Source organism: Kogia breviceps, chromosome 5 (genome assembly GCF_026419965.1).
Source record: "Kogia breviceps isolate mKogBre1 chromosome 5, mKogBre1 haplotype 1, whole genome shotgun sequence".
In the NCBI taxonomy this organism is placed as follows: Eukaryota; Metazoa; Chordata; class Mammalia; order Artiodactyla; family Physeteridae; genus Kogia; species Kogia breviceps.
In genome coordinates this window covers 4,565,069-4,670,075 of record NC_081314.1, presented here as the reverse complement: position 1 = coordinate 4,670,075, position 105,007 = coordinate 4,565,069, and the positions used below count along the sequence as shown (strand labels likewise).

The 105,007-nt window shown below is 41.3% G+C and overlaps 2 protein-coding genes across 2 annotated transcripts; one reads left to right on the top strand and one right to left on the bottom strand.

Moving 5' to 3' along the window:
• Window positions 1-13,064: 13,064 nt before the first annotated feature.
• On the top strand, window positions 13,065-38,274 carry SELENOT (selenoprotein T). Its single transcript, XM_059064233.2, has 6 exons — window positions 13,065-13,420; window positions 31,824-31,934; window positions 32,513-32,639; window positions 34,656-34,743; window positions 36,811-36,964; window positions 37,519-38,274. Exons 1-5 carry the CDS (start codon window positions 13,284-13,286, stop codon window positions 36,933-36,935), a joined length of 588 nt encoding a protein of 195 aa, XP_058920216.1. The 5' UTR covers window positions 13,065-13,283; the 3' UTR covers window positions 36,936-36,964; window positions 37,519-38,274.
• Window positions 38,275-48,151: 9,877 nt separating this feature from the next.
• ERICH6 (glutamate rich 6) lies at window positions 48,152-84,894 on the bottom strand. Its single transcript, XM_059065260.2, has 15 exons — window positions 84,573-84,894; window positions 83,705-83,762; window positions 78,999-79,090; window positions 76,447-76,509; window positions 76,096-76,151; window positions 75,878-75,994; window positions 73,034-73,147; window positions 71,663-71,820; window positions 71,147-71,217; window positions 70,164-70,309; window positions 65,705-65,790; window positions 63,186-63,341; window positions 60,301-60,529; window positions 55,085-55,216; window positions 48,152-48,260 (listed from the first exon to the last, which is right to left on the bottom strand). The coding sequence occupies exons 1-15, from the start codon at window positions 84,892-84,894 to the stop codon at window positions 48,234-48,236; spliced, it is 1,827 nt and encodes a 608-aa protein (XP_058921243.2). The 3' UTR covers window positions 48,152-48,233.
• Window positions 84,895-105,007: the final 20,113 nt, after the last annotated feature.

Genomic DNA, 105,007 nt, shown 5'->3' with positions numbered 1-105,007 from the left:
TTTCTGTAATTGCGGCGAGCAGGAGCTACTCTTCATTGCAGCGCACGGGCTTCCTCTAGTTGGGGTGCTTGGGCTCCAGCACGTGGGCTCCGTAGTTGCAGCATGCGGGCTCTCTAGTTGTGGCATGCGGGTTTAATTGCCCCACAGCATGTGGGATCTTAGTTCCCTGACCAGGGATCAAACCCGAGTCCCCTGAGTTGGAAGGCGGATTCATACCCCAGTCCCCTGCGTTGGAAGGCGGATTCTTAACTATTGGACCACCAGGGAAGTCCTTCCTTCTTTAAAGGTTTATACTTCTGCCAGTGAAATTTTCCCATATTCTTATCAAATCTATAAGGCTTTTGAATTTTTACCAAATCGAGGGAAGGGAGATAATACTTTTTGGTTTTGTTATTTCTTTTTATTAGTAATGGCTTATGTACTTTTCCACATTTGATGGTTGTTTATATTTTTTTAGTGAATTGTTTTTTTCTTTTCCTTGGCCCATTTCTCTATTTGGCTTTCATCTTAACTGATTTGTAAGAGTATCCTATATAGTAACACATAAAATCCTTTTTTAAAATTTTAAATAGGAAGTACGTGAACAGGATTTTTTTTTTTTAATTCAAGCAGTACAAAAGGCACACAGTGAAAAGTACCTCTGTTCTAGATGCAGCAATTTCCACTTCCTTATGTATCTTTCTAAAGATACATTGCATATTTATATTCAAGTATACATACACTTCCATTTAAAAAAAAAAAGCATATACACTGTTCTGTATTCTTTTTTTCCCTTAACATATTTTGGAAATCATTCCATATCAGTACATAGCCCTTTTAAAATTTATACATATATCTTTATAATGACATTGTGTGGAGGTAAGAGAATTTAACCAGCTCATACTGATGTACAGTTAGGTTATAAAATGTCAGTTAAACACACATACACACATGCTTTAAAATAACAAGTATAGATGTTTATCTGTATTCTGGGATTAAGCTGGGTGTTTTGAGAAATCACATTTGTTCTGTGGATGCTCACTTAACTGGTGGTCGTTTTTGCAGTATATTTCTTTGAGTTAGTGAGATATTAGAAAGGACAGCTAGGAATATTAAAAATTTTTATTCAAGTGAGGTTTCAAAGCAGTTCTTGGATTCATCCACCTATGTAAATATATTAATGCCCAGAGCAAGGCAAAGTGATATGAACTTATAAGTAGTAAAATGACAGAAATTACAGTGATAGCCTTGCTGTTGCAATCTTGCCAAAGTTAAGCGTTTTCTTTATTCCTGGAAGGAAGGAGGAGGAGTGGAATAAGCCACACCAGGTGCCTACTTCTCTGGGTCATCTTTGCCCCCAAGACCATAAAATCAAGCCAGATTGAGGAGGAATAACCTTTGTGCTTTTTAAAGAGCTGCACAGATCAATTCATCAAGTGTTTACTGTGTAAAGTGCAAGTTACAAAGGAAATACAATGTATTTAGAAATGTTAAGATTGACTTTGAAATGAAGTGAAAGACACTTGAAGATTCAAGACCTGGTACCAAAAGACGTAGCCAGGTGTCTTAATCCGTCAGGGCTGCTGTAACAAAATACCATAGACTGGGTTGCTTATAAATAAGAGACGTTTATTTCTGACAAATCTGCCTCCCGGTTCTGTCTTCTTACTGTCTCCGCACATGGTGGAAGGTGTGAGGGAGCTCTTGGGGCCGCTTTTATAAAGGCACTAGTCCCATTATGAGGGCCCTGCCCTCATGACCTAACCACTTCCCAGAGGCCTCACCTCCAGACACCATCATGCTGGGGACTAGGTCCAACGTAGGAATTGTGAAGGGACGCACACATTCAGTCTATAGAGCACCTAGGCAAAAAGTACATAGAACAGGCATTCACTGTATATCCATATAAAGAGATGGGAGATGCTACTGTGGTTTACCGGTATTTCTCGTTCTCATCTTCTGGCCATGTGGGAGAATTACACTTCCCTGTCTATAGAGTTTTTACAGTTTCTAGACAACTGCCTTCTTTCCAGTGTTGCCATGGGTTTATTGCTTGTACAACTTTACTGTCATTTCTCTAAGATCCTGAGAAAGGAGAGAGGCAAATGCATGTGCTGATTTTGCTATCTTAAAGCGGGAGTCAGAAAAGCATACTTCTGAAGGTTTTTAAAAAAATATTTTATAATATCTTTATATTTTAAGTGAATTTGAAAATCAAAAGCATTTTGTCCATTTCACCCCAAACACGATTCCTGTTCTGTTCACTAGAGGGTTTCAAAGATCAGAGAATTAGGGAATTAAGGAAATAGAATTTATGGAAATATGTTCTGTACTAGAAATAGGCAACTGAAAACGTAATAGCGTGGGGTGCTGCTCCTTTTTTTTTTTTTTTTTGGCCGCGCAGCATGTGGTATCTTAGTTCCTCCGACCACCAGGGATTGAATCCATGCCTCCTGCATTAGAGGCATGGAGTCTTAACCACTGGGCCACCAGGGAAGTCCCTTCTCTTTCTTTTTATATTGACAAACCCCTTGAGTTAACCCTCTTTAGCCCCTTGCCATCAGATTTAACTCCTACCTTTCCTTTGAGTTCTGTCAGTAATCTCCTATTGGCTGCAAATGAATCGTGTCTCAAGAGTTTGTTGGTAGGTCAAATGTTTGCAAATGGAATTTGCATATGTTCTCCCATAGAGGATAATAATATAAGTGGTTATTGGTGCTGAGGGGAGCCCATGGAAATTTTACATTCATTAAATTTTACATTCATTAAAACAAAAAAAGCTGTTTACAAATTAATTTTTTTAATGTAATGCCAATAAAAGAAAATAGAATGAGAATTCTTTTTGAAAGTTTGAATGCTAACTTTTTTTTTTTTAAGCAGATTTAAATGAAGGCAAAAGTAGAAGAAAATAATTTTTAAGAGATTCCTATAGATGCTTTTGGTCATTTTTGTGTGCTTTAGATACTGGTTCTTTGCTACATACATATAAACTTATGTTCTCTTTTCCTTAATTTAAATTTTCACTATTCCCAAATTCAACCACAATTGAGATTTTTCCTAAGATCACTAAGCAAAAAATGGAAGCAGGAGGGAAAGAGAAAAAGACATTACAGAGGGAAAGATATACATGAGATGGACAGAGAAAGACAGAAAGCAAGGGAGAAGTGAAGCGAAGAGACCCTGGAATTGGGTCAGAGCCATCACACCCAGGGCGCCATCTCTGGTTCTTTTCTGAGCTGGGAGGGGTGGTGAGCACCCTTGGAAGAGGAAATAGGTGCTGTGTAACTCAGGAACAGCTGCAAGTCAGGAACTGGGTGACTTGGGAATACCTCCACAAATCTCTTGGGAATTAAGCTTTCAAAAGAAAAGTCAAAAAACAAAAGAAAAGTCAGCTGTGTTTTTAAAGTCTTAAAAGACATGGCAAAGCAGAGCTTCTTGAATTCACCTCCTTGGGCAAAATTACTTCTGAGCACAGTTTTGTTTATTTGTCTATGTTCAGTTGAAGCTAAACAGGTCAAATCCTAGAATTGTGATGTCACCAGAGAGAGCCTTTTACTGTGCCCAGCCTGCTTTGCTTTTGTGTCATCTCCCCCTCTTCTTCCCAGCAAGGGCCCATGGTACCCTCTTAAGGAGTCTAAAGCCCTTGGCTTGTGCCTCCTCTCCCAAGCCCCCAGTCATATAATAGAGACAATTCATGCATACTTATTGATGGAAATAATACATCTGGACCACAAAACTCAAGCAGGCATTTGCATTTAAACACTGGCAATGAAGGACTTGGGAATTCAGATAGAGAGTTTGGTAATATTGACCGGAACAGAGAAGTGATCAGCCTTGGGCATAGAAGTAGCGGGGGCCCAGTGCAAAATGAAAATGTGGAGTTCCTGTTCAAAAACTAAGAATTTCACGGCAGTGACAGCAAAGCATTAAACCAAGCGCAGGGCGTTTATAAGTCCTGGGCCCTGTGCAGCCACACAGGTCGCACGGCCATGAAGCCAACCCCACACAGAAGCTGTGAGACTCTGAACTCCCTCCGATCTAAATGAAGAGACTTTGTTTCTGGACATGGCCCTGTTCCCTGGAGGAGAAAGAGGTAGTGGCTGACCCTAGCAAGACTGCTGCAGAGGAAGGAAAGGTGGTGGGTTTTTTTTCAGATGAGTGTTTAGGTTCTCAGCAAAATTGAGGTGAAGGTACGGAGATTACCCATATACCCCCTTCCACTCATGCACAGCCTCCCGCATTATCAACGTCCCCCACCAGAGTGGGACATTGGTTACAACTGGTGAGCCTATCTTGACGCATCATAATCATCCAAAGTCCATAGTTTACATTAGGTTTCACTCTCGGTGTTGAACGTTCTATGGGTTTGGTCTCATGTGCAGTGACATGTATCCACCATTACAGTAGCGTCCAGAGTCATTTCACTGATGGGCAAACCCTCTGTTCTCCACCCATCCATCTCCCTACTCTCTCCCTGGCAACCACGGATCTTACTGTCTCCGTAGTTTTGCCTTTCCAGAATGTCACGTAGTTGGAATCATATAGTACGCGGCCTTGGCAGACTGGCTTCTCACACTTAGTAATAATGCATTTCATGTTTCGCCGTGTATTTTCGTGACTTGATAGCTCATTTCTTTTTAGCGCTGAACAGCGCTCCATTGTCTGGATGGACCACAGTTTATTGAACCATTCAACCATTCACCTACTGAAGGGACACCTTGGTTGCTTCCAGGTTTTGACAATGCGAATGCAACTGCTATAAACGTCCGTGTGCAGGTCTTTGCGTGAACATAGTTTTTATTGTACGCCTTTAATCCTAGGCCTCTTGCTCCAGCCCCTTCCTGGTACTGAGGTCTGGCCTTGATTCTGAGCTTGCGGTCCTGAACAGCTTGCTGGGCCAGGGCCAGCCCATCTCTGTAACGGCCTCCTAGACACGGTCAGTCTCCCGTCTGAACTGCTAAGGATTGTCTGCCAGCAATTCTGTGTTTAAGAGCTGGAGATGGGAGTGGCAAGAGTTTAAACCCCTGAACCAGGCTTAAGGAGAGAAAGAGCTTAACACGGCTCTAGGTTAGGGTTCTTGGTTTGCAAGCAACAGAAATGGTCTCTCTCTAACTTACGAGGCAAAGAGTAGTAACAGAATATGTTATAGCTCACAGATTCGAGTGAAAAGGAAAACAATGAGGCCCAGGAGACGACAGGAACCAGAGTAGTTTGGGGTCTAGAATGCTCAGGGTTCTACCAGAATGTATTGGCTTCAGTAGTTTGTGGCTTGGGACATAGTCACAGCTCTGGCTGGGAAAGTTTTGGGCATCTTAATTGACAGTCCCAACAAGACTGTGTGCAATGGGTTCCGGCCAGTCCTCCAAAGAGAAACTGAAGTGCTATTACCAGAAGAGGGGGAGTCAATGCTGGGGAGCCTTCCTACAATATGCACTTTATTAATATTATGAAGCAGCCCCCACGAGGTAACTTGCTGCTCAAATTTTGTACAGCATTCTCTCTTTCTTTCTTGCTTTCGATCTTGAGATGGATACATTTGGTTTAAATAATATTTTTCCACACAGGCTATGTTCTCTAGATACTGTTTTTAAGTTCAATTCTAGATGATTGTATTAATTTACTTTGTTATCAAATGCTTTTAACTGAGGCCTCAAAACTATTACGTGTTTACATATGGATGTTCTTTCATCATTTTAGCTACCACGTGCACTTAAATTATTCCCCAATACATATGTGTACATTCTGTCTCTTCCTGGTACCACATTACTAGTTATCTCCAGCATAAGTTTACTTGACTATCTAGTCAAAAGTCGAAACTTAACACGTTGACGAATTATCTTCTTTTACCACTTGCCAAATTTTCCATTACCATTCACTGCAATAAAAGTTCAAGTAACTTCCATGTTCTTAGTAATTTGCTGGGTTCTTTGGAGATTTGAAGACAAATAAGACCTGAGTCTGTACCCTAAGAGACCTCAAGTCTAGTACACTAGACTTGGCTTCATAGTCTGAGGAAATTTAAATACATCGGTGCCCAGGCCTCATCCTAGACCAATTAAATCAGAAGAACACCTGAGCTAGAGACATGATTATTGCTTCTTCACTGTCTTAACTCAGGCTGCTATAATAAAATACCATAGACTGTGTGGCTTGAACAAGAGACATTTATTTTGCACAGGTCTGGGGGCTGGCGAGTGCAATATCAAGGTGCTGGCCAGCTTGGTTCTTGGTGAGGGCCCTCTTGCTGGCTAGAAGACGGCTGCCATCTTGCTGTGTGTTCACATGATTTCTTCTTTGTGAGCATGTGTGGCTCTCACCCTCAAGACCTAATTTAAACCTAATTATCTTCCAAATGTCACACCTACAGATACCTTCACATTGGAAATTAGGGCTTCAATATATGAATTTGGGGGAGAACACAAACATTTGTCCCATAACTTTCATTCTCTAGACCACCCATCAGCAATCACCATATTTCCTCTGGAAAAAAATCTCTTAGCCACGTCTCTTCCTTTTTCTTTACATTTATCATACCACGTTCAAAATTCTTAAAACTTTTTTTTTTTCCTTTGGCCTTGCCTCGAGGCTTGTGGAATCTTAGTTGCCCGACCAGGGATTGAACCCAGGGCCCTGGCAGTGAGAGTGCCAAGTCCTAACCACTGGACTGCCAGGGAATTTCCCCCCATACTACTTTAGACAAGCAATAACAACTATCACTACCACGTACTGAGGCACCAGGCTAAACTTTTTACATATTACATTTTATTTGCTCTAATCCTTATTAAAACTGCAAGGAAAGTCACAGGTACATGGCTAGAAAGAGAGAAGAGGATCGGACTTCAAAACCAGTGATCATTACTCCTGTGCTGTACTATCTCCATTCTCTCTTTTTTCCAGTCCATCCTGCATTCAGTTCCGAGAATGACCTTCCTCAGAAACCTGTAGCACTTTTTTTTTTTTTTTTTTTTTGGCTGTATGCGGGCCTCTCACCGCTGTGGCCTCTCCCGTTGCTGCGGAGCAGAGGCTCCGGACGCGCAGGCGCAGCGGCCATGGCTCACGGGCCCAGCCGCTCCGCGGCACGTGGGATCTTCCCGGACCGGGGCACGAACCCGTGTCCCCTGCATCGGCAGGCGGACTCTCAACCACTGCGCCACCAGGGAAGCCCTGTTAGATGCCTTTTATCAGCTTATAAAAATTTCCTTCTAAGTTTGCTGAGAAATTTTGTAATTAATGAAGTGAATTTTATCAAATTCTATTGAAATAGTTGTGATATTTCTCCTCTAATTTACTGTTGCAAAGAATTTCTAATTGTTTTTTTTAAAATAATTGTAGTGCTTTATTACTGAAGGTTATTTACATAGTGTTTAAGGCACAATAAAAAATAAATTACAAAAGTTCTATTCAAGTAAAAGACACTGAACAGCAGGGCTATATTCACCCTTGAATATTTAGCCAAGACAAAAGCTACAAGTTTTGCTGGAAACACCTTCCATGAGTTTTTAACTACCTCTTTACGCTTATGGAACATCACCTAGGCCATCTGTTTGAAGAAATATCCAGTTACTATATTTTCAAAGGTTGAATTTTAGAGAAAAATAGAAAATGTGAAAGGTAATATAGACTTTAAATCTAATTTTTAGTTTAAAAATTGGGTACTGAAACTACTTTTTTAGACAGTATAAAAGGCAAAATGAGACAGGTATGGAATGCATTTCAGAATCAAGGTTCATATGTAAATTATATCAGGTGTTTTTTTTTTTTAGTATTGGAAAAAATATGAAAGTTCATCATCTTTAAATACAGATAAACTATTTGGAAATTCCAGTTTGCTAAAAGAAATAACATCTTCAGCCTAGTTGGTGAAAACGGAAAATATCAAGCTGTAAAGATGCGGGGGGTAGGGGGTGAGGTCCCTAAATGTTTAGATATTTTCTATTCTTTAAATAAGTGCTGCAGTAGCTTAAGTTTGGAAAGGCACTGGAAGGCTAGACACTTTTTAAAAAGCATTCTTCTTTCTATGACCTACTTATAAAATTTGTTTTATCTACTAGTATAAGAGAAAAAAAAATAAAGTTGGTTTCATTCTGTTAGTTTTGGTATTTCTTTGCCCCCATACCAAATCCTCCTCCCAAATAAGCAACCGAATTAAAAAATAAATAAAAGAAAGAAAAAAATTTTAAATAATCTCTTCTAGTTGTTAGAGCTTTGTATAATACTATACAAAATTATTATCATTCAGGGTTGATTTTTTTCACTAGCCCTAAATTATTAAATTGTAATATACTACTTCAGAAACCTTCCATTTAACTGCTTAATGATTCCAGTCCACGAATGAGCATAGATTTTGCTTTGTTATAAATAATTGAATTGGGGGAAAAACTATAGTAAGCTAAACAGTCATTCACTGCTTGTGAAAGATCTGAGCTGTTGATTGTCACAGCACAGAAAAAAGGTGACAAGCAATTCATCTTGAGGTGGCATTTGTCAATCTATTAGCATTTATGTAACCTTCCCTAGTTACTCTGTGGTTTAGACTTGTACTACTGTAAACCTTGGATCAATTGACCAAAAACAAACAAAAACAAAAACCTGTCATCTAGGGTTTTATTTTATTGAATTTCTTTCAATAAAATAAGATGTGTCACATACTTGAGGAGAGCCACAAAAATCAAACTGATCTTTAACAGTTTGAATTTAGGATTTTCTATTAATCAATCAAAAACAGTTGGGAGAATTAGCTCACCTTTTAACTGAGAGTGTGAGAAGGAAAAAGTAAACATGTTAACTTTAGTAGCAAGAATGCTGCTCTAAGGAAATATATTAAAGGAAATGTTATGACAGACAAGTTGACTTTTATCTCATTTGATGCCAATATATGTGTATACAAGTCATAATCCACAAGGAGTGTTTAAGGGCAAAAATGTAGCTTCCTAGTATATAAAAACTAATAAGCATTTGAAAAAAAATACAATATTTGTACTCTGAAATTAAATAAAACCTTAGTAACAGGGCTGTGTGTGAGTCTGGTGGTATCTGCTCAAGAAAGGCCCTATGCTGGCTCCAGAGAAATGTTGCTTGTCTAGGTGGTTATATACTGCAGAGCTGGTTGGAAGACAGGTCACAACTGGAAAAGCCAAAGAAAAGCTTTCATTAACTCCAACTTATCTCAGGGTTCTTGTTCTTGGAAATCTTCAGCTTCCATATAATAATGTTAGTCTGTGTCTTCTAAATAAACAGAAATCTTTTTCTTGGTTGAGCTTTTCTTCTTCTTTTCTGCTAATATCGGAGGGTCTCCTGCAGAGGTGGGGGGTAGCCGTGGCTCACCGTGGGGACAAGGACACCGGCAGCAGAAGTCCTGGTTAGCACTCCCCGGCGTGAGCCCTCCCAGAGTCTGCCACCAGCCCCACCAAAGAGCCGGGCAGGCTGCAGTGCTGGGTCGCCTCAGGCCAAACAACCTCTAATTGTTTTTTTAACTGAGAAAAATACTTTCTTATGATGTATTTTTAAATACATTAACTCAAATGTTTCCTTTCTCCTCCTCCAAAAGTTTGATTCCCATTGACACCAGTACAATGACTCATTTGCTTTATCCCACATTACATGCAGCAGTCTTAGAATATGTTACTAAACCAAATTGGAGTTCACTTGCCCCATGTGCAGCAAAGGCAATCCACTGACGTGGGGTTGTGGTGAAGGAAAGTACAGTGTTTATTGCAGGGTGCCAAGCAAGGAGAATGGGCAGCTAATGCTCAAAAGACTTAAACTCCCTGATGGCTTTCAGGGAAAGGTTTTTAAAGGCAACCTTAGGGGTGAGGGTTGCAGGGTGTGTTATCAGCTTGTGGACTTTCTTCTGGTTGGTTGGTGATCAGGATGATATTTTGGGAATCTTAATCATCAACCTTCTGGTTCCAACCAATCTAGGCCTATGTACTTGTGGTCAACATGTAGTCACCATCCTCCACTTGGGTGGGAGGGGTCTTAGTTCCTGCAGAACAACATAAAGGTATGCATCAGGTTGTTATGTATATCCCTTCAGGAGGAACTAGAAGTCCTATAACTCTATTGTTTAAGCTATTCAATATTATTACTTTTCTTGGTTGACTGATTTCGTTTGTTTCTGCATTCCCTCACTTCTCTAATTAGTCTGCTTTTGGGAACTTGGGGAAGGCCTAGGAGACTAAAGCCTTTTCCCTACAAACAAGAAATAGGGGACACAGAGGGACTTTTGTACCTGGGAAGGCCACACAGAGTCCTGCTAAGTTTCAATCCCTGCTTTTCTTTGATACTCCTCAGTTCTCAGGGAACAGGGGCAGAAGAAGAAAGGTAATAAAGTTTTGGATCGAGAGGTTAATCATAAACTTGATAGGAGAACTCAGTTTTTTAGGGGAACTGGGTTTCAAACAATAATACAAACAAAATAGTATCACCATCGATCTTCTCTGGTGGCACAGTAGTTAAGAATCCACTTGCCGATGCAGGGGACACAGGTTCGATCCCTGGTCCGGGAAGATCCCACATGATGCGGAGCAACTAAGCCCGTGCACCACAACTACGGAGTTTGCGCTCTAGAGCCCACGAGCCACAACTACTGAGCCTGCATGCCACAACTACTGAAGCCCGTGTGCCTAGAGCCCATGCTCCGCAACAAGAGAAGCCACCACAATGAGAAGCCTGTGCACCACAATGAAGAGTAGCCCACGCCTGTTGCAACTAGAGAAAGCCCACGCACAGCAATGAAGACCCAATGCAGCCAAAAAAATAATAATAATAAATGAAATAAATTAATAAATTAATTTAAAAAATAGTATTGCCATCAATGTGATTACTGAAAACATTTTAAGATTTTGGTTTTTCAGTTCCTTTTGTCCTGATATTACAGGAAAAAAAGGTGGGGCACGAGAGGATGGTTGCATCCCAGGTCTCAGGTGAGTCCCTGGGACGGCCACCAAGTGTGGGTTCTTGGCTCTGCGAAGCCATAGTAAAGTAAAAGAAGGTTTATTAGGGAGATACACACTCCAGAGTGTGGGCCATCTCAGAAGGTGAGAGAGGCCGCAGGGTAAGCGGTTGTCAATTTTCATAGGGGTGGGTAATTCATAGGCTAATGAGTGGGAAGAGTATTCCAACTATTTTGGGGAAGGGGCGGAGATTTCCAGGAATTGGGCTACCGCCCACTTTTGGCCTTTTATGGTCGGCCTCAGAACTGTCATGGCAACTGTGGGTGTGCATTTAGCTTGCTGATGTATTACAATGAGCATGTACTGAGGCTCAAGGTCTACTTGAAAGTCTACTTGTCCACGATCTTGGACCTAGTTGGTTCTAACCAGCTTATGTCATGTCCTCAACAGCTATGTCATTCTTTTAAAGGTTGTGCCCTGCCCCTTTCCTATCTCACTAAGATACATAAGACTTGTTTTAGTCACTTTAAGTGAGTTGAAATCAACTACTGTGAAATGTTTTTAGACTTTCACTGCATCCTTAAATTAGGAAACAATTTTTGATCATGTGCTTCATTCAAACTATTGGATATGAGAAACTATGGGCATACACATTTATTGAGAACTTCCTATTCAACTGTTTCTTGAATTCATACCTGATGTATTTCATAACTGCAATACCTGGGCTAAATAATCCAAAATCATTGATGTTTATTCATTCTGAGGCTTTATTTTAAAAATATGACCAAAGTTTCCATTGGCACTCCTAATACTCTTCCCAAATCAAAGCCCAGATGCTATAATAATCTTCCTAACACCCTCTTACTGAGACTCCCCTTGATTCCCTGTGGTGTGTGTTTCCTTTGCCGCAATGGATAATAAATGAAACATTTTCAATTCCTGGTGTAATCTTGACCTATAAGGCTTTGTTTGATGAGATCTAAAAAACATATCAACCAATGGCAAAGGATTACTTTTTATTTTGGTCCTGATTTTGAATGGAACGGGACCCTGTGGGGCTATCCTGGGTACAAATCCTTTCTGTGTCTCTGGTTTCTTGTTTGTAGGAAAAATAGGCTTCTTTCAGCCTCCTTGACCTTCTGCGAGTTCCAAAGGGCCGATTCAAACAGTTGCTAATGAGGGAAGGGAGGGAATGCAGAAACAAGGGAGGAGCAGTCAAGAAACAATAGTGCAGCCCTGGAACAATATCTTTCAGTTCTTCTGCAGGAACTAAGGCCCCTACCCTGGTGGAGGATGGTAACTTCAAGCTGAGCACCTCACCACCAACCAATCAGAAGAAAGCTGCACACCCTGCATCCCTCACCCCAAATTTTGCCTATAAAGACTTTATAGGCAAAACCACCAGGGGTTTCAGGGTTTTAGAGCACAAGCCACCCATCCTCCTTGTATTGGCGCCTTTACAGTAAATGCTGCATTTTCCTTCACTACAGCCCAGTGTCAGTAGATTGGTTTACTGCCCACAGGTGAGCAGACCCAAGTTTGGTTCAGTAACAATTTAAACAAATTAACAATAAAAATAAATAAATATTCATTAAGACAGGAGAAATTTGAACACTGGATATTTTGGTATTAGGCAATATTTTATTTTTCAAGGTGGGATAATGGTATTGTGGTCAGTTTTCTTCTCCCCAAAGAAAAGTTATTTTTTAGAGATACATGCTTAAAAATCCATAGATGAAGTGATATGTCTGGTATTTGCTTCATGGGGGGAGAAGTGGTTAGAGCTGTACTATAGACAATTAAGATTGCCAAAATACCAGTAATTGTTAAAGGTCGTTAATGAGTTAGGTAATTACTCTGTTCTTGTATATGATGAAGTTTTCCAAAGGTCTTTTTAAAAAAGACTCCTTTAGAAGAGCGCAATATTCCAAGTTCAAAGAAAAGGCCACATCACGCACCCAGAAAGAGGGAAGCATTCCTGTTTGGAAGGCAGGGGCTTTCTCTTTTATCTCCCACACCTGAATCAAGGCTGTTAAACAGGTGTTCCTAAGTGTCTCGGGGAGATAAAAGTCTGAACTACATGTAATTGTATGTAGAACCCAGGTGTGCCAGAAGCTCTAATTAGCGGGCTCCTCTAATATCCCATCAGCGGCTGTTTGTTCTCTACCTACCTCACTCCATCCCAAGAGTCTCCGCGCACATCCAAGATGGTGGGTCAGCACCGTGAAACACATCAGCTCTCCTTCCCAGAGCGTGCGCAGGCGCCGGGATACGCAGGCGCATTCCAGCTTCCCTCACGACCTTGGCGGATCGCGCCTGCGCGGTGGGGAGCAGCTCGCGGCTCCGGCTCTACTTAGGGCCGGCTGCAGTCTGAGTCTGAGGGCGGCCGAATTGGTTTGCTAGTTTAAGATGAGGTTTCTGCTACTTCTCCTGGTGGCGGCGTCGGCGGTGGTCCGGAGCGATGCCTCGGCCAACCTGGGTGGCGTGCCTGGCAAGAGATTAAAGATGCAGTACGCCACGGGGCCGCTGCTCAAGTTCCAGATTTGGTGAGTATGTGCGCCGGCGCCCGGCCGCCCCGCCGCGCCTTCGCTCCGCGCCTCTCACCACGCGAGGCCGCGGCTTCGCGGCCTAGAGAGCTGAACCTCCCTGTCCCGGAAGAACGGAGCCAGCAGCCTTCCGCTGCCTACCTTCTCCGGGGCTCTTCCCGGGTATGTCCAGGCCGCCTTCTTTGCCTCCAGACACAACCGCTCACTTCATTTTTGGTTCCTAGAATGGAGGGAATGGGGAAGGAGGGCACGAGAAGGTTAAATACTGAAAGGCGAAGACGCGGGGACACTTGTCAGTACGGAGGACCGGTCGGCGGCGTCACGCCATGGCCACCCGGCTGCCTGCGGAGGTGGGCATGAGTCGGCGCAGGGTCGGCGGAGGAGATCCAGCGTTTGTTTCCCGGTTAACTTCCTCTCGGCTTTCGCGGGGTACGCCAAGGCGGCCTCGCTGCCCCGTTAGGCGAAGGTCACCTCGGGTCGTTGAAGGAGACCCGCGAGGGGCAGACGCCTTTTTGTCTAGGATCCGCCGGGGTGACTGTTAGGTGAGAGCGCAGGGATTCTGACGGCTTAAGCTTGGTTGGGGAGGCTGATTCTCCGTTTGCAATTTCTAAAGTGTTTTTGTAAAGGAGCACGTTGTTCTTCTGACAACCTTTCGCTCCCAGACAACTGCATCTTCTCCCCCATTCCCCTTACTCCCGTGAGTTCCCTGCCCTGGCATCTCCGTTTGCCTTTTAAATCTCTTGGGCATTCAGAGAAATAGAAAAAAACAACCCCTTTACCCCCCAAACCCGGCATTTTTCGACAATGTTCTGTAAGTGTTTTTGTTATTACCTAGTTAAGTATTAGAAGCAGAGCAGTAATGCATGTGATAAGGTAAGTGGTGTTGGGGAAGGTTTGAATGGCTCAGATTAAAAACAAAAACCAAAATTGTAAAGTTGTGGAAATTAGAATCAAAAGGTGACGTTTTTTCAGAATAGGATGGTTGGATTAGTAAGTCTTCAGAGTCCTGATACTTTGGAACATTGGTGTTGGCCATAATGCATTTAAAATCAGCTCTTTCACACTTTATGTATTAATACAAATGTACTACAGTTTAGATTTTCTACCTATCCAACTAGTTTTTTTGCTTAATCTTTAAAGACTAAGCAAATCTTTAATATTAAATCAATTTAAGTGCTGTTTAAAGAGTCAGAAAATAAGATGGTAAGTCTTTATTTTTGTAGTGAAAACTAAAAACCTTGCAACTTCCTTCTGATTAAAAAAAACTCTCTGTAGTGTTTATGTGTGCTTGGCATATATCATTCATATATGATACTGTAAATGGGAGTTATGGCTTGATTATTCTGACTTTTTTCTCCATATTTATTTTTTTCCATTAGAAAGTGGCAGTCGTTTTACTAACTTATAAATATTGTTAAGGATTAAGTGTGATACTTTTGGATTTAAGTAGTTAAAAAAAAAGACTGCATTTTCCAAGTTATGTAATTTTTCTATGTTGTATGTCTTGGTTTCACTTGGGCTTTTCCAAAATACTCTTCTTTTACAGTTGCTTGTATTGGAATACTTATCACAATAATTTAACACATGTACCTTATAAAGTTTTGAAAATGTGTATACAAATGTAGGGAGAAGGGCATTTACTCCTTCTAATTAAACTTTTAAAAAAAAGTCTTTAAGTACTTCAGTTAAACTTTTGATACGTAATTTGTGTTTCCTTTTTTTCTTTAAGTAGAGAATTACAAAAGTCTGTTAAGTATTTTCTTTTGCAGTCATCCTGAGCATGTTACATACAAAAATCCTTCCCTTTTTTTTTTTTTTTAATCTGTAGATGGGAAATAACTATTAATATGCCGGTAGAGTTTCTTGGGCATTTATTTGCAAGTTTGTTTGGGGAAGGAGAGGAAGCGAAGACAGTTGAGGGTAAATATGTGAAAATTCTTTTAATTCCATTTGAAATCGGAATGCTAGAAAGTGCAACTTTTCATTAATTACCAATGTTAACAAAGGAGAAAACTATTTTTACCTTCCTTTCCATTGCTTTTCTCCTTTATTATTTTATATTTATTATGAGTGCTCTTTAACTTTAGCTCAATATATCGTGTTAATTGTGACACTTTTGTAATTGCTAATAGAAAAAAACAACACAACACATAAATGGAATCGAAGGGAGAGAGATCAAGCATGCAAAATAGCTTAAAACAAACTTTCCTATTCTGTGTTGATGTATTGTCTCAGTAAATCCTCATTCAGTACCTGCTTGTGCCGAGGGCTAAAGATACCCTGGTGAACAAGACAAATGTGGCTCCTCTGGAAGCCTGCAGAGGACAGACTTACTTTACGTACCTGAATGTTTGGTTTATTACATCCGTTGATTGAGCAATTGAATTAGATAAGTTTGATGACATTGATTGCGTATTTGGGGAAAAATTTTGTACTGCTTATTTGGACGTTTAAGTATTAAACATAAAAAAGGAAGTTCTCTAATCAGAGCTTAAAATAAAGTTCCCTTGTCACAGTTTCCTTTCTTGTGTTTTTTTGTGTAAATGTATTCTGACAGGTACTGTTTGGCCTGTTTGCATGCTTTTTTCCTCCCATACGTGTGAATTAACATGTCATCAGATTTACAGCATTTCATCAGTTGTTGCAGTTTAAAGAGATTACTGTCTACAGCTCTTTATGGTTAACACTTAATTTGAACATTTGACAGTTGATGTACTAGGAATAGTAGGTTAAAGTTAAGATATCAAAGCGTAAGCAGAATACAGAATTTTCCAGTTTTTGTTAATTTAAGAATCCACTGCTGTAATTTTAGGACAACCAATTTCTAAATGGAGTTTTAAGAGGTAAATGAAGCAACTACTAGAAGTAGAGATTTTAATTGAAATTTATACCAACTTAGCCTTTGCTCTCACGATATGGAGGCAAGAAAATAAAGACCTAAGTCTGATTTGGGTATTGATACTGATCAAGGTTAGTAAAATGCTGAATTGAAGAAATCTGAGAAATTGGGAATTACAGAGACCATGTTAGTTACTTAGACAACATTTGTATATTTAACAAATATTTGTGCACCATCTCTATGAAGGTGCTTTGTTTGCTTGGTGCTGGGATTTCAGTTCAGTGCTCTCATAGATGTTAAAGGCAAGAGTAGAAGGCAGTCATTAATCCATGGACAACACATAAAATTACAGTTGTGTTAATTGCTGTAGGAAAGTAATATGGTATGAAAGAGACCTAGTCACAGGATCAGGGAAGGCATGAGAAAATGAACTTTGAACTGAGACTTGAAGGATAAAATGTATTTAGACAGCACTGTTGAGCAATGGAAATAACATGTTCAGTGACCTTATAGTAGGAGAGAACATAATTTCTTTTTTTTTGCCATTATATCAATTGTACTTTTTTTCTGAATTTTATTTATTTTTTTATACAGCAGGTTCTTATTAGTTATCCATTTTATACACATCAGTATATACATGTCAATCCCAATCTCCTAATTCATCACACCCCCACCCGCTGGCCACTTTCCCCCCTTCGTGTCCATACATTTGTTCTCTACATCTGTGTTTCTATTTCTGCCCTGCAAACGGGTTCATCAGTACCATTTTTCTGTGTTCCACATATATGCATTAATATACGATATTTTTCTCTTTCTGACTGACTTCACTTTGTATGACAGTCTCTAGATGCATCCACGTCTCTACAAATGACCCAATTTTGTTCCTTTTTATGGCTGAGTAATATTCCATGGTATATATGTACCACATCTTCTTTATCCATTCGTCTGTCGTTGGGCATTTAGGTTGCTTCCATGACCTGGCTATTGTAAATAGTGTGGCGATGAACATTGGGGTGCATGTATCTTTTTGAATTATGGTTTTCTCTGGGTATATATGCCCAGTAGTGGGATTGCTGGATCATATGGTAATTCTATTTTTAGTTTTTTAAGGAACCTCCATACTGTTCTCCATAGTGTCTGTATCAATTTACATTCCCACCAACAGTGCAAGAGGATTCCCTTTTCTCCACACCCTCTCCAGCATTTGTTTGTAAATTTTCTGATGATGCCTGTTCTAACTGGTGTGAGGTGATACCTGATTGTAGTTTTGATTTGCATTTCCCTAATAAATAGTGATGTTGAGCAGCTTTTCATGTGCTTCTTGGCAATCTGTATGTCTTCTTTGGAGAAACGTCTGTTTAGATCTGCCCATTTTTGGATTGGGTTGTTTGTTTTTTTAATTTTGAACTGCATGAGCTGTTTATGTATTTTGGAGATTAATCCTTTGTCCGTCAATTCGTTTGCAAATATTTTCTCCCTTTCTGAGGGTTGTCTTTTTGTCTTGTTTGTAGTTTCCTTTGCTTGGCAAAAGCTTTTAAGTTTCATTAGGTCCCATTTGTTTATTTTTGTTTTTATTTCCATTACTGTAGGAGGTGGATCAAAAAAGATCTTGCTGTGATTTATGTTGAAGAGTGTTCTTCCTGTGTTTTCCTCTAAGAGGTTTATAGTGTCCAGTCTTACATTTAGGTCTCTTAATCCATTTTGAGTTTATTTTTGTGTGTGGTGTTAGGGAGTGTTCTAACTTCATTCTTCTACATATAGCTGTCCAGTTTTCCCAGCACCAATTATTGAAGAAACTGTCTTTTCTCCACTGTGTATCCTTACCTCCTTTGTCATAGATTAGTTGACCATGTGGGTTTATCTCTGGGCTTTCTATCCTGTTCCATTGATCTATATTTCTGTTTTTGTGCCAGTACCATATTGTTATTACTGTAGCTTTGTAGTATAGTCTGAAGTCAGGGAGCCTGATTCCTCCAGCTCCGTTTTTTTCCCTCATGACTGCTTTGGCTCTTCGGGGTCTTTTGTATCTCCATACAAATTTTAAGACTTTTTGTTCTAATTCTGTAAAAAATGCCATTGGTAATTTGATAGAGATTGCATTGAATCTGTAGGTTGCTTTGGGTAGTATAGTCATTTTCACAATATTCATTCTTCCAATCCAAGAAGAGAACATAATTTCTTGAGGCCAAGGCTGCTGACCTTAAAGACCAAAGAGAAGGTAGCACAGACCCTGGAAGGTCTGGATGGTTATGTTAAGGAAAAACCAGTAAGTATCATTGTGGTAAAGACATGACAGGGAACCAAAAAATACATGTGGGGAGACCATTTTAGGGGACTCTTGGAGTTGCCCAGGCAAGAGACAGTGGAGCTTGAAATAGAAGGGTGGTGGTAGGAGTAAAGGGACAGGTTTAAGAGATTTTTTTTGCACATATATTTAGCATTTCTTGGTGATTACATTGTTTGAGGGGCTGGAGAGGTAGCATGCAATGAGAGGTGTCACAGGTGACTCCTGAGTTCTGGAGTGATGCTGTGCCATTCACTGTAGTGATAAACAAAGAAGACAATTTTTATGGGTTTTTTTTGTGGGGGCAACTGAAGGGGATGAATCCTGAATTTAAAAAAATGTATAGGTTACAATGTGTTAATTTCAAATGTACAGCAAAGTGATTGTTTTAGTTTCCATTATAGGTTATTACAAGATGTTAAGTGTAGTTTTCTGTGCTATATAGTAGGTCCTTGTTTACCTATTTTATATATAGTAGTGTGCATATGTTAATCCTAAACTCTTAATTTATTCCCCCAACCCCCATCCTGTGTGGTAGCCATAAGTTTGTTTTGCTTTGTTGCTGAGTTTTTAAAACTAAAAACACAGTAGCCAGGGGAAAATCCTACAAAGAAATTTTCATCTCCTCAAAATAGTCACAGTAACTGAAACTAAAAACTTAAATAACAGTTATTATATTTCTCCAAACCTGTGATATGATAGGTTGTAAGATACACCGTTATTCTGTATACCACTCAGAAGGAAAAAACTGGCCATTTAAACTGTGACATACTAATGGTTATAAGATAAATCTTGGTTTTTAAAACGATGCTAAATGGGAAGAATGAAGAATGTACTACTTGGAAACAGTGAAGTAAAGGAGTAATAAGAAGTTGGTTCAGATAGTAGAGTAGTATAGAGTGCTCTAGAGAACAAATAAAATGATGGCTGCTGCACCTGCCGCTATGTTAGATTTTTAAAGTTACATAGAATTTAGTTGCCAGTTGGTTTTTTGTTTGCTTTGTTTTGTTTTTTTACCATTTTAAGCAATAAATAGCTCAGGAGCTAATTGAATACCGTGCACATAATAGTTGTTTCTTCTTAATATTGAATGAAGTACCTTAGTGCAAAATTTTTAAATGTAAGTAAAATATGAATGGTTTCAAGGTTTTATCTCTTCTTACAGAAAATGGGAACATTGTTTCCTTACAGTTTGCCATTAAGGTTAGTAAGTGGTAGAGATCAAATTTAATATATCATTTGGAAATCTCATAAATAACCTCATAAATTTTGAATGGTATAGGTACTGGGAAGGTGAGCATTTACTGGACTAGCAGTTTGGAGGCCTATGTTCTTAACTCGATCTGCCTTTTATCTTCTGAATGACTTTGAGGAAATATTTAATCTCTAGCTCTCAACTAGTTCATCTGTAAAATAAGGGTGTTGGTTGCATTTCAGTTACCTGTAATATTCTATTATTAGGTACTGTAAAGAAGCTTGAAGCCAAAAAGTAAAAGCATGCATGTATGTTTCATTTCCATCTTTGTCACTTAAGAGTGTAGTTGGAGTCCTCTGGTTCATTTGATTTTTGTCACCGTCCCTGCTTTCCAAAAAGGAAAATCATGTTTTCACATACTTTATCTTGATTGGGGTGTAGCTTGGTAAGGAAGAAATCTTGGCCACAGATTTTAGCAAGAACTGCTCATAATCAAGCCCTTGTTTTGTTTTTTGAAATTTTTATTGGAGTATAGTTGATTTACAGTGTTGTGTTATCAAGCCCTTGTTTTTAATGTTCCCTTTCTCGTGCCACTTGTTTTCCTGTTTTGTCCAATTTTTAGGAAGATACGAATTTGTTTTTTACAGTAACATTTGAAAACAAGTTGTCTGGTGGGAGAGACAGACATGTAAACAATATAACAGTAAACCATTCTGTTCTGAGTGTTCTAAAAGAAGTCTTAAAAACCCAGAGAGAAGAAGGATTACCTATTCAGGGAGAGTTGGAAGGCTTTGCAGAGGAGGAAATGAAATCTTGGAAGGGTATGGGGAACTCCACCAGGAGATACAGAGAATGAGCTTTACTAGCTAGAGGAAGAACACATGCAAATGAAGCCTGACTCAGCATAGAGGGGGAGGAGGAGACAGGAAATGAGGAGAGCTGGAGTCAGCTAATCAGTTAAAAAACACCTTAGCACCCTGTACCTGTTACTACCATTTATCAAGTGCTCATTATCATAATTTATTATTTGTATTGTCTTTAATGTTGTAATAAGAGCTGCAGTAAATAAACCTTTGAAAGCTTTACTTATGGACTTTCAGCTTAAAAAAATGAAAATAGCTCTCTGGCTGTTGATGCCGAGAAAGCTCAGCTTCTCTGTACACTGGTGCAGAATCGAATCTGGGAGACAAAGTTTTGGGTGAAGTAGAAAAGGATAGCTTTATTGCTTTGCCAGGCAAAGGGGAACACAGCGGGCCCCTGCCTTGAAAAGCTATGTGTCCCAACCCAGGAGGATTTGAGGAGGAGTCTTACAGCAATAGTTCAAGGGGGTGGGGTTGCTGACAAGATTAGGGTGTGTGCAGGGTCTCTTAATCTTGATGAGCTTCTTGGTCCCTTTAATCTTCCCTCAGGTGGTTTCTTGGCTTCTCCTCCCTTGATTAGCAACTGTTAATGGAGGCTGGAGTCTTCCCTGTATGAAATGGGGGACAAAAAGGCTTCCATGCCCTGGATCCCCATAGGATCCTTCCCGGTTTCACTGTGAAAATATGTTAACTGTAAAAATAATTTTTTGAAAAGTATATGGAAGAAAGTGAAATATCCTTGTAACTCTTTAATAACATTTTGAAGAACCTCCTTCAAGCCGACTCTTCATGCAGAAACATATGCTATGTTATATAATTTTATATTAATGAGTTTATAGTTGTATGCTTTTTAAACAAATTTGCCTTCCCCTCATCACTTATCTTTTCATATCAGCAGATACTGTTCTGTTTCAACAGGCATAGTACTCCATAAGATGGGTATTCTTTAATTTCTTTAAGCCACTGAGTCTGTTTAACATTTATGTTGGTCCTGATTTTTCATAAAATTACTTTGTTAAGATGACTGTCCTCCGATATCATGTGTGCTTGTCCAATTATTTCCATAAACTAAATCCATAGAAGTAAAATATTATGATTACATTAATGGGTATCACATTTAAAATTTTGACATAATTAAACTAGTTAATACTCCTACCAGAAGATCTTAAAGTGGGTTGGGTTTTTAAAATTCTTTAGTTTATTGCACTGTAATTTAATTAGAGAATGTGACATTTGCTGTTATGTTTTATTCCACAGACATACTGAGGACTTAGCTCAGGAGACAGCCTCTCAACTCTGAGGGGGACTGTTCTGAAGAAGTAAGGGAGGAGCCAGAATATATAGGAGTTTTAAAAAAAACTCCACATTATCGGAACATCAAAAGATTACTGTTAATTAAAGAAAACCAGATATCTCAAGTTAATGAATTTAGTGCTTTTCTGTGTATGGGAACATGCAAGAGTCTGAGCTTACTGAAATTCCTTTGTTATGTACCATAACTGTCTAGGTCCAGTATCCTGTTTTTTTTTCCATCCTGAATCTTCTCAGGGTGCACAGCTGGTGGTGTCTGCAGTGGCTGCTGGCTTGTTGGTTGCAGCATCCTCTGTTTACTGAGATAGCTGGTGACATTCTTCATCCACCGACTTATTTGTGACCTAACATAGATGGTCAATTGTTGTAAATAGTCTGTGGTCTCGCAGGGTGTTTTCTATAGGAAAAAAACTGATGTATCTCTGGATTCCATTTATTGATGATACTGTTCAGATCTTCTATACTTTTTATTATTCATGTTCTAACACTGATTCAGTTTTCCACCCATCAATTTTCTTCAGGGCCTTAAAATATTTTTTTAAATTCTGCTTTTGGTTTTGAGGTTTCTTACAGTCCTTCCTTATCTCTTTTATCATCCTACTTCTTGCAGAATATTTTTGGGTTTTTTTGTTTTCTTTTTTTCTTTCTTTTTTTTTTTTTTTTTTTTTGCGGTACGCGGGCCTCTCACTGTTGTGGCCTCTCCCGTTGCGGAGCGCAGGCTCAGCGGCCATGGCTCACGGGCCCAGCCGCTCTGCGGCATGTGGGATCCTCCCGGACCGGGGCACGAACCCATATCCCTTGCATCGGCAGGTGGACTCTTAACCACTGCGCCACCAGGGAAGCCCCAGAATATTTTGGGGTGTTGGTTCTTGTTTTGAATCTTTTGTTCCGCTGTTTTTGCTCTTTCAATTTGTGACATTTTTTTCCATAGTCCCTCGGGTGTTTTGTTTTTTCCTTCCTGTTTCTCAAGCAAGACAAGGGAAACAGCTTCAGATATTATCAGTTGGTGAACTGTTATGTTGCCGGCATCAGAAAGGCATAGATTTTTGTCTGTTTTGCTTGCTGCCGTTTATCTTTAGAGCCTAAAACAGTACCTGTCATCAGGCAATATTTATTGAAAAAGTGAGTATAATCTCATGGTAGTCCACTGTGTTTGGTTCTGACATAACCTATCTTCTCCCTCCTCACTTCCCTTTAAAAATTCCTAACTGGAGTATAGATCGATGTTTTCTGATACTGTTCCTTTCAGGTGGATTTCTTCTTGGTTGACCTCTGCTTCAGTTTGGTAGCTTTTAGGCATAGAATGTGATACATGTAAAACTTCAGTTTTGAACATTCTCTTCACTCAGTAACCTTCCTGACCTGGCCTCCATCTCTGCTGATGGGGCTAAACTTCCAGAATTCATTGTTATTGTCCGTCATCTTCCTGCTGCTCTTATTCGCCAACACATCCTTACTGCTTTTCCTGTTGGTGGTTTTCTTAGATCCCTGGTTTTTTTAATCGAGTTTATTTTAATGTCTGAAGTCAGTCTACAACAACAGGTAAAAGTGTAAGACAAACAGGAAAGCAGTAAAGCAGGCAAGAGACATATCTAGTTTTGCCATTGAATTAGCATAGAACACAATATATATATATATTTTTTATCAGTCTCTCTAACAACTTATAAAAATGCACTGAGGATGAATTTTATGGTGTGTGAATTATATCTCAATTTTTAAAAATGTATTGAAAAGAATAAAAGTGTTGTAGGAAGGGGGATCCCTTCCCGAGAGTGAGCTCTTGTCTAACACTTGGAAACGAATTGTCCGAGGAGACACACATGCTGACAAAGCAAGAGACTTTATTGGGAAGGGGCGCCCGGGCCTAGAGCAGGAGGGTAAGGGAATCCAGGAGGACTGCTCTGCCACGTGGCTCACAGTCTTGGGTTTTATGGTGATGGGGTGAGTTTCTGGGTTGTCTCTGGCTAATCATTGAGACTCAGGGTCCTTCCTGGTGGCGTGTGCAACTGCTCAGCCAAGATGGATTCCAGTGAGGGGGATTCTGGGAGGTTAGTAAGATATGTGGACATGTGGCGTCTCCTCTCTCTTCTTGACCTTTCCCGAATTCTTCCCTTTGGTGGTGGCTTGTTAGTTTGTGTTCCTTACCAGGATCTCCTGTCTTAAAATAACTCATGCACTTTGTTACTGTCTTTGCCTGGCCAGGGTGGGTGGTTTCAGTCAGTGCTTCCTCTAACAGAAGCATCAAGTCATGTATGAAATATTTTAAGATGAGACAGAAATTCCTGCAAAATGCAGGTAAGTCACCATTTATTGAATGCTTTTATCAAGTCACTTTTACTGAGTGGCTACCATACCTTGTAAATCTGTTGATGAGCAGTGCTTTCCAGAGTAAAGAGATAAAATTCCTTCCTCACAAAGAGCTGAGGAACTTAACAATTTATAAATTCTTCGTGGAATAGTCTGCAGCGAAAGACTTCCTGAAATGTTACGCCAAAGGTATAGGAAAACTAGAAACTAGTGACCTCAAGAATAAGACACAAAGAAGGACGAGAATAAAAACAGATCATTAATTGAATTTTAGGTTTATCAAATCTTTGGAAAAAACCAAGGAAGCCTGAAATTTTTTTTTTTTTTTTAAATTTTGGCCGTACCACATGGTATGTGGGATCTTAGTTCCTTGACCAGGGATCGAACCGAGCTCCCTGCAGTGGTAACACAGAATCTTAACCACTGGACTGCCAGGGAAGTCCCTGGAAGCCTGGAATCTTAGAAGCCATATTCATATTTTGTATTCGTATGCGTTTTTACTATGGTGGCCACTGTGGTGCTCCTAGAGTGAGGCAGCTCGAAGGGAAATCACTTGATTTCATCTAATACAGTTCTTAAACCTGATAAGCTCATACCTGTTAAGTGCTGTTTTTCAACTCTTAAAAATGCTAGCGTCTGTGATACAGAGTGAAAAGTCAGAAAGAAAAATACTGTATGCTAATGCATATATATGGAACTTTAAAAAGCGGTACAGATGAACCTATCTGCAGGGCAGGAATAGAGACATGTAGAGAACAAACCTGTGGGCAAGGGGGAGGGGGAGAATGAAGTGGGAGATTGGGCTTGACATATATACACTACCATGTGTAAAACATAGCTAGTGGGAACCTGCTGTATAAGCGCAGGGAGCTCAGCTGGGTGCTCTCTGATGACCTAGAGGCGTAGAATGGCGGGTGGGGTGGGGCGGGAGGTCCAAGAGGGAGGGGACATATGTATACATATAGCCGGTTCACTTCCTTGTACAGCAGAAAGGAACACAACATCGTAAAACAACTATACCCCAATTAAAACAAAACAAAACGCTGAGCAAGTTCTGATCTACATTTTGATCTTCATTCAAAATGCTTGAGTGCTTTTTTAATTGAAGTGTAGTATAGTTGATTTACAGTGTTTCAGGCGTACAGCAAAGTGATTCAATTAGTTTTTCAGATTCTTTTCCATTATAGGGTATTACAAGATATTGAATATAGTTCCCTGTGCTATACAGTAGGTCCTTGTCTTTTATCTGTTTTATATATAGTAGTGGGTATTTGTTAACCCCAAACTCCTAATTTATCCCTCCCCCAACCCCTGCGGTAACCATAAGTTTGTTTTCTATGTTTGTGGGTCTATTTCTGTTTTGTACATAAGTTCATTTGTATCTTTTTTAGATTCCACATATAAGTGATATATGCTATTTGTCTTTGTCTGGCTTATTCACGTAGTATGATAATCTCTAGGTTCATCCATGTTGCTGCAAATGGAATTATTTCATTCTTTTTTATGGCTGAGTAATATTCCACTGTATATATGTATCACATCTTTATCCACTCATCTGTTGATGAACATTTAGGTTGTTTCCATGCCTTAGCTGTTGTAAGTAGTGCTGCTGTGAACATTGTGTGAGCACTCTTTTTTGTAATTTTTTTAAAAAGCATTTATCCGGTTAGTCTGTTCACCCCTGAATATCTTGTATCTTGTATGGTTTATAGAGCCCCTTGTTCAGGTTTCATTGCTTAAAACACTTAGAGCAGATAATGCACCAGACAAATGTCTATTACTACTTCTACTAAACAGAGCAAGGAGAAATAAAGATTACTTCTAAAAACCCAGTGTTCAGTGATCAGTGCACTGTCAGACTGGTCAATGCTGTTGACAATTAGAAAGCATGGTAAAAATACCTTCCTGATTTTCTGCATACACCATGGGAGAAATATTAGTTGAAATTCTTAGAATGCAAGTAGAGAAGCCAGTTTTGAACTGCTTTAAACAACACATTTGGAAATCTGTTTAAAACTACTAAAAGCATAGTATAGAATCCAAAGGCAGGAATGCAGCAGTGCCTGAAGATGGCCTGAAATAGAAAACTGAAAGGTCTGAGAGGACTTCATACACTTTCTCTGGCTCACATCTGTATTCTTCTCAGTAAAATATATTTCATTTTTCTTTCTCTCTTTGAAGATTGATTTATCTCCTCTCCTCAGTCTTTTTTTTTTTTACTATTTAAAAATATTTATTTATTTATTTATGGCTGCGCTGGGTCTTCATTGCTGTGGGCTCTCTCTAGTTGCAGCATGCGGGGGCTGTTCTTCATTGAGGTTTGTGGACTTCTCATTGCAGTGGCTTCTCTTGTTGTGGCACACAGGCTGTAGAGCACGTGGGCTCAGTAGTTGCGACTCGTGGGCTCAGTAGTTGTGGTGCATGGGCTTAGTTGCTCTGCGGCGTGTAGGATCTTCTCGGGCCAGGGATTGAACCTGTGTCCCCTGCATTGGCAGGAGGGTTCTCAACCACTGCGCCACCAGGGAAGTCCTCCTCAGTACTTTTGAAAGATTACCACTCTCCTCTACCTGCAACAGCTCTGGTTAAATGTTCACCTGTCTGGAGACAGTTAACTTTTTTTTTTTTTTTTGCGGTATGCGGGCCTCTCACTGTTGTGGCCTCTCCCGTTGCGGAGCACAGGCTCCGGACGCACAGGCTCAGCGGCCATGGCTCACGGGCTTAGTTGCTCCGCGGCATGTGGGATCTTCCCGGACCAGGGCACGAACCCGTGTCTCCTGCATCGGCAGGCGGATTCTCAACCACTGCGCCACCAGGGAAGCCCGAGACAGTTAACTTTTTAAAATCTCAGTTCTTTGTTTTTAGGGAGGAAACTCAAGCCTTCGTGACAGGTTTGCATTTCTGGAACATTAGATATTGGCAGGGGGTTGGGTCTTATTGTATAAACAGGATCCAATCCTATGTGTAGGTGGGAGGATAATTGGAGGGGAGGTTATCGTAACTAAAAGGGGAAGGTGAGTTCAAGAGATGCGAAAAATAGAAATCACAAGTATTTAATTCATAACAGTAAATATCTGAGATTTTGCCCCATTTTCCTTTAATAAGGAGATAAGGAGATAGGAGAGGTTGGGGTTTGTGACAGACTCAAGTTGATATAAGTAGGCATTTGACTACAGTTAGGGGCAGATGTTAGTATAGAAAAGGAAAAGTGGGGTGGTTGGCACCATGAATTAGGAGACTGAAACTTGATGGACTTAAAAAAGCACAGAATCTATTTGAAATAGTATGGACAAATTGCCTAAATTTCCTTTCTGTTCATTACAGAAAGATGATGCAAGTTCTCTCTTTTAGCAAATTAATCTTAGAAAAGTGTTGTGTAAAATATTTTAAATTGAACAATTGCAGAAGTTGACTCCATATAGTAAGATATTTTGTATTGCAAGGAGATTTGCAAAGTGATTAGGACTTAAATTAAGATTTGTTTTCAGTTTAATTTACTTCTTAAGGGCCTTTGGTCCAGGGGCAGAAGAAATAGGCAGCAGCTACAACATATTTTTAGCATGTTCACATCTTTATTCGTTGAAGGTATACTGTGAGTTATATAGTTTTACTCACTGACCCAGAAAGAGTGAAAAGTTGAAAGAACTGGGTGTGGTGGTAGAGGTGGAATGATTACTGGCTCCTTACCATGTGTGCCTTTAATTTAACATTTTGCCCACCTTGATAAACAGTAGGTATGTTTTATTTTGGAAAACATCTGTCAGCAGTAGAGATGGCTATTTCAAAACAAGTTGAACATTTGGGGAAAATAATTACATAGGGAAAAAGTTACTTGTTTTTTCTTCACAAGTCTCAAAGCAAATATAGGGAGGAAAGTTTACTAATGCATAAGTAAACTTGCCTAAAAATAGGTTGTGTCAGTCTTGTAAACTACTTCGTTTTTCAGAAATAAGAAATGTACAGTTTTTTTTGTTTTGAGGTATAACACATTAGTTTCAGGTGTACAATGTAGTGATTTGATATTTGTATATATTGCAAAACGATCACCGTGATAAGTCCAGTTAACGTCCGTCACCTTACAGTTACATTTTTTTTCTTGTGATGAGAACTTTCAAGATCTGCTCTTCTAGCTACTTTCAAATATGAAATACAGTATTATTAATTACAGTCACCATGCTGTACAGTATACATCCCCATGGCTTTATCATTTTATAACTGGAAATTTGAAGAAAGTTACAGGTTTAAAGTCCTTTTTATATTTCAAGATTATGGGTTGATTCTATTTGAAGTTTGATTAAAAGATTTGTGACTTAACTGAGGAGTTGAGACCTGAAGAACCAAGGATAGAGTTAGGCTTCTGAGCATAATAGCCAGAAAACTAGGTGACTAGGAGGACTCTGACCTAAAGTGTTGCCTGCATATAGACATACTTTCTTTTACGAAGGATTGGAACTCCCAGAGCAAATATGAGGACTGTTGGGGTCCACAGGCTTAGTTCACCCGGAGGGAGAATCTATATCTTCATCATGGAAGAACCTCTAGAGATATCTGCTACTTTATGGGTACTTGATTGTGGCTTTGTGGACACAGGGAAGGTTAGCTCTTACATCATCTAACTTTTATTGAGGTTTAATGGAAAGGGCCTAGGATCTGAAATCACAAAGTCTGTGTTCTGGTCTCAGCCCTGACTAAGGGCAGGGACCATATGTGAAGTCACTTGATCTCTCTGGGTTTCAATTTTTTCCCCTTCATCTATAAAAAGGGAAATTTCAACTCAAGGAAATTTCAACTCAGGTAAGTCTCCAGCTCTCAAATAATGCATTAAAAGTTAGATACTATCATTTTAGATCATCAACTCCATTGTAAACACCGATGCAAACTTAGGCATTGAAATCAGGTGGCATTTCTTGGTTTCAGGGTAGTTAGGCATATAAGTGCTTTACATTTTTTTTTTTTTTTGGTAGTATCTTCAAAACAAAAGCAACATTAAAAATTTCTTATATAGAAAGCAGTTGTGAATCTGACAACAGTAATAATAAAATATTGGATAAGGTGAATGTTTAGGAAAGATAAGGTGTCTGGAGATTAAGTTAAGTATTTAGTTAATAGAGACTTGTCTCCCTTTGCAAAAATTTCATACTTTTTAGGGACTTACTCTTCTGTGAAATTTTCATTCTAATGTAAAACAAGTATTGCTTGTAAAGAAAGAGTGGTGAATTTCTCTTTTTTTTTTGTGAAAAGTGAGTTTTCTTACATTGAGATCTACTAGTATTTGGACTGGTTCTCCCTATCAGATATAAACTTGTTGCTGATCCCTTGAATTGGTCGTGGTGGTGGTTGATATTTTTTTCCTTGATGATTGTGGTATTTTTTTCTTTGATGATCGTATGATTGACAAAGTTGGCATCTTGGGTTTCACCTTATTATCTATTACTGATTCTGCTCCCTCCTACCAAGTGGTACCTTCATTGCTGTATATTGTGTTTTTAATGATAGACATCGTAACAGGTATGGGATAATAACTCATTGTGGTTTTGATTCGCATTTCCCTGTTGATTAGGGATGTTGAGCACCTTTTCATCTTATCTGTTGGCCGTTTGTATGTCATCTTTGTGAAAATGTTTATTCAGCTTACCTTGCCTTATTTATTTTTATTTTTTGGATGCACCCGGCTTGCAGGATCTTAGTTCCCCAACTGGGGATTGAACCCAGGCCCCTGCAGTTGAAAGCACTGAGTCTTAACCACTGCACTGCTAGGGAATTCCCCCCTTTTCCCATTTTTAAAATTAGATTATTAATTTTTTGGCTATTGAGTTGCATGAGTTTCTTATGTTTTAGGTAGTAACCCCTTATCAGAGGTTATACTTGCAAGCATTTTCTCCCATTATGTAGGTTGCCCTTCCTTTCATTTTGTTGATGGTTTCCTTTGATGTGCAGAAGCTTTTTAGTTTGTCATAGTCCCACTTGTTTATTTTTGCTTTTGATGCCTTTGCTTTTGGTGTCAAGGCTAAAAAAAAATCATTGTCAGGACCAGTGTCAAGGAGCTTACTCCCTATATTTTTTTCTAGGAGTTTTATGCCTTCAGGTCTTCTGTTCAACTCTTTAATCTGTTTTGGGTTGATTTTTGTGTGTGGTATAAGATAGTGGTCCAGTTTCATTCTTTGCATGTCCACTTTTCCCAACACCATTTATTAAAGAGACTATCCTTTTCCCATTGTATATTCTTGGTTTCTTTGTTAAAAATTAATTGACCATGTATGTGTGGGTTTATTTCTGGTTTCTCTCTAATTGATCTGTTGTCTGTTGTTATGCAACTACCATACATACTGTTTTGATTACTGGAGCTTTGTAATATAGTTTGAAATAAGGAAGCATGGTGCCTCCAGCTTTTTTCTTCTTAAGATTGCTTTGGCTGTTTGGGGTCTTTTCTGGTTTTATACACATTTAGGATTGTTTGTTCTATTTCTGTGAATAATGTCATTGCAATTTTGATATGGATCGCATTGAATCTGTAAGTTGCTTTGGGTAGTATACACATTTAAAAAATACAAATTCTTCTGATCCACGAACATGAGATATGTTCTCATTTATTTGTGTCTTCAGTTTCTTTCATCAATGTCTTATTAAAGTTTTCAGTGTACATTTTTCCCCCTGTATATTCATCCTGGTGGTGTATCTCCCTTTTCTTGCTGGGGCAACAAATACCATATATACACAGCCTCGTTATTCAGAGATTTTAATGAAGGTGTTGGGATGCTGTTGACTTAATTTTTGGAGTAATGACATGGATTACTGTCATTGCTGAAAAGTATCTTCCCAGTCTTTGTTTTCCTTTGCAAAATAGAATCAAATCTTAGAGTCAGAAAGGATCTAAGATTATTATTATTTTTTTTTGTGGTACGTGGGTCTCTCACTGTTGTGGTCTCTCCTGTTGCGGAGCACAGGCTCTGGACACACAGGCTCAGTGGCCATGGCTCACGGGCCCAGCCGCTCCGCGGCATGTGGGATCTTCCCGGACCAGGGCACGAACCCGTGTCCGCTGCATCGGCAGGCGGACTCTCAACCACTGTGCCACCAGGGAAGCCCTCTAAGAATTTTTAAAGTTTCTTTTATTGTGATTGAGCAGGCATGTTTGCCTAGTTAAGGGTAGAGTGGGAATAAGAAACGGTGTGTCATGTCTCGTGCCTTGGTATTTTTTTTAAGCTTCCTGTACCCAAATTTTGAAAGTCCCTATGTCAGATAAATAAGAGTTGTTTTCATTTCAGTGTTTATACAGTTGTTAATATCAACAACAACAGAAAAAAAGACAAAATGATTTGAGAGCTCAGAATATGGTGGATTCTCTGAATAGGTATTTGTTTCTCTCCAACAGAAACCAAAATCTATAAAGTTTAATTTTCTAATAGAAGGATTTACTTGAAGGGAAAGTAACTTAAATATGTGAATTCTATGAAAAAAGTTCATGTATCCAGCATCAATCATTATTAGTTTGTGACTGTTCTTGAGAAACATTTTTAATATTGGTAATAATTTTTAGGCTTTGTATAACTACAAAATAAATCTAGTCATATTCTAAACGACTTAATGGAAGCACTTTCATTTTTCTGCAGTGTTTCCTGAGGTTATAGGCGGGTGTTTGAGGAGTACATGCGGGTTATTAGCCAGCGGTACCCAGACATCCGCATTGAAGGAGAGAATTACCTCCCTCAACCAATATATAGGTAAGTAAATTTCTGTAGTTTATAAAGGAATTTTTAAAGTGAATTCTTTCATATTTGTAAATAAACTTTTGTGAGTTGGTTCAATTAACTTTCCTTGGTTATTATAATTTCTTAGTTGATTATAATTTACAGAGAACAGTTTTATAAATAGCAAGTTTATTTGATCCAAATATGGAAGAATTTTTCTGTAACAAGGAATAGAGGAAGATCATTTCAGAGATGGCAACCCTTCTAAAGATGTGTTTTCTTATGTAATTTTTATTGTGGCTGTAGATCAAGAATTCCTACATTTTTATAGAAAGTCAGTGGTACAAAATTCTGTACTGTTAAAATAGTATTTTTAAAGGCCAGTGCTCTATAGTTTTATAAATTAATTTTTGATTGATTCAAAAGATGTTAAACATTTTTGTTTTAAAACTGCAGGATAAAATTTAGTTACTAGTTTTTTCCTAGTGTAACTGGCAATTTTTAGATTTGGTGTTTAGAAAATGTCTATACACATAGACTTGAGTTAAAGAAATTTTGAAGTAGGTGAGAAATTGCAGCTTCTGATGAATTTCCTTCTTTTCTTTTAATAGACACATAGCATCTTTCCTGTCAGTCTTCAAGCTAGTGTTAATAGGCTTAATAATTGTTGGCAAGGATCCTTTTGCTTTCTTTGGCATGCAAGCGCCTAGCATCTGGCAGTGGGGCCAAGAAAACAAGGTATGTAATGTAATAGCTTTGGTAGCTGTAGGTTCTTAAGTTGTCAGTGAGATATTTTAATGGATTTTTTTTTTTTTTTTTTTGGTAAGTACTTTTTGCTATTTACATGTGCTGTTTCAACTTAAACCACTTTTTATTTCTGGGCAAAGCACTTAACTTCCTTTAGCCTTAGTCTCCATATTTATACATTAAGAATGATTAGGTCTTATCTTTTTATTATTTGAAGGATAGAGAGGTGTTACTTTAGAACCTGGGCACAAAATAATTTGATAACTGATTTTGATTATATAAGTTGGGCCAAATCATACAGCAAAACATATATACATAATGTAGGCCTTTTATACCAACTAATGGGTATTAATAGCTTTATTATGTTAAAAATGGGATTTCCACCAATTTATTCTTATCAGAATTCTGTTTTTATTATTCTTTGAATTTTCTGTTCATGGGTAATCTAAAGCAGATTACCTGAAACAATCAGTATAAATATACATAAGAATCGTGTGCTGTTTATTTTATTCTTTGTAGGGTCTTGCTGCAGCATATTCTCTTTCCAGATCTCATCTGTTTTACTTAAAACCATCTCTTCTGGAGGGTCTGTCTTTCTGCTGTGAGAAATGGGAATAATTTCTCTCTTGAATGAGATCGCTTAGGTTTCCTTCTAATAAGTATTCTCTTTTGGAGTCCTCTGTCTGGTCTTATCCTTTAGTTCTAGGCTGAGACTACCTTTAGCCAACTTCTAACATAGCTGTACTTATTTATCTTAGGGAATCACTTATTTCCAGTCACAGGCAAGGCTTCTTTTTTTCTTTCTTTTTTTTTTTTTTCTTTGTTTGTGGTACGTGGGCCTCTCCATTGCGGAGCACAGGCTCCGGACGCGCAGGCTTAGCGGCCATGGCTCACGGGCCCAGCCGCTCCGTGGCACGTGGGATCCTCCCGGACCGGGGCACGAACCCGCGTCCCCTGCATCGGCAGCCGGACTCTCAACCACAGCGCCACCAGGGAAGCCCAAGGCTTCTTAACATAAACATCCTCAGGTGCTACCTCTAATTCAGATGTGTCTCTACTCTGTTATTAACAAAATATTGATTTACATAGGATTAAGAATTAGAAATTAAGTACTTACTGATAACGTTTTGTGCTGTATTTGTTAATTCTGTTGATTCTAAATTGTCTTTAGTGCCTTTTACTTCTTTAGACTTATGACATTGTCAGTCTACTATGGAAGAGGATACTTGAAGGCTGTAGCTTTCGTGACACTTACTTGTGTATTGTTCTCATGAAAGTAGACTTTGTGCCCAAATGCTAGGATAACTTCTATGAAGTCAAAGCCCACCTAGCTCAAGTGGGGTTAGGGGAAATCTCCTTCTCATCTGCTATAGGCATTTTGATTTATTTTTCTGAAACAGCTGGCTGTGAATTGACATCCTCACTACATCCTGCTTTTAGGTGATTTTGTTAAATTGAAACTTTTCTGTTCAACAGGAGCCTCTGGTCTTTTGGGACTGTATAGATTTGCCTTCAAAAGGTGAATGAATGTAACTTAATATGCTAGTGCTTTCTAACCTACTTTTTATTAGTTTGACTTAAAATGATTTGTTTGGAACACGGACAGGTTGTGTTTTGAATACATGGAGTTGCTGATTATTGCATCACTAGTCTCTTGTGAGTTCATACATTATATTATAAAAATTCTAAAATGAACCCTTCTTACGCTGGTATTCTTTTGTTTAACTTATTAAGGCTATTATGAGATTTTTAGAGGTTTTATCTTTACATTAGGAATAACATGTAATTTCTTCAGAATGTATAGAGTTGTGAATTAATGTTACAATTTTCTGTGTACACTATCTGAATGTATGGAGTAGCAGTGATAATTTGTATAGAAACTTAAGTAGATTTAAAAAGTTCAATTACCAAATAAAAATGAGACTATTTAAAAGCTTACTTAATTTGTCATGTTGTTTTGATTTGAAAATGGCTTTAACTATTGTACTTAATTCTATTTTCTTTTAGGTCTATGCATGTATGATGGTCTTTTTCTTGAGCAACATGATTGAGAACCAGTGTATGTCAACAGGTGCATTTGAGATAACTTTGAATGGTAGGTTCTGAATAGTTTGCATTCTGTGATAAATGTTAAATGATTTATAATAAGTGTCAGGCCTTTGCATTTTTCATGGTATGCTAAATTATCTCTTTACATGGTCCTCACCTACTCCCATGGCTTTAGAATAACATCTATATGATGACCCTTAAATGGAGAGCTCTGGAGAGCTCTAGACCTCTCTTCTAGGTGTTATAGCCAGGAATCCTGAACATTACCTACTCCCAAACTGTTGATTACCTCAGCTTCCTGTAATTCTTTTATACTGCAATTTGCTCCTTCCCTGACATTTCTCACTTATTTAAGGGCACCATTATCATTCTACCCAGTTGCCCATGTCAGAAAACTAGGATAACATCCTAGGTTTCTCCCTTACTCTCCATATCTAATGGATTACCAATTTTTCTCAATTCTACTTTTTACAGTTTTCAAAAAATCTGCTTCTATTTATCTTCATTGCTAACCACCCTAATCCAAACCACAATTATCTTGCTACCCTCTAACATATTCTCTAAACCAGAGGTTGGCAAATATAGCCTATGAGCTAAAAATGACTTTACTATTTTAAAATTTCTTTAAATTAAAATTATTTTATTCAAGTATAGTTTATTTATAATATCACGTAGATTTCAGGTATACGGCACAGTGATTCAGATTCTTTTCACGTTTTTTTCCCTTATAGTTTATTACATAATATTGAGTATAGTTCCCTGTTGCCGTATAGTAGGTCCTTGTTGGTTATTTATTTTATAGAAAGCAGTATGTATATGTTAATCCCAGCCTCCTAATTTCTTCTTCTTCCCAACCCCCTTTCCCCTTTGGTAACTATAAGTTTGTTTTCTGTGTCTGTGAGTCTCTTTCTGTTTTGGAAATAAGTTCATTTGTGTCTTTTTTTTTTAAGATTCCACATATAAGTGATATCATATGATATTTGTCTTTCTCTTTCTGGCTTACTTCACTTAGTACGATAATCTCTAGGTACATCCATGTTGCTGGGTGGCTCTTACCTTTTTTTTTTTGGCCAAGCCACGCAGCTTTCTGGATCTTAGTTCCCGGACCAGGAATTGAACCTGGGCTCCAACAGTGAAAGCACCAAGTCCTAACCACTGGACTGCCAGGGAATTCCCTCTTATATTTTTTTAATGGTTAAAAAAAATCAAAAATACTTTGTGATGTGGAAATTATATGACATTCAGACTTCAGTATTCATACCTAGAGTTTTGAGTTTCATCATTGAAAAAATTGTGTAAATATATCTCCCTGGTTTTATAAGTACCTATATGGTATCCTTGATTTTGCCTCTTGATATGTAAAGCCTAAAATATATACTGTCTGGCTTCTTACAGAAAAATTTGCTGACACCTGCTCCAACACTTGAGTCATTTAAAAGAAAATTTTTTTAATGCACATTTCATCTTGTTGCTTCACTCTCTCAAATTTATTAAATGGCTTTATTTTGTTCTCAAGATAAAGACCAGAACATTTAACATGGACAAAAGGCCCTGAATGATGTAGCCTAGGCGTGGGCAAACCATAGCCCTGTGGACCATGTCCTCTGCTACCTGCTTGGTGAATAAAGTTTTATTGGAACACAGCCATGCTCATTCATTTATCTATTGCCTATTACTGCTTTCAGGCTACAATGAATGTTAAGTAGCTGGGACAGACTATACATCTTCTTGAACTGAAAATGCTTACCCTGCCAACCTTTCCAGCCTCCCTTGTACCACTCTCACTCTTCTATATTTCAGCTTTCGTGTTTAATAATACCTCCCAATTTTAATAATCTCTCTTATAATAATAATAAGTACAAAGGCTCCTTCCCAGCCTCTCATATGTCCCTCTTGTAGCATCTTCTAGTTTTGATTTTTAGTATACAAATGTAATTTTGTAGCTATTTATATAGTTCTTTTTATATTTCCCCTACTAGAATGTAAACTCAATGAAAGCAAGATGCTGAATTCTATCTCCAGCTGTGTGCATAGACAATACATATTTATAGAATGAATGTCTATTATAGAATCATCTTTAATTTGGAAGGGGTGGTACCATTTATTTTTATAGATGTACCTGTGTGGTCTAAGCTGGAATCTGGTCACCTTCCATCCATGCAACAGCTTGTTCAAATTCTTGACAATGAAATGAAGCTCAATGTGCATATGGATTCAATCCCACACCATCGATCATAGCCCCACCTATCAGCACTGAAAACTCTTTTGTAAGTAGTTTAAAAATACAGTAACTATGTATAGGTATCAGTTAATTGTCATGAATCAGCAAGCTATTTCATATATTAGCATAATAGGTATAGATATATATAATAATATTGCATATGTTGTCAATTGAGTTTCCAACTTAAGATTTAACAGATGGTTGTCTCCTTCATTAAAATTTATAAATGACCAAGAGAGTGTGGATCTGCTAAAATAAAGTAAGGTTGTACTATGAATTTTATGTTTAAGACTTAACAGTTGGGCCTGTAACATCATTTTTTTGACTTGTGAACTTCTAATGGCCAGAATTCATATACTATATGTATATTGTACATATATACCCTCTCTTTACCTTCAAATAACTAGTTCCAAAAACTATGCAAATTCTTTTCACATGCCCAAGATAGAAAATTTATAAGCAAATGTGGGTGAACACAGAGAGGTGAAAGTTAGTTAATTTTGTTTAGTAGAGATGTTCTCGGTTCTTTTCTGATCAATGAGTGGATTTTACAAGAGTGAATTTTGAAACAAAATATTCTTTTTTCTGTGTGTCTTTCAGACATTAAGGGATTTTTACAAGAGCAGCGTGACTGACATTATGAAGGCCTGTACTGAAGACAGCAAGCTGTTAGTACAGACCAGATGCTTTCTTGGCAGGCTCGTTGTACCTCTTGGAAAACCTCAATGCAAGGCAGTTTTTCAGTGCTGGCACATTTTGGAATTCTGCACATTCGTGGAGTGCAATAATACTGTATAGTTTTTTTTTCTTCCCCAAGTCCACTCGGTTAATAGTTTTTTTTAAAAAATGCAGACATTACTACTTGCACTTCTTTTTTCTCGGTCATATTTGAAAAAGTAGAAAATTGAGTTGCAATTTGATTTTTTTTTTCAAAGATGTCTGTTAAGTCTATTGTGATTTTATATGAATTTTCCTTTTTTATAGTTTAAAATTGATCCTTTGGGGACTAGAGCTGAAGTTCCCAAATACTTTGTAAGAGTTTATCAGACATCTCTAATTTGGTCATGTCCAATTTATATAGTTTTCAAAATACTGCAGATTGTGAACAGCACATTATATAAGATTATGGGGGGAAATCCTATATCCAGAGTACTCTACCAATTTGTGTATGTGTGTGTGTGCGTGTGTGATTACCAGAGAACTACTAAAAGACCAACCACTTTTTAAATCCTGTTAATGTAGTTCAAGTGTCCTGCCTTGACCAATTTAATGAGTTGATTAACTGGGCCTTTATACTTAACTCAATAAAAAACTAAGCAGATGTAAGTTAAATAAAAAGTTTGAGTTTATTGCCCAGCGTACCTATTAACATTATATTTAACAGTTGTCTGCGAAGTTTTGTTTTTGACTCACAGAGAATTTCCTACGGGACACACTTTAGATTCACACACAAATAATAGGTCATTTACCATTTTTAGGATAATTGAAACTTGCCTCACTAAAGAAAGGTTAGTTGAACCTCTTTACAATATTAATATTAGGTAAATGGAGATCACTTGTCTAATAATTTAACTTATCTAATAACATCATATCAGAATTTTATTATATTTGAGGGACAAAATTGAAAAGTTTTTTATTCAGTGAATTTAATATCTTTTCAGAGTTCTAAAAGGTAGTTTTTTTTAAAAAAGCTTAAATTGATAATCAAGACTATAAGAGTAATTTATCAGAAGTAGGACCATAATGTAGAAAAATAGTCATAGCAACAGTCATAACATACTTCATCTTCCCTGTAGGAATACAAGTGGTAGGTCTAGATTTGTTAGTGGAAGTAAAGGGATTTATGGAAAAGTAATGAGATAATTCAATATTGAGTCCACGAAACACTTAGCACAATCTTATACTTCATTTGTCAGTGGATATTTGTTGAAATGCATGTCCGGTAATTATCGTGATTGTGACAGCCTCAAGGTGGAACATACTGTAGTCTCTAGCTGAAAAGAAGTTAGCCTAATAATTCACTGGATAAAATTGATTAAATGCCTTATCCTTTTAATTAAGGCTGCAGAACTGTTAACCTAAGATTGTACAGTGGCAAGAGTCTATACAATTTAAGCTAGAGGTTACTTAGAGATTGTTATTCAGGTGTAATAACATTTTGTTATCTTTGACTAGGGCTTAAAACTTCGTTAACTTGATTTGTACCAGCCCAAACTTCCTTCTGCAAGTTGAACCCACTGCTGAGTGTGTGTAGGGTCTTTCTTCAGTGACAGACATTCCACCAGTGACAGTTAACCTTTTGACATTTAGACCTTCCAAACTTGTCTTGGATATTCCCATATATCTGACAGGCCAACCATGAAGAATTTAAGATTTAATTCTAATTTTTTCCATGTTTGCCTTGGGTGAATACCTTGTCCTTTGGAGGATAGCTTTAAGTGGCTTGGTCATTGATAAAACTCAACTATTTTGTTCACACCCATTTCAATATTATTTTATGTTTGGCCGTATTTAAATCTAAGATTTAATGGAGTCTAGTGAAAAAATTAGTGGGAAGTGTGAAGGTAAAAAAGAAAAACATGAAAAAAGGGAAGGTTAGAAAGCTGTTTAGAATGTTGGCTTTATTATATTCCTAACATTTCAAAATTTATTACATAGTTGCCTACAATTTGGTGTGGTTGTGTAGTTTATAAATGTTTTTGTACTCTGTTAATTAGAAGACCATAGAATATGACAGCAGGTTGGCTAATGTTATTGGGGTTTTTACCATAGTTGCTATTGTGGAAGAGATTACATGTTAGATTAATAAAAAAAAATGTTGGCAAAACATGGCTTTATACTTCAGCATCAAAATGTGCAAGACACATATGCTTTCAGAATATAAAAGCACTATTAACTTATGGCACTGAGATCAATGGCAGCAGTTGATCAACCTTTACCACTGTCAAAACATAACACGGTCCTAATGACGATTCTTACTTTGAATGTTATTAGCTGGGGACCTTGATTGGTTGGCATTTTATTGTCATGATTTTAACTAATTGAGATGAAAAAGAAATAGCTTACAGAATTTTAAAGCATGATTTAATATTCATACTAAGACTTAAAAAAATCTTTTTTGAGAGAAACATGAGGAATTGTAAAGTCTGGGGGCTTATCTTTAAAGCATTGTGAAAATAAACTTTTATTAAGCTGATATGAAAGGAACCCCTCCTTTCTGGAACTGAATCTGTGCTAGAGCACTTTATATGATAACTGTATTTAGGAAATTTTATGTTGTAAAAATCGTCATCAAGTAATGTTTTCTAATGGTTTCTTAACCCAACCAGTGCTACACCCCCCCTCCCCCTCCCAGTCTGGCACTCCCAGTATTACCACTCTGGGACCTTAAACTACTTCTTGAGCCTTATGGTCTAGTTCCGAGTGCTTCAGTGTTTCCTGAAATTTCAACGGTTCTGTGGTGTGTTCTGTGCTAGAGTGGAGCAAAGAGGAGCAGTTTATATTATTGACCTTCTTTACCCCCAATCTCCAGAATCCCTGAGAAAAGTCATACTAGCATCCCAAAATCTGGATAGAAATAAAATGAGGACTTCTCTTGACCGATACAGACAGTTTAACAATCTCAGAAGAGAAAGCAGAAGTTCAGGTATTTTTCTTAAATCCAGCTGAGGCTTTTCCCTCACAGTGCCAGGCTCCTTTTCCCAAGGCTTAAAAAAGCAAATAGAAGCAGACCCAGATCTGAACTGAATCTTGAAGAAAAATAGAAATTGGTCTCATGTACAGTGGGAAGAGTGTTAAGTCACCCATTCTTTGTCAAGGCTTGCAGAATGTCTTCTGTTGCCTTTGTTAATAAGCATGAGCAAAATAAAAAGAAACAGCATGCTATCTAGGCAAACGTGTAACAGTAGTGGTTTTAAAAGTTTAGTGTGCCTGAGAATCATTAGGATAAATTACTGGATCCCATCCGTAGAGATTCAGACTCATTTGGTCTGAGAGGGGTCCATACAGTTTGCACTTGAGCCCAGCTTCCAGATAGTGCCCGTGCTGTCAGTATGAGGTGCACACTGCAGAGCACTGTCCCATCCTAGGTCAGAGTGCAAAAGACTCAGGACAATCTGGAAGGAAATGTAGCTCGTGGAACAGAAGAAAATTTTGCATATTTGCTTCACATTTATGCAATGACTTAATAACAACAAGAAATTCAGTAAAATGAGAACCCAAAAGAAGAAACAGAATGAGATGAGAGGGAGATTGTTTCCAAGAAGACAAATTGAGGACTTAATTGTCCCAATTAATCTGTTTTATCAGTGCCACATATTTATTATCCTTCGTTGGGTTAGTATGTTAAAACTTTCGGGGTGTGTATTTTAAAAGGAAATGTTAAATCTTTGAGTATAAAATAACTGATTTGAATTGCCAGGTTTTCTCCAAGTGGGCAACATGCCTGCATTAATCTTTATGACAACCGATCTTTATTTTCACGTCAAACAAATTATTTAAATTCTTACTGTTCTCAGTAGGGAAAATGCATACTTTTAGTTTTATTTGAGTAACCATAATAGAATTCTTTATACCACTGGGGAAATCCAAACTGAACTTAATTAAGCCCCCCAAAAGTAAAGGATTTACTTTCACGTAACTGAAAAATCCAAGGTAAAGTTGGCCTCATTTCTCCATGAGCCTCCACCATAATTGGGGAGAGGATTGGGGGGTGCTGGGGAGGATGGGAGAGGATTGAGAACCTTGGTAAAGTCCTAGAAAGCACTTTGGTGTAACTTGGGTTACATTCATATCTTTGAATTCTGTTTCTCACTTGATATCCACGAATAATTTTGTCATGTTCTTCCTTTACTCTAATTATTGACTTTACTTCCTCCACCCCACCTCCTTCCTATTCAGGATCATAACTGTTTAAGACAAGTTTATGGCTTTGTGGTTATAAGCTGCTAAGACCAAGTGCTTAGCTATCTGGGAATTATCTGGAGCCAGCACTGGGTCGCTTGGCTTGGTTAGTAAAGCATTGGGACCTGGCAGGCAGGTTGCTACCAGTACTCCCTGGGGGCACTGGCTCTACTCGTTTACTTTGTGTACTAGCAACTCTTACTAGAGGAAAAAACAATTACTGTTCTTGTTTATTCTTGAGTTGCTAAGAGCAGGTCTGTTTGCAGGGAAGTGTACTGATGACATTTCCTCCTAAATATATTTTATTAATGTATCAGAAAATGCTGCTGCATTTCATCTTTTAATAGTCCATAGGCTCTTGTGATGAGACACTATTTTTAAGGTATTAAAATATATAATGTATTTAAACAATAGATAACTTATCAGTGTGATTCTGCTAGTAAAATTCTGTATTATACAGAACTATGGAAATTTGGTGTTGCAAAAGATTTTTGAGATTTACTTCAGAATTCTAAAGAAAAGACTAGGAGTTTAAGTATCTTGCCCTGATTTCTATAGCTTGTGGCAATGCTAAAATGAAAGGAAAACAAAACCCTATACTGTTGGTGGGGCTTGGGGAAGGAGGAGGAAAGCAAAGAGCTTCATCAGAAATTACTCCTGGTGGGAAGAGAAGAGACCAGTAACACAGCAAACTTAAAAATTTAATCTCAGTTTCACTTCACAACTGTTTATTTACTTTTACTTTAGCTATGGTGTGGAATTTTTCGCTTCAACTAAACTGAAAATAAAAGGTGACAGAGTGCAGGGTACCCCAGAAGAAGAGAAGGCATGTTCCACTAAAGTAGGGCTTCTCAACGTTTGTGCTGAAGCACAGGTCTGCCTGGGACTACGGCTTGATGTGACCCTTTGCAAAGTACAGTTTTCCCAAATACTTATTAAAATGGTGGTTTTATAAATGTTGCCTATAAATGAGTGGATGGATGGATGAATGAATGGATTTGGTTAAGGCAGTGGTTTGCAGCTGGGGGTTTTACCCCCTAGTGGACACTGGTGATGAGACATTTTTTTTTAAGCCTCTGTTTTATTTGCTTTATTATAATTTTTTAAACGTCTTCGTTGGAGTATAATTGCTTTACAATGGTGTGTTAGTTTCTGCTGTATAACAAAGTGAATCTGCTATATGCATACGTATATCCCCATATCTCCTCCCTCTTGGCGTCTCCCTCCCACCCTCCCTATCCCACCCCTCTAGGTGGTCGCAAAGCACCGAGCTGATCTCCCTGTGCTATGCAGCTGCTTCCCACTAGCTTTCTGTTTTACATTCGGTAGTGTATATATGTCAGTGTTAACTCTCCCACTTCGTCCCGGTTTACCCTTCTCCCTCCCCGTGTCCTCAAGTCTGTTCTCTACGTGGTGATGAGACATTTTTGACTGTCACTCCTGGGAGGGTGGGGTGTGTTGCTCCTGGCATATAGCTGGTGGTAGAGCCAGAGATGTTGTGAAACATCCCACAGTGACCGGGACAGCTTGCTACAACAAAGGATAATCTAGTCCAAAATGTTAGTAGGGCAGCTGTTGAGAACTCTGGTTAGGAGAGTTGGAGGAGGGTGGTGGGAAAGGAGAAGAAAAAGACTGAGAGACAGAGACCAGTGGACCAACACATGCTCATGCAGAGAGGATCCTGGTATGGAGCCTGGGAACCATAGCCTTTAACTGGGACCTGGTGGGGGGAAGGAGGGCGGAAAAAGTGATCAGCCTCTGCGGGTGGGAGAAGGCGGCTCTTTGCTAGCCAGGCCTGAAAGGATTTGCTATTAAGGAGGCCTGATGTGGTTTCAAAGGATCTCATTTGCCCCCCTGAGTAGCTTTTCCATATTTAAATTTCAAATTACTTCAACAGAGGAAGCCTTTCATTCCAATAATGAAACAAAAAGCTAAACTGAAGGTGACAAATATTTTTGTGGGAAAGACTGTCAAATGTAACAGGCCAACAAAGAGAAATGGCTCTTATTAAATCCTTTCTGGTTTTGATTAGGGAAAGGAGAGAAGAACTCTGAGGGCTTGAGGTTGGCAGTGGGTCAGAGCAGAGCACAGAAGGGCACATAAAGAAGAGGCTTCACAGTGTTTCCTAGGGAAGTTCCTATATTCTTGGAACTTGTGTGGGAAAGTGAATATTTTTTCCACTTGAGACGTTTGTATTAATGAGTTGGATGGTAAAAGAGGATTAACATTCCAGACTGGTAGAGTCCAGCAGTGGCTTCCAGTAATTAAAATAACCTGTGTTTAAGTTCTCCAGGCTTCCACCTTTCTTTAGGCTGACTGAGGGGGGAAAATAGCTTTGAAGTCTGCACCGAGGGACAAGCAGATCCACAACTTGAAAGTCATTCGTGTTCTTGGAATATTCCAACTTCAGAATAATGTTTCCATTTAGCTTCTTACAAGCATGTTTTTTTTAATATATATAAATTTATTTATTTATTTATGGCTGCGTTGGGTCTTCGTTGCTGTGTGTGGGCTTTCTCTAGTTGCGGCGAGCGGGGGCTACCCTTCCTAGAGGTGCGCGGGCTTCTCATTGCAGTGGCTTCTCTTGTGGCAGAGCACGGGCTCAGGTGTGCGGGCTTCAGTAGTTGTGGCACGTGGGTTCCAGCAGTTGTGGCTCGTGGGCTCTAGGCATGCGGGCTCAGTAGTTGTGGCGCACGGGTTTAGTTGCTTCGTGGCATGTAGGATCTTCCCGGACCAGGGCTTGAACCCGTGTCCCCTGCATTGGCAGGCGATTCTTAACCACTGCACCCCCAGGGAAGCTCTGCATGTTTTGAGGGCTTTCTTTGTGCCAGGTAATGTGGAGGATAACAATTGTGAAGACATCTAATACAATTGATGCATTCAAGGAGCTTATAGTTTAGTTAAACACAGCACAACATAATAAGACCTCATAAAAGAAGCCTAACGAAGCGGGCTACAGAAGCAGAGGGTGGGGCAGTGGTTCTAAGCCCTTGAATATAGAATTTTTGATAGATGGGGGAGGAGGGTTGGGAAGGCACAGAGGAACAAACAGCATTTTAGAGATGGAAAAGAACACAGAGGCACAGGGTCTTTGTGATAATTCCTGTAAGTGAAGGCCCATAGCAGAGAAGTGTCTGGGAGGGGGTGGGAGATGTGGTGGGAAATAGGCTGGAAAGGTAGGTTGAGGAAAGATGATTGAGGGCACGGAGAGCTGAGGAATTGGGCTGCATTCTGTGGATGATAGCCAAGGAAGGTTTTTGTGCAGAGGAGTAGTAGGATCAGATCTGGGTTTTGAGGTGATTTGGCTGGAGAGAGGGTATGGGGGGCTGGTGTGGAGGGGAGGCAGAGGCTTTCACAAAAATATTATTCTGGCATCCTCATAGCATCTCTTCAGATATTTTTGACCTTGGAGATAACATGCATGCGCGCGCGCGCACACACACACACACACACACACACACACACACACACACACACACATACTGATTTATTCAATTAAAAATCAGTGTCCGCTTCTGTGGTCATGGTCCCTTTATATTCGGGAGTTTTACTTTAAGGTTTGGGTTCGTGATAAAATAGAATTATCCTCCTTATATCTAAAGTCTCATGTTTACAATTTAACTTTTAACCCTTGGGTATCATTTAAATTTCTCTTTGTGTCTGTTTTCTGCTTATTGACTAAGGAGAGCCTCCCTTTTTGTCCTGAGAGCATGAAATTCACTGTCATTAAAGTGTCGAGTGGATTAGTGTGATTATTGTGGTTTTTTTTGCAAATCCATCCTTGTCCTTTGTGATCCAGTCCAAGACATAATCTTGGCTTCAGTCTCCAGGGGCAGTACTCTGTATGTTCTGTGAGTATTGATTTCAGGAAGGACACAGCTAGATATTTCGGTAGCGGATTAATTTTTCTTACTCTAAGGAAAGTTGTATGATGGATATTAAACTGATTATTTTCTTGTACTGAATGAGAACTCCATGTCACTACAAATATGAGTAGGACCTAAAAGTCTTGTCTTGCTGAAATCTTGATTAGCCTATACTGAGCCGCTAGATACATATAGGATCCTCACTCCCTCAGCAGTCAAGATGGCATAATAACACTTGTTTTTCTCTGGAGAATAGTGGGCAGTGACTGAAGATTTCTCAAGGGTCACTCATGATGGGGTTGTACCTCTCCATCTTGAAATTCCTGAGAATCATTTAGTTAAAAGATAAAAAACATGTTGCAAGGGCGTTCGTGTTTCTGGCCATGATGGAGTAACTGAGACCTAACTAACCTTCCTGAATAGATAACTAGAAGTAGATGAAATTTGTGAAACAACTACTTTCAGAATTTGGACACCAGGCAGTGCAGGACTCTGATCCCCAAGAGAAAGGAAAATAGCAATGAACCACATACAACCACCACTTTCAGGCTTGCTTTCTCCTGGGAGGCTATCTTAGCTCGGGCTGCCATAACAAAATCCCACAGACTGGGTGGCTTGAGCAACAGGAATTTATGTTCTCACAGTTCTGGAGACTAGAAAGAAATAATCAAGGTGCTATCAGGGTTGGTTTCTGGTGAGGCTTGTAGGTAGCTGTCTTCTCTCATGACTTTTCTTCTCTGCCTATGTGGAGAGAGAGACCTGTTGTCTCATAAGGACACCAAGCCTATAGGACTGGGACTCTACATTTATGAATTTGTTAAACTTTACCTCCCTGAAGGCGCTATCTCTGATGTATAGTCACACTGAGGGTTAGGGCTTCAACATATGAATTTCGGGGGAAGACAATTCAGTTCATAACAAAGGCACCTTCCAGGCTAAGATGCAGAGAAGGGGGATCCCCATCCAAGCAAGTCATGTTACTAAGTTGAGGCAGATTGGAATTCATGGAGCGGGCTAGAATTTGTAGGGCAGACAGCCATAGAAGAAGGAGCTATGGAAAGAAACGGCCACAAAAGTCTCCATGGGAGTTTCCTTGAGTGTATTGCTGAAACCTCGTAAGGCTGGGCAAAGAATGGCGAGTTGGCAAGCTGAACAGTTAGCTGAGCTCAAAAGGGCTGGGAAACATTCGTGTTCTGAGCTGCTAGAATGGAGAGTTATACATTTAGGGCATTCAGTAGAGACCTCAGAAGGGTCACATCTTGGTAGTAGGGTTAAACTGCCCAGAGTAAAGATGATCTTAAACTCACACTCATGAATTGAATAACAAGCCTTGAAAGGTTCAACATGATCCAAAAGTAACCAAACTGCCTCACTGAACAGTCTTACACCTTTTGAAGGAATCAACAAAATTCAACACTCTCCAATGCAGAATTTGCAATGTCAATCCATTAAAAATTTACTATGCATAGAAAGAAGCTGGAAAATGTGAACCGTAGTCAGCAGAAAAACCAATAAATAGAAAGCACCCAGAAATGACTAACAATAGGATTAGCAGACAAAGATTTTAAAATAGTTTTTATACATATGCTCAGATATTTAAAGAGAAACATGAATACAATGATAAGAGAAATTGGAGATATAAAAAACGGAACCAAATGGAACTTCTAGCAAGGAAACCATACAATATCTTACATGAATAATTCCCTAGAGGGGCTTGAAAGAAGATTAGACACTGATGAAAAAGATCAATGAACTTGAAGACATAGCAAAAGAAAATAAACTGAAGAAAGAAAAATCCAAAGTGGCTACACCAGCTTACATTCTCACCAGCAGTGTTCCAATTTATCTACATCTTCACCAACACTTATTTTATCTGACTTTGATTATAGCCATCCTACTGTCTGTGAAGCGGTATTTCATGGTGGTTTTATCTGAAATTTTGTTAACTAATGATATTGAGCATAATTTTCATGTGCTTATTGGCCATTGTATATCTTACTTGAAGAAATGTCTATTCAGATCTTTTGCCCATTTTTAATTGGGTTGTTACTTATTAAGTTATAAGAGTTCTTTATATATTCTGCATTCTAGACGTCTATCAGATATATGATTTGCAGGTTTTCTTTTTTTCGTGGGTTGTCTTTTTTACTTAATGGTGTCCTTTGAAGCACAAATCATCAAGATTTATGCCTTTTTTTGGGTAAGAGTTTTATATTAGTTCTTACAGTTGGGTCTTTGATCCATTTTGCATTAATTTTTGTATATGGTTTAAGGAGGGTTCCAAGTTCATTTTTTGCATGTGGAATACATTTGCTGAAAAGACTATTGTTTCCTCATTGAATTGTGTTGTCACCTTGTCAAAATCCATTGACCATTCTCAATTCTATTCCATTGTCTAGCCTTATACCATTAGGGCATTATCTTGATTACTGTAGCTTTCGAGTATGTTTTGAAATAGGGTTTGATGAGTCTTTCAACTTTGTTCTTCATTTTCTAGATCGTCTGGGCTATTCTGGGTTCCTTGCCATTTCCATATGAGCTTTAGGATCAACTTGTCAGTTTCTGCAAAACAAACTAGCCAGAGATAGAGATTATGTTAGTCTGTAGTTTATGTTAAATCAGTTTGAAGAGTATTGTCGTCTTAACAATATCAAGTCTTCTGAGAACATGGGTGTTATTCCATTTATTTAGGTCTTTAATTATTTTTTTTCAACAGTGCTTTTGTAGTTTTCAGTGTACAGGTCTTGAATTCTTTTGTTAAAATTGTACCCAGATATTTTATTGATGGTATCATAAATGGAATAGTTTTCTTAATTTCATTCTTAGAATGTTCATTGCTAGTGTGTAGAAATACAATTTATTTTTGTACATTAATCCTGTATTCTGTAACTTTGCTGAACTCGTTTATTGGTTCTAATATCTGCATGTGTGTGTGGATTACTTAGGGTTTTCTATGTATGAGATCATTCCATCTGCAAATAGAGATAGTTTTACTTCTTTTCTTTCAGATCTGGATTCCTTTTATTTCTTTTGTCCTGACGAGAACCTCTCGTACAGTGCTAAGCAGGAGTGGCCAGAGCAGACATCCTTGCATGTTCTTGATTTTGGTGGAAAGCATCCAGTCTTTCACCATTAAGTATGATGATACTTAAAGCTGTGTTTTCATAGATGTCCTTTATCAGGGTGAGGAAGTTCCCTGCTTTTTCTGCATTTATTTAAACCATCATGTCTCTCCCTCCCCCCTTATTCTACACTATTGTCTATTATATTAATTGATTTCCAGATGTTAAACCAACCTCATATTATCAATTCCTTTCTGGATGTTTGGTAAAATTCACTAGTGAAGCCATCTGGGCCTCGGCTTTTCTTTGTGGAAATTTAAAAATGACTAATTTGATCTCTTATAGGCCAAGTCATATTTTCCATTTCTTCTTATATCAGTTTCAGTATTTTGTGTATTCCTGGGAATTTGTGCATTTCATTTATCTATTTTGTTAGCATAGTCCATAGTATTCCCTTATAATCCTTTTCATATCTGTAAGTTTCGTGTCTCCTCTGTTGTTCCTGTTTTAGGTAATTTGAGTCTTTTCTCTTTTTTCCCTTTGCCAGTCTAACTAAAGGCTTGTCAATTTTGTTGATATTTTCAAGGAAACAACTTTTGGTTTATTGATTTTTTTTTTCCTGTTGTTTTTCTGTCTGCTGAAAACCAATAATAAAGAGAAAAACCTTATAAAGCAGCCAGAGGAAAACAAGACACATTGTATATAGAGGAAGAGGAAGCCCTCCAATACAGAAGATAAGGACACTACACTTAAAATGGATGCATTGAATTTCATGTAAAAATTTGGTTTTTTTGAAAAAAAGCACGTTTCCTTTGAGTCTAAATACTGTCAGTTTGATATCTGCATGAGACAGTATGCTTTACAGGGAAGGACCCTTTTCCTGTCCCCGAATTCTCAGACAATGCTGTGTCCCAGAGTTCTTCACAGTGGAGGTGATGGTTTTTCCTTCCAGTACAAAAGGAAAAAACAGCAACAAAAAAGCAGGCTCTGCTGAGTGTAGGCAGGAGTCTGTGCTGATTATGATGCTTTTAGGGAATTTTTTTTCCTCCCTTCTCTTAGCCCTAATCCAGTCATTATCAACCTCAGCTGCACTTTAGAATCAGCTGGGGAGCTTTAAAAAACTACTGAAGCCCATCTCCATCCTAGCCCAACTTAAATTTAGAATCAGATGGTGGAGCCAGCCATCTGAGGGTGTGTGTGTGTGTGTGTGTGTTTGTGTATAGATGTAAAATACGTGTATGTGTATATATAAATATAAAATATATGTGTATATTTTGTGTATATACAAATATATATATATTTTATATGTATGTATATATATATGTATGTTGTGGTTTTTTCACTTACGTGAAAATTTTAAAATATATACTGAAGTGCGAGAATAGTGATCTTTAAACTGGGGATATGAGGACACCCAGGGGTGAAGGATTCTCCAGGGGATCAGCTTTAGCTGAATATCCAGGGTAGAATTGACACCCCAAATATACTTTGTCCAGTGTCCCCTCCATATGAGGTGCAAAATGGACATGGTTCTTGGTCATGAAACAGATACTATTACACACACACACACACACACTGTTGGGAGGAAAAATTTTCTTTTGTCACCTTACGTCCTAGTGGTTGGGGCCTGTGTATTAATTGACAGCCGCCAGTTTGAAGATCACTGTCAAGGGGTTTGCAATTCTTTGCTTTAAATCAAATTTTAAAAGGGTGAGTCATAATATCACAGTCCAGTAAACTTCTTCTGAAGGAAGTAGGGTGAAAGTGTAAGTTCAAAAAGAAAAAAAAAAGAATGATGTTAAGAATTAGTTCAGGGACTTACCTGGTGGCGCAGTGGTTAAGAATCCGCCTGCCAATACAGGGGACGTGGGTTTGAGCCCTGGTTTGGGAAGATTCCACATGCTGAGGAGCAACTAAGCCCGAGCGCCACAACTACTGAGCCTGCACTCTAGAGTCCCCGAGCCACAACTACCGAGCCTACATGCCACAACTACTGAAGCCCGTGAGCCTAGAGCCTGTGCTCTGCAACAAGAGAGGCCACCACAATGAGAAGCCCGCGCACCACAACAAAGAGTAGCCTCCGCTTGAGGCCACAACTAGAGAAAGCCTGTGTGCAGCATTGAAGACCCAATGCAGCCAAAAATAAATAAAATTTTTTAAAAATTCATATATTTTTAATGGATAATGACAGGTATCATATTGCTGTGGTATTTAGATTCCACTGGATTCATTTCAGAAGGTAATGTTCTATTTCAAAATGTCAAGGTTTATAATACATTGGAAATTAGATTCTTTGCAACTGCTTAAACTTGTGATGAATCATTATAGATGTCAACTGAAAAATGTGCAAGGGAGAACATGCATTAAAAAATTTTTTTTAAGGGCTTGAGAAGGGAAAAGTGAAGATCACTGCTCTAGATGGATTGCTTCGTTTCCTTCTGGAGGGCCAAGGACCATTCACTAGAAGGTAATTTATTTTAAACCTTGTCTTTGTAGTTTAATGAAGCAGAAGTTGATTCATACTTCACAACTTCATCTGTATTAGGACTGATAACTAACAAACTGCAAAAAAAAAGTGTGCGTATGGAAATTATGTGGATGTGTTTTGTATGTGCACTGCACTTCCTATACATTCTCTGTCCGTGAAAGAGAGACAAATATGTCTGTATAGTACAAAGTTACTTTTGCTGTTGTCAGTACTTACCAATATAGCTTATGTCATAGCAATAATTAAATCATTCACTCTGACATCAGCCTCCAGTTCCTGTTAATTTTTAGTCTAATTATGTGACCTAACTCTGTAATCTATTTTTTAATTGATTTTATTTATTATCGGACCTCTTGGCAGTGAAAGCACAGAGTTGCAACCACTGGACAGCAAGGGAATTCCCTGGTATGACTTTTATTAGCAGGAATAGCTACCAGTGAAACTCACTTTGGTGTATATTGCTCACACACTATTAGAACTGCGCGGAGGCCCATACACTGGATGTGCTCTTACGTCTCAGTTCCCCAAGGCTTTGCTCACACGCTTTGTTGCCAGCTTTACGTGAAGCAGAAAGTTTTCATTTCTTTACTTATCAGTTACACTGAAGTACATATATGTATCTTCTCAAAGATGATCATTTTATCTGTTCAAAATGGTACACATAAAATGTAAAATATGCATGAACAAAATAAAAATAAAAGTGATAATCCTGAGATCAGGAATAAATGGAGACAAGGATTTGTAGTCCTACTTTAAGCTTTAAGTAAAAAACCTACTGGAAAAACCTACACATTTAGAGTGTTTTCTTCTCCCTCAATTTATGCAATATTACTATATGACGACTTTATGGCTAGAAAAGTTTAATTTTTTTTTTGAAATATAGTTGATTTACAATATTGTGTTAATTGCAGGTGTATTGTGTTTTCAGGTGTATGGCTAGAAGAGTTTAATTTTTCTTTTATTGAGGTATAGTTGATTTACAATATTGTGTTAAGTTTCAGGTACAAAGTGATTTGGTTATACATATCTATATATTTTTAAAAGTGTTTTTTTAATTTAAAAAATTTTTTTAAAAATTCTTTTCCATTATAGGTTATTACAAGATATTGAATATGCTTCCTTGTGCTATGCAGCAAATCCTTGTTGTTTATTTTATATATGGTAGTGTGTTTCTGTTAATCCCTCCCTTCCCTTTCCCTTTGGTAATCATAAGTTTATTTTCTATGTTTGTGAGTTTGTTTCTGTTTTGTAAATAAGTTCATTTGTACAATTTTTTAGATTCTGCATATAAGTGATACCATATGATATTTGTCTTCTCTGTCTGACTTACTTCACTTACTATGATAATCTCTAGGTCCATACACGTTGCTGCAAATGGCATTATTTCATTCTTTTTTATGGATGAGTAATATTCTATTGTATATATATGTACCACATCCTCTTTATCCATTCACCTGTTGATGGACATTTAGGTTGCTTCCATGTCCTGGCTATTGTAAATAGTGCTGCTCTGAACACTGAGGTTCATGTATCTTTTCAAGTTAGAGTTTTCGTCTTTTGCAGATATATGCCCAGGAGTGGGATTGCTGGATCATATGGTAGCTCTATTTTTAGTTTTTTAAAGAACCTCCATACTGTCCTCCGTAGTGGCTGCACCAATTTACATTTCCACCAACCGTGTAGGAGGGTTCCCTTTTTTAAAAAAAAACACATTATTTATTTTATTTATTTATTTTTGGCCGCACTGGGTCTTCATTGCTGTGCGTGGGCCTTCTCTGGTTTCGGCGAGCGGGGGCCACTCTTCACCGTGGTGCACGGGCCTCTCATTGCAGTGGCCTCTCCTGTTGTGGAGTACGGGCTCCAGGCGCACTGGCTTCAATAGTTGTGGCACGTGGGCTCAGTAGTTGTGGCTCACGGGCTTAGTTGCTCCGCGGCTTGTGGGATCCTCCCGGACCAGGGTTTCAACCCGTGTCCCCTGCATTGGCAGGTGGACTCCCAACCACTGTACCACGAGGGAAGCCCAAAGGCAGCTTTAAAAAAATTCTTTTTTCTATTTTAATTTTAAAACTTTGGTTGCATCTGGTCTTAGTTGCAGCAGGAGGGCTCCTTAGTTGTGCCTCTCTGGCTCCTTTAGTTGCGGCACATGCTCCATAGTTGTGGCATGTGCTCCTTAGTTGCAGCCTGTGGACTTCTTAGTTGTGACATGAGAACTGTTCATTGTGGCATGCATGTGGAATCTAGTTCCTGACCAGGGATCGAACCCATGTCCCCTGCATTGGAAGGCACCTGGTGCCTGCGCCACCAGGCAAGTCCCCTAAAGGCAGCTTAAAAATATATATATTTTTTTACTTGAAGTATAGTTGATTCACAATGTGTGTTAGTTTCTGGTGTATAGCAAAGTGATTCGGTTATACATATGTATTTTCTTTTTCATATTCTTTTCCATTATGGTTTATTACAGGATATTGAATATAGTTCCTTGTGCTGTACAGTGGGGCCTTGTTGTTTATCTGTTTTGTACATAGTAGTTTGTATCTGCTAATCCCAAACTCGTAATTCATCCCTCCCCTTCGCCACCTGCTTCCCCCTTTGCTAACCGTAAATTTGTTAAAGGCAGCTTTAAACAAAAAGGTGGTGAATGGATTAATACCAAGACCAGCCCCGAGTCTCCGGTAGCTCACCTACTTCGTGCTGTCCAGCACTCAGCCCTCCCTGAGACACAGCATCCTTCCTCTCTTCCCGTCCCTTCCTCCTCCTCCCCATGCTTCCTCAGCGGGCTCTTAGTAGGAAAGCAATATGATTTAGTACCTCACGCTAACTGATCAATCACCGGTGGACAGGCTTAATCTCTCTTGCTACACGTTAGCACCAAATTTGTTATTCACTATAAGGAATGGCCCCTCCAACTACATTCCTCCCTCTCCCAAAGAACAGGGAACGGAGAAGTCAGAGAAGTTCAGGAGAGGGCAGGGTTGGGCGGTCCAGTCTTTAGGGTTCTCCACATCCGACTCAACTCTGCTTTCTGCTCTGAAGCATCTATCACTGAGCAGAGGATGCTGTGCTGCGCCATCATTGCAGATCCAGCTACATCTCTCCTCCCTCCCCTCAGAAGGGGAGATGCATATTGTTCCATAACCCTTTGCCAGCTAGAACCATTATGTTTCCCTAGAGGGAGGCAGCTGCCTGAGGTGTGGGAGGCGGGATAGGGGCAGCAGCCACCCTTCACCTCTGTCAGGAGGGTGGACATTGGGGTGGGGGTGGGGTAGCTGTTTTTCCTGCACCGGCTGGGATGTGAGACTGCAGCTCTTCCAAGGAGCTCCTGCCACTCTCTTCCTTGGTGCTGTGGACTTCTTGGCTTCCTGAGATTCCCTCGTTTCCGCAAAGACCTCGGGGCAGTTCCTTGACCTTCACTTTCCCAGCCTTTGGGAAGGGGAAGGTTGTGGAAGCACGTGCTCCCTCCCTGCTTTCGGTTTTCCTGCTGGAGCTCTGGCTGATAGGGGCGCTTTGGCTGACTTGCTTGTTCTCTGCTGTCCTTAGAGTGAGTTGTTAGTTTTCCCACCAAGAATGCAAACCAGCGATGACTCTGGATGTGCTCTGAATTTGTAATAAAGCACATTTCTTGGTATTTCCTAGTCATTTTATACATTTTCCTTGAAATCTCCCACACCCCGTCCCGGAAAAACTCAAGAAAGCAAAGGAAAGCACCGTCACTGTCGTTAAATGTTTTCATTTATCAAGGCTGCTACTGTTGCAATTGTATCTGGCTTCAAACCAGAATTGTGACAAAGGGCAATTAGTTTTAGAGAAAGTGAAGAAAGGTAGGAAGGTTGCTTTAATTTTTTCCAAACCTGGCTGGAGGGGAAATGCACATATCCTTCCAGTTTATGAAACAGGCGTCGGATCTTTATTAAACTGGCCAGCAGAAGAAGGTCATCCCCGTTCAGGTATCGGAGGGCTGGAATCTCCTTAGGGTTTGGTAGCTTTTCAGGAAAGAGAGAAGGGAAGCTCAGGGCCCAGGGTGGAAATAAATGGTGACTGCAGAAGCAGGAGGTGGGTGGAGGCGAGAGGCGACACGAATTGGGGGCTGGATTCCCTCTTGAGTCCACTTATCTATAAACAGGGTCAGTGGTGTTAATTCTAATCCGAACAGGAATGAGTTGAGATGCTCTGGAGATGTGAGAGACCAGACCACACAGAAATCGGATACTGTTCTTTCAAATGCTTACCATGTATTCAAGTTATTTACCGGCATCTGCCGGGGGAAGCACTGAGATGCTGCAGGCACCGCGTCCCTGGGACACGCCCAGTGCGGAGAGCGCGGTGGGTGCGGGTCTAGAGGCTGGGAAGGCCCTGGGCTGGGCTTTGCAGAAGGAGCCGGGATGACTAAGGCTCCTTTCCTTCTCCTAAAGCGTGCCCCAATCTCGGGGAGGCCCTTCCACACGAACCGCCCCTCCCCCCCCCCCCACACACACATCCTTACGGCCTTGAGCGATTCAGGCTGGTGCTGTCTCCTCGCAGCTGCGGGAAGGTCAAGGGTCTGTGAGGGCAGCCTCGCCTGAGCTGTGTCCAAGCTGCGGCTTCGGAGGCAGCCCACGGGGCGGGGCGGCGAGGGGCGGGGCTAAATGCAAGCACACCTACCACCTCCTGCAAAGCTGAGTGACCTCTTACTTGCCTGAGACGTGAGAGCGCGCAGCATCTTCCTGCACTTTTATCCCTCCCCGCTTTAGAAGGGAGGAAGGGGTGGGGGGAGGAGGAGGAGATGGCTGCGTAATGAGGATGGATCTCCATTTTCAGTTTTCCTTCGATCCCAAATCCCAGAAAATGTCAGAAAACATTTTCAGAGAGTAAATCAATAGGAAAGTTGTTGTATCAGCAGGAATAATCTTAAGGAATTCCTGAAAATCAAGCAGCAGCTGGGACCACATCCGTAGAGAGATAAATGACCAGATGGAACCAGTAATCCCAAACACACACATTCTGAGCTCAAAGTCAACAGCAATGGGAGGAGGAGAGGCCTTGAGGTAAATATTGCCATGGTGCCCCGGCCTCCCCTTTGTGTTGAGCCGCGGTGCCCACAGCCTGAGGCTGGAAGCCTGGCGCTGGAGCTCGCCTTCCACCCCTCGGCAGCACATGCTACTCCTCCATAGTTAGCTGAGGGATTTGGGGTCATTATTGTTGTCAAGGAAAATAAATAACTAGAGGATTTGGAACTTAGTTCTATGCATATAGAAAAAGAGATAACGTTAATTTTAGAATAACCATTAAAATATAACGTATTAAAAGATCAAGTCTGTTAGGTTGAGGAAAGCAACAAAAAGTTAGATGTGTTTGCAGGGACACATCTAACTAACTCAAAACTACATTAAAAGGTTGCAAATCAAAGGATGAAAAATGTATGAAGCCAATGCAAACTAAAAGAAAGCAGGTGTAGCAATTTAACATCATATGAAGTAGTATTTAAGGCAAAGACCATTAAGAGGGAAACTGGGAATAATACAGTATTGATGACATTAAAATTTTTTGTCAAAATAGAAACAACCCTCAGTGATATGCTGAGTCATGTAATGGGCACAGCTGAAGGGCAAATAAGTGAGGTGGCCCAGGGCTGAAAAGTATAACTCACCATGAAGACAGTTGACACCTTTAATTTCCTAACCCTAGAGCTTCAAGACAGATAGAGCAAAACCTGATAGAAATTGTAGGAAAAATGTACCAATTCAGTCATATTGGGAGACCTTCATACATCTCTCAGAAATAAATCAAACATATAAAAAGAAAAGGATATCGAGAGAAGTGTGAATAGAACATTTAGACATATACAGTTTTGTGCTAATAAACAGTAAACCTTTTGGGGGGGGTCAGATATACATGGAACAGTCATAAATTATGTCAACCGCCAAGAAAATATCAGTACCTTTTAAACAGCAGGGAAAAAATGCAAGCCATATTCCTTGACCATTTAGAAGTTAACAAGAAAAGGATAGCAAAGTTAAGAAATCTATTTGAAAATTCAATAACTACTGAGTTGAAGAAATCAGAGTACAAATCATAAACCCTTTAGAGGTGAAAGAAAATAGGAGCCCTGCATATTAGAACCTGTGGCATATATATATGGCCAAAGGGGCACTCAGAGTGCCAGGGTAGGGGTGGGGGTCGTGCGAGTTTAGGCGGGGTGGTCAGGAAAGGACTCCGTGATCAGAAACCTGAGGGAAGTGCAGCAGCTATGTGCTAAGTGGGGGAGGAATATTTTAAGTTGCGTGAATAGCAAGTGCAAAAACCCTGTGGCAGCGACATGCCTGGTATTGTCTAGCAACAGCAAAAAGGCCAGGGTGGCTGAAACAGAGTGGGTAGGAAAAGAGCACTACAGAGGGAATGTTAATAGAAGGAAGTCCAGATCACATACAATATTGCAGTTATAGGACTTTGGCTTTTACTCTGAGTAAGGTTAGAAGTCACTAGTTTTGACCAGACTTTTGTTTTCAAATTATCGCCCCCACTATCGTGGCAGAATTGACTTTGGGAAGACCGGAAGCAGGGAGACTTAGGAGGAGGCTACTGTAATAATTTAAACAAGAGGTGGATTAGGTACATGAGGCAGATAAGGGTGGTAGTATTGAAGGATGCCAGGAGTGTTAGAGTCTGGAGATAGGTTGGCGGTAGAGTTTATAGGACTTGCAGATGAAAGACGTGGGGTTGTGAAACAGAGAGGAGGGTAGCAGCCCCAAAGTTTTGGGTCTGAGCAACTGAAAGGAAGCAGTTGCCATTTCCTAAGATGGAGAAGACCCAAGGTAGAGCACGCTTTCAAATGTCATTTTGCTCTGTGAAGTTTCTAATGCCCTTTAGACACCAGATGGAGATGGAGGGTTGGAATCAGATCTGCAAGTTTGGAGTTCCTGGGAGATCCACCTGGAGGTAAATAGAGGGGTTATCAGCAAGCAGATGGTATTTCAGGACAGAAAACTAATGAGATCACCTAGGGAGTGAGTATAGCTAGAGAAGAGAGGAGCCCAACGACAAGCCCTGGAGCCCCTCAATATTTAGAAAAAGGCAGGGGTGAAGAAAATAGGCAAAGAAAAATGAGGAGGAGTAGCCCTTGAGGTAGAAGTAGAATCAAGGGAGAGTAGGTCCTGGAAGCAAGGGAGGAAATCCTTCTAGGAGGAGGAAGTGAGCAACTGTGCCCAATGCCACTGAGAAGGCATTAGATTCAACATAAATTAACTATAGTACTTATGGAATATTACACGGCAACAGAATAGTCAAATATGCTTGGACATGTAGACGTGAAAGGATCTTTAACACATGTTAAATGGAAAACAGAAACAAATAGAACAAGCCTAATAATACAATCAGTGAGTCTGATCCAATTTTTATTTTAAAAAGATGTGTGTGCATAATTTATAAGTACATAGAAAAGAGAAGTACACACCAAATTTTCAGTGGTGATTACCTTTGGGAAGAGAATTAGAATAGAAGAAAGGATGTAGGGGGTATCTCATTTTTTTACTCTCTCTATTTCTGTATTATTTGAATCTTCAAATATGAGAATGTATTCACATATCACTTTGGGAATTTAAAAAATATGAAAGGGTGATCATGAGGATGATGAGAAAAGCAATCATTTTTAACATCAAATTCTTTCTTTTGCACCAACTTTTTCTGATTAAAAATTCATTTCGAAGGAGGGAGGTGAGGAGAAAGAGAAAGCATTTTTGACATTTTTTGGTAAAAATGCATTTACCATGAATGTAATGAACCAAGAAAAGGCTATATTGTAAATTTCTAACCAAGGAAGAAGCTTGTTTGGAGCCTGACAGCTGACTGCAGTAGCTAGACTGACTGGGAGTAGCTCAAATAGTGCTTAGCACATTGTAGCCCCTTCCTTGCTCCATGTTGGCTGAGTCTGAAGTCTCCTTTTTGCTTGGTGTTTATGAAATATCCCTGCCTGCGTGGAGTCCTGAAGTCATATTTCCACTTACTTAAACGTGTAGACTTTTTAGAAGCTGAAGACATCTTTGAAGTTTGGGACAGGTCTCTTCCTTGAATAATTGATGGAACAAGGTCCTCAGAGTTTAGGGGACTTATTCAAAGTCACATACTATATATGCTCTATATGTGACATAGATCTCTATTTATATCTTTCTCTACATGCCTATATATATATTTCAGCTTTACTGAGGTATAACTGACAAACTCTGCATCTCTATTGAGCTATCATTTGCCAAGTACTTAGTCAGTTCCAAGCACCATGCTAAGTACTTGGCATTCTCATTGAATCTTAAGGGCAATCTGTAAGAAGAGAGGAATCATTATCCCCGTTTTGTAGAGGAGGGAGCTGAAGTTCAAGTTCAGCCACTTAGCTAAGTGGCAGAGCTGAGGTTTGAAACTACGTCTCTGTAACCCGAAGTCCGTGTCCTTCACTGTTGTGCAGCATTGCTGGTCACTGAGAGTGTACTCTGGGCCATGTCCCGGGCAGGATAAAGGAATCAGTAAGACAGATTCTGTCCTGCAGGAGCTCACCATCCAGTAGGAGAGACAGCCACGAAGGCAAGTAAGGCACATGGTTCAGCAAGTGCAGGGACAGAGGTGAGTACACGGACGGCCCAGAGAAGGACATTTTCGACCCTGATTGGACAAAGGGCTAGGAGCTCTGGGAAGCGTTTCCAAGGAGACGGGGCTTGTGCTGGGTCCTCAACGTGGTCAGAACCCAGGTCTCCTGACTCAGCCAGGGGCTTTGTGCTAGAGCACAGAGAAAACCAAACCCAATACAAAATCCCAAAACCAAACCCCCAAAGCTGCACTACCTCAGTCAGAGAGTAAACACTCAGTAAATGTTATTTGGAATGAAGTCTGAACTAAAAGGAATTTCTAAGGAAGAGAAAACAGTAAGGTTGCCTCAATTCCATATGAAACTTTCACTATATGTTTTTTCATTGAACTCCAAAATTCACAGCAGTGCATGGTGGATTACACACTAAGTATAGTCTTATCAGTAATAACACTAACAAACATTGTTTTACTCTTAATTATTCTAAATGCTTTCAACTGTTCATAAAAATGTACCTACCTTCACTTTGGTTCCGACACTGATTCTTGCCTGTTGGCCCATTGCTAGAAAAGTGATTGAAATCTTGTCTTGTTCTAAGATGCGGATTCCAACATAATGGTTCAAAGCCAGAAAGACAGGTTTAAATGAAACGAAGGGTGAGGAAGTGACGGAACTTGACCAATTCCAAGCCCTTATTCTGTTGCCAGCTTGATCTGAATATTGACCGCCCAAGATATTGATGTATACCCTGGGTAGAAAGGAAATTAAAAATCATAAACAGTAACATCATAATTCAAGCTTGAACTAGCCCGGTCACTTGCTAACCAAAGGGAGTAGCAGTTTATACTAGCCAATAGCATATGAATAGTGGAAAACCTCAGGTAATCTTAGGAGCAGTAATACTGTGACCGAGTTCTATACTAATTTGAAGTACTGGGTATGGTTTGAGATGTAGTAGTAAACCAAAACGGGTCCAAATGCTGGGACCAGGATGGTAAAGCGATCTGGAAAATGATGTGTTGTGGAGGATGAAGAGGGAGCACAGAAGGTTCAGTTTGGATAAGAAGAAATACAGGAGAGCAGGCTCAACCTGGAAGAGGGGAGGAGACTAGTACTTAACATTTTCCCTGTGTCAAAATGAAGATCAGTGAGTGTAAGTTCTGGGAGAGGCCAAATGGGCCTCAGTACAGAGACCTGTTTTCTAACGGTACCCAGCAACTGGGGGCCAGGAGTCCTTCTAGGAGGCCTCTCATCAGGGCCAGCGTGGGGAGGAGAGGCTCAAGGATCATGTCTGAGATCACTGTGGTTTAGAGGAGTTTGGTAATGGAGCAGAAGAGGGACGGAGGCCAGCAGGGCCCCCCCAATCTCTTAAGAGTTGTTAATGCCACATTTTACCACCTTAAACCCACAGATGTAGCCCTGCACAATCTGAGATCTAGAGGCACTAGTGACTGCCATCCTACTCCATGAGCTCCTTTGCATACCCTCTCACTTTCTTCCATCTGGGGTCACCATCTGTTTTCTCGAGGAGAGAGGAGAGGTGGAGTTCTGGGTACCTAGCCGGCTTAATTTGATAATAAATCATTTTTTTAAAACCAGATGAATTGGCCATGAGGGCTCCCTAGCGTAAGATAACTCACATCGTATTTTCCCAGCTTTGATGAGTGGCAGTTATCTGATAACAAAGGTACAACTGAGAAATTGAGGTGATTATCTTCGTATCTGGGAGGAGGGAGATTTAGTTTCATCTTGGTACGTGGGTGAAAATAACATTTGGCTAAAATTACCTAGATAAATCGTTTATTTAATAAACTTTCTTTGAGTCTACGCCACGTACAGATACATGTTATGTAGTGGCAAAGATGCAGGGTGTGCCTTCAAGGGACTTCAGTCCCGCAGGGGAGGTGGGCTTGCTGCACAAGAAGCCGCGAGAGGGGCTATGAGAGTGTCAAGGAGTCATGCCAGAGGGCCCAGGAGTTCAGTCGGTGGCTGGGGGGTCTTTGCTGGTAAAAGGGAGAAGTCCTAGAAGCCAGTGAATATCTGGTGACAATTGACATAGTCAGTTGTCCCCACGAGATGTGATGCAGAGCTGCTACTGAACCCTGAAGGATAAGCAGAAAGTCTCCAATAGACTTGGAGGTAATGGATTGACTACTGCTTTGAACTAGAAGTGCAAATATCTCCCTGTGTCCTAACTTTCTCAAGTACTGGAAGAGTGTTCAAACTTTTGTCCGTTATTGGCAGAGCGTCTCAAGATAAGATTGTTATACCTGTAAATAAGTTAAAGGGAGAGAATATATCTTTCTGAAAAGCTTCAAAAGATTAAATTGTATTTGAAGTTAGAACCCAAATTTCACTTTCTCAGACTAAATGAAATAATATGAAGTCACAGAGTGTATAAGTAGTAGATCGAAGGCATTAGGACCTTCACGTCTCTAGAGATTTTGTTTGTATATTCTTGTTGTTGGTTGTGGCTATGGGACGCCTACTTATTCGTGATGTAGCTCAAACAGTAACAACACAGTATGGCAGCTGTCCATTGTGAATTATTTCCATAGATGAAGCCAGGAAAACATTATCAGGGTATAGCCTCTAGAGAGACTTCCTGGGCTCATATCTCAGATCCCTAGGATGGCCATATAATTTATTTAGAGATTTTTTTCTAATATTAAAATTGTATAGTTTATATTTTCTTTCTGTTTATAGAAAAAAAATATGATGAGCTTTGTTTTACGTAGTTGCCTGTGATTTTTCCACCAAGCAGCATATGGAATGACATAAATCAAAAATTTATCTGAGGGCTTCCCTGGTGGCGCAGTGGTTGAGAGTCCGCCTGCCGATGCGGGGGACACGGGTTCGTGCCCCGGTCCGGGAAGATCCCACGTGCCGCGGAGCGGCTGGGCCCGTGAGCCACGGCCGCTGCGCCTGCGCGTCCGGAGCCTGTGCTCCGCAATGGGAGAGGCCACAACAGTGAGAGACCCACGTACCGCCAAAAAACCCCAAAATTTATCTGAGTTGAACATTACTATCTAAAGACCACTAACATAAATAAATCTTCTTAAAGCTATTTTTGTCCTTCTAGTTGTAAGATGAATAAGATCTGGGTATCTAATGTATAGCATAGTGATTATAGTTAACACTGTATTATAAAGTTGAAAGTTGCTAAGAGAGTATATCTTAAATGTTCTCAACACAAAAAAGAAATGGTAATTATGTGACATGTTGCCGGTGTTAGCTAATGCTATAGAGGTAATCATTTTGCACCATATAAGTGTATCAAATCGACACGCTGTACACTTTTAACTTACACAGTATATGTGAATTATATCTCAATAAAGTTGAAAAAATAAAATTTCACAAAACCCGAGAAACAAAATGACAGCAGGAGGAACCTAGAAGCCTACCAGACGTTTCCATTGGGATGATAGCAGGAACTTCTACCCGAAGAGTCTAGCACTGCCAGGATTGCAGGGTTAGTGGGCATGTCTTCTTGGACTATGCAAGTGAAGCCATTTATCTTATTGGGCACTCGGATGATGGCTAGGTTTCCAGATGGGTAGCTGAGATCAGATAAGGTCATTCGAGTTATTCTGATGGTCTTTATACTGGGAATAAATTCAATTTATAAGAGAGCCCTTTGAAACTATAAAGCATTCTGAAAGTGGGAGGGTTATTACACAATAATTTCATGCTTTTTGTGTGGATCAAAGTATATTTATGAGACACAAAAATACTCAACAAAAATACCAGCAAATGGAATCTAGCAACATATAAAAAGGATTATGTACCACGACAAAGTGGAGTTTATCCCAGGAATGCAAGGTTGGCTTACCATCTAAAAATAAATTAATGAAACATACTATATTGATAGAATAAAGAGCAAAAAAACAGATGATCATCTCAATAGATGCAGAAAAAGCATCTGACAAAATCCAGTACCTTTTCATGATAAATGACTCAGTGAACTAGGAATAGAAGGGAGCCTCCTCAACCTGATAAAGAATGTCTAACAAAACCCCAGAGTTGACATCATACTTAATGATGAAAGACTAGGTGTTTTCCCCCTAGGATCAGGAACTAAACAAAAATGTTCACTCTTTCCACTGCTGTTCAACCTCACGCTGGAGGTTCCAGTCAGGAAAATTTTGTGAAAGAAAAAGAAATGAAGACATTGAGATTGGAGATGGAAGAAGTAAATCTATCTCTATTTGCAGATAACATGCTCTTGTATATAGAAAATCCTAAGGAATCCACAAAACAATGTTAGAACTAACCAGAGTTCAGTAGGGCTGTAGGCTAAAAGGTCAATATATAAAAGTAAGTTGTATTTCTATACACTAGCAGTGAACATTTTGAAAATGAAATTAAAATAATTCCACTTACAATAGCATCAAAAAGTATAAAATATACTGAGGATAATTCACTAACTGTTAATATTCAGTCCTATCTCAGCTGATCGGAAGTCCAGAGGTGAAGTAAACACAAAATTGATTCTGAATCATTTTGAAAATCAGCCATAGCCTTCAAAGGAGGGAAAACAGGGCTTTCCTGGTGGCACAGTGGTTGAGAGTCCGCCTGCCAATGCAGGGGACACGGGTTCGTGCCCCGGTCCGGAAAGATCCCACGTGCCGCGGAGCGGCTGGGCCCGTGAGGCGTGGCCACTGAGCCTGCGCGTCCGGAGCCTGTGCTCCGCAACGGGAGAGGCCACAACAGTGAGAGGCCCGCGTACAAAAAAAAAAAAAAAAAAAAAGAGGAGTGAAAACAACCTACACTCTTTCTCAAAGGGCCTAGGAAACTAAAACTTCATTACACTTCCTATGCCATGAAAGCCATTTTTCTGGTTTCTTACTGGGGTTTGACTAAACATTTAGGCAACTATGACTAAAAATGACTTTCTCCTACAAAATGAGGCCCTTAGTTTGCCAAAAAGTCCTTCTCATTTCATAGTTTTGTTTTGTTTTACTTTCCTGGAGATACTAAATGGCCTTTGTGTCAAAATAGCAAATGGTCTGATCATGAGGCAGAAGTTCAAGTGATCAGTAACTGAGTGTTCCATAAAATGGATATTGAATTTTTGTATTAAAAAGTAACATGCTGCTCATGGATGTGTAAACTGGTATACATTTTCTGGGGGGCAAAATCTATTAAACCTTTAAAATGGCCATACTTTCTTACCCAGAATTTCTATCCCTAGGTATTTAATTCAGGGAAGTAAGTGATAAGTGTGCAGCGAAGTATGCACAAAGCTCTTCATGTAGCTGTTGTATAAAACAGCTAAAAATTGTGAAACCACCTTTGATTAGTAATAGGGGATAGATGAAAGGAATTACATCACTGTGATGGAATGCCGTGTGCTTACAAAGATGGTGTTATATCTCTATTGCATATTATATACTCATAACATTTATGAGTACTTATTGTATAATATTTATTGTATAATATTATATAAAGGGAGCAAGTTACAAAATATGAATAACTAGTTGAAGAATTAATTTTTAAAGAATTATATAATTACTCATAGGAAAAAAGTAAGGCAAATGTATGAAAAGATGTTAACAGCTTTGCTCTGGGTGGTAGGATTTGGTAATAACTATTTTTTTCCTTCATTTTTTTTTTTTTTTTTTTTTTTTTTTTTTTTTTTTTTTGCGGTACGCGGGCCTCTCACTGCTGTGGCCTCTCCCGTTGAGGAGCACAGGCTCCGGACGCGCAGGCTCAGCGGCCATGGCTCACGGGCCCAGCCGCTCCGCGGCATGTGGGATCCTCCCGGACCGGGGCACGAACCCGCGTCCCCTGCATCGGCAGGCGGACTCTCAACCACTGCGCCACCAGGGAAGCCCACCTTCATATTTTTCAATCTGTTTTTTCTTTATCTTTCTGTGAAGAAATAAAGCTAACGAAAATAAGTTGTTGAAAGAAAGGATACAATATTTGTGTTGTCCCGTCTGGAAATGCAGTCAGAAACTTGCTCCCATGCTTGTAGTGCTTTTCAAAGAGCTCATTTGTCATGATCTATACACCGTAGAAAACAAAAGGACAGTTACATGATGACAACAGACGTCCTCTGCTTGCTAGACACCACACAAACCATTGCATAACTTAAATTTTTGATCCTGAATCAGCAACAGGGAACAATCCTTAGGAATCATTAACGATTGTCCCTAACCCCTGCAGATAACCTGATTAAACCTTTCTGGCAGGAACCTGACATTACTTATCTGTTTGAGAGTGTTTTTTTGTCTTTATTTAAAAATTAAAAACAATTTTTATTCACTAGAACAAGATAGAAGAGAGTGCTCAGGCTTCAGTCAGAATTACATTTTAAGTAATCATCATCATCATAACAGCAAACACTTAAAAAGAACTTATCATATGGTAGGTATTTTTTAAAAATGAAGTACAGTTGATGTGCAACGTTATAGAAGTTTCAGGCGAACAACATAGTGATTCACAATTTTTAAAGGTTGTACTTCATTTATAGTTATTATAAAATATTGCCTCTATTCTCTGTGCTGTACAATATATACTTGTAGCTTATCTATTTTATACATAGCAGTTTGTACCTCTTAACCCCCTACCCCTATCTTACCCCTCCCCACTTCCCTCTCCCCACTGGAAAATACTAGTTTGTTCTCCATGTCTGTGAATCTGTTTTCTTTTTTGTTATATTCACTAGTTTGTTTTCTTTTAGATTCTACATATAAATGATATAATGCAGTATTTGTCTTTCTCTGACTTATTTCACTTAGCCAAATACCCTCCATCCATGTTGTTGCAAATGGCAAAATTTCATTCTTTTTTATGGCTGAGTGGTATTCCCATATATATGTGTGTATGTGTCATATATATATATACACACTGCATCTTCTTTATCTGTCTGTTGATGGACACTTAGTTTGCGTCCATATCTTGGCTATTGTAAAAAATGCTGCTATGAACATTGGGGTGCATGTATCTTTTTGAATTAGTGTTTTCATTTTTTTCAGATATACACCCAAGAGTGGAATTGCTGGGTCATACAGTAGTTCTATTTTTAGTTTTTTAGTAACCTCCACACTGTTTTCTACAGTGGCTGCACCAATGTACATTGCCACTAACAGTGCACAAGGGTTCCCTTTTCTCCACATCGTTGTCAACATTTGTTATTTGTGTTCTTTTTGATGACAGCCATAATGACAGATGTGAGGTGATACCTCATTGTGGGTTTTTTTGTTTGTTTGTTTGTTTTTGTGGTACGCGGGCCTCTCACCGCCGCGGCCTCTCCCGCTGCGGAGCACAGGCTCCGGACGCGCAGGCTCAGCGGCCACGGCTCACGGTCCCAGTTGCTCCGCGGCACGTGGGATCCTCCCGGACTGGGGCACGAACCCTCGTCCCCTGCATCGGCAGGCGGATCCCCAGCCACTGCGCCACCAGGGAAGCCCCTCATTGTGGTTTTAGTTTGTATTTCCCTGATGATTAATGATGTTGGCCATCTGTATGTTTTCTTTAAAAAAAATACCTATTCAGGTCTTATGCCAATTTTTCAATCAGGTTTATTTTTTATTTATCTACTTTTACTTTATATGCATATTGTTATAAAAACAAAAGAAGATTAAAAAAAAAAAAAACCCAGCCCTAGCACAGTGGAGATATTCTGTGTCCTGGTTGTAGTGGTGATTATGTAACTGTCAAAATTAATGGAGCTGTACATATAAGAAGGTGAGTTTTACTATAAATTATACTTCAATAAACTGACTTTATACTCCAGTATAAGCTGCAGCATCTGGTGTCTTTTCAAGGTTGCTCTTGAAGTTCATTTGAGAAAAACACTAGTGGAATATGGGAAGATGAAGAAAGTAATACAAAGAGATATTCCTTGTTGTACCTCTAAGCTTAACTATTTTACTTTCTATGTAATACTCAATAGGGGAATGAATTAAAACTCCCGTGTTCCCTGTGCTGGCAGGCGGATTCTCAACCACTGTGCCACCAGGGAAGCCCCTATCCTTATATTTTAGATATAGTCTCTTGTAATCAGTATATGGTTGGAATTTTTCCTTAAAAAAATTGTCTGGCGCTCTTTGTTTATTAAATGAAGTATTTACTCTATTTACATATAACTACTGACATTCCTTGATGTGTTCTGTTTGTCCTCTGTTATGTGTTTTTCTTTTCCCTTATTCTTTCTTATCTTTTGGGGGGCATTTAAAGTGTATTATTCTAATTTTTTTGCTCTGCCTCTGATAGCTTGTAAGTTATACTCTCTACTTGTTATTTTTCTGGCTACCCCAGAAATTTCAGTAAGCAAACTTAATTTATCAAAGTCTGAGTTTAAACTATGTGTTTGCCCTTCTCCCAAACCAAGGACTTTTAGAACACTATAATTGCATTTAGCTTTCTTGCCAAATCATGTACTATTTTTTTCAAGCATTTTTACTCTATACTGTTTCTTGAAAGTCCTTGAGCCATTATTATTATTATTGTTTTATCAGTCAACTTTTAGTTTTATACATACATCCCATGAATGCTTTTCTTTGCTCTTCATCTTTCTTGAATCTCATACTATCCACCTACACAAAGAACATTCTTCAGAATTCCTTTTAGTCAGAGGCTACTAGTGACAAACTCTGTTTTGCCAGACCATGTCTTTTGGGGGCGTATTTTCATGAAAGATATTTTAACTGGGTATAGGCTTCTAGACTGACTGTTATTTTCTTTCAGCACACTGAAGACATTATATTGGCTTCCATTGTTGCTGTTGGGAGGTTATCTGATTTCTAACTGTTCTCTTTTAAATGTAAACAGACTTCTTTTTCTCTGCTAATCTTTAGATTTTCTTTTTGTCTTTGGTGTTTTGCAGTTTCACTATACTGTGTCTAGGATTTATTTTTATTTTACTTTATTTTATTTTTTTCGTTCATCCTGCTTGGGATTCACTGGGATTCTTAAATCTGTGAATAGGTCTCTTTTATCAGTTTTGGAAAATTATCATACATTATCTCTTCACATACTGCCTTTGCCTGATTATCTTTTTCCTCTTCTTCTGGGATTCTGAACAAATACATTTTAGACCCCTCATTCTATTTTCATATTATACACACTTTTCTGTATTCCTTACCTTATTTTGCCCCCATGTAAATTTTGGGGTAAATTTTGATAGTTTTCTTTTAACCTTTCTTTCAGGTCATTAGTTCTTTCTTTAGTTGGGTCTAACCTGCATTTAACTCTCATCTTTTAAGTTTTTACTTTCAGTTTTTGTATTTTTCATTTCTATAAGTTCATTTTTTTCTTTTCAGTTGTATGTCCCTTTATAGTTTTCTGTTCCCTCCATATATCTTCAAGCTGATCTTTTGTTTTCATAAACATAGTTAGATTACTTCAGTTTTCAAAGTCTTTGTAGATCTTTTCTTATTGATACTAATCCTCTGAGTTTTCAGTTGTGGTGTTGAGTTTCCTTGTGTTCTTAATTATTTTTCACTGTGTGCTGGTAATTGAACTTGAAAGATAATTTGTAGGAGCGATTTCAAGGCTAGATAAGCGACCTTCCCTCAGACAGGATTTGGATTTGATTCTGTCAGAACCTCAGTTCACTGCCATGCCTTAAATTCTATATCACCCAGGAGAAACAAAACTGGTCTCAGGAGTTTAAATTTCTAGGGATCTATTCTGGGGAACCATATTTAGTATAGTGTAAATTTATACACAAAGATATTGAAAGCAATGGTTAAACTATATGAAAAGGCACATAGATATTAAAATGATGTTAATGTAAACTATGTAATATCATGGAAAAAATGTTGATAAAAGGGATAAAAATTACATGTGTAATAGAATTACAAGTGTGTTAACAGAAACCTATGCTTAAAAACTCTAGAACAGTGCTGTCTAATAGAACTTGTAGTGACCATAAAAATTTTCTGTATCTGTCCTGCAATATGGTTGCCTTTATTCACACACAGCTATTTAACACTTGAAATGTGGCTAGCATGACTGAAGAATTACATTTTATTTACTTATTTAATTTTAATTATTTTAAATTTGGATAGCCATGTGGAGTATTTGTTACCATATTGGGCAGTGCAGATCTATATAATATTGAAATATTAATAATGACTTTTGGGATGTGGGTGAGACTTCTGATGATTTTCTCCCATTCTTTTTAGTTTTCTAAAGGGTTCCAAATTTTAAAGTAAAAAGGCTTTAACCAAAATACCCCCTCATAAAACATATGTAAAGCATTGTTATAAAGTCTAGTATAAGTTAAAAGGCCAAGTCCATACCAATTCTTTTTGACAAATAGTTAAATGAGTCATGTAGCCAAGCTGCCATATTCCTCATGACAGCTTTTATAATTTTAGGTAAAACTGATTTTTAAAGAGTAGCAAATAAAATTACAAGCTAATTACCTTTCCACATGCTATCCTAGAATCACAACAAACAATGGATATATTTCTTTTGTCTAGTTGATAATCAGTTAGTTCTTCCTTAGCTGACTTTACTTCTGGAATATCCGTGGAAAGTTGATAAGAAATTGTTTTAAACTGCTTTGCATCTAATGGGAAAAGAAATACATATATGATGTTTAAAACTTTCCAAGACCTCTCTTCTAAAATGAAATTTCAGACTCTGTTACGGATGCATTGACTCATTGGACATTTTTTTAATGGAAGAAAAATGAGGACCTCCCTCTTTTGTTTAAAAAAATGAGAAATTCTCATTTGGTTGAAAGAAAAATAACGATGATTTTTATTACGTGGAATTTTCTGGCCTTAGGTTTAGTAGAAAACAGTTGAATACCAAGGAATTTCATACTAGGGGTTTAGCTGAAAAAAAAATCTCTAAGTATCTTTTCAATGGCTCTGAGTCATAGAGGAGGAGCCTGATGCTCAGAAATATTAAATAATTTATCCCCAGTTGGGCAGCCTATGAGGAGAAAAGCAAGGACATAGATCCAGAACCTATGATTCTAAAATCGGTGCCCCTTCAGTTGTACCAGTACTACAGCTATACTGGCCAGCTGACCGATGGGGCCTGCCTATAAGAAAGGAATCTGATTTATTTTTGACAGATTTTCCATATCCTAGCTTGAAACAAAGTGGAATGTATGTTTGATAAAACGAGAGACAATGAACTCAAAAGCTCTTTCTAGCTATCTGTAAAGTGCTCTATAGATGTTGCTAATTTATTTCAATCAATTACAACAGTGAGTTGAAGACTAAAAACTTCAAAAGCCAGATGATGGAAAAGCGGGATTTTCTGAGCCATTTTGACTGATGTATTTATTGACCAAAATGAAAAATGTAAATGTTATTTTTAGAATACGTCAATATTTGCTCTTGGTCAAACATATGAGCTTTCTGATCTATAACATCAGCGTTAAGGAACTTACCTTCTTCAGAGAAAGTAGTCTGTTCTTTTGTTAATATTGCATAGTGTCTGGCCATTTGTCGCTCCTGTTTTCTACAAAATCAAAAAGTATGATGCATAAGTCTGAAATATGTTGGAAGTTTAAAACAGTATACTATAAATTTTTACTGTTTAAACTCTATTCCTTGTTATTTTTATCTGTTATTACTTGTGAATCAAGTCATTTAGGCAGTGTGCGTGTGTTTCTACTATATTTAGTGGACAGATTTCTCCAATATAGGAATTCTGAATTGCCCTGCGAATTTGGGGTTGGCAAATTTCTACTCTTAAGTCAGTGAGTTCACTGAGTTTCTGAAATCTTCTGACTCTTACAATGTCCACCAGGAATTGCAATAAGTTTGCTTTGGCCAATTTTTGTTTCTTCACTGGGAATGCATCTTCAAAATTATCTATTTTGAGAAAATGAGGTTCATTTTACAAAAAAACTCTCTAACCAAGTGGGCCTATCTGAGTTTCAATATCAAAGGCTCACTGTTACCTCCGCAAAGCTTTTTCCTTTGCTTTGAGTCTGTCGACTTCACTGCCGTGGGCGGCATGAGGGTCAATACAGATTAATTCAGCTTTAGGGCTTTGGATTTTTTGTTTTTCCTCATAGATGTAGTCAATCAGATTTTGGAAATAACTACAACAGGAGGTCTGAAAAACAGAGTTCATTTTCATCTCATCAGTCCTAGATGAAGATAATTACAGGAGGGAAAAAACCCAAAAAATGGTAATGGGGTTTTGGATAACAATCTAACATAACATTTTTTTGGTAACAGTTTTATTGAGATATAATTCACATATCATACAATTCACCCATTTCAAGTGTACAAGTCAATGGTTTTTAGTGTTGGGCTGGCCAAAAAGTTCACTCAGGTTTTTCCATAACGTTGTAGGAAACCCCGAGTGAACTTTTTGGCCAACCCAATACAGTCACAGAATTTTGCAACCATCACAACAATCAGTTTTAGAAACTGAAACCTGTACCCATTAACAGTTGCTCCTTATTCTCCTCTCCTCTCAGCCCCTGGCAGCCACTAATCTATTGGCTGTCTTTATAGATTTGCCTGTTCTGTACAGTTCATATAAATGGAATCATACAACCTGTGGTACTTTGTGACTTGCTTCTTTCACTTAGCATAATATTTACATTTATGTCGTAGCATGTATAAGTACTTCCTTTCTTTTTATGGCTGCATAATATTTCGTTGTATGGATACCCCACACTTATTTACCCTTTCATCAGTTGACAAATGGGTTGTTTTCACTTTCTGGCTGTTAATGAATCACGCTGCTGTGAACATTTGTATACGCGTTTCTGGGTGGACATATGTTGTTAATTTTCTTGGGTATATACCTAGGAATGGAATTGTTTGTTGGGTGATATGGTATCTGTATGTGTAACTTTGTGAGGACTTGCCCGACTGTTTTCCAAAGCGGCTGCATCGTTTTATATTCCCCTTCAGCACTGTATGAGGGTTCCAGCGTCTCTACATCCTTGCTAACCCTTGTTATTATCTGTCTTTGGGGTTATAGCCATACTAGTGGGTGTGAAATTGTATCCCATTGTGGTTATGATTTGCATTGCCCTGACGGCTAATACATAACTCTCTTAAGAATGGCAACGCAGGAAATCCTCTGGCAGTGCAGTGGTTAGGTAGGATTCTGGGCTTTCACTGCCAGGGTCCCAGGTTCGATCCCTGGTGAGGGAACTAGGATCCCACAAGCCATGCAGTGCAGCCAAAAAAAAAAAAAAAAAAAAAGAAAAAGAAAGGCAGTGAAAAGATGCAGAAGAAAATACTACTTATGTTTAAATTAGTGTCTAAAAGTAACACTATTTCCTCAGTGAACCTGCTTTAGAACTTACATGTTCTACTAGTTCAGAGCTACTGTAGTCACAGGAACGGTCCACATTGGAGAGAAATGTTCTTAGATCGCTCCCACAGAATTCACACGTGGGCGATACCTCCTCCTCTTCTCGCTGCAGAGAGGAGAACAAAAATGAAGACGTGCCCACAAGGAGGCCCAGAGGCTCTCAGGGCAGGCGGAGCCAGAGCCCTGGACAGGGCCAGCGGATGTCCAGTCAGACGACAGGGGTGATGAGGGATGTACGAACCTGCTTGAGAACTCCTGTCAGACAACATGAGGGCCCCCAGCGATGGTTAGTAGGGAACTCTCGGGTCTGAGATCCTGTATCGGAAGGCACCACGCCAGCAGGATCTATCTGTATATTCCAGAAATGAGACGTCATTTCTATTCAAGGGCTGTTAAGGGCTGGGGAGGCTGAAGGGGTGTTTTGGAGGCCTCTGCGGCGCAGCTCGTTGGGGTGCAGCTGAGCCCATCGGGAGCTCTGCGGGCCCTTGGGATGCCTCCTCAGTGTAAGAAGAAAGTTGCAGAAATGAATTCACTGTTGACATCAGTGTCCCTTGTCGAGCCAGGGGCACGTACAGTGTGTGGCTAGATGCGGGACACAAAGGAGAACACATATTTGATTTTGTGTAAATGGTCTAAGGTGTTTAAATACCATAAGCTCTTTCAAGAAGTGTCAGCTAGGAAAAAGTCTTGACGTTACGATGTAGGCCACTGTTTACAATGCTTAACTTTCTAAAATAAATTAGAGTCCTTTCTCAAGGGAAGCCCCAGTTGGGGTACCACATTCTGCTGTCTGTGCTGTGAAGGTAATCCAGGAGCGGGAGGGGGGGCTAGGGGAAGCAACAGGGGGCTGGGAGTTAGGGGCGCAGGTGACTCAGTGAGGGGTGCATGCACTATGGCCCTGTTAGTGATCTGAGGTCATGGCTGTGGCTGCAGAGGCTCCTGGCAGGAGAGCAGCCAAACCTCGGCACAGGCCTCCAGGAAAAGACCCAGATCATGACTCGCGTGTCACGGAACCACCAGGGCACCTGTAGTTGCCATGGAAACTATTCTCGGAGCCTGGCAAAGTGACCGCCACAGGGCCAAAGGGGGACTGAGATGTCCGGTGCAGCCAGGGACCCTAGAGTACAGTGCAGTGTAATCAGGCCATTGAAAGTACCCGATCATATGTACTGCACATCGCTGAGAGCCGAACACTCAGGGAGGAAAGCCTTGTAAGAGAGAGATGGTGGTGATGAATCCAGGACAGCTACCAAATGATGGAATAGGCAGGAAGAGCTTGGCAACGCCAGGCCCGCTACAGACTGTGCCGCCAGCATCTCGGTAGTGAACTCCTCCTCCCACGGCCCCTTCGCCCCCAGGTGCACCCCTGCACCTGGGGGCAAAGTAAGTAAAGATGCTTTTAAAAGACATGAGTGGGGTTGGCGTTTCCACCTCAACAGGGTGTGGCTGAAGAGGAGAGCTGGGCAGCCAGCTGCCGCTGCCCCCGAACTAGACCAGCGTCCAGGCCCTTCTCGGAAGACCTGAAAGGTCGGCCCAGGGATGCCCGTGGAGCCAGCCCTGTGCAGGGGCCGGTGCAGGCACAGCTCTGTGGAAGCAAGTCCCCAAGGCCTTCCTCACGTTCAGGCGTATCTCTGGGTGTCAGGGGAGGAGAGCTCAAGAAACTTTCTGGATACAAGCCTTCGTGCTTCAGAAAAAGGAAGGTGCTATGTTTGAAGAAAGAATTTCAGCCCAAAGAGTCTGTAAGGTGACCATAAAATTTAGAAACCTGGGCAAGTATAAGCAGTAAATGTTGACTCCTGTTACGTTACGTGAGGTATTTAACGTGTTACCAGGCATTAGAACTGCATAGTTCAACGTGCTGCACAAAATAACAATGAACACCAGCCACACTGGTGCAGCCACGCGGCATTCCTGTCACCTCCTGCACACACATCCGTGCCGCCCTGCCTCACGATTGGTATCTCTTACTTCAGCGAACACGCCTGTACCTTTAGTGCACCCCCAAAGAAGGAGTCAAGGAGGTTCCAGTCTGGGGAGTGTGCAGCTCTCGCCACGTGGCCGTTGCCGGGCAGGTTTGTAAATAGTCGTACCACGGGTCAGTCCCTTACCTCTGTGGCAAAACGGGGTGCTTTGTGTCCTGATGGAATTACTAAGGTGCCCTCTCCCTTGCCCACTGAATGCAGACATTGATTGGTCACTTAATGTGATCAAACACAGCGAACGCTCACCTGTGCTGCCAGGCTTTATGACACCACTGTTATAGGTTGAGTTGGGCTCCCCAAAAGGCTCTGTTGAATTTCTAACCCCTGGTACCTGTGAAGGTGGCCTGACTTAGAAACGGGGTCTCTGCAGATGTAGTCAAGTTAAGATGAGGTCACTAGGGTGGGCGCTAACCCAATGTGACTGGTGTCCTTGGAGAAGAGGGACGTTTGGACAGAGACACACAGAGCGTGCTGGGGCGACGAAGGCAGAGGTTGGAGTGCTGCAGCTGCAAGCCAAGGAACGCTGAGGATTGACGGCCACCACCAGGAGCTCCCGAGAGGCAAGGAGGGACTCTCCCGTCCAGGTTAGACTCGCTGACACCTTGATTTTGGACTCCCAGCCTTCAGAACTGTGAAACAATACTTCCCCGTCACTGTAAGCCACCTAGTTTCTGGTATTTTGTTAACAGCGGCCCTAGGAAACGAATACAGCCACCCTAAGTGCTATTCCAAGTAAATGAGCTCTTTGCCTTTCCTTTGTAAAAGTATGTTCACTGTCTTCTGTGCAGATCATCATGTGGCTTTTTATACCATTTACTACAGTAAAAGCAAAAAGAAATCTAAATGAAAGTTACCTTGAACTTAACTTCTAAGTTGGAACTCTCTCGTTTGAATGTGAGAGTAGATGGTGGCCCGATGCTGGGTAGTGTTCTCAGAGAGGGCTCAAAAAGTGTTACGAAGTCTTCCTGGAACTAAATTTTGTAAAGAGGGAGAAAGAAAAAACATGGAAGAGTGAATAAGTGATTTTTACCATAAGTTCAGTGTACTAGTTGGACTGATAAACATTTCTTACCTCCAGCTCACATAAAATGTTTAGTTTTGGCTCTTCTGGGTTAATTACCCATTTTGCTGAAGAGAAAAAAGATTCAGAAGGAATGTTTAAAAACTTTGTGCAGTGTATTCCATTTTCTGTAGTTTGAAGATCCTAGCCCATGACACACACACACACACACACACACACACACACACACACACACACACACGCTGTCTAAATGCCCTGAAACCCTACCTTCACCACCTTCTTGCATATACTCTTAGGGGAGCTCTTTTCTAAAGGGCTTGGACAGCGTCCAACGTTAAGGCTGGTTCCCTAAGGGCAGTTTGCCTTTGCCAGCAGAGGGGATGACGCCAAACATCCAGTTACCTCTTAATTTAGAAGCTAGATTTTCAGGTTCATCTTCCTTCTTTACGGAGGGCACTTCCTTCTCTGTAAAAAGAGTGTACATTTGTCATCAATCCTGACAAAGGATGAAAGAAGCCTAATACAAAAGAAAATATGCCTCTTGGAAAAATACGTGCCCTTTTTGTGTTTTATTTTTAATTTTTAAAATTTTTTGCCTTTTCCCAAATAACGTTTTGTCAACAGTAAGTAACAAACAGAGAAGACTCACCACTAATGAATCACATTAAAAAATGCTTCCTTGCTTCTTTTTTTTAGTCCTAGAATGCTACACGAATGCATATTTTATTTGATTATAATCATGGTTTGCAGACCCTTTTGTGTTCTGCCTTTTAAAATTACTATTCTGTCTAATTTATGCCTATTATTCTGCAAAAGATTTTTCAGGGAGAAGAGTGCTGGCCTGGGGCGAGAGGGCGGTTCCCAGTTCAAGACGGTGAACTAAACCACCAGAATAATTCCCTCTACAGATTCCAGGGCAATACTGGAAATGGGGAAGACAGCCATCTATCAACACACGAGCCGCTTGGAGTAAATGTCTGGAAAGGTGAGCAGACGGGACTCTGGGATGATGAAAAACCAATCAGAACCACCTACAATGAGACAGAGGTAAAGGGAGAGGGCAGACCCACTTTGCCTGTATAGCCAGGGCTGGTGCTGGAGAAAGAGATGGGCTTCAGAAGATGACATACGTCCTATGTTGAGTACCTGAACAATTTAAAAATACGTTTTGGGCATTTTGCCCAACAGAAATGCCAGCACAGGTATTTAAAAAAAAAAAAAAAAAAAAAAAGAACGAACAAGACTTTGATTAAGGCATTATTTGTCATAGGGAAGAGGTCAAAACACAAAACCAAACCAAACCAAACAACCCTGCAACATCTAACAATCAGATGTATTACATAAGTCACAGTAACTGTAGGTATATAAAGGAATACTACATAGTCATTTCAAGGAATTAGATCAATATTTCCTGACATGGAAAGATGTCCCTCATACACTGCTAAGTAAAAAAAAAAATTAAAGAAGAGATAAAACTGCTGTTATTCACAGGAAATGTAATTGTCTAGTGGACTTTTAACTGATAAAATATTAGAATAAGAAAGTTCAGGAAGGGAATCAGATACAAGATTAATGCATTGAAATCAATAGTTTTCCTATACATTGACAATAACCAATTAGAAAATATAATAGGAAAAAAAAAGATTCCAATTATGACATCAATAAAAGACAACTGTAAAACACCTAGGAATAAACTAATAAGAGGTGCATATCAGTTCTCTATTTAAAAAAACCTACAAAAAAAGATATGAAAAAATTGAAAAGGTACCTTAGGTTCCTGCTGTTAAAGTAATCAAACAAGGAAGCCATTCCATTAGATGAGGGGGCTCTAACGCCTTGGGAGCCAATCGTGAGCAAAGTGAAACCTAAGCCAGAGTCAATGCCTCAAGGTCAAGAACAGCTCACAGCAAACAGCCAGCCAGGCTTTCCCAAATACAGTTAAGTCCCCTACATACGAACCTTCAAGTTGCGGACTTTCAAAGATACGAGCGTGCGTTCCCATGTCCAATCACATAAATTAGTTCACATGTCTGGCGTACATTGCCACGTGCACGCATCCTCTACAAGTGGTTGTGCTTTTTTTTTTTTTTTTTTTTTTTTTTTTTCCGGTACGCGGGCCTCTCACTGTTGTGGCCTCTCCCGTTGCGGAGCACAGGCTCCGGACGCGCAGGCCTAGCGGCCATGGCTCACGGGCTTAGTTGCTCCGCGGCATGTGGGATCTTCCCGGACCAGGGCACGAACCCGTGTCCCCTGCATCGGCAGGCGGATTCTCAACCACTGCGCCACCAGGGAAGCCCTGGTTGTGCTTTTGTGTGCTTTACTGTACAGCACTGTTGGCTGTGCGACACGAGGAGCTTACTAATGAAGACCTGATGGAATCGGAGGCCCAGAGAAAGGACGGAGAGAGACAAGAAGAAGAAGTAACTGAAGAGCCGAAGAGATTCACGACGCAGGAGATGGCAGGGGATTTCCTTTCTTTGAGGAGGCGCTGTTAGCTTTTGAGGCACAGGATGGTACACGAAGGTGGTTGCGCCCCGCAACGGGAGGGGCCACAACAGTGAGAGGCCCGCGTACCGCGAAAAACAAACAAACAAACAAAAAAAACAGCACACATGTGACTTCTATAATAAAAAGTAAAGATGTGTTTCAAAATATGATGGCAGATTATTTCTTGATGTGAACACAGGTGCTACCATTTATTAAAGGCTCAGTGCCAAGGAGTTTAAATGTTGAGTTTCATTTTGATCTTCATAACAGTCCTGTTACAGGAGGATTATTATGGACAACAGAGAAAGAAACAGAGTCAGTGAGGTTAAGTGACTTGCCCAGGTGTCATGGTGTTAGTTTGTTTTGGGGCTGGGATCCAATCCTAGCTCTCCTGGCCATCTACACCAGTGCCCTTTCCAGCGTACAATCCTATCTCCCAGCAAAAGCTAAAAAACCAAACTACTCACCCGGCTGCTCCGTGCCTGACAATTCTTGAAGCCACCTTTCTTCTGTTTGTACTGATGTTGGAATTCTTGGATACAGATTGTGATAGACAGCCCTGAAATTTAGACAAAATGTTAGTTTTCAGTATACCTATAGAGTTATTAGCAGTTCTTCTAAATCTAGTACGTTTAACAATCAAATAACAGATGTTCTTAGAAGATCCTGATTTCTTTCTCCTTTGAAATATTTTCTTCCGTTCTTACGTCCTCAGTAAAGTCAGGCACAGTGTGTTTGCATCATATCTGTTCTTTGCGGAGCACTCCTCTCTCAATCCAGGAGGCTCCCGATACCGTATTATTTCTCTCACGGAGTAAATTACTACCCCCCTATCTGTGCTGTGTGTTGGTGGTGGTGGCGGCGATGATGGTATGTGTGTTTAAACATTTACTTGAATTTAAATTAGAAGTTGTTCATGTTAAAATGGCTTTAAAATAATCCAAGCTCTTTTTAAAGGGCTGAAGTTAAATGCGTTGTGATTAAGCGATCTGTATTCTTTCCACAAGCAGTTTAATCAGTTCGTCATCATCTACATGACAGGAAGCAGGAATTTATTGACTTTTACTAGCTAAAATGACTGTTACTGGTAACAAGTAAACAATACCTTTGCTTTTCAAGTTCCTTTGCCTCTTTGAATTTCCATTTTTTTTTTTGCCATAATTTGCTGACTCTTCTAAAATTATCGAACAAAAATTCCCCAAATAATTTAGTCAACTTTAGGATTGTCACTTTTTCACCTTTCTCAGTTCTCTTACGTCTCCACCTTCCTTTTTTTGGTGCTTTGTTCCTTGAAACATTGTGTGTTGAGAACTCCTCTGCAGAAGCCACCTGGACAAGTGTCTGGGGGAGTCCTGTTTGTCCAAGTTCCCATGGAAAAAGTTATGGGACCAAAGTAAAGGAACATTGACAAGCAGCCCCTAGACAACATTTTACATTTCAGTGCTTTGCCAATACAGTAGTTAACGAAGTCAATACCTAACTCATCTAGGTCTCTGCCTCCCTTGGACCAACATGAAAGACTGTTTCTGAAATTCTGTGTAAAGATGGCAGACATGGGAGGATAAGAACAAAATTAACATTTCCTGAGAACTTTACTGTGTTGTGGTAGATACACAGTAGTTGCTTTACTTATATGACTTCATTTATTTTTACAAAAACCAATCGAGGTAGGAATTAGTATACCCTTTCCTTTTTTAAAAAATTTTTATTGGAGTATATAGTTGATTTACAATGTTGTGTTGGTTTCAGGTGTACAACAGAGTCAATCAGTTATATATATACACCTATTTCCACTTTTTTTTTTTTAGATTCTTTCCCCATATAGGCCATTACAGAGTATTGAGTAGAGACTCCTGTGCTATACAGCAGGTAGTATTCCTTTTCTTTTTTTTTTTTTTTTTTTTTTTTTTTTTGAGCGGCATGTGGGATCTTCCCAGACCAGGGCACGAACCCGTGTCCCCTGCATCGGCAGGCGGATTCTCAACCACTGCGCCACCAGGGAAGCCCAGTATTCCTTTTCTATAGGCAAGAATATTGAGGCTCTGGGGGGGGCCCTCTCAGAATCAAACATGGCAGAGGCAGATGGGGCCCAGACCTATTTGGCTCCAAAACCTGTGTTTCTCCGGATTCATCTGCCTCCTAAGGTTTGCCCCAGAATAGTAATAGGGCAATTAAAAGTAGAAATTGAGCCATTATTGGTTGCCTTTCCGTACCTTTTAAGGACAGATCTCCTTAAAAACACAATGTCACCAAATTCACCAGAGAATGCTTTGAAGTACAGAAGAAGCATCTTCTTAGGAGGATTTATGAGGAGAAATTAAGAATTCGATTTAGGAAAGAGAGGTTCCCATATGATAGAAAGTCCAGGTCAAGATGGCACCTGAACACACAATTCTCCCCTTCCTTCCAAGATCTCATTGAACTAACAAACACTTCAAACCCACAGACAAGCAATAGCCCTGGAAAACAAGAACGGTGTCATCAGTAGCCAAGTCATACTGAAGAAGTCCTTAAAAGAGAGAAAATAAATGGCCTCAGGTTGATGGAAAACTAGAGCAGAGACCACCACAGCTCAAGGTAAGAGACATAAGTAAAGTTCTTCCAAAGGGAACTCCTGAGAAGCTCCTAGCCCGGACTCGACCAAATGCAGAGGGGAGGGCGCTGGAGACGGCCGTCAGGGTAGCTCAAGGAGTGAACATGGAACAGCTGGCCAGTCAGACCCCTTCCTCTCCTCTTACGCAGGGCAGTTGGCAACAGTTGTGTTTATTTCCAGATGAAGCCCAAAGAACTGGTTTCTAAAAAGCCTGCCTGGGGAAGCTTTAGGTCTGAAAGAGAATCAGAGTGCAGGATGAGTTACTCAGGACCTACCCAACAGGCTTAGGTGAAAAAGGAGGAAGGGAGAGTCCCAGGAAAGAAATGCATGAGGAACTCCAGCCACACAGTAAAGTGTCCTTATCATAACTAGTAATAGTGGGCTTACCCACCTTGCCTGCTCCCTGCCGACACCCCACAGGAAGCTGGCTGAGACTGCCCTGCCCACCCACGCACGGCTCACAGTGAGCCTTGCCCTGCCAGCCCAGCCAGGAAACAGAGCTACTTGGCTGCAGGACTCCTATCCTAGTTTGAGCTGCCTGTCAGTCATTCATTGAGAAATACAATTGGATAACCAAGGATTACCAGTCACTTAAGGACAATCCATAGCATGGAATAGAAGGACCAAGAAAAACAAACAGAACAAGTGATCTTGAAAGAAAAAAGAAGAAATACGAAGAACAAAGGAGAACTTTAGTATTTTATAACAGTACCCTCAAAGAGACTTAAAGACACACACACACACACACACACACACACATACACACACACACACACACACACACACACACACACACACCTATTCAGAGAGTAAGAATCGGTTCTTGGAAATTATATGAATCCCCAAATAAAAAATTCTGTACAAAGGCTACATTGTAGCATGTAAACACCAAAAATCTTGAAAGATATCCAAGAAGTCCAACAGCCAGCTAGTAGGAGTTCCAAAGGGAAGAATAGAGGAAATGAAGGGAAGGAAATAAATATCAGAAGCGTTTGAAAATCAGACTGATCAGCAATACTGGATACTAGAAGGCAATGAAGCAATGTCTTTGGAGCTCTGAGGGGAAATGGTTTTAAACCTATTCTTTTATGCCAGGTTATATTATTAATAAAGTATGAGGGCAAAAGGAAGAAATTTCAAGACAGGCAAGAACTCAGAAATTTGACTACCCATGAGATCAATATGAAATAATTACCTGAGGAGTTTCTCCAGCAAAAAGAAAAGGAATAAAAGAAAGAAAGCAATATGGAAAACAAGAAAGTATGGCCGTTGAGCCCAGCTCAGAAAAATGGAAGACAACTAAAAACAACTGAGAGTTGAGAAGTTCTTCTTTTAGGAGCCAAGTTTTAACAGACACAGGATTTCATTTTCTTGTGCATGGACGCAGTCACGTCCCTGGGTTCGTAGCAGGAAATTATGAGTATTGGTTATTGGTCTTCAATTTTTAGAATCAACTTGTACCCAATGCACTAAGAGCTAATTATACTTACAAAATATGCAAACACTATAAAACTTGGTAAAGTAATATGACTTTACAGGACTATATATTATATATTTTAATACAGTCTGTTACATAATTTGTTGTTAATTGGGAGAGGAAAGGGTGAGAAGAGAGAGAGAAGGAAGTAGAAGTGCATTAAGGTGTTAATTTTTCAAAATAGAGTCAATAGTTACTAAAATTGATAAATCAAGAAGTAGAGGTTTGAATACTTTAAAGTCCCAAAGGTTAGAAAATATAAAAATAACCTAACTACTGAAAATGGAGAGGAGGGAAGTAGTGTGTTACACTCCTCAGCTTTCATGGTGGGAAGTCAGTAGCTATGTCAAAAATTAATAAATCAAGGAATGAAAATATGCTATTTAAATTATACTGGAAACAAAACAAACTGTTACCCAGTATGTTAACTCTGGTGAGCGGAAGTGGAAATGGAGAAGGGTACAGAAATTTTAAATTTTATAGCTTTGTCCACTTTAATGTTTTAACCATGTACACATACGTTATCTTTTATTAAAATGTTGACTTGGATAAATGAGAACATGTAAGTGGGGCAGAACAATTCTCTTTCTGCTTAGAAATGGAAAGTTGCTTATAAAAGCAAGACTCAGGTGAACAACAGTGTGAGATTGTGGACGCATGTTTGGTGTGAGGTTTCAGGGAAGACTCTAAATGTGTTGCTCTGGTGTCTTCCTATTGCAGTTAGAAGTGCTTAGAGGCTCACAGCAATAACAACAACAAGAAAAAGAAAAGACTGTACTTTCCGCTCTCCACCACAGGTGTCCCCGATCACTCCTGAATTTAGCCAATAGAGACTTAGTTGTGCACATGGCATTTATGATTTCATGCTATATTCGTAAGTAGACATGTCATCTCTACAGGTAGATAATAAGCCGGTGATGGGCAGGGACCCTGTCTATCTCCTCCAAAGTGTCTGACAGTGTAGATTAAAAAACACCTTTTTGAATAAATTGGTTGTAAATGCCCTGGATGGTTTTACTCTACTTCCTGACATGTTTATTCCAAAAGTAAACATCATCAGCTTCAAAAAATAATAATCTAGAACACTGAAAACAATGTCTTACCTATCTAAATTTGTTTCAGACGTGTCTTTCTTAAATGTCTGAAATATTTTAGGAAAACCTGTTGAATGAAACATTAAACAATTTAGCCATTCCCTTTAAATCAGTGGCTCTGAAAAGGACAATTTTGCCCCCCAGGAAACATTTAAAGACATTTTGGATCGTCACAAAGCCCGGTAGCGGCTAACTGGCATGGTCAGAAGTAGAGGCCAGGGACGCTGCTGAACGTCCTGTAACGCGTAGGACAGTCCATCCTCCTGCCCTCAACACACGCGGCCCCAACAAAGAATGATCCTGACCAGAATGTCAATGCTGGGAGATGGACAAATCTACTCTAAGTAACTGCTGTGCCTTCCTTTTTAAGGAAGTGGCTGGAGTGGTTTCAGTCCAGGAAGTTAAGCACAAAAGTGAATTGATTTGGGCTGGGCTGTTTCAGTAGCAGAGCGCCCTTAAAAGCACTACTCCTTCAGGAGTGGCGCGCGCGCGCGCGTGTGTGTGCGTGTGTGCGTGTGGGGGTGTGTGTGTGCGCGCGCGCGCGCGCGCGTTTGAGGGGGGCGGCGGGGGGAGGGAATGAATGTAAGAGGACGCGATCACTGAATGCACGAAGTGTTATAAAATGAGCACTCCGTAGAGCATTGCCGGTTTCCAGTTTGACGAGGCGTTTCCCCTTTTTCCTAAACTGTGGACCGTCACAATCGCTCAGTCAAGATTTCAGCGTCTTGAGGGACTGAGATAAGGGTGTGTGTGAAGTCTTGTGTGTATTTGGAAACAGACTGCCGGGTAGACGAAGGCTCTAGAGGAGTTGGACCTGCTCTCCCCTAGGGACAGGGAAGCCTTCGAGGGACGGGCTGGGAGGGCCGGGGAGCGGTACTTTTTTGGGAGGAGGTGCTGGAGGGCGCCCTCTCGCAGGCCACCGGCGTCTGGCTCCACTGCAGGCTCGGCGTTCGGCTGAGCGTCGGCGTCGAGCTCAGGCTGGGGCTGACGACGCTTGCTAAGCCGGGGCGAAAGGCTTTCCATTCTTCCTCATTGCCATCTGCGAAGGCCAAAAGCTTCCCTAAGTACTCCTCGCTGACCTCCCCACGGAGAGCCAGCTCCTTGTCCTGGTGCGCCGCCGCTGTGTCCTCCTCCTCCTCCCCCCGCTCCTGCTGGCCCTGCTCCTCCTCGGGCTTTCTGAAGCTGTGATGCGAGTGCATGTTGGCCGCGGCGGGCGAGAAGCGGGATCGCGACTAGCGCAGGGCACACCTGCGGGTCCAGGCCCGGGGCGCGCGAGGCCTCCTGTGCGTCCGTCTCCCTGGGCAACGGCCGGCCGCGTGGCCCCCGCGTCTGGAGATTAAAGGCGCAGGACCCTTCAGCCCGGAGGACTGGCGCTGCGGGGAGAGGGCCGGAGAGGCATGGAGCGACCATGGGGAGCTATAGGACCACTGAAAGCTCCTTTCGTACCTGCTCTCCGGTGTCTCGGAGAAGCCCTAGCGGCCTGCCGTGAACTGATCTTCCTTTCCAATCTCTCTCAGCTCCTTTGGAGCCAGCCTTTCAAAATTTTTATTTATTTTTTTCCGGTACGCAGGCCTCTCACTGCTGTGGCCTCTCCCGTTGCGGAGCTCAGGCTCTGGACGCGCAGGCTCAGCGGCCATGGCTCACGGGCCCAGCCGCTCCGCGGCACGTGGGATCCTCCCGGACCGGGGCACAAACCCGCGTCCCCTGCATCGGCAGGCGGACTCTCAACCACTGCGCCACCCGGAAAGCCTGAATGCTTCATTTTTTTTATTTTTTATTTTTGCCGTACGCGGGCCTCTCACTGCTGTGGCCTCTCCCGTTGCGGAGCACAGGCTCCGGACGCGCAGGTGCAGCGGCCATGGCTCACGGGCCCAGCCGCTCCGCGGCATGTGGGATCCTCCCGGACCGGGGCACGAACCCGCGTCCCCTGCATCGGCAGGCGGACTCTCAACCACTGCGCCACCAGAGAAGCCCTAAAATTTTTTTAAATTAAGAATTGGAGGTATCGTTGAATTACTATATTAGTTTCTAGTGTACAACATAATGATTCAATATTTTTGCAGGCCATATTCCATTTAATTTTATTATAAAATATTGGGGAACTGGTCTTTTTTTTTTTTGGACTGGGGGATGGGGAGTGGCTACTACCTATGGGCACCCATAAGGCCTCTTGGTAGTGCTGATGAAGGCGTTTGGATGCTTGCTGGAGCTTACGATAAAGCTTTATTTACAAAAGCTGGCACTGGTCCTTAGTCGTAGTTTGCTGGTTTGGTTTTTAAAAACACTGCCTTAAATATTGTTTACCTTGATTAGTGAGATTTTTGATGATGCCACTTACATTTTGCGACCGAGGTTGAGTGCCTTGCTCTAGTCCAGGGCCTGATTGATGCTTGTTTCATCCATCCATCCAGGAGGTGGAAAAAGCTCAAGGCATCTGGACACCAAGGCATCTCCTGCATCTTTCTGGGGCTTTGTTTTCAGCTTATTGTACTTGTTACCCCCGGAGCCAGAAAACAACTCGGGTTTGGCTGCTCATTGCTCAAAAGTCAATGTTCAAGAAGCAAAGGTAGGTGGAAAAAGAAAGGTGCTTTGTTCAGGAAGCTGGCAACCTGGGGAGGTGGTGAACTAGTGTCCCCCAAACCATCCGCCAGTGGCCAGATCAGAGTGCAAGAGCCTTTAAAGGAAAGCTTCAAGGATGTGCAGGCGGGGGCTATGTGCAGAGCAGCACACTCAGCTCTGACCATCATCTTGAAACTGGTCATCCGGTGGTCTGGTCAGCGTCATCTGGATTGTTTTAAGCACAGTAAATCTTCAGCTCCAGGATCGGTTTGTTGCCATTTTCTTAGGCCAGTCCCTGGAATTGTGCTAGCCATAGGATCGGTACTGCTCAGGATGGAGCAGCTTATATTATGACTACAGTCTGGTCATCATGCAGTTAGCTTTTCCCCTCTTGTGCTGGTTATAGTATCTGCAAAACAACTCAGGGATGTGTCTCAGATATTGTTATCTATGTCCTTCGGGGAGAACTAAAGATTCTGTGACTGCTATTTGGCTGATTTCCTGTTTATTTATTTATTTATTTTTGGCTGCGTCGGGTCTTCGTGGCTGCGCGCGGGCTTTCTCTAGTTGCGGCGAGCGGGGGCTACTCTTTGTTGCGGTGCGCGGGCTTCTCACTGTGGTGGCTACTCTTGTTGTGGAGCACAGGCTCTAGGCATGCGGGCTTCAGTAGTTGCAGCATGCAGGCTCAGTAGCTGTGGCACTAGGGCCCTAGAGCGCAGGCTCAGTAGTTGTGTCGCACGGGCTTAGTTGCTCTGTGGATTGTGGGATCTTCCCAGACCAGGGATCGAATCTGTGTCCCCTGCATTGGCAGGCAGATTCTTAACCACTGCACCACCAGGGAAGTCCCGATTTCCTGTTTAAATTGTTACCAGTTCTCTAGGTCTAATTGCTATTTTTGTCACTACATGTCTACATCCTTTCAATCATTAATTCTTGAACCAGGCTTTTGTGACTCAGGGGAGGCTCCTAGGAGACTAAAGCCTTCTTCTACAAACAAGAAACAGGAGACACGGAAAAACTTTTGTACCTGGGAGGGTCCCGCAGGATCCTGCTCGGTTTCATACTTGCTAAAATTTGTGTAAGATATTTGTATACATACAAAAAAGTGTACAGAATAATATAATGGACATCTGTTTACCTACTACTCAGACTGGAAGCTATAACTTCACCGTACAGTTCAGCTTCTTTTTAAAAGCCTTTTAAGACTGAGAAGGGTTCCTGGTGGGAGGGATTGTGTTTCTGCTATTTGACTTCAGCTGTAAGTAAGGGATGCCAACTGAGATTCTATGTGGCTGAGGACATCTGGATGTTGAGAAAAGGCTCTGGATTGATCCTTATATTAAGTGACCGGGGTTAGGCCTAGAAGTCCCCTTGTATGATCTCTGCTAAATAACCCTACGTTTTCCAGCCTCAGTTTCTCTGGGAGTAAATTGGGAATAATAATACTTACCCCTAAGATGTATGTGGAGACAATAACAGGGCTTTCAAGGAAGCAGAAAGTGAAAAGTTAAGTGTCGAGAATCACTAAGCAATATTTTATGATTATCAGCTCAAACTAATATTTATTGAGGACTATGATCCAGCTCTCTGCTGGGTGCTGGGCCATGGCAGTGAGGAGGAGAAGGGTGTCCTGCCCTCACTACCTGCCAGCAGTACCTGAGCATGGGGCAAGGGTCCGGCAAGCTCTCAGGCACCGGGACAGAACATGGCAGGTGAGAGGCACAAAACTGCCGTGCACTTCAGGGAGTCAGAGAGAAAACGCACAGAATGTTGTTGGAAGAAGAGCTCTTGGAGGCTATCGGAGCAGTCGACACAGATGAGAGGACATCTGAGCGGCTTTGGAAGGAAGGGGAAAATGTGGGTGTTTGGCGAGGAGAGTGAAAAACCATTCAAAAGCCTTCCAGCTCGCCCAGGGTAGGAAAGGTGGCCGGCGCAGGGAAGTATGGGTGCAGACGTCAAGATACAGTTAAGATAAATGGATTGAAAAATTTCTGGGCAATAAAAGCATTTTGATGCCGGAAGGGATCCTAGAAGTCATGAAATTCAGCTGGCCACTTCTACTTAAGGGAAGTGACTTGTTTGAGGGGAGGCAAGTTTGTTTGTTTCCAGAGCCCTCAGAGAGCAGGATGGGAATCAGGATGGGGGCTGGGAGAAAGCGAGGGTAAAAGTGTTTATTTTCATGGCGGCCACAGCCGGCTCAAAGCCACCTTCCTCCTTGCAGTCTCTGATTCCTCTCCTGGAACTTAACTGTGGTCTTCCCAGAGGACTCTCTGTCACTCCGTCCGAGCACCTAGCAGGTGGTGTTATTGAGAAGGACAACAGTGACATGATTAAGGACATGGATTGGAGGAGCAAGGCTACATGGGTTTAAATCCTGGCCTCCAAACTGACCAGCTGCACCACCTGGCTAAGATACCTGACTTCTCAGTGCCTCAGTCTCCACGTCTGCAAAATGAAAATAATATTTTAATCTTCCTGACAAGCGCATGAAGTGGGCACTAATATTCTTTGAAACGGGTTTATAGGCTGGTCACGAGGGTCCAATGAGTTAATATACATAATAGGTTAGAACAGCTCCTGGCACACTGTAAATATTGCATTATCTATTCACATTCTAGAGTGTTCGTTGTCTGGCAATGAGAATGAAATGAGAGTGTGTGGCCGGAGGCAGCCATGTGGATGCCCCTTTCAAAGCTTGTCATCGATCCGAAAAATAAGTGAGAAGGTTAAGAAGAGAGAGATTTAATAGGCATAGATGATAAATACCCAAGTGTATTTATAGGCTGAGAAGGAAGCGGCAGGTTGATTGGAAACTCCTTGCCAAATCGGATTCTCCTCCACTTGTTAGCTCCCTACTTACTGTCTGGAATTTTTTAGCAAATGAGCGACTGAATAAATGATAGTTGACCCTATAGGAATGTTACATGTGGGAAGAGTGTAGAGGTGCAGCATCTGTGAGCAGGGAGATATGCACAGGTTTGCTCTTTATTTTCTGGATTATAGTTTTTATTTTCATCCTTACATCCCCGTAAGTGCTGATAATCCACCAGGCCTTGGACATCTGAGAGTAGCTGGCCATGGGGTTAAATATCTTGCTTTATTTCCTAGTGCAGCTTTAACGAGGAGGGTAAGGCCCTCTGAGGGTGTCTCAGGAGTCTGGGTGGTGTTTCTGTGTTCACCTTGTCCCATCAATGACTTGTATCAGTGAGCAGGGCAGCCAGGCTTTGGGGGGAGGCTGATTTAATAAGCTGTGGCCCTATTTCTCCAGTGATGTCTCATTAGACTCTTACCCACTCCTGTGTTCAGGTCCTACTGATGTCTTTGCAGTCCTTGAATCTGCCGAGTGCCTCTCCCCTCAGGGCTTGTAGCATGTGTTCCTACTCCTGTGTGCTCTTCCCCTTGCCTCACCTGGCTAACACCTACTCATCTTTCTGGGTTTCCAGGAGGTGCCCCCTCCCCCATCGCCCCGGATGCTACTCCCTTCAGAGATTGCACAGATCACAGGCATTTCTGCTTGTGTATTTGTCTATTTGCACTTACCAGGTTCTAAGTCCCACCAGGGCAGGAAATGTATCTATTTTGTCCTCCACTGTGTTCAGAGGGCCTAGTAGGTACTTAGTAAAAGTAGATGGATCACATAAAAGTAAATGGGTTTTAGGTATAATTTAAAATAACTCCTAACCTCACAGGTGAATAACTCTGACTCAGAGACACTTGATGGTTTATCTTAGCCCAAAACTAGCTAGTGGCTGCATGGGAACTAAAACTCAAGTCAGCTGGGTCCCAGGACAATGCTATTTTCACAAAACCAGAAAAACTTCATGTCCTTGGCACTTTTATGATCAACCTGGGGCAGTTTTTAAAAATGCAAACTTTTAGTTAAAATACACATGCAATCTACAGTCGTAGAGAGCAAACGTATAGATACCAAGGGGGAAAGGGGGAAGGCGGGAGGAATTGGGAGATTGGGATTGACATATATACACTATTGATACTATGTATAACACAGATAACTAATGAGAACCTGCTATATAGCCCAGGGAACCCTACTCAGTGCTCTGTGGTGACCTAAATGGGAAGGAAATCCAAAAAAGAGGGGATATATGTATATGTATAGCTGCTTCACTTTGCTGTATTGTAGAAACTAACACAACCTTGTAAAGCAACTATACTCCAATAAAAATTAAAGAAAAATAAAATTATTGAAAGAAAAAAAATAAAATACACACGCAGAAAAGTGTATAAATTGTAAGTGTACAGCTTGGCAAATTTCGTGACGTAAACACATTAGGACAAGTTTTAGTGACTAAACATTAACTAAAATATGTATAATTAATATAAGCCTCTCCATAAACTTGGTGTGAAAGTGGTCACACTCACTGTCTTTTCCAAGTTAATCACTTAAGCCCTTACCTGCCTGGCTGGCACAATCTCAACCACGCAGGCTGCTGCCCTGAGTTTTCCAGAGAGGATAAGCCACATCCTGGTTGCTACGTGCCCCTCGCTTGGGTTCACAAACTTACAGCTCTTATCCCATTCGGTTCCCATCATAGCTGCCCCAGACCGGGCCCCAGTACCCACCCCTCTCAGACCCAGAACCACTGTCTGCCTTTCCTCCCAGGCTCTGCCCTTGAGGGAGGAGTTTTCCCTTAAACACTCAGAGCGCCAAGAATCTGAAAAGGAGGTGTGCCTTTCCCCTAGACACTGAACTTCCTGCCCTTCTGACCAGGTGAAATAGCATCTCAGAGAGACATCCCTAGGAATTCCCAGCTGCCCTACACATGCCCTTAGGGAGTCTGGTCCCTTGAATAGGTGGCTACAAATGCCTTCCCTCCCCTCCTCTGTAATGCACCTGTAAACTTTGCCGCTTCTCCCCTCAAGAGGTGGAGTCCGTTTCTCCACTCCTTGAAGTTGGTTCTGGTCACGTGATGTGCTGTGGCCAATGGAGCATTAGCAGACGTGACGTAAGCAGACGTACAAACGCACTCGTGCCTTGGGAGGCTTGCCTGTTTCTGTTGCTGGCAGCCCCGCAGTCTCCATGTGCTGACGCACCTGGGCAAAGCTGCTGGGGCCCGGCCCAGCTATTGCAGCTGTGGGCCCTGCATCCACCAGTCAGCCAGCCAGCCAGCTGCCTGTGAATGAGCATTCCAGCCCACCCACCAGCTGACCACAGGGAAGAACCAGCTGGCCTAGGTCAGAACCGCACAGCTGAACTCCAGAACTGTCAACGAAGTAAAATGGTGAGTGTCCTGGTTTGTTTTTAAAGTCATTACGTTTGGGGGTGGTTTGTTATATGGCAATAGATGACGGAGTTAAAAGTGATGTTCTCTTCTAGCCTAGAGAGTTCAGTAGCAGAAACGTCTCTAAAGAAAGGAACAAAAAACGTGGCTTGAGTAGAGAGGAAAATCTGATAGCTGAAGTTTTATACTAGGGATGAGTTTGATATGGAAACATTGTGAAAGTTCACGTTTCCCTTGGTTTAATTTCACGATCTGTCTGCTCTCCATCTGGGACGAGTGGTTATAAAGCCTCCTGGTGGCCAGTGGTTGCTGAGATTTCTCCTCTCTGCTCCTTCCTTGTGGAGAACCCATTTCATGGGATTTCCGTGAGGAGGATCTCTCAAAACCTCTCGCCATAATCAGGGGTTGGCAACATGGTTTCCTAATTCTAGAATTTCGACTGGGAAATTATATGGAATATAGAATATACATAAAAAATCTTCTCTGTCCTTCATATTTTAATAGTTTTGAATTGAAATGTTCAGACTTGTCTGTTGTCTCCTTTAACATTGTAGGCGTAGTTATGTTTAAGCCTATGTCTGAGAGCTCCAATATCCAGAATCCTCTAGGTCTGTTTCTGTTGTTTCTTTTTCTGCTCATTTGTTGTTGTTGTTCATGTAATCTTGTCACTTGGTTATTTTATTTATTTATTTATTTATTTATTTATTTATTTATTTATTTATTTATTTATTTATTTATTTATTTTGCGGTACGCGGGCCTCTCACTGCTGTGGCCTCTCCCGTTGCGGAGCACAGGCTCCAGACGCGCAGGCGCAGCGGCCACGGCTCACGGGCCCAGCCGCTCCGCGGCACGTGGGATCCTCCCGGACCGGGGCACGAACCCGCGTCCCCTGCATCGGGAGGCGGACTCTCAACCACTGCGCCACCAGGGAAGCCCATTTGGTTACTTTTTATTGCATGCCAGACATTGTTATTTGAAAAAAAACTGTAGAAGTAATTTGAGGTTTAGGATTATGTAATCTGTCTCTGGAGAGGAATTACATTTGCTGTAGGAAGGAACTTAGAAGAGCTCGTAATCCAGGATCACCTTAATCTAGTTTCAGTGATTGCCATGATTTAGTGCTAGATTGCATCCGTACAAGGGTTATTCTGTTTCCCCTTCAACCTGTGCTTAGAATGCAGCCTTCAGTGTCCCAGTCTCAAGTGTGGGGTTACCGGCACCTCTCTCCCAGACTTGGTGGGCTTAGACTCTCATTTTAAAAAAATTCCCTTAGCCCATTTAAGTCTGTCAAAAATCTTGCTTGGCCTCTCAGTTGCCTCTTCTAGAATTGGCAAGTACCCAGGAAAAGAGCAAGTCCAAATGCATCTCTGGATTTCCCCCTTCTCCGTTTTCTTAGTTATTTTACCTGCCTTGCTAGCTCTTCAATGCCTTTAAGTAGGTTTTTAAAATTAATTGCACCTGGCTTTCGTAGAGGTCCTCAGTGGGAGAGTTGGTCCAAATTACCTAGCCCATCAGTAGTGGAAGCAGAAGTCCTTTAAGTAAAGTGGCAACTGTTTTGGATGGGAACATATATAAAAGGTGGATGTATGGGGACAAATGCATGAAATCTCAGCCTTAGGAAAGGAAATAGGATTATAACTCTAGGAGGGAAGCTCTGCCCTCAGAAGAAGGTACAGGCTAGGTCATGAGAAAGAGAAATACAGTAGTTCAAACAACGTCACAGTGTGTTGATTTTTCTCTCACATAATACTTCAGAAGAAGGTAGGTTAGGTTCTTGAGGCAGCTCTGACCGAGGAGTATCTAAGGACCCAGGTTACGTCTGTCCCGTTGCTCCATCAAAGCAATGTGGTTCCCATCCTCGTGGCCAAATATCATATTAGCATTCCAGTTGGGGAGGAGGGGAAAAAGAAGAGGAAGGCAACCGCGTTTGTGTGGATTTTAAAGGTATAATCTGGAGGTCACACGCGTCACTTTCATTCATATACTCTTGGTCCAAACTAAGTATTTGCAGAGCCGTATGTAGAGGCAAGAGAGGATTAGATGTGTAGTTTCCCGCTTGTATTAGTAGGGGAGAGAAGAGTGGAACGGATCCTGCACGATTAATAGTGTCTGTCGTGGGTCCTGGGTAAGAGAGGAAGAATGACATCTCATACCCAGAATGGGCTAATGGGACGAGGGGGAGAGACACCAGTATGACTTCACACAAAGATAAGGGCACCCGATGTCTCTGTGTGCTAGGGAGCATGAACTCGAGTGGCAGTTGTCAGATTTGAGCGCGCGTCAGGATTGTCTAAAAGGCTTATTAAAATATAGGTTGCTTGGTAGTGCCTTCCCAGAGTTTTGATTCTGTGAGTCTGGGGTGGATCTGCGAATTTTCGTTTCTAACAATTATCTGATATTGATGTTAACTGGTCCAGGGATCAAGCTCTGAGAAGACCGCATCCTGGGCGGGACGAGCTTAGATCGGCTTTGTTTCTGAGAGTTGACAAACAGGGGTGTGTGTAACAGTAATAATATACTTGAGCACTACGTTTTCAGTTGTAAAGTTCTGGAATCCTTCACCATGGTATTATGGAGGGGATTATTCAGTCTAGACTAGGTAAACTCCTTGACATAGATGAGCGTAACCATTTTACTTTTGATTTCCCAATACCCAGTTTCTCTCTCCCTGCTAATTCCGATAGAATATCCTGGAAAGCCGCTTAAAGCTCTTCACTTGAAGCATCTCTGATAAGCAGATTTCACTGTGTGTTTACTTCACTGAGATATGTGCAGCATATCATTTTTACAGCTTTTTATTTGTATTTTAATGAGAATTTTATGGATATAGGTCTTGGTTCTTCAGAACAAAATGAAACATGATTTGTTTATTTTTTATTGGAATAAAATTGCTTTACAATGTTCTTTTAGCTTCTGCTGTACAATGAAGTGAATCAGCTCTATGTATACCTATATCCCCTCCCTCTTGGACCTCCCTCTCACCCACCTAGGTCTTCACAGAGTGATTTATTTAGTTGCTTCCTCCTCTTTAAAAAAAAATTAGGAAAGATTGTATTTACTACGTGAAGGACCTGAATTTCTGTATACTATTTATAGAATGGAATTGAGGGAATTCCCTGGCAGTCCAGTGGTTAGGACTCAGTGCTTTCACTGCTGGGGCCCAGGCCCAATCCCTGGCAGTGTGGCCAAAAAAAAAAAAAAAAAAAAAAAAGGAATTGAAAGCAAGGACAGATCAATTTGAAAATAATTGTTTCCTGAGGAAATTACCAAAGACTGGATGGAATGGGTGGAATCTATTTACAGGCTTCATTTTTTTATTATTGATTTCCATCACTTGGCTGAGCTTTGGGTGGTTTTATTTCAAATTCGAAACGGCATTTAGCAGGCAGGTGGGGAAAAGAGAGAGGGGGTGATCTTTAACCCTGCAGTATGGCAGTTGACCCTGAGCGGGACCTTAGGGGACACAACTGGGAAAATGGGAAGGATCCCAAGTATGAAGAGCATAAGGAGTGTGGGAAGCAAGGGAGGAGGAAGCAGGGAGGAGGCCGGCATTCAGGTCAACTCCCAAGCAGCACGCGGCTCACCCAGGGCAGCTCTCACTTTCTCAAATCTAATACGGTGGAAAGAAGCTGGAGGTACAGTTTGCAAGAAAATGTGGTAAAGATCCTTTTGTTAGTTTCAGAGCTAGATTACTGCAGTCATTCTGTCAGAAATCCAGGCAAAGACCTGGAGTGGAGAGAAGAAGTCAAGAGAGCTATGCGGGAGAAGGTCAGGTGGGACTATGGCCACCGCCAACAGTGTCTCTGAAACACTCAGGCATTTAGATATCACGCGGAGAAGTAACTGTCAGTCCGCTAGTTTTCTGGGCAAGCATGTGGTAGAGAAGGTCAGAGCAGTTGGGCCATTGGGTGCTGTTTCAAACACTGCCTGGGCTGACCAAGTGACTCTCCCCTGGGCTGAGGTTTTTTGGATACCCAGGCTGAATCAGGAAGGTGCTTTCTTTAAAGCTGCCTATTCAAATGTCTTAACTAAATGGAAGACCTCAAATCCTGAGAAGACTCAGGAGTCTTTTCCTCTGAAAAGCGGTACCTCTTAAACGCCTTTCTTAGAGTCTGGGGTTATTGCCTTTGTAGGAACAATGCAAAAGCCTGTTGCTGCTTTGCACCTCAGAATGTATGTGCTTACTTCACTAACCTGATAAAGGAACTTGAATTTGAAAGATGGCTGTGGGAAGTATTTTTTCCAAATACATATGTCCTTTATAGAATGTTCTTTTAAAAATTATTATTAAAGTACATATTCATGACCTCCCCAGGAGACGCCCCTTTTGTCCAGCTCTCCTCTACTTTCAGTCACTGCTCACCCCCAAGGGGAATCCCTGTCTTGATATCTAACAGTATTGATTAGTTTTGTCAGTTTTGTCCTTTATGTAAGTAGAATCATATAACATACACTCTTTTGTGTCTGGCTGCTTTCATTTTTATCACTGTGTGTAGTTGTGGATTGTATATTCTTATTGCTGTAAGTATTCATCGTCTGAATATACCAGTTTGTTTACTGATTATTCTGCGGATGGATTTTGAAGTAGCTTCCGATTTGGGGCTATTATGAGTCATGCTGCTGTGAACTTGCTAGTTTATGACTTTTGGTAAGCACACGTTCACATTCTGTTGGTACTTTTTTTTAAAATTAACTTTTGTTGGAGTATAGTTGATTTACAATGTTGTGTTAGTTTCTGCTGTACAGCAAAGTGAATCAGTTACACATATGCATACATCCACTCTTATTTATTTTTAAAATTTAAAACAATATTTATTTATTATTTATTTATTTGTGTTGGCTGCGCTGGGTCTTAGCTGTGGCGGACTTCTTAGTTGTGGCATGTGGACTCTCAGTTGCGTCATGCATGCGGGATCTAGTTCCCCGACCAGGGGTCGAACCCGGGGCCCCTGCATTGGCAACGCGGAATATTATCCACTGGACCACCAGGGAAGTCCTCCACTCTTTTTGTGATTCTATTCACATATAGGTCATTACAGAGTATTGAGTAGAGTTCCCTGTTTGGCGGCACCAGGTCTTAGTTGCGGCACGCAGGATCTTCACTGCCACGTGTGGGATCTTCTTTGCGGCAGGTGGCATCTAGTTCCCTGAGCAGGGATCGAACCCGGGCCCACTGCATTGGGAGAGCAGAGTCCTAGCCATTGGACCACCAGGGAAGTCCCAGGCACTTTATTTTAATTGTAGAAATAGTTTACCATCACCAGCATCCTCTTTGAGTCAGGAATTATATGGTAGATGCTGTGAAGAATTAAAAGGCAGCAAATGGGTGTCTCTAATGGCAAAGCTCAGGTGAGAGGTGAAAATAGTCAATGTGGCTTTGGAATCCTGCATTGGCAAAGCGACTCTATCCAAACCTCAGCTCTTCCCATATATGCTTTTATTTAACACTCCCAACGGAAGTTCCATTTTCTCTCCATTTTACAGATGAGAAAACTGAGGCACAAAGAGGCCAAATACCCTGATCCAAGCCACGCAGGCAGCGAATGGAGAAGCCAGAATTGAACCCAAGTGGTCTAGCTCTAGAAGCCAGAACACTTGGGTTGTCACTCAGCTCTGTTGCCTTTCTGTATCCTCGTCTTCCCATCTCTACCAGTAGGATGGATTCTTCTCATTCACATTTAAATATGCCGCATCTTACCATCTTAAATTCAACTCTCCCTTGACCTCACATCTCCTTCCAGCTACTCCCCCTCTTCTGCTCTTTACCGCCATAGTTCTTGAAGGAGTTGCCTACTTGCATCATCTCTGTTTCCTCACCTCCCACACACCCCTCACCTCACTCCAGCCTGGCTTCAGCCCTGACCTGCCCAGCCATGTTAGATCTTGCTGAGGTCAGCGATGACCTCTGTGGCTAAATTCAGTGCATGTCATGTTGTACATCTCGGTGGTTTCCAATATTGTTGAACACTATCTCCTCAAAACTGTCTTACATCTTGACTTGAATAACTTTCCCATTTCTCATCCTACCGGTTTACCCTCTCCACAGCCTCCTTCTTCTGCTGGCGAATCCTCTTCCGGTATGACCTTTAAATATTGCAGTGATACGTGGGCTCCCTCACCCCTGGGCTCCCTTCTCTTCTACTTCTATACCTTTACCCTTAAAAAGCTTATCTTGGGCTTCCCTGGTGGCGCAGTGGTTAAGAATCTGCCTGCCGATGCAGGGGACACGGGTTCGAGCCCTGGTCTGGGAAGATCCCACAGGCCGCGGAGCAGCTAAGCCTGCAAGCCACAACTACTGAGCCTGCGTGTCACAGCTGCTGAAGCTCGCGCGTCTAGAGCCCGTGCTCCGCAACAAGAGAAGCCACCGCAATGAGAAGCCCGCGCACCGCAACGAAGAGCGGCTCCTCCTCGCCACAACTAGAGAGAGCCTGCGCGTAGCGACGAAGACCCAGTGCAGCCAATAGATAAATAAATTTATAAAAACAAACCAGAAAAAGCTCATCTCCACCCAAGGCCACACTTACCATCAACACCCTGAGTATCCCACATGGGTACCTCTCGCTTGGCTCTTTGCTCTGAGTTCTAAACTTTCATATCAGACTGCCGACTCCACCTCTCCACCTGGTGTTTCCTGGGCGCCTAACTTCAGCCTCTCAGGAATGAGCTCATGACCTTCCTCCTCCCCAAGCTGCTCCCCCGCTGGGGTTTCCACGATCAAGTCTGTGGCTCCATCTTCTATCCAACTGCAGAGTCATCCCTGACTCTGGCACTTCCTCGCCCCCCAATCTAATTATTCACCGAGTTTCTTTAACATTTCTCCTAATTATCTCTCACGTCTCTCTACTGTTTCCCGCCCTAGACTTAAGTTACCTTTCTCTCTGCCCCGGAATAGTTAAAATTGCTTCCTGAAAGGTCTGCTTACAGCCCCTCTTTGCATTCTTCAAGTTGCAGCCAGAGCCATCGTCGGAAATCCTATCCTATCCAGTTCTAACACCTGCTCCCCAACTTAAAACCCCTTAGAAAAAAAAAAAAAAAAAAGACTTCTTGTTGTTCTTGGGGGAAAAGGTGGAGACCCTGAACACTAGTCGTAATGCTTTGCATGACCTGGCTTGCTTTGCCGGCCTCTCCTCACCTCGGTGTCTGCGCCCAGTCCTCACACACCCGCTCAGCCTCCCCCAAGCCCTCACCACTTCCCCGCCTCCTGACGCCACAGCTCCCCTTCCTGTGACAGCAAGCCCACCCTGCAGATCTCCACCTGGCCTTCCCCTCCTCTGAGAAGCCTTCCCTGAGCCCTCAGACGAAGTCAGGACCCTCTGTCATTTGTCTCACAGCCTCCGTTACCTCCCTTTGACAGAGATTTTCATGACTGTAATGATTTCATTAGGTAAATAGTTGCTTAGCGGGTCTCCCCTGCTAGACTGTTCAACTCCAGGAGGACAGAAACTGCCCCCGTGTGGCTGTCGGCCCCATTCCCAGCACCCAGAGCGCTCTCTCCCCTCTGACAGGGACTCCAGTAAAACAGTAAATGAATGACTTGCCATCTTCAGAAGTTCCAACTCCATCTCCTCTGATTATTCCTTTGCTCATATTTTATCTGGGGTGTTCAGACCGTTAATAAAAGTCAAACTGGATTATATTAATTTGGCCTTTGTGGCTACTGTATTACTGGTGTCAGAAAAAGTGATTTTTAGACACTCAACATCATTAAGGCCTCAGAGGCACACAAAACAAAACCACAGTGAGACACTACCTCACGTTCACTAAGCTGACAATAGTGAAAAAGAGACACGCGTTGGGAAGAATATGGAGAAGCTGAGCTCCCACATGCACTGACGGGAATGAAAAATGGAGCAGCCACTTTGGAAAACAGTCTGGCAGTTCCTTGCCAGGTTAAACGCGGAGTCACCATATGCCCCAGAAATTCCACTCCTAGGTATACGCCCAAGAGAAATGAAGACATACGTTCACATAAAAACTTGTACGTGAGTGTTTATCTCAACATTATTCATAATATATTTTTGACTGCTCATAATAGTCGAAAAGAGGAAACAACCTAAGTGTTCGTAAACGGATAAATGGGTAATTAAGATGTGGCATATCTATACAATGGAATAGTATTCGGCGATAAAAAAGAAATACAGTACTTATACACGCTACAACGTGGACGAACCTTGAAAAGATTATGCCCAGTGAGAGAAGCCAGTCACAAAGGACCATGTGCTGTGTGAGTCCGTCTTTAGGAAATGTAGAATAGGCTAAATAGACAAATGTATAGAGATCGTTAGCAGATCAGTGGTCCTCTAGGATCAGTAGGGTTTGGGGAAATGGGGAGTGACTGGCCGGGGGTTTGTGGTTTCTTTACGGAGTGATAGAAATGATCTAAAATCAATTATGGCATTGCACGTCTCTGTGAACTTACTAAAAACCATCGAATTGTATCCTTTAAGTGGGAGCATTATATATGGGATGTGAAGTATATCTCAATAAAGCTGCTAAAAGAAAAAAAGGTGGTTTACTTTTGAGGGTAAACTGAAAGCACACCACCCAGACATTATTAACAATTAAACAACAGTACGGAGCACTGAACCTGCCTTCTGCATGTGGTTTTTCACTCCAGTGTCCTTGCTCTGTATATCATGTGCCCCTTTGCTTTGTTTTGACGGGACATCTTACGTCCATCCCCTCCCTTGAATTCAAGACGTTGCACGAGCTCAGAGAGACAAATTGTTCTCGCCCTTAGGATTTTTATGAGGACTAAATGGATTCATACGTGTAATGCACTTAGCATTGTGCCTGGCACATGGGAAGTGTACAATAAATATTATTTGTTATTATTATCCCAACCAAAAACTAGCAACTTTTATGTGGTTACAGAAAATATAGAGCTATGGCCTATGTTTTGCAATTGAAGTGGTGGTTATTTGAGTGCTTTTGACGGTTCTATCACAGGTCCAATACACTTATTTTTTCCTTCTGGGAAGTTGAGAGACCCAGACCTACCTCCACCCTTTCCTCACGCTGTTACAACAGGGTGCAATAATGTAGATGAGCACTAGGGGGAGACATGCAATTGCAGTTAAAAATCACACTTGAAAGTCAGACCATAAAAAGACCTAAGCAGTCTAGTGTCAAAGGAAAGTGAAATGTCTTCCTTTAATATAGTATCTTATGGTATTCCTCTAGAGGAGGAAAAGATTATTATTGTTATATAAGAGGGGTGTTGCTTCCGGAAGCATTGGCTGCAGCATTGCTCAGATTCTACCTACGTGTGCCTGCATAAAGAGGGCGTGTAACTATGTCTTCACATGCTACACGCTCTGTGTACCAGTTCTCTCGAGGACACTTAGCTTCTCTTGTGAGCTGGTCCTGCCCATGGGAAGTGTTTGAGAGCCCACATTACTATAGTGCTGCCTTTCAAAGCACTTTAACATAATATCTGGTCTCTGGGAGGCTCAGCTGTGCTTCAAACCCTAGGCTTCCCTGAGATTGCTGATGAGCTTCTGTTGAGGTGTTTGTGTCCCCACTTGAAATGAGTCTCGCAAGGGCAGGGACCGTATCCCCTCTTCATCTTTGTGTCCTCAGAAGTTTGCAGTGCTTGGCATGTTCCACTGAAGCTGGGTAAGTGTCTACTGCTCCAAACTGCTCCATGAGCTGAAGCTGGAAAAAGAGGGAAATTAGGACCACCTTATGCGTGAGTAATGGGAGTCCCTCCAGTGAAGTTTCTCTCGTTATTTTTTCTGTGCTGTGAAAGCAGTTCATGCTCGGACTTCCCTGGAGGTCCAGTGGTTAAGACTCCGAACTTCCAATGCAGGGGGTGTGGGATTGATCCCTTGTCGAGGAAGTAGGGTCCCGCGTGCCACCTGGTACGGCCGCAAAACAAAACACAACAAAAAGCAGTTCATGCTCGTAAGGAAAAAACAAGCAAAAAGAACACAAATTACTCATAATCCCATCCACCCAAACCGGGGGATACCACAGAGTCCTTTCACCTTGTGCCAAAGCATAAAATATAAATATGTGTATATGTGTATGTGTGTGTGTATACAGATATATAGTGTGTATATTTATGGCAGCATGGAACGTAGTATTCCATTACATGATGGTATTATCTTTATTTAACTAATCCCACCCGCCCCCTTTGGGCATTCAGGCTATTTCTAAATGTTCGGTCTTTTCTAGAGCAGCCTAGTGAATAACCTTGTGGCAGAATCTTACCCCACATTTTTTATTAGCTCCTTAGGATACATTCCCAGAAGCAGAATTGCTGGGTGATGGGTAATTTACATTGTCACCAACAGTGACAGTGCCCTTGATCAGATGAAAAGTTTTAATTAAATATCACACAGAACTCTATAATCTTGTCTCGGAAGTGTCATCACCGCTCAAAACACTGAGTGAACTCTGTGTTTGGTGATCCAGGCTGTGACTCATACGAGAAAATAAATCTTAATCCCTCATCTTGCCTTTGATCTTGGACTACTCAGGAAAATCTAATTTACCACAAAAAGACAAAGAAAGCAACCCTGGAGGATATTCACGCAAACGTGCCACCAGGGTCAGGAGGTAAGATAAAGAAATGCTTCCTACAGTGGAGCGGGGAACACATCAGAGCATGTGTTAGGGGGCCCCAGAGGCCAGCTTGCAGCGTATGTACCCTGATAGAATTATTTTAAAAGCCATGTCATCGCACCTCATGCCCTCTCCAGGTGCAACTCTCTTGATGCTTTTCCAATTGGAAGGTTTTTTTTTTTTTTCACCTATCATTTTTCTAAGTTGCTTTTTTTTAAAAAAAAAAAAATTTGGATGGAATTGGCTGGTTCCCCATCATCTGAAGGCCCCTTCTGGGTTGCAGCAAGGAAGGCTCTCTTAACTGGTTTCTTCCTTAAAGGTTCCCAAGCTTCTCTTTCTTTAGATCTGAAAGATATGCCTAAATAAAGAACTGAACGTTTCAAAATGTATTTATAGGGATTTCTTCATGGACGGGTAGAGAGAGGCAGCAGCACCCAGCTGGGGTGTAGTGTTTCTATATGGAGGGGATTAGGCATGGCTCTTGATTGATGGCAGTAGGGTAGAGGACCTGCACTGGTTTTTATGATTATATATATATATACCACAATTATATGTTTATTTGGTGAGCTCTTGGTGAAGAGCTATTACTTTATGGACGAAGGGGGCTGAAACTAACTCAAGCCACCCATGGGTGCCTCCATGTTATTGCCGTGTCCCAAAGAAATCCTCAGTGGCTCTTGGTAGCCTACCAAATAAAGCTGTAATGCTTGGGCTGATGTCCAAGGCCGTCTACCACATAACCTCCACCCTATTTCTCCAGCCTTAACATCCCCTACTCCTTGGACAGACCTGTGTGGATGCTCTACATCTTTTGGCCCAGCTCCTTTCTCTTGCCGCTGCTATGGCAGCCAGCTTTGTGCACCTGTGGCCCGACAGCTCTCACTTCAGCTGCACAGAGACTCTTTTCATTCTCTGCCTGACATCTCCCTGACTCTGCAGTGTGGACACGCTGGTCTCCTGGTTGCCTTCTGGACGTGCGAGGGACTGACCCTGCTGTGTGTGTGGGGGGGCAGCCTCCGACGACCGGGGGATGGGAACTGGAGGGTGAGGACCACCCCCCGCCTGCCCCGTCTGTCAGCTGGGTGGTTCTGGGGTCCCTCCACACAGCTCCTCAGAAGGGCCCATGGCCCTGTGCCCCAGACACCCACAGTGGTGACCAGCTGCTAGACCACCCTCCACCCGCGTGCTGGCCTCCCCTCCTTGCTTGTTCCCCTGTCCCAGCGCCTCACCCCTGTTGCCTGGGATCATTTCCCCAAATACATGGCCCGGAAGCCTCTTCTCACGCTCTGCTTGCTGGGGAGGGGGGCAGACAACAGTCCCCGTCCTATTTTCTGATCACGTTCCTTGCTCTTGTCTCTTCATTTCTTTCATACTCATGCAGGGAACGTCTAGAATGTTCCTCGTCTGGGGAAGGGCCCCAGATACAAAAAGGAATCAGACCCAGGCCTTGCTCTTGAGGCGATAGGACATCTGATATAGTTTGGGGTATCTGGGGAGGTTTTCTCCAGAATGTCTTTTAAAGGATGAGCGGGAATGAGTTTGCTGGGAGACAGTGGAGGAAGGCTTTCTGGGTGGGGTAGTGGTCTGGGCGGAGATGGCGGGTGGTGAACACGGGTGTTTGGGGTCCGGGAGGCTGAGCGAGACCGGAGTGGAGGGCACCCGAGGAGTGTGCACCGAGGGCTCTGGCACGCCCCACGAGGGCAGAGAGGGCCCTGCGTGGCTCCTTACATGTTCCTGGCCTGGTTCTGTCCTTCTCTTCTGGGTGGTCCCACCCTGGCTGTGGCCGCTGACCAGGGGTGGGCGCCTGCAGGGGTGGCCTTGGCATGGCCCTGAGCCTGAGCCCCTGCGGGGGCCCCCGGAGGAGCTGAGTGTCCCCTCACCCAGGCCATCCTGCCCCTGTGTCCTGCCCCCGGGGTGGGGGGGAGAGCCTCTGGAATAGCTGGGAGGCCCGGGAGGGAGGGAACGTCCTTCACCCGTCCTTCACCCAGCACAAGAAAGCCCTGGAGCAGGCTGTGTGATCTCCTGCTTGTGTGTGGCTCTGTTTTCTTTGCCATGAAACAATCCTGCCCTGGGGCTCTGGGGGTCTTTCCCCCTGAGCTCGTCCCGTTCTGGTAAACATGCAGCTCCCGACTCAGGGACGCGCTGGTGACTTTTATAGTGGGGGCAGGCTCCCTGGTGGCTTCCCCATCAATCAGACCCTCTCTTGGGGACTTTAAACTAAAGGACACACAGGGAAGGCAGCAGACAGAAGCAATGAGGACGAGAGAAGGTGAGCAGAGAGAAGCAGGGCTGCTGGTGGCAGGACGGGCGGAGAGATGGTGCCTGAGTCCCCAAGATGTGGCCATACCAGGAGCTGTGAGGTAGTGCGGGATCCCCGGAGGGGCCTGGAGGGTCGTTTTTGCTTCTGAACTACACCCCAGACTCCAGAAACTTTGTAGGGCTGGTCCTGTGCTCCCTGGAGCAAAATCAGACACACCCACTTCCCCGGTCCCTTACGCATCCTAACACAGAGTAGCTTCAGACGCTGCGCTGCCTGGGTCTGAATGCTGCCCCGTTGCTTACTATTGTGTGAAGCTGGGCAAGTAATTGACCTCTCTGTGCCTCAGTTTCCGCCTTTGCGAACAGGGCTGATACCGGTGTCTGCCTCAGAGGGCTGTTGTGAAGGCTGGGTGAGTGAATAGATACCGTATGCAGAGGAGAGCCGGGCACGTGTGCAGCGCTCTGTAACCAGCTGGCAGTCGGGTCTGGGCAGGACACTCAGCTGGGTAGCTGAGGTGGGTCTGAGGGACCATTTACACAGGTGTGGTTCAGAGGCAGGGACGCTGACAGAACGGTGCCTGCAGGAAGCCGGTTCCGTTCCCGGGCCTGATGGGGCGAGGGGAAGGGGCAGTCACGAGCCAGCTGGCGGGCTCAGGCGAGGGTGGCAGGGCAGCAACTGTGGGC

Coding starts and splice junctions, on each gene's coding strand:
- ERICH6 (XM_059065260.2), bottom strand. CDS start 84,894: ATGCACTCGCATCACAGCTTCAGAAAGCCCGAGGAGGAGCAGGGCCAG. Junction 76,510..78,998: donor GTCAGGCACGGAGCAGCCGG/GTGAGTAGTTTG, acceptor CTCTTTTTACAG/AGAAGGAAGTGCCCTCCGTA. Junction 73,148..75,877: donor ACTTAGAAGTTAAGTTCAAG/GTAACTTTCATT, acceptor TCCTCTCTGCAG/CGAGAAGAGGAGGAGGTATC.